Below are 121,896 nucleotides of genomic sequence, written 5' to 3' on the forward strand. Positions count from 1 at the left end.
CAATGGGCTCTCGTTTTCCCATGGAAAAGATAGCCTGGAGCTGAGCTGCTTTGTTCCATTGAGATGGGACACGAGCCCCACGGTGCCCACCAGCCCTCGTCCCCTGTGCCTTGCAGTCGTCCCTCTGTGCCCATCCTGGAGGCAGGCAAACACGGACCCCAGGAGTGGGCCTCGCCTGGTCCTCTCCCTGCACACTCCTCTCCTGCCTCAACCTCCCCATCACACCAATGCCCACCCAGTCGCGCCTCAGAGCAAAATCAGAAACAAAACTTCAGCAAGCATGTGGAACATGGGAAACGCCACCCTGCCCTCCCAGCATTCCCATGTACACACAGCCATGCAAAGAAGCAATGGTTGTAAATAAACTGAGCCTGCTGCAATGTCTCAGACATGTGTCTGTGTGGATTTCAGCGAAACATGATGTGTTTCATATCGAATGAGAGCATGCATTTTTCTCCAGAGAGTAAAATGTCAAGGGAGACAATTCAGCAAGCGTCTCCAACACTTATTAAGCAAAAGAGACAAGACTCACAGCATTGACCCTAAAGATAACATGTACAGAAAAGCCTGCCTGGCCCTGGGATGGGAGCAGGGCAACCAGGCATTGAGCGGAAAGAGAAAGCTTGTCATCACACGGTCCTGCCAGGAAAACCTCCCAGCCTCCCGGCTGTTCTTGAACTTAGATCATCCTCTAGTCCCGAAGATACGTTGGAAACACACACAACATTTGGCTTTGCTGCCTTCAAGTTGTCTTTTCCTCTTTGACTTCTTCCTTCTCTGATGCCAGCCCAGCAGCACCAAAGATGACCCTGCGATCTCATGATGAGCAGACACACTATGCTTCTCCTGTGATTGACATTTTCATAAATGCTTCCTAGAAAAAATTCACTAGTGTGACAAAAATTCACTAGTATGGTGTAGCACTATGTGTGCCGTGGTTTAAAATAGTTTTTAATATCTGGAACACTTTCTTCGGTGGGATTTTCTGAGGAACCCCAATATGAAAAGCAAATAATGACGGGTACCTTTGATCGGAGACTGAGTGGAAGAGGATGAGCCCAGGGTCCCATGTGCTTGGTGGCCTTTGAATCCCCATTTCGACTCCACCTCAGAGGTTCATCAGAGTCTGAGGGTTTCACAGGTGTCATTTGAATCCTCTGCTATGAAGTTTTGTCCATATGTGAGTAAGGGTGGTGACAGTGTTGCTGGTGGTATTGGTGGTGTTGGTAGTCGGAGTGATGGCAATAGCAGCAGTAATGACCCCTGTGGTGATGATGGTGTAATTGTGACGGAGGTGCTGCAGGTGGTGATGGGGATATCGGTGGTTGGCATAAGAGTGACATTGGGGACAGTTGTGTTAATGGTAGAGTGGAGGTGATGGTGATCATGGTGATGGTGATCATGGTGATTACAGTGATGGTCTTGGTGGTGGTGTAATTGCAATGGTGGTAGAAGTGGGTATGCAGGTGGGGGGATGGTGGTGATGGTGATGGTGGTGTTAGTATGGCGGGTGGTGACTGCAGTTATCGTGGTAGTAGTGGTAGCATTATGATAAAGGCATTGGTGGTGAAGATTGTGTGTGCAGTGGCTATGGTGGAGCTGGTATTGTTGGTGACAGCAGTATGAGGTGTTGGGACGGTGGTGGTGGTGGTAATGGTGGTGACAGTAGCAGGAGTTACAGAAAAGGTTGCATTAAAATAAAGAGTTTATTAAAATGATATTAATTTCAGGCACTATGGTAGGGAAAATGAGACGGTGAACCCCTCTGTGAAGAGCACCATCTTCCAATTCTCAATGGTATACATATTACAGCAAAGGTACATGGGGGCACTCAATAGATGTAACTGAGTTTGAGATCTTCATGTCTTAAAGGAAACAGTTGACCTAAAACATTTTGTTAGGATGTCCTTAAACTGGAAAGGACACGTTAGGAGGAGAAGGAAAATTCTTTTTATGAAAAGAGAATAAAGGTATTTCAGTACAAAGGAAAAAACAGCAGAGAAGTAGAATATGAAGAAACCCCTCAAAATTAGGGAGGTAGACACTGACCCCACCCAGGACGCCATCATGTGAGCCCCTGCAAAGTAGGCATAGTGACCCCGCATTCTGCAGGGAGACCAAAGGCTCCCACCCAGACAATGGCACTGCCAACGTCACAGCCCGACAGTTCCTTTGGTTTTCTTTGCAACTCTGTTATTATGGCAGAATCCAGTTAGTTTGGTAATAACCAATGTGTCAGCATGTTTGTTTCTTCTTTTCAAAAAATGTTTCTTATGTTGATAATCAGACCCCAAATATTTGAATGTAAGCACACCCCTTGCGGTCATACTGACGCCCTCTGGAACAAGAAAAACTGTCATAGCATTTTTTGAGAAGTCTGGTGGAAAGAAAAGGCAGCAATGCCAACCACTAATTCAGTAACTCTGCTGATGGCTGGGTCTGACAGCAGGCCGCCTCTGGATGATTTTTAGGCTTTTGAGTGTTATAAACACCAAGTACAAAGATCCTGCTGGCCTTCCTTTGCTTACCAGTTCCTGATGACAAGTTTCTGCCATTGTCAGCTTCTAAATTATGCCTATGAAGTGTCTTGTACAATTTTTCATTGGTAAACCTGTTTGACACGTGGTTCCATATTGAAAACAATGGTACTAAATCTGTTCACTCCTCAATAGTCTCGTGAGTTGATGACTGAATGCTATCTAGATATCTGCTGTGTTTCTTTTTCTTTTCCTGATACAGTCCTTGAGCTGCTGTTGCTGATTTTTATTCCTTCTTCTAATGTGGTTGACGTCTCTTAAAGTTTCTTTTTTTTTAATTAAAGTTTATTGGGGTGACAATTGTTAGTAAAGTTATATAGGTTTCAGGTGTACAATTCTGTATTACATCATCTATATATCACATTGTGTGCCCACCACACAGAGTCAGTTCTCCTTCCATCACCCTGTATTTGATCTCCACTCCAGTTCTTAAATAAACATTTGAAGTTAGCCAGAGGAACCAAGAATTCCATTCAAACCTTTCTGAGCTTGTTAAGCACCAAGGGCTGTATCAGGGCGGTCATGTGGCTGCCATGCATGAGTATGCCTGACAGGGCTGCTTTCCCTTGGTTTTTATAAACTTCATGGCCCAGTTTGATGTCTGCCTTAGTGTCTCACTGTGAATGGATTGTGGCTCAGATGTCCAGGGTGTAGCTGGGTGTGTTCCACTACAAATCTGGGATGAGATGATAAGGAAACAAACTTGTATGAGTCATGTATGCCAACAGGACCAGGCAATGCTCGTGAAGCCCCCTGTGCCTGCTCTTGGTGTTGGCAAAATAGAAATAAATATTTCTATTCTTCCCCTCGGTCCCCTTAGACCACTAAGTCACATACCCTTACAACCTGGGCCAGGACTCCCGATCTCTGAGGGACCAGCTCTTTGCCACCACTTATGTGACTATTCTGACTCTGTTCTGTACAGAAAAGAAAATGTATTGGGATTTGGTCTCTGACTAATCCCCAAAAAGCAGCCAACTCAGTCAGCTTTATTTGTGAAACAAGGAAAGAAAGGCTTTAAAAAAAAAAAAAAGAAAATGTGAAATATTTGATTCTTTTGTTTCCTTTAAGTTGATTCGTCATGTGATGAGAGCAAAACATATTTATTGACAACGATTTGGAAAATATTGAAAATGTCTTAAAAATAGGGGGAAAAGGTTATCCCCGGCCTTACCATGAGTGGGCGCACAGCTGACATTTGGTGTCCCACTATCACAGCATGGCTCACGCATGAGTTAGGGACTTGGGATTTCTTTTTAACAGAAACAAGCTCAGTCTTGTTGTTTTGTTTTGTTTTGTTTTGTTTTGTTTTGTTTTGTTTTGTTTTGTTTTGTTTTAGAGAAACAAGCTTGGTAAGACAATTGTGTATCTTTTGTTTAATTGAAAATTAAATCACAAGCATGTTATGGAACTTTTCAATGTAAAATAGCATCCTTTTGTTTATTCTTCTGGCAACTTTTTATCGGGCACTTACCAGGAGTCAGGCACAGGCTGAGACCACGGGGTGAGCAGCACAGAGGACGCCCCACCTCACACCTAGTGGAGAAGGTGGGTCACTCTTCTCCCACCTTCAAGGGACGATTAAGTGGGGATGTGAGGATGCGGACAGGGGACATAAGGGGCATCACACTCACGGCAGGTCACTGATTCTGTCCCTCCCTGTGCCAGGGTGTCCTCTGGGGGCATTGCACACACCCCACGTGACACGCTGACTTGGTTTGAGAGTGAACACAGATTTACACATAAGTGTATTCAGTTAGGAGGACATGCAAGGACGTTTTAAGATGCCATCATGGAATAACTGGGGATGGTCTGAGATGTCACCAAACTAGCTTGTGAGTCAGCCAATCAATCCGTCAACCGTAAAACAACCAGAAGCCCCGCAGACGTACCACCTGCTCAGGAGCCATGGCTGGAGGCGAAGGCTCGGGCTGTGGTCCTCCCCAGGACAGACAGTCACCACGAGGCTGCCGCGGGCCTTGCGTCCGTGTCTGCTCCAGTCCAGAAGGCCCCTGAGCTGTCCCTTGGGAGCACCTCGTGGTGGGAGGGCACGTGATATCCAGGACACACAGCCACCAGGAGGTACACTTACAGCTGAATGAGTGCCCTGGGCCCTAAAGGCAACCCCAATTCTGACATTTTCTCCCCAGAAATGGGCTTCAGAGAGGCGGGTACGAATACTAAAAGTGGAGCTGTGACACCGACTTCATGTCCTGAGCTGACACTGAGGCCAGGCACATGCAGAGAACAAAGTATATGTCAAAGGAACCAGATTCAACAGCCTCTGTACCACACCTTTTTATCTCCCACAAAGCAAACACTCATTTCAGTACCACTCCACCCATCAGCCAGAGGCAGCGTGCCCAGAAGCCCTCTTAGAAAACTGTACATGTTAAAAATTTAAGTGAAGCTGAGATTTTCTTTTTTAATTTATTTTTTAATTCAATGCACAGGACCCAGCACAGGCCTGGGCGTGGAAGAGAGCTTCACATTTGGGGCTGACTGACCCTCAGTGCCCTACGAGTCCCCAGCCACCGGCACAATTAAATGTGACCTCAAGCACAGACACCAGTGGCGGCCTCCGTAGCCCACACCTGAGGCCGGTGATGCTTATCTCAACCAGAAACTCCTCACAGACACACTAGAAATAGTGTTTTATGGGGTTGCCCCATGGCCAGTCAAGGTGACACGTAAAATTAGCTGTCAGACCATCCCTGGGCAATCGAATGCTGCCTGGCTGTTAAAAGAACGTACGTAGATTAGAGCATAGTGCTGTAGAAAAGATATCCAGGAGACATTAAATTTAAAAAAAAGGAACCGAGCTGTAGAGAACTATGCATATGAGGGCCCACCTTGTGTTAAATGGTTTGCTTATGTATTTGTGCGTGAACAGAAAAAGAAATGTGGACAGTCAACAAATGATGAACCGTAGTTACAACACAACTAGGTTTTAGGGTAATTTAAGTTGATAAATTGAGGCTATTGGTTGGTTATTTTTGTTACCAGCATGCATCACCTAGAAGCGAAATAAAAATGATCCGTTGTTTGAAAAACATACTGGTTTGGATTTACGTGGCGCTGTGGACTCAGGCATTTATCATGAGCACTGAGCGGTTTTGACTACAGAGATTATTCACAGTGGTCACACGCCTGGTCAGAGCCGCAGAGAGCCGCCTACACGAGGCGTAAGCCAGGGCACCAGGGCGAGCTCTGCGGCTCTGCAGAGACTGCGCTGGCGCCACACAATGCCCACTGATAGCCCAGCGCAGAAGTCAGCGGGACTTGTTCATCGTCAGAAGGAGCAGCGAGATCAAGCTCCAGAAAGACACACGCAACACGATGAGGTAAAAACAAATAGAAAACTTCTCACCTACAAAGAGATCTTGCCAACAGGCTGACTCTCCCTCCAGACCTGCCTTTGGGTGAACTTCCAATTGGTGGGAAAACAGTGGACAATCGTATTTGCCGCAGTCTGAATGTTGAAAACCTAACATCCAAGGTCATGGTCTTAGGAGGTGGGGCTTTTGGGGTGGTTAAGCCAAGGGGAGGGAGCCTCCTGAATGGGACTGGTGACCGTAGGAAAGTCCCCACAGGACCCCCAGGCCCCGTCCTCCATGTGAGGACTCCGCGAGAAGTCTGCAGCTGGCAGAGGCCTTCACCTGCCCAGGCCGGCTCTCTGACCTTGGACTTCCAGCCTCCAGTACAGCAGTGCTGGTGTTCTGTTACTATTAATCTCTGCTGAGAAGCCTCCATTGGGGTATTGATACTGCAGCCCGCGTGGACTAAGGCAGAGCTCCCTGAGGCTCCGAGAAAGCCCGTGGGGACCTCAGAAGGGTGCCTGCTCTCCAGGCAGGTGACCTGGTGTCCCCATGCTTGGGTTCTGACTCCAACAGACTAACAGACATTTTGAGATGGTCAGGAGCCTTGATTCTGGCTGGGGTGGCTGTTAGATGATAAGAGATTGTTTCTAATTTTGTTACATTTGACACTAGTTTAGGAGTTATGTCTTTTAAAAAGCCCATACATTTTTGCACTGTATGTGGACAGCTGTCAGGATGAAATGACGTGGTGAGTGTGATTTCTTATAAAAAGCACAGCCAAGAAGAGGAAAAGGAAAACAAGGTGACGTGGTAAAATCGTCCCCACCACGGATGCTGACTGACAGGTAGATCGAGTTCGGTGTCAACTTCTTCACTCCTTTCGCTGCAAAAGTGTCAGAAACGGACTGTAAGGTGACAGACACATGGGTGCTGAAGGTGGCGGCCTTGACAGGTGCTGGGGACAGCCAGCGGACTCCAGCTCACAGCACACAGTGCGTTACGTACACCATCGAGCAATGACTTGGGCCAAAGTGACCGGACGAGGCCAGACTGCATGACCAGGCCTTGGTCCCATGTGATCACTGTCCTTGTCAGAGGAGGACAGACACCCAGGCATACAGTGGGAGCACCACGTGAGGATGGAGGCAGGCACAGAGGCTAAAGTCTCTGTCAACCAGGTCAGAGCACCCTGTGTCGGCAAGGGGGTTGCCTCCACGGAGTCTTTCTTCAGACGCCCTGTGCAAATGGTACCCCAACATGCCTGGGCAAACTGCCTACTGTACTCCTCTTACCTAAGCGACTGTCACAGGCAGGGTGTTCGTGTCCCCGGACATGCATATGTTGAAGTCGCAACCCCAAATGTGGTAGTATTTGGAGGTGGGGCCTTTGGGGAGTGATTACGGTTAGATGAGGTCATGGCAAGGGTACCCACATGATGGAACCAGAGACCTTATAAGAAAAGGAGGAGATGGAGTGGGGGGGGGTGTCTGTTTGTCTCTCTCTCTCTCTCTCCCTCTGTCTCTCTATCTCTTGCTCTCTCTGTCTTTCTCTCCCTCTCTCCTTCCTTTCCCCCTCCCGCCTCCCCCCTTCCCTCCCTCCCCCCTTTTCTCTCCCTCCCTCCCCTCCCCCTCCCCTCTTTCCCTTCCCCCTCCCTGCCCCTCTTCCCCCTCTCCCTTCCCCCTCCCTCTTCTCTTTTCTTCCCCCTTCCCTCCCTCCTCCCCATCCCTTTTCCCTCCCTCCCTCTTCCTCTCCCTTCCCCCTTCCCTTCCTCCCCCCTCCCTCCCCCCCTCACTAGCACACACCAAGGATAGGCCATGTGAGGACACAGAAGAAGGCGACCATCTCTCAGCCAGGCTCTTACCAAGAACCAAATCTGCTGCCACCTTGACCTTGGACCTCACAGCCTCAGAACTGTGAGAAACAAATGTGTGTTGTTTAAGCCGCCTGGTCCACGGCACTTTGTTACAGTAGCCTGAGCTGACTAAGAAAGCAACTGAGATCTCCTTTAGAAACTCGAATAACACTTAACCAGAAAAGTCAGCATGCTGCCTCTGACAACACTGAGACCCACTCAGCACCCGCCCCCTCCCTGTGAGTGTAAGTGGTTAACCAAATATTTTCAAACTATATTTTTCCTACTAGACTGAACAGAAAAACAAATATCGTACTTCAAATACTATAATTGTCTTTCTCAGGCACAACCATTTGAAGGAATCAGTCCTTCTTCCCTTAATGTACCATCTTAAGCTTTTTCCTACAAGAAAAAGGGAAGAAGCCAATTTTACACACAAATTAGCTTTAAGGTAGGAAAGCTATGCCTTTCAGATTTCAAGCACCTGACTTGTGACAACTCTGACCCATGGCGTCAGTATAAGAAGAACGCTCCCCCGTGTGCGAAGGCTATGCCTCACGTGTGCCTAAGATCATAAGGTCTCCTTGGTATTGGTTTTCTACGGCAGTATATCAAATTAGCCCAAACTTAAGAGCTTAAAGCAACTGTGAGCTCACAGCTCGTTAGGTGAGAAGAGCCGATGTGGCCAGAGCCATTGTGGCCCGCTGGCCAGGTTCTCTGTCCAGGGCCTCATGACACTGAAATCCAAGTATCAGATGCCCCCTTCCTTCCTAGAGGTTCTGGGGCAGATTTTGCCTGCAAGCTCATTCAGGTTGTTGGACAAATGAGTTGTAGGCCTGAGGCCCCTGTTTCTTTGCCGGCTGTCAGCTAGGGCTACTGTCAGTTCCCTGAGGCCACTTGTGTTCCTGGCCACACGACCTCCTCCATCTCCCTCACATGGAGTCCCTCTCACACTTCAAACCTCTCTGCCCTTAGAAGCCCTCAGTGCCTTCTAAGGGCTCCCTGATTAAGCCAGAGTCACCCAGGATAAAAATTAGCATTTACCTGAATGACTAGGAGGTGTGTGTGCCCTGGGACGGGAGCTGGGCGGCCATCTGACCGCTCTGCCTGCTGAAGGCCTTAACCTTGGCTCGCCTGTCACAGTGTCCACATTATTCAAAAAGGGCAAGAGAAGGTCCCTTATTTCTAATGATTTCAATATGCCAAAAAATAAAACTTATTTTGGAACTGACAATCTATTCTGTGGCCAAATTGGCCAAATTTCAGAGACCAACCTAAGATCCAGCCTATTGTGAAAACGGTCTGTGCCAAGCTCGCACTGACACCTCTTACCAGTGTCACGGTCGTCAGGATACCTCAGGCACGGAGACCCCTTGTGGCGCTCGGGGACACTGAGGTTGTACACAGGGTTCCCAGCTCTCACCTCACCAGCACTCACTGCTCTGATTCCCAAACCCGTCCCTCCTCCACATGTGGTCCTGACAGCAGCATCTGCACCACCTGGGAGCTGGGAGGAAATGCCAACTCTCAGGCCCCACCCCGGACCTACTGAGCCAGAACCTGCCTTTCAACAAGATTCCAGATAATTCATGTGCTTGTTGGAGTCTGACAAGCACCGGGGTAAAGCCAAACGCCCCAAACACACGGTGGGAATGGGAATGCCATGCCCTCGCTGGCACAGCTCCCCTGGTCCCTACCAGGCCCAGCCCTGATAATGGGTTAGACCCACATGGTGTCTGGCCATCCCAGAGCGCTCTCCTAACTGCCACAGTGGTTCCCTAAATTCACTCCCACTTCCTGCTGCTGAAGCCAGTCAGTGTGGGGAGGTGACACGGGGCTAGCCCAGGTCAGTGAGTCCTGTCCACTCACAGGCCTTCTCAGTGACATGGGACAGCAAGTGCTGCCTGCACACTTGGAAGGAAGGCATCTGGCCTCAGTGCCCCAGAAAGGGCACTGTGTCTTTCACACCATCTCCTGCCCCAGGGAGTGACAGCCCCACCGTGTGTGCAGAGAACCAGTGCCCTGGGCAGCCCCTCAGCCACGGCCACCTTGACCCCCGATCACATGCGCCACTGCTGGCAGCAGGGACCACAGGACAGTCACTGGAAGGCAGGACGCCTGGACACTGGAAACTCCGGGATTGCAAGCCCAACTCCCCACTTTCTAGCCATGTCACAAATGCGGCACAGTGCTTGACTTGTCAGAGTAAGATTTTCCTCCGATGCCCAGCCCTGGTCTGGCTTTGCCTGCCAGGCACCCCACAGTTCGCCGTGGTTGGGAACTGTGGCCCCCACCTAAGGAGCCACGGGACCACTCGGGGTCCTCCCAAATGGCAGAACCTGCCCACCTCTGCTTGAGGGGGACGCACTCGCCCCAGCACCCAGGTCAGAGTGTCACTGGGGCTCACAACCCATTGGCCTGAGCTGCTTCTGAGTCTGCCAGCCACCCCAGGAAGTGGGCTGCAGCGACTCACCCAGCGCCATCGTGACGAGCTAGCCCCGGGAAAGGCCCCAGACCCCTTGGCCAGCGCAGCAGGACATGATTCGGGAGCTCCGGGGCCCCTTCCCCAGCGGCAGACTTCCTGGCAATGAGGGTGCCAGGCGGCATGTCCCCGCTGGCTCCACCCTGGGCACCTTGCCCGGCCCATGCTGCCCGCAGTTTCTTTTCTGTGCAGCAGGGGGACGCACCTCCTGGCAGGGACGCAGACCTGTGGCCCGGGAAGGCCTGTGGCCCCAGAACCTGGGTCTTCAGCTGTGTCATCATCAGAACAACGCTTGCTCTGCAAGGCCCGGAAAGAACAGTGCCACTGCAGGCTTTGGGGCTGGCGGCCGCGTCCTGCTCTTGGCACTGTTCTTAGCAGCGGGCGACTCTCAGCGCGATGTCACTTAAGCTTCCTGGGCCTCAGTTTCTCACACACAGGACTGTGGTGGCAGATGTGGATGAAAAGGTCAGAGGTTAAGGGTTATGGGGACTCAGTGTGCAGTTCCACAGCCCAAACTCATTCTGAGTGCTGCAGTCACGGCCCAGGGCGTGGAACGACTCAGACACACAGCTGGCGTTACTTCCATCCAGCCCTCAGCGCCTGCCCCATTGCCTCATGGGGCCGCCCATGTACCTGCGTGCCCTGGCCCGCGCTCTTGAGCTGTCGCTCCCAGGCAGGCCTCAGACCATAGCCATGGCTGGCGGACGCTCGGGGAGGACTTGCAGGTCACTGTCAGCTTTTTTCCCGTGAGGAACCAGTCCCACCTCTTACTCACAATCCTGGGCCTTGTGACCATGCCATGTACAAGGGGGGGCTGTGCACGTTTACTAAAGAGGTCCATTCCCACTGCAGTCTGCATTCATGACTGGGCCCCTTCCATGGATGGAGCTGAGTTTGGACGATGCTTGCTGGATGTCTCCCGGCTTTGTCCCTAGTCCCTGCTGGGGGGGCACTCAGGCCCCACCTAAGAATGGCACAGCCTCCCCAGGCATGCTGCCTGCAGGACGTGGGCCCACATCCCCAAGCAGACCTTGTGCAGGGCTCCTTAACAACAGCGGGTACTGACGGCAGGATTTGGCCCTTCTCCACCTGGTGGCTGGGCTCACATGCATATGATATGTAACACCCCACACATAGGGGATAGCACCGCGCATGCAAAGCCTGGAGCTCAGAGCAGCTGGCTGTCTAAGGCACCAGTACTTTTAGAAGGCATGTTCATTGGTTGTGTTTGGGAGTATGACACCCATTCTCTTATTTTAAACAGCACAATAAAACATCACTTGTGCAGGAAAACCGCCATACCGTGCTGTGTTTCAATTTTGGATGGGGCTCAGAAGTCTGCAGATTTCTAGAATGGTCATGTGTCCTCAGAGAGAAAGAGAGAAGCACCCATTCACCAAACAGAGGCTGTGACTGCTGCAGGCCACCTTTCCAAAGTGTCTCATTCATGGGTGGGTTCCATCAAGGGGAACGAGGCCACCTTGGGGACACTAGAAAATGGTCAGGCCTTGTTGTCACCATGATGACGAGGGACACAGTCAGATGCAAATCAGTACTCTAGGACAGTCCTTCACAACAAAGGATCACGCCACGCCCCGCATGCCTTTCAAAATCCTCCTTGACTCTGTGGGTGTGAAAACCCTTCCGGCCTGAAGTGAACCCCATTTGCCCTGTAAACATTGTGTGCTTTCTGACATGGTTTAAATGCCCAGAATCGCCAGAAAGCAGCCACAGCCCACACTGAGAGAAGACTGTGCTTTGATTTGTTGGAAACTTTTCCAAGAGCCACGCTCCAGCCTGGAACCAGGGAACCAGCTCCCAGGCTCTCCTGGCGTTTCAGGGGCAGCACTGTGCCCCAGCTCTCCTGCACACGTGTAGCTCTCCCATTCATGGTGACTCTCTGTTTAGAAGCAGGCCAGAGTGCAGGCATCACTCAGAGGCTCCCCTCGTCCAGCAGGCACATTGGCAAGGGGGTTCTTGGGTGGTGAGGAAAAGAAGGCTGAAATATTGACTGTAGTTTCCCCAGCACTGACCCAAAAGCATAACTGTGTCCAAGACAGAAAGAACATCCACGTATTAAAAGTTCCCTTTGGGGACAGGATGGATCAGTGTAATCAGAAGCAGGTCCTCTGGCCCCCAAATCTCTTCCAACAGTCTGCCTTCTGCACCAAGAAAGACTCAGGTTCACTGAGAGGCCCCCTGGGAGGCATGCCTTGCAGGTTACAGCCACCAAATCTCTTCCCGGTTAAGGTCAGACATTCCATCCCCAGGCTGAGGACAGAGTCTGGATCTTGTAGCAGTTGGTGCCCTGGGTCTGCTCTCACCTGCTGAACAGAAGCTCACCACCTAGTGCAGAGACCAATGCCCCCCTCTTCCCAGCCAGGCGACCTTGGAGTATCTACCTCACAGATTGTGGCGGAGCCACATGGTGCAACAAGCCATGGTCCTAGGGTGGTGTTCAGAGGGCAGGCTTCTCTCTTAGCAACGATGACCCTCCCATTGCTGGATTTCAATGTTCCACTCTCCCGGAGCTGCACATATGGTGCAGTTTGGGGCACAAGTGTAGGGTGCACCCCTTCCTTCACTTTCCATCCCAAGTGACATCTCATCTTGGGATCCCTGTTTCAACCTAGAGGCATCTGAACTCCCCACCAGAGTGTCACTGGAAACTTCAGCAAGCTTGCCCCCTTCATAGACTCAAAGGGGCACCACTATTCCTGGGACTCCTGTAGCCCCAGCCTGTTTTCAGGCTTTGTTACAAGGTCTCCCTCCATGACATTGAGCTCCACAAAGGCAAGGCTGGGCCTTGTTACCTCTGCCCTCCCAGAGCCATGCACACAGTGGGTGCTTATTAAGTGCTAACTGGTTGGATGGGTGGATGGATGGATGGATGGATGGATGGATGGATGGATGGATGGACAGATGAGTGGATGGATGATGGATGGATGGATGGATGGATGGATGGATGGATGGATGGATGGATGCATGGATGGATGGATGGATGATGGATGGACAGATGAGTGGATGGATGATGAATGGATGGATGGACGGATGATGGATGGACAGATGAGTGGATAAATGATGGATGGATGGATGGATAACTAGGTAGATGGGTGGAAGGATAGGTGGATGGACGGAGAGACAGATGATGGATGGACAGATCTGACAGCAGACTCAGCCCAGGTGGGAAGCACATGCAGACACCATGGTTTCACAGTAGCCGTCTCTACTGCCCACGAGAGAAACGGGCACTGCTCTCCTGCCTGAGGGCCCCTCTCCCAGACTCTCTGAAGCAGCTGAGACTGTAGAAGCTGGTAGTAGTTTGCGTTCATCACAACATTTCAAATCATTTCTCAAACTCTTGGCTCAGCCCCTCAGACCCTTTGCCAAACACTTTTCTCCCCGGCTTTTTAACCCTGGGGAAATGTTATCTGAATGTTTCCAATTCATTTATGCTCAGCTCATCAAAACACCATTTTATAAGAGCTGTTTGAACTCTGAAAGGTCTGGGAAGCCTTCCCCTCACATATTTACATGGGAAAGGCAGCCAAGCCCTGCTATTTAGTGGAGTGCCCTGCTGTGTGTGCTGCGCCAATGTGCCCCCGCCCCACCCCAAAACCTGGGCAGGCTTACCAACAGACAAATCCCAGGCCATTTCTGGGCAGAAGGTCAGGCTGGGCACCATCCAGGCCACTTCACCGCCACAATCAGGAAGGAACTCATGGAGCCACATAGAGATTTGAATCCCCAAATGCAAATATTTTCAGAAAACTCCTCCTTAAATGCAAATGAAGAATCTGCAGAGCTCTCCACCTTGGTGCTGGAAGAAGGAGGGAAGCCTTCTGAGACATGGAGGCTGACAGAGCCTCTGCCTCCTCCTCCATTTCCTCTTGCCCGGGTGATGAGACCTGAACGGGATTGTGTCTGTGACCCTCAGCGAATCTGGTGAGTCTGCCCTCCTCACCACCTGCAGCTCACTCCACAATGCAGCCTGGAGTCAGGAAGAGAGTGAAGGCCCAGGATCTGCTGGAACATCCCTTCCCCATCACTAGGGCTGTTCCCTACGCCCCCACACTCCTCAATTTAGCCACCCTCCAGAGGTGAGGATGCAGACAGCTTCCCCACCCCACCCCACTTTCCACAACCCAATTCAATCCTCTCCTGCTTGGGAGGGAGAGGAAGCACCAGAAATCAGAAATCATTAAAATTGAAAACAGAAAATCAATGAACCAAAAAGCTGGTTCATTGAAAGATTAATAAAATTGACAGACTTCTAGCAAAACTGAAGAGAGAGACAGAGAGAGAGACAGAGAGAGACAGAGAGAGCGAGAAAGAGACAGAGAGAGAGAGACAGAAAGAGAGAGAGAAGACACAAATTATCAAGATCACAAATAAAATGGGATTACAGAATTACAGATATGCGGGCATCACGTGGATAATAACGAAATACTACAAACAATATTACATGCATAAATTTGACAACTTAGCTGAAAATTACCTTCGACCACAACTCACCCAACATGAAATAGATATTATGAATAACCCTACAATAATAAAGAAATTTAACTCATAATTGTAAAACTCCTTGAAAAGAATCTCCAGGCTCAATGATTTCATTGAAAGGAATTTTAACAAATGTTTTTAAAATGTTTAACACAAATTTAACATAATTTCTTCCAGGAAACAGAAAAAAAGGGAACACCTCTCAATTTATTTTATGAACTTTGTATTACTTGATATCAAACCAGACAAAGACAGTACAAAAAAAATAAAACTACAGACCAATATATCTCATGAATATATATGCTAAAATCCTTAACAAACTATTAATAAATGAAATTTAGCAGCATATGAAAACAATACCGGGGGCGGCCGGTGGCTCACGCGGTTGGAACTCCATGCTCCTAACTCCGAAGGCTGCCCGTTTGATTCCCCCGTGGGCCAGTGGGCTCTCAACCACAAGGTTGCCGGTTCGACTCCTCGACTCCACAAGAGATGGTGGGCTCCGCCCCCTGCAACTAGCAATGACAACTGGACCTGGAGCTGAGCTGCGCCCTCCGCGGCTGGGATTGGAAGGACAACAACTTGACTTGGAAAAAAAAGGCCTGGAAGTACACACTGTTTCCCAATAAAGTCCTGTTCCCCTTCCCCAATAAAATCTTAAAAAAGAAAAAAGGAAAAAAAAGAATACATCGTAAAAAAAAAAAAAAAAAAAAAAAAAAGAATACATCGTGACAAATGGGTTTATTTCAGAGATGCAAGTTTGGTTCAATACTTGAACAAAGACAGATGAAAAAAGACAAGTCACATTATCATATCAATTAATGCAGGGGAAAAAAACATTTGACAAATTTCAATACCCATTCCTGACCTAAATAAATAAATAAATAAATAAATAAATAAATAAATAAATAAATAAAAACTCTCAGAAAAGTAGGAATAGAGGGGCATTTCCTCAACGTAATAAACAACATCTACCAAAAACTACAGCTAATATCAAACCTAATAATGAAAAACTGAATGCTTTCCACCTAGGATCAAGTACAGGTAAGGACGTCTACTCTTACCACTATTATCAACATAATTCTGGAAGTTCTAGCTAAGGCAATGAGACAAGAAAAGTAAATAAAGGCTTACAGATCAGAAAGGAAGAACGTAAGGTGTTGCTCTTTGAGGAGGATATCATATTCTTCATGGAAAACTCTGTGTAACCTACAAAACAAAACGAAACAAAAAAACCTCCGAGAATGACCCTATTTCCCTGAAAATAAGACCTACCCTGACAATCAGCTCTGATGCATCTTTTGGAGCAAAAATTTATAATATAATGTAATATAATGCAATGCAATGCAATGCAATGCAATACAATACAATACAATATAATATAATAATATAATAAGACCGGGTCTTATATTAATTTTTGCTCCAAAAGATGCATTAGAGCTGACTGTCCGGCTAGGTCTTATTTTCGGGGGAACAAGTAGTAAAAGAATTCATTGGGGTTACATGGTAAAAGATCGACATACAAAAATCAATTGTATTTCTGTATCCTATCCTAGCATGAATATGTGAAAGCCAAAGTTAAACATACAGTATCATTTTCAATCTCTTTAATTAATGAAATACTTAGGTATAAATCTAATAAAACATGTACAGAACCTGTATGCTAAGATCTAAACATTGCTCCTGAAAGAAATAAAAAAATTTAAACAAATAGAGACACACTACATTCATGGATTATAATACTCAACAGCACAAAGATGTCAATTCTTCCTGAATTGATGTACAGGTTTAATATAATTTCTATCAAAATCTCAGCAAGATATTTGTAAATATAAGCAAGATTATTCTAACGTCTTTACAGAGAACAAAGGAATTAGAACAGCTAAGACGATTTCAAAAAGCAGACTAAACTGGGAGAAGCCCTTAACCCAACCTGAGACTTATTCCTCAGCTACAGTAACCAAGTGTTTGTGGCATTGGGAGAGGACAAGACACCACCAGTGGGCGCAGGCCAAGAGGACGACACTAACGGATCCCTGAGTCGCAGATATTTTTCAATAATTGTGTTTAGCATGCATAAAATGGATGTACATACCAGAAGTTCAGGACAACATAATAAAAAAGCACTTAAAATACAAATTATTTAAAGTAAGCTGGTTTTCTGTCCATCTGAATAGATGCTCTAATCTTACAATTATTATCACAAAATCACTCAGCTCTAGGAGTCTGAGCCAGGCAGGTGAAAGGCGATTCTTAGTGCCTCACAGCAGTGGTGAAACTGAAAGCATCCCATCTTCAGGTCTAAAGAAGACCAGGGACATGCTGCTCCCGTGTGGCGTGATGACAATTGTGACAAAGTCAGACGATGGCAGCAGTAGCCCTATTTGTTAAGCCCATGCTGGCCGCAGGCCCAGCCCTGGGCACTCATATGAAAAACTATCAGCACCCCTTCCTGGCAGTAGTTTTGGCTCAAAAATGCGAGAGCTCAGTCTGAGTCCAGAATAGCATGTGTAGCCAGCGACAGTATTCCCGTTCCCCAACGAGGGTCCCCGAGCCCTGCCCTCCAAGCGGGTATTTCCTGGTCAAATGTAAGATGAACCCACCCCCTCTGCCTTCCTGGCTGTCCCACCAGCTTTGGCTTTTCTGGACCCTGTGCCAGCAGCCAAATGAGGCAGACAGAACAGGCCATGCCGCTCCCTCTGGCTGACAGCCCTGTAGCGGATGGCTTCCACAGGTGGCCCCCAGGACACCTGCCACCCCACACACTTTCACGGAGCCTGCGTCCCTCCATCCAGAGCTGTGCCTAATTCCTTTCTTCTTCCTCTGGGCAGGCTTGGGACTTGTTCACCAGCAAAAGCACATAGCAGACTGTCACACCTGCTTCTCAAGCTGGGTCACAGAAGGCCACACAGTGTCCACCTGTGACTGTGATGCTGAGCCCCGTGGAGCCCCTGGGGCCCCAGGCTGAGGGAACGCGCAGGCCACCTGGAGGTGCTCTGGCTAAAGCCCCAGCTGAAGTCCCACTGGTGGCCAGCACTTCTGCCACAAACACAAGTCTTCGGATGATTGCAGGCTCAGCCTGAGTCACCACCAACCTCTGTATGGTGACTGAGGCCCAGAGTCCGTGAAGCAGAGGCTGGCCAGTGAGGCCAGTGCCGCTTGTAAGACGTTACTACAAGCTTATTAGTGAGTATCGTCACCGCTAAGAGTATTTGTGGTTAGCTGGTGATCAAGAAAACTTGAATTTCCCTGAAATCTCACAGCTCATATACGGAAGAAACTGGAAATAAGGACTAAATGTCCCCAAACTTGCCAAGTTCACAGTTCCGTGTAAAAGCTGGGTTGGAGAACTTGGTCGGTTCTAGAGGCCGACCTGTTGGCTCTTAGCATCACCGCCCAGGTCTAGGCCATGGGGCTGCCGATAGTTTGGAAGGCTGTGCCCAGGCCCATGTGCCTGGAGATGGCAGGAAAGACCCAGGCTGTCGAAGTCACTGGTTCTACCCAGACATGCTTGGCCTCCAGAGAAAGCAAAGACAAGCCCTGGCCCGTCTCTGTCCCCAGTGGGTGAGACTCGTGGTGGTGTGAGGTGCCAAAGAACAGCAGGTCAGCAGGCACCATCAGACGGCACGCAGCAACTCCCTGCAGCAGGTCGGCGACTCAGGTGGAGGAAATCAAAGGACTCTCCCCAAAACGCCCTTCCAAGTGATGGGAGGCAGTTCCCTCCCCTCAAAGTGACCTTGAGAACAGAGGACTAAAACCCCATCCAGACATCACGTTCATGGTTTTGTGCCCCTGGTCCTATCCCCTCCAAGGCACTCCTGTTGAGCTGTTTTCACAGCCCACTGTTACCCCAAAGAGACCTCACGACTCGCAGGCCCAGATGAGAACAAACGCTCCCCATGCCCACGACACCAGGCCCCAGTGCCCAGATGGTCCACACAGGTCCCCTGGGCTCCTTCTCTCCTGAAGGAAGATTGTTGGAGGACGGGCCAGACCTGACTCATCTGTCCTCAGGCCAAATGCTGCTGTGCACAAAGTGAGAACTCATCTAGTGGAGCACCGGCTGTGGAAGAAGGAAAGGTCGTGGTCACTGGGCACAATGGGACAGTGACAGGAAGACACTGCCATCACCAGCAGGAGAGGAGCGAGGGGCACATGCAGCCAAGCTCAGTCAGACACACCATGATTCCATGGAAGCCAGTGAGACGGGGTCGGGGGGAGGGGGGATGGCTACTTGGGGAGGGTCTACACTCCTCCTGGCCCATCTTCTGGGCATAAACACTCCATGGCTGTGTCCACGCCTGGTCTTGGCTGGGATGGAAGGTCCCAGCAAGCAAGCATGTCGGGTGACAATATTCCTGGAACTCCTGCCAGGGAGCTACTTGTTCACGGAGAAGAAGAAACCATCCTCTCATGTTGGCCATCTCTCGGGACCGCTGCTCCCCGTTTCCCCACAAACACCTGCGAGATTCGGGGGACATGACGGCAGCCCTGGCTCCAGTGTGACCACCACAGCGGCATGCTTCAAGTCTAGCACCAGGCCCCACACAGAACAGGTGCTCAGTCCATGCCAGTCAAATCAAGGGGGACAAAGACCTTTGTCCACCTCTGAGCCCAAGCCTCCAGGTCTCAGGGTAGTCAGGGTCCCCGCCAGCAGGACAGACGCCTCCTGGTGGCCAGAAGGCTGACAGCGCCGTCTCTGCCCTTGAAGAGTGGCTGGTAGGGCGGCTGTGTCACCAGCCAGACAGGCAGAGGTGCAGGGGCCCCGCCTGGGGGCTGGTCACTCACGGCAGCCGAGTCCTTGCCCTCTCATTTACACCATCCCTTGTCTCTCCAATAACTGCATGTGGCACCAGAAGGCAAAGATGGCCCTGGAAGTGACCAGTGATGCACGGACAGGTATCCCATCCTCTACCACCTCTGACCTCCCCAAAGGACGACAAAAGGCCGACAACCTGACTGCTTTGTGCCAGGCGTGTTCAGGGACGGGATGCAGCTGGGACAGCGCGCCACTGATGGCAGTCGCTGTCCCTGGCTGCACCGCTGGCACCTCCCGGAGAGCAGCCGGTGGCAGTGCCGTGCAGACCATCTCCCTCGGAAATGACCTCTGTGGCATTCACTTCTTACGGCACGGAGCATCTGACTCACCAGCCACCCTGACGCTTCCTGCCAGCTGCAGTAATGGGCAGCCGATCTTGGAGTTCCCAGCCGAGAAGCGGAGTCCAAGCACCCACAATTTCCAGGGGCTCACAGCCTTGGGTGTGGGTGTGGCAGAGCACTGGGAAGGTAGGCCCTGGTCGTGAGCTTCCCCCAGCCCTGCAGAGCGTTGGTTTGAGGTCAGTTACACGGCAGTACAGTGAGGGCTCGTCTGCGGCACCTCTGACTCCTGGTAAAAAGGCTGCTGGTCTGTGTCACCCAGCAGATCCCAGCCACTTCCAGTCCCAAGGCCACCGTGCTGGTGTCTCCTCCCTCCCCATGAACACAGCACCTGATGGGAGCCAACTCTCGTCATTTCTAAAGGTCTTTGCAGGAGTGTCTGAGACTCATTTCTTCAGGCTGAGGATGGAGGGAGCCAGACACTTGCAGCTGGGGCTCCTTGGTCCCCGTCCTGGGAGGCTGACCTTTGCAGGACTGGAAAAGCCACAGGGCCAGGTAGAGAGAAAGCCTAGAGCCATGTTGGGACAAACACACTGCTTTCATTTCCATCCCAAAGTGAGGGAAACCAAGGTGAGAGCTGTCCGCCCCTGCAGATCACGTGGAGAACATTACAGGCAAAGTCAGAGCATGCACACACACACGCACACACACGCACACAGATATGCACACATGTGCATACATACACATGCACACATACACAGACATGCACATACTCGCCTCTCCAGGGTCTGTGAGGCCCTGTGGTCTGGCCCAGCAAGTGACCCGTTCCAATTCATCAAGAGAGTGCTCACTCCAACCACTTTCCTTGTTCACAAAATCACCAGGATCTGGGTTTCAGGCTCAGTTTGGTGCCCAGGTGCCTGGCAGAGGGGTCTGCTGGCTGCCCCCCTATTTCAGTCCTCTACTTAGCGCTAGCCAGACAGTGCGCAGCTCAGAGCAGGCAGCAGTGTTTCCAACAGACACCCAAACACCTGTTTTTCTTGTTAAGTAAAAACAAGTTAATAGTCACAGCAAAACCATGAAAGAAAACCACAAGTGACCTAAGGATTTCTGACTCACCCTCCACCCGGGCACTTTGTGACATTCCACCAAAAGCCATCAGCCACCTGCAGCACCTGAAACTGCTGATGGGCACTCCTTTTGTCCCCTCGCTGGGTAATTACTCAGTGTGCCTGCTCCCAGATGGCTGGTCTTCAGATTGAAGAAAAAAAAAAAAAAGAACAGCAACAGAAAAAACACCTCCCCCTAAAGCCCAGTGACTAAGAAAAGCTGGCAGGGACCCTCCCTCAGACCATAATTGTGGGAAACCTCTTGCAAAACAATTTTCTCTGTAAGATAAACTGTGTCTGTTCCCAGCAACCGAGAGCCACACCCCAGAGAACTTGAGAGCTTTCCTTTAAGAAACCTTGAGAAAACACCACAAATGCTGGCTCTTCCAGGCCCTGGGGACTCACCTACCCCCTCTTTGTCTTTAAAGGATCTCAGGGACCCCGGGACCCCGGCATGGGTACGGCACATGCAGAGTTCTGGAAACCGGGTCAGCAGGCCCCCACTGGTCAAAGGCCCTGTCGCCGCCCGTGAGCCTTGGGCATGCCACACGCCAAGCACAAGCCAGGGCCTCGCCTGCTGGCTGGGCTCATCGCCACCAGCCCGGCTGTCCAGGACGGCACAGGGGCAGCCAGGCCCCACAGCCACCCGAGAAGAGGCAGCAGTGTGAAGCCACCACTGCGGCACATCCCCACACAGGAGCAGTAGTGACTTACGGGGGGCTCACATCATCATTTCCATCGTCCAGAGGAAGCCCCAGACGCCCAGCCACAGCTGCCTGACGTCCAAGCCTGGCACTCAGCAGTGTGGCCGGAAGGCCTCTCTAAAACCCATCCTTCCAACCATGGAACCTGCAACGCCCAGCGAGCCCTTCTCAACATGTGGGTCATTTCACTCTTGAATAAGGAGAAAGAAGACAATGAAAGTGCTGGGGCTGCCTTGTTTCCTGGACCCACAGCCCCCAACACAGGGCCTCAGGGGGCTCACCTCTCAAATGTGTAACCTGATAGCTGGCTGGCTGGCTGTGAGACGATAGGACACTGGGTGTCCATGCTGGAGGAAGGGCACAGAAACGCTGCTCGTCACAGTGCTATTGGGTGGGAATGTGCCTGCCACCCACAAGGTCACCCAGCACCCACCTTCAGTGCTGGAGGGGCGGGGGTGCAGTCCATTCCCAGACAGTTCACTGACAGTCGGTCAAGCACCCTGGAAGGAAGTATCCAGTCCTGCACACTGTCTTCCAGCCCCAACAGAATCCATAGGGGTGGGGGCTTGGGACCCGCCATCACCCCACCCAAACTCAGGCCCCTTGGCCCCCTCCCGTGTAAGGGCCGAACGCTCTTCCTTTGTGCCCTCACCCCTTCACCCACTTTGCTGTGGTCACTGGGGAGGGGGCGCCTCACCACGGTCTGGCCTCAGGGTAGAGTAACCACAGCCAACTGGCCACCATAATTCAACCACCAGAGCAGAGTTCCTGCGTGCATATACGCTAAAAGGCCTCTTCATACTGTCGAGTAGTATTTGAAAAACACCTTTCGTGTGTGTGTGTGTGTGTGTGTGTGTGTGTGTGTGTGTGTGTGTGTGTGTGACATGCACGTCAGCCCCAGGAAGGAGTGCGGAAAGTGAGAAAGTGATTCCCTTTCCTCTATCCCACTATCTGTAAGTTTTCAAAATCCACTGTGGCTCCTACGAGAAGCTGTGTCCTACCTGAACAGGAGAACCCACGTAGTTATTTCCAAATGCAGCCCGCCCCATCCCCTCCAGGGTGGTGTCCCCACCAAGCGGAGGTAACAGCAGAAAGCGAGCGCATCCTGCCATGAGGTGAAGAGCACAGTGGGTGACAGACACGGCACCCCGGAAGATGCTCCCTAGGAGAGGCATGTCGGAGGAAGGAGCCTATTCAGTGAGACCCGGGAGGTACAGCGGGGAAAGAGGAGACATCTGCACAAAGGGGCACGTCCCCCGTGACCCCGAATGCCAGGACCGGCCGGCCCAGCCCATCTGGCTCGGCACCGGCCTCCCCACCGGGAAAGCCACCCCCTCCTCCTAGAACGAGCTTCACTTGTGGCCCCAGTTTGTGCTGCAGCCCCACACCATCCCCAGGCCTGGCCGCAAGTGACAGCCACAGCAACGTAAGCTCTCCGACCAAGAGGAGAGCCCAGCACCCTTGGTTCCATTTTTCTTACAGGTGATTTGTTTTCGTAAATGTTTGGTTACATTTGGGTCCTCGTACAGAAAGTTGTTTCAACTTTGGACCCAAGGAAATGCAATCAAGGTAATTTCTGGAATGGTGTGGCCCTGATGCCCCCCTCATTCCCAACTCAAAGATGAAAGGATGGTCCTAGTGGTGTGGCCCCCACTTCCCCACGAAGGAAGTGTCCAGGGGTTTCCCCCATCCAGAATGATGCTACCGTGTTTCCCCGAAAATAAGACCGAGTCGGACAATCAGCTCTAATGTGTTTTTTGGAGCAAAAATTTATATAAGACCTGGTCTTATATTATATTGTGTTAGATAAGACCGGGTCTTATAGTAAAATAAGAGTGGGTCTTATATTAATTTTTGCTCCAAAAGACACATTAGAGCTGATTATCCGGCTAGGGCTTATTTTCGGGGAAACACGGTAGCATACAGAGCAGTTTTTTCCGATATGACATTGACAGGACACATAGTCATCCTTTACCTTATTTCTAAGTTTTGGATAATTTTTGTTAACATCCCCTAGGTTCCCTGCTGGCAACTTGGGCAACTTCCAGTAAGCCAAAGTGATGGCCAAGTTACAGCTTCATGACCAAAAGGCAAACCAAAAAAACTATAATATTAAATCATTAATTTCAAATGGCTGTATACAACTGAGAGGAAACTTTAAAGAAAGTTTCAAACACCCAGGTACAACCTGGTACCTTTACACATCTTTACACTTTATCACATCCCAGCTCAAATTTAGTTGGTCTTTCCCACTTAGCCTTAAAGAGACTCTAACTTTTCTCTAACGGTCCATCTGCAACCTCAGGCTAGCCACTTGGGATGAGGTCACAGTGAGAGCTGAGGATATGGGGCAGGGCCTGAGGTCGTGGGACACACGGAGTGGACCAGACAGCGGGAGACATCGGGAAGCCCACAGGTAAGCCATACATTGCATCTGAAATACAGCCCTTACGGAGAGTTGTCCACAGCCTGGCATTGTCCAGCATTCTTGTCCCACAATGTCCAATCTAACTCCCACCCCCTTCCCTCACATCCCTGAGGACACCCTCTTGCCCGTACCTTTATTGTGCCATGCCTAGATTACCACCTTAGTACCCAGAGTCTGCCCAGGCCAGTTGCCCCCACGCCACTGGCGGATTCATTCATTCAGTTCATTCAGCAAGTACTTACAAGGTCTGACAACTAAGTTTGCGAACCTGCTGCAAAAAATGTTGCTAACCTTTTTTGATATCAGAGGGATTATTCATTATGAATTTGCACCAACTGGACAAACAGTTAACCAAGCTTCCTATTTGGAAGTGCTGAAAAGGCTGCGTGAAAAAGTTAGACGACCTGAACTTTTCGCCAACAACTCGTGGCTCTTGCATCACGATAATGCACCGGCTCACACGGCACTGTCTGTGAGGGAGTTTTTAGCCAGTAAACAAATAACTGTATTGGAACACCCTCCCTGCTCACCTGATCTGGCCCCCAATGACTTCTTTCTTTACCCAAAGATAAAGGAAATATTGAAAGGAAGACATTTTGATGACATTCAGGACATCAAGGGTAATATGACGACAGCTCTGATGGCCATTCCAGAAAAAGAGTTCCAAAATGGCTTTGAAGGGTGGACTAGGTGCTGGTGTTGGTGCATAGCTTCCCAAGGGGAGTATTTCGAAGGTGACCACGGTGATATTCAGCAATGAGGTATGGAGCACTTTTTCTAGGATGAGTTCGTGAACTTAATTGTCCGACTTCATATTAAACAGCTTCCAGAAAGTAAGACAAAGTTCCTTGCTCTCAGTATTTCCTGGAAAGCAAAGAGACAGACAAGTAACAAAAGTAACTTCACAGTGATGACAAGTAACAAAGAAACAGGCAGCGGCAGTTAAGGGATAACAGAATGATGGAGGGTTACTTTGTTGCAAATCTCGCAAAACGTCTTGGGTAACAAAGGGCCTCTTAGAGTCCTCATCACCACCATGAATCTGAAAAAGCAGAAGGAACCCTTCCAGGAAGTCAAGCGAACTAGGATGTTTTTTCAAATGCTTGGGCAAGTCCCTGAAATAGAAATGTTTGGTTAAAAGTTTTCCTGTGTTTTGGTATTTTAAGAAAGACCACATGATATGAGGCTTATTTCTTGGTTATTAAAAAAAAAAGAAGGACGAAGGGGAGGAGCTACTATTTTGTACAGAGTGCCCAGCAAAACCTGTGTGATAAGGGACCCAGAGGGAATGGAAGGACTGGCCATGCTTCTCTCAGAAGTGCTCCAGGTAGAGAAGGCAGCCTGTGCAAAGGCCCGGGGGCAGGTACATGCTGGCTTATTAAGGAATGTCCAGGAGTCCGACAGAGGAGGAGCGTGTGATGGAGTGAAGACAGTTGGAGGTGAGGGTCCAGAGGCACCAGAGACCAGATCACACAGATCCCTGTGGACTGTGGAAAGACTTGGAATGTTATTCTGAGGGAAACGGGGAGCCATTTGAGCATTTTGAGCAGGGAGTGAAACAACCTGACTTGTTTTCAGAAGATACAGAGAGCAGCGTGCGGGGGGCATGGGGAGAAGCAAGGAGTGCTGTGATCCAGGGGGTGGGTGTGATGGTGGCTGTGAGTGCTGGGGGGAAGCGGTGGGTGCCAGGTGCTTCAAAGGGAGTGCCAGTCCCCGGGTCAAGGGTCAGGTGTGAGAGAAAATGAAGGCAATGATGATGCAGGGTTTTCACCCTGGAGAGCTGGGAGACGGAGTGGACTTTCTCTGAGATTGGGAGGTGGGGTCTGGAAAAGAAAGGCGAGAGGAGCGCGGATAAAGGGTTCTGTGTAGGCTGTGTTAGGTTCAGGAGGCCTGCGAGAGGTCCAGGTGGGGACATGGAGCAGGCGACGGGCCGCACGCGTCTGCAGCTCCGGGCGGATTCCAGGCTGCAGGCCTCAGAGTGCAGAGCTGCTGGTTCCATATTTGCACGTGAGTGCACACGTGGGCACACATGCACACACATGGGCACGTGCCGCATCACGCATGCACGCACAAAACATGCACACATGTGCATGCACACACAGACAACAGCCGTGTGGGTGCTTGTGTTTGACACTCAGAGGGGGGCCAGGACGCAGACGCCTGTGGGAGGCTGGATGGACGCTGACGCTGCTCAGCAGGAACCTGCAGCCGATGCAGCTCGGTGCTCAGACGGTGGGGAGAGGAAGGGAAGGCCCTGCACTACGCGACGAGCCTGTCCAGTCAAGGCTTCACACGGTCACCCTCTGTCCCAACGCTTTGGGCCGAGACCCATGGGCGGAGTCCAGTCCTGCTGGCCAAGCCTCCGGCAGGGCCAACCACCCCGGGCACCTGGGTCAGCCTGTCTGCCTCTGAGGCATGCCCCAGCCCCCCATTCCACGTGGCCCACTCCTGCTATGCCCACGGACACTGTCCGAGCCCCATCCTTCCCAGAAGCGCAGCTGTGCCCCTGCCCCACAGGGTCCCGGTGATGTCCCCTCCCGTGGCCAGGCCTGGGCTCCTGGACTGCACCACGAACCAGACCATCACATGCTGTCCTTGGTGGCTCTTCACACCCCCGTGCTTGGCAGAGGGTGGGCATCCGGGAGACATGTGTTCAGAGTGTTTACGACAACGTGTCGGCAGAGAAGGGCCAGCAACACAGCACCCGAGGTAACCGGCACCCCTGCTGCCCCGTGAGGCGCACGACCAGCCTTCCGTGTGCAGTCAGCTGGCAGCCATCGCAGGCGGGAGAGCGGCCTTCCAGTTCCCTCTCGCAGCCCATGTGTACCAGGAGAACACATGGCCTCTTCCCCCGACACTGTCACTTGCTGTCATTTCTGCTCCATTTGGCTGGATGGAAGTTGGAGGAGGACAAGATGGGGTCCCCGGGCCACCTCCGCAGCCGGGGACCACCTTCCAACCAGGAGAAGTGTCCCCCCATGAAAGATCCTCCTCTAACCATAAATCCTTCTGAATTGCGTATCCTGTGTGATGTGCTTCAAAACAGAAAGAAAATGCTTTTCCCATAATTATAGCCGGTCTGTGACTAAACCCCACGGTTTCCAGCTCCAACCAAACCTGCTCATTTTGAAATGGAAAAGTCCTGCTGCTCCTCACACGTTCTTGGTTGAATAGCGGGGTGTGCGGGAGGCCATCATTCTCCCCGGGACCCCTGGGACTACTGGATTCAAGACAAATTAGCTGACATTGCCTGCTGCTGTCTTTCAGGGAGATTTTGAAGATAGCTTTGAAAGGAGATGGGGGCACACTGGCATGACACCAAGGTAGGGGGACCTTGTCACCGAGAGCCACAGATGTGACAGGAGAAGCTGAGCCCAGGCAAGACATGGCACCTGCACGTCGGGAGCTGTGTCCTGGGGGCCGCCACCGGGAGGGCTTCTCAGGTGGCCCCCACACCTATGCAGAGACGGAGCTGTCACCCAGAAGTTCCTGGTGTGACGTTTCTAGTGAAAAGATAGAGAGAACTCCAAACAGGTTTCAGATGGTGCACGTCACCTACACCTGACCTGGGGCCTTCACCTCCAGGTGTGTCCCCAACCGAAGTCCAGACTCTGACCACTGAGCCGTAAATAAAAGAGGGGTCCCACAGCCACCGCAGCCTCAGACACTGGCAAAACCGAGCGCGTCTGCAGCTGAGAACTCAGGGCGCTGTGCGAGAGGCTTTTCTTCACAGGCCAGATTTTACGTAGTGATAAACAAACGACAGGGTCTAAATGCCCCAAGTCTCATGACGTGGGGACGTGGCAGATGCCTGCCATGATGCTGACAAATCACCCCGCAGGCAGAAAGGGGAAGGGCTCCAGGACGAGCACGCAGGCCCCCCTGGGAATTTGCCGAGGCTCGGTGAGCGCGTGTCTTCCCAGGGACACACAGGGCCCGTGCCACCACCGCCAAAGTACTGTGGGTTCTGAAACCTGTGCAGGAAGCTTGAGCCCAAAGTGAGTGCTTCCACCCCGAGAACTCTTTTCATAATGGGGAGTCAGTGTCACCAGGTGTGAAACACGGAGCCACTGACCGCAAGCCCAGAACCTGACAGCAACCTTCCTCGAGCCCAGGTACGCATCATGTTGGATTTAACCTTGCCCCTACCTGTGCCTCCACACGTGGGCTAAAGGGCAGGACAGGGGCCAGGCCGGCGTGCCACGACACTCTCCACGACGAGGCCCTTTGGCCGCCGTGTTCTTTCCTCTGCCCAACACAGGGTGAACCTGAAATTGGCACCTGAGGGCTGCAAGGACACTCGGGGGCCTGGCTCACACGTCTGCTGTGGGGGGAGGTGTGTGTATTCCTCAGAAGGACGACACAAACCACGTCAGCTCCCGGAGTTCAAAACCACGGCCCTCTCATTCAGAGGCAGGTGACCATCTTCTGCCTAAAAGCCACATTCCTCAACGACACATGGAATCCAACAAGACTTCTTGAAAACCATTCAAGAGAGACGCCCGTGAATGTCGGGAAGGCCAATTACGTGTCCTGGACCAGAATGCCCGTTTTGGGGACAGGGGGGCCGTACCTTACCAAGTCCACACACATCGCCCTGTCACCCAGCAAGCCGCTCCCGGGACTGGCCCAGGAGACACGAAGACAGAAGTTCACACTGAAATTGTCCGGAAAGGCTCCCAGCAGCTCCATCCTTGTCACCAAACACTAGAAACAGCTCGAATGTCCATCAGCGGGTGAACGGGAAGCCAGATGGTGGTGCGTCCCCACAAAGCAAACCCCTCAGCAAGGGCAAGGGACTGACGGCTGACACGTGATGACGCGGACACATCTCGAATAACTCAGACTGTGTGAGAGAAGGCGGATGTACAGACCTCAGACCATTCATTGCACGTGTAAGACATTCTAGGAAAGTCAAAGATACGGTGATAGGAAACGGCACCAGCTGCTGGGGCCCAGGGGAGGCGTGAGTCCAAAGAGATGAAAAGGGTGCTCGCTGCGGCAGCACATATACTAACACTGGAACCATACAGAGAAGATTAGCATGGCCCCTGCGCAAGGATGACACGCACATTCGTGAAGCGTTCCATATTTTTATGCCAACTATAATTATATATATAATGTGACAGCTCGGTGCGAGGTCGGAGGGATAGTGGATGGGGGGAGGGGGTCCACAGCGTGAGGGATATAAATGATGAACGTCTGTCTAAGTATTACCTTGTCTTGTGCACCTGAAACTAATAAAAAAAAAGAGATGAAAAGGTATTTCCTGGGGTGACGAGTATTAAGTGTCTCGATTGTGGTGCCAGTTACACGACTACACAAATGTCACAATTCTTTCAGGCTACACTTAAAATGGGTCCGTTGTACTTAATGTGAATTATATCTCAGCGTTTTTTAAGGGTCCCACCTCTGTTCTCCAAAAAAATCTGCCTGCAAACTGTCCCCACCATCCTTTAAGGTACTTGCTGTAGGGAAGCCCCCACAGAGGCTGGGAGGGAAGCCTAGTGGTCTGTCCTATCTAGAACAGGGCGTCTCCACCAGGACGATGACACACCTTCAGAAAGGGACCACAGCCTGGCCACCGGTGGGCCCCAGGAGCGGCAAACGCACATGACGCGTCCCATCCCCCACAGAAGGGGGGTGTCCCGGCAGAGCAGGCCTGGCAGGAGCCCAGCGGGGGACAGCGGCCTCAATGAGGAACCTGTGCGTTCCTAGACCAGGAAAGACAGGCCGGCGTGGCCTTCAGAAGTCCGCTGGAACTAACATGAAGGACGTGGGGAGGATAAGCGGGAGCACTGCCATTCAAAGGGACAGGGTGAGTGTGTGGGTGTCAGAGGGACGGGGACACCGCGAGCACGAGGACTGACACATGTGCCTCGGTTCTAGAGACCAGAATCCTATTTCTTCCTCATTAGGAAGCAGAGCATGAGGCTCCTTCTTAGTTAGGGGACAACGATGGAGGTCGGCTGTGTTCTTGCTGCAAACTTACACCTGAGCAGAGATCTGAGGTGCCTGCAATTGGTGTCTGCAGCTCAGCAAACTGCCCACCACCTCCAGGCTCACCTGCCTGGGACGCTCGCTGTTCGGCCAACACAGGAGTCCCTGCACTGCCACATTCCACGCCAAACACTGATTCCCACTTCTGTGAAATCCCAAAGAAGCCCAGATGTCCCTGCAGCCGAACACCATGAAACCACAACAGTCCCCAAATGAAGGCTGTCACTGCCAGGCATGGAGGACCACGGAGCCCCCCAGCCGTGGCCCCACACCCTGCTGAATGCCACCCACAGTCCCGATTTCAAAGCCACAGGAAGGTGCAGGGTGCTTTGCAGTCAAACTCCAGTGAATCTGCAAAAAATGCTGACGGAGCAAAGAACACCCAGCTTGGCTGTTCCCAGGGCTCCTGTCAGGGGGCCGGCGGCTTCCTGCTGCTCGTCCCCCACCCCACCCCGGGCCTTGCTCCCAGCACCTGTGCCCTCCTGGGAGAAGATGTGGCCCGTGGTGCCTGCACCGGCCAGGTAAGAGAGGAGCTGTGAGAGGGGAGCGGGCTCCCAGGAGCAGAATATGCATCACGTAGCTTGTGAGTGACCCATGGGACCCTGCATGCCACTCCTGTCAACACAGCAGCCTGTATTTTCAGTCTCTGCACTAACGCTGACACACAGACTCTGCTTGTCTCCTGGAAAGACTCTCACACGCTCGCCAAACACAGAGGCCAGGTACCCGGGGTCGGGATGGGGTGCCCTGCAGGTCTCGAGACTCAAGGCCTGCCCAAGCCCTCCTGGCCCTCATTCCCAGCCTCAGTTTCCCCAGCTGTAAAGCGGGACACCCTGCTGTCACATGGGCACATCGTCAAGAAAGAATGAGATGGGGGGACGGGGAGAGACGCAAACTGAGCTGTGGAACAAAGTGGGCACTGGAGCAGCCTGGCCGCCTTCCCTAATGAAGCCATGAGCACAGCTGGTCCATCGTCATCGGCCAGCGACCACGGCAGCGCTGACAACTGGCGTGCGTTTTACAGTAAGACTGGAATCCTCCTGACCTTGAAAGTCTTGGTCCCGCCCCGGGCGGCTGGGCCAGCGCAGGAAGAGGCAGGGCTCGGGCAGACCCTCAGGTGGACAGCTGAGGCCTTCCCAAGTGTCACCCCATGTTAGCTAGGGAGGGGCAACTCCTGTTTGGGACCTGACCCTGGCCACCCTGCCTGGCACTGGGGGTTTGCCATCCCCACCACACACACTGCAGGAAGCACATCTGCCTGTCTACCTGCCAGCAACTGTCACTGTCGGCGGTCACCTGAATGCAGGTGGGTGAGAAAGACTCTCACACTTGACCTCCTCCTCTCAACCCCACTTGGGCCCCATACGCTTCTCCCATCTTGTGCGGAGCAGATGCCTGGGGGACGAAGTGCACCTGTGCTGTTCCGGACGCTGGCCTGCAGCTCACGGGCACACTGAAAACTCCTGCATCTCCAGTCGTCCAGTTCCCCTCATGGTGCAGATGCTGGAGCTGACACAGAGCCCGGAAGAGCTTGCTGAGGGCGCCCCAGCATTCAGCCACTCCCTGGGAGACTCTGCACCCCCAGGCAGTCTCAGCTCTGTGGGGACAGACGGCCTCGACTGGCCTGTGTCTGCCCCGAGCATATGCCCCAGAGAGGCACAGGAATGTTTTCAGTAAATGAATCTAGAAATAAGAGGCCGACCCGCAACAGTAATGGCAGGTGGTACCAAGAGACCTGAGCTGCTCCAGGCCAGGGAGGGGACTCGGGCCTCAAACCATCCTACCTTCTCCCGTGCTCAGAGGACCTAAAGCTGCGTCCTCTTCAAAGCAGCAGCCTGGTGACACCTCAGGCAATGCTGGTGATCTAAGATTGGTCCAAACAGAGCTGCCCTCAAGTGCACCCCGGGGGCGGAGGTGCCAGGCCTAGATGTGCCCACACACGTGTGTAACTGGGGTGGAGGTGTCAGGCCTAGATGTGCCCACACACGTGTGTAACTGGGGCGGAGGTGCCAGGCCCAGATGTGCCCACACACGTGTGTAACTGGGGTGGAGGTGCCAGGCCTAGATGTGCCCACACACGTGTGTAACTGGGGCAAAGGTGCCAGGCCTAGATGTGCCCACACACACGTGTGTAACTGGGGTGGAGGTGCCAGGCCCAGATGTTCCCACACACATGTGTAACTGGGGCGGAGGTGCCAGGCCTAGATGTGCCCACACACGTGTATAACGGGTGGAGGTGCCAGGCCTAGATGTGCCCACACACGTGTGTAACTGGGGTGGAGGTGCCAGGCCTAGATGTGCCCACATACAAGTGTAACTGGGGCAGAGGTGCCAGACCTAGATGTGCCCACACACGTGTGTAACTGGGGCAGAGGTGCCAGGCCTAGATGTGCCCACACACACGGCCTGTGGGCAGAGGTTTGGAGACAGCTTGGCAGACGTCTCCTTATTGTCACACCACCATCATGAGAGGACATCAGGAGCCTAGCTCACTCTGGAGAAACTCCTAGAAGAAACAGACTTAGTGTCCACACAGCCCCGCACACTGATCAGGAGGGCTACCATCAAAAAAAAACAAGAAAAAACAGACAATAACTAGTGCCGGCTTGGAGAAAAAGGAACCCTCGTGCACTGTTGGTGGGAATCCAAATTGGTGCAGCTATTATGGAAAACAGTACAGAGGTTCCTCAAAAACTTGAAAATAGAACTTCCTTGTGACCCAGTGATGCTAGTTCCGGTATTTGCCCAAAGAATTGAAAGCAGGGTCTCAGAGAGACATCTGCACTCCCACGTCACTGCAGCGTTACCCACAACAGGTAACACATGAAAACAACACAAGCGTCCATCAACAACGAACGGATAAATAAAACGGGGTCCGTCCACACAGTGGAACATTACTCAGCCTTAAAAAGGAAGTTCTGACACCTGCTACTGCACGAATGGACCCTGAGGACATCATACTAGGTGACATAAGCCAGCCACAAAAGAACAAATATTGTATGATTCCTCTTATGTGAGGTGCTTAAAATAGATTCACAGAGACAGAAAGTAGATGGTGGTGCCAGGCCTGGGGGAGGGGAGGGGAGTGAGCATCCAACGGGGGCAGAGTTTGTTTTACACGAGGAAAAGTTCTGGAGATGATGGTGACAGCTGCACTGCATGTCACTGTGCCTAAGGCCCCTGCACTTAAACTTGGTAAGATGCTCAGTGTCATGTAGTGTGTACCCACCGGAATTTTGTGTCCCCACATAATAAAATTAAAAGCACCCGGTTCTCACTGCCCCACCGCTGACCACATCCCACTGCTTGTTTGCTGCGATGTGTCCCTTCCAGCTCCATATTCAGCTGGTGCCAGTTTTATTAATGGCAGAATGAGAGTCAAGTAGACTTTCCTGCTTTCTTCCCAGGAGCTGGCAATTTGCCAGGCACAAAGACTACAGCCATGAGCCAAGGCCATTCCAGAAGGTGCAGCCAGGCCAGGCTGGGAGGTGGCCCTGCGCTCCGGCAGGAGACCTGGTCGCCCCTAAAATGTGTCGCGGGAGTGCGAGTGGGGGGCACCCCGAGGACCCGGCTGCAGTCCACACGTGCATTATCGTCGTCCTTCCGGGTTCTAAATGTTTCTTTGGATGAGTCACAAAGGTTAACTGCAGGCTCTTAGACTGAAACCCACAGGGTGTTCCTTTTATAGCCTGTCCTCAGGAGACCTCTTGCTGTGTTCCCTCTGTGCTCGTCCCCACTGGCAGCTGCTCCGAGCACGCGTGTTTACACAAGTGCCAGTAGTTCCTGCGTGTCCCGTCCATGTGATTACGCGGGGGCCGGGCTGCTGAGCTGAGATCTTCCCGCCAGAAAGCCTGGAGGCTACACACCGGGTGTGTGGCGGGTGCCACCTGCTGGCCACTGAGGGAATCACATGCCCCACGCCAAAGGGGTAGCCGGGCTCGGCCACCCCCAACCAGCCGGTGAACTGCCCAAACCACCAGCCAGCCCACCCTGCAGGGCAGGAGGTGACTGGGAAATGACCCCAAGCATCTGCCTCACATTGGACCCAGTCTCCAGACCTCTGCTTGTCCTCTGAGCTATTATCCAAGGAAACAGCCCCCTGGGTCTCCAGCTCCCAGGAGAGGGCACTTTGGGACAGGGTACCTTGTATCGTGGCATTATTCTACATGGGTTCCGACTTAGAAGTGAGGAGACTGCACCCCGCTATGGTCTGTGGCTGCAAAGCGCGCCAAGGAGGTGACAGCCAAAGCAGCCTGAGTTGTGTCCAGTGCGCTGAGGAAGAAAGCTGGGCTGCTGCATTGGAGGTGGGGGAACTGGCATGACACAGAATGGGACAGCCCCCATTCTAATTCTCCTGGCTGCTCCTGAGATGGCCCTTCCAAGGAGCCAGTCCCGGCCGATGTCGGAGCTGCCCTGGCTGACCCGCTGGGCACCCCCGGGGCAGGAGATGCCAGCACACTAGGGACGAGGCTCTTGAGTTGTAGATTGCAAATGAGAAGATGGGGTGGGACACGAGTGACAGGTGGAGGGAACTGGCTTCTTCACACTGCTGCTGCTGAACCGCTGTGTCCCCAGCCGGGGCCAGCTGCTCGGGGACTGAGCCTCTGTCCAGGCCGGTGGTTACAACTAGAGCTAAGAGACAATGCCCCGGTTGGCTCCTCTTCTAGGTGCCAGAACCCCCTGTGGCTGTTCAAAAGGTCGTCTGCTTACGACGGGATACAGAGCAGAGCAAATCACTGAGTGCTGGGGAAGGAGGCCAACCGGGCCCCAGAGTGGGAGCACCCAGCAGAGGCAAGGGGCAGCTGCGCTGGCCCCCTGGGAGTCAGAGGACCACCACAGTGAGCATCCCCACCCTTGCCCCATGCCCTCCGTCCACATCAGCAAAGGGTGGCTGCTCTGCTCTGATTCAGAGCCTTGAGTGGCTACGCGACCCTAAGTCACATGCGTGCGCCTCAAAAGCAAGGAAGGCTGTGCATGAGATGTTTTGGGGGTCAGCAGTGGGAGGTAGGGACACTGACGAGTGCCCTCCAAGAGTCATATCTCACAAGGAGAAAATGCGTCTGTTGTGAAGTCCAGAGAATGTCAGCGTCAAGAACCTGGGGGGAGGGCAAGGGAGAGAGAGGAAAGGAGGGGAAGGAAGACAGGGAAGGGGAGAGAGGGAGCAAGGGAGGAGGGGGGAGAGAGGAACCGCCAGCCACCTCCTTCCCCATAATCATCTCCTCTCCATGTTTCCGAGTGCTGCCATTGAACCTAATAAGCTTCAGACAGGGCACCCACACCTCACCAGGCAGCTTGTCCCACTCATGACCAGTCTGTTTGTTTACAAACTTTCCTACTATATTTGACAAGGGTGCCAAGACCATTCAATGGGCAACGAACAGTCTCTTTAACAAATGGAGCTGAGACAACTGGACAACCACGTGGAAAAGAGTGACAGGGGACCCCTACCCACACCAAACACACATCGACTCCAAGTGAATCAAAGACCTAAATGTAAGAGCTAAAGCTGTTAAGCTCTTAGAAGAAAGCACAGGCACAAAAAACTCAGGATTAGGTAGTCAGTTCTTAAATATGATACCAAAACCTCAATCAATCAAAGGGGGATAAAAGATAAATTAGACATCATTGATATTTAAAACTTTGGATGCCTCAAAAAGATACCACCAGGAAATTGAAAAGACCAAACATAGGAGAAAATATTTCCAAATTATTTATCCGATAAAGAAATTATATTAGAATACATAAAGCACAATTGTGACTCAATCATAAAAAGACAAATTATCCAATTTAAACATGGTCAAAGGATCTGATCAGACATTTCTCCAAAACAGACATACCAATGACCTAACAGCACTACACCAGGAACCATCAGGGAAATGCCAATCCAAACTACGGTGCTACCACATCACGCCCGCTAGACTGGCTAGAATGAAAAATACAGGTATTACAGTAACAACAAAAGGTAATAAAACACAGAAGGTGGAGAAACTGGAACCCTCACATACTCTGTGTGGGATGGAAAATGGGGCGTTTACTTTGCAAGACAGTATGGAAGTTTTTCAAAAGGTCAAATACACAGTTTCCAGCATGTGACTGGGCAATTCCATGGCAAGAAAAACGAAAACGTGTCCACACACAGAGGTGAGCGCTAACATTCCTAACAGTAATAGGAAGTGAGAGAAGCCAAACATCCATCGGCCACTGAACACATGGACAGATACAGTTTACACGGTGAGTTGCTACCTGGCACTAACGAGCTGCACCGTGGGCGGACCCGTCCAGACAAGTTTGGTGAAGGACAGCAGAAGCCAGAGAGTGTGTGCATGGTTGTATTTACATGGAATTTCCAAAGAAGGCAAATCAATAGGGAAATGAGGGATTCGTGGCTGTCTGGGGCTGGAGCTGGGAATGGGGGTGCTGGCAAATCAGAAAGGTCCTCTGGGGAGACAGAAATGCTGTAAAGATAGACATGGTGACAATTATTCAAGGCGCTGCAAACACACTCAGATTCACTGCATTGTGTATTTCAGGTGAGTGCGTTGTATGCCAGACAAGTTACACAGAATGAAGCTACTTGAAAATAGATGAGCTGAAGAATGGAGAGGGATGGCCAGCTGAGCAGACAGGGTGACACAGCGTTTATCCTGACGTGCTCATTGGAGGGTCTAGGTCATATGTATGCAGGTGCTTACTGTACAATAATTTCAACTCTGCTGGATATTTGGAAGTTTTTATAAGACAAGAAAAACATTATTTTTAATTTCTCAGAGAATCAGAGCCTTAAACCATCTCCCCAACAAGCTCAGTTCTGGCTCCTACTCACAGGGCTGGCCTCAAATAGGTTTGAAGTACCTCTTCCATAAGGTCTTGTCTTTTCTAGGCTAAATATATTTCATGAGCACAAGTCACTACACTCCCCAAATTAATCTGAAGACTTGGGTTCCTTTTAGAACCCAAGAAAATCTTTTTGTAGACAGAAATAAGCTCACGGTTCAATTCACAGGGAAAGGCGCAGGGCCTGCCAGAGCTTCCTGGTTGTGAAAGGGGACACGGTGAGAGGACTAGCTGGCCTGCATCAAGGCTTGGCTATAGCTACAGACCTGGGGACAGGGAGGCCGGTGCGAGGACACGTGCAGGTCCATGGGACGTCGTAGGGGACCCAGAAATAGAAATGTGACTTTGGACAAGGACCAAAAAAAATTCACTGGAGGAAAGTCAATTCAACGTGGAATGTTAGACAACACGTGCGGGACAAAACTTGGGAATCTAGAGCTTGGAGAAGAGCTCTTAGACTGACACCAAAAGCACTTTCCAAAAGAAGAAAACACGGTGAACTGCATCTCATCAAAACTTACGTTTGCTCTGTGAGACGCCTGGTAAGAGGGTGAAAAAGACACACTACAGACGGGTGGGGAAATGTGCTCCTCACGTATCTTACATAGGACTGGTATCTAGAATGCATAGAAAGTTCTCGAAGCCCAAAAGAAAAGAAGGGAACGAGTCAGTTGGAAAAGGTATGAACAGACAGAGGACATACAGCAGGAAAGAGAACCCACGAAAGGGTGTTCAACATCATTGCCTTTCAGGGAAATGCCAACTAAAACCACAGTAAGATAAGGGGAAAATAAGAACTAGTGATAACACCTAAGGCTGGTAGGGATGTGGAGAAGCTGGACCGCTCATTGTGACTGGAGGAGCTGTAAAATGACAGGGCCACTCTTACAAGAGTGTGGCAATTCTTACAAAAGTAAACACACTTTGCCACAGGACCATGAGGTACGGCCAAGCAATAAAAAGTGAACTACTGACTTATGAACAACTGGAGTGATTCTCAAGGGAATTATGCTAAGTCCATTTATATAATATTTCTGAAATTACAGAGATGGAGAAGAGACTATTGGCTGCCAGGGGTTGGGGACACTGTGAAAGGGTAGCATGAGGGGCCCTTGTTCTGTCATCACGGTTATGCATCTCTGTGCTGGTCACACACGTATACACGTGATAACCTCGCATAGAACTAAATACACACACAAGCGAGGGCTATGCCACTGGTGGCATCTGAACCCGGTGAGAGGACTGCAGCGGCAGTGTGCTGTGTGACACTGCTATGGCTGGGCACGTTTGCGCCACTGGGGAAATTGTGTGTTGGGATCTCTGCGTTCTCTCTCACACCTGCATGTTACGGCTGAGGAATCAACCAACTTTTAATGCTGTATTTTCTCAGTGGTTGACACTGGACGTGTCACTTTCATTTGGAATCATCAGTTTAAGAGATGAGCTTCCAAGCAGAGGTAATGTTGGGATGAGGGGTGGGTAACCCAGGTGCTCAGGCTGGGACACTGACTCCCGGCCCCAGGACCAGTTCCTTGGGTGATGGTGGAATGCTGCCATCATTTCTGGCAAGGCTCCAGAATCCTGGGAGCCATGTGACCTGGAGGCTTGGCTATGCCAGCCCTTTTGTCATCTGTGCCAGCCCTCCTGTCACCTGTTCTGAAGCTGTGCTCTGGTGACTGAGTGGCAGCCACATGCTCACAAGGATTCTGCACTGGGCCAGGTGAGCCCTAGCTCCTCCAGGAAGTCTCAGGGGAGGTCTGTTCTCCCGATGAGAACTGGGACTCAGCAGGAATGACACAGGTCCGCAGATGGGGCAGTAGGAGGAGAGGTGGGCAAAGGCGAGGGAAAACGAGGGAGGAGAAGAGAGCAAAGCAGACGCTCCCTCGGGGGCTGCCTAGAGGACATGAAGCCACGAGGGAACGCTGCCAGGCAGGAGGGACACCGTCCTGTGGGGGGAGTGACACTGGCCTTCCTGAAGGGGCAGGAGGCAGTGCCACGGTCAGCCCCAGGGCCTTTGCAACATGTGGTCACTTGGTCGGATTTTTGTTGGGTTTAATCGCCCTTGATTTGGTGGTTCCCAGGGAGGCTCACCTGATGAGGGAAGGTCACCCAGCTTGACCCTAGTGGAAATGTGACTGAGGCTCAGCTGCCCCTGCCACGAGCCGTTCTTCCCTTCAGCACCGTTCACACGAGAGTTCTAATCCCAAATGCAAAGGGCCCTCACCACTGTCAAGGAGCCAAGACAAATCATGGCCCTCCCCTGCGATCAGGGGTCATGCCTCTTACCTCACAGCCCATCACTACGTTTGAGCACACCCATCAATAGCTGAATTTCAGTAAGCAATCAATAACATAGCTACCGTATTGCCATTTTAATTATGATTAGGTTTCACAGGAAGCAGCTTAAGGGAAGCAATGGCCCGGTCACAGTCAGGTGGAATCCCTTCCATGTTTGGGTAACAGAGAGGCTAGGACCCCACGGAACACCACGTCCGCTGTCCCAGACTCCGAGCAAAGACCATAAGAGAAGGGTGTGCGTGGGAGGGCAGGCAGACACGGCCACTTGCCCTCTGTCCCCTGCCTCGAATTCTCACTCTCCTGAGTGTGGGTGACGCAGGGAGGTGTCGCTTTAATAGACATCTATGACTGGAAAATGTCACCCATCTCCACAGAGGTTGTCACCCATGCCAACAGGAACGGGACAGCCGCTTCTCCCTGTCCTCTAACAGACAAGCACCTCCAGGGGACAACTCCAATTCCAGACGAACCTGTGGGGGCGGGGCAGGCCACTGTCTGGGAGTGAGGGGCTTGGGGAGGTTGGGATGCCTGTGCCCAGGCTGGAGCTCTCACCGGGGCAGGGAAGCCTTGCAGTCACAGAGCAAGTGACAAGGCCGTGGTGTCACCGAGGTCCGGGCACAACCTCTTGAAGCAAATTTCTTAAGCTTTGGCAATGGGCCACACCTCTGTAGCACGCACAGGCCATCCCCTACACGTGAAGACTAAACAACACAGCAAGCGCCTCCCCACAGCAGACGGTCCCTCTGTGCCAGGGGGAGGGACAGCAGCTGTCCCTACTGTGAAGGCCCCCTGTCCTCCACTGCCGGGAGACAGGGCCTGGAGCAGTTTCCCGTCCCCTCCCTCTGAAATGCCCACAGCCCGCTCACTTCCTCCAGCAGGGCTGTTTCAAACTCACATCCTTCTATCTTCCTTTACAGAGGACCCCATTATCCAGAGCTTCCTGGAAGGTGACATCTTCCTCAGTGTCCAACAAGATACCTACAGCACAAATGAGGGGGGCCAGAAGGGACTGGGGTCACGGCCCCATGGGGGCAGGCAGAGTCAGACTCCTGCTGTCTGGGCAGCAACAGCCTTGGAAGACCTGCTCAGGCCTTTGCTCCCTGCCTTCCTTGGGGCCTTCGCTCGGGGCTCCCCGCCCATCCAGGCCCTGACACCCTGCACCCTGAGACCCCCTCCCTGCCTGTCTAGGCCCTAACCCCCGTGCCCTGTCCACGGTACCTGCTGTCCATGGTAGTGGAGCACTGTGGCCCCATGGGGCTGCCTGGATGCCTTTACAATAGGGTCCGCTTTTTCTTGGCCCTGTGAGTTCCCCCTCAGGACCTGCCCCCAGTTCTGCCCAATACCAGAGGCCATGCCCTGAGGGTCCCAACGGGGGCTCCTGTTCTGTGATGATCCCAGAACAGACCCGATCATCAGCAGTCACACAGCCATGGAGAGAGGGGCCACGAATAAAAGCCTGAGATAAGGGAAATAGCCAGGAAAGCCCCATTGCTGCCCTGAGATGAGGGACTGAGGGAGGACACCCGGGAAATGCCGGGAGCCTGGCCTGGGTACAGCACAACCACAGGCTCACGCTGAGGACAGTCCTGCCAGCCCTGGTCCCGGGACCCCTGCAAACAGGGCTCCCCACGACACTGTCTCCTGAACACACTGCCTCAGACACCAGCTGTCCGATGCTGGGAGTCGTTGCTGGGGGCAGGACAGGGTCCTCTGTCCCTGTGGCGACTGCCTCAGCTGACATGGAGGAAAGCTGCCTCCAAGCACAGCATTTCCCATTCCGGCTGGAATGCTAGCCCTGGCCCCAGACCCATAAGGACTTCCACAAGAAGGAGAAGCAATTTTTCCCCTCGCTGGGGCACCGACCCTGAGTCACCCGAGTTGTGCCAGTGCTAGGGAGGCTGGGCCACTGGGGGCTGAGGGTCCTGGGGCCGGGCCCTTCACTCTGTTCCCGCAGATCTATGCCCAGAACCCACATCACTGGGTCTGGAGTCAAGTGTACCAGTGTGCCCCCTGCCCCCACCCAGGCTCCCAGGGAGCAAGTGGGGCTGCAGGTGCTCAGGTGAGTGCGAGAGTGAGGGCTGCAGGTGCTCAGGTGAGTGCGGGAGTGGGGGCTGCAGGTGCTCAGGTGAGTGCGGGAGTGGGGGCTGCAGGTGCTCAGGTGAGTGCGGGAGTGGGGGCTGCAGGTGCTCAGGTGAGTGCGGGAGTGGGGCTGCAGGTGCTCAGGTGAGTGCGGGAGTGGGGGCTGCAGGTGCTCAGGTGAGTGCGGGAGTGGGGTCTGCAGGTGCTCAGGTGAGTGCGGGAGCAGGGGCTGCAGGTGCTCCTGTGAGTGCGAGAGTGAGGGCTACAGGTGCTCTGGTGAGTGCGGGAGTGGGGCTGCAGGTGCTCAGGTGAGTGCGGGAGTGGGGGCTACAGGTGGTCCGGTGAGTGTGGGAGAGGGGGCTGCAGATGGTCCAGAGCATGGGGGTGACAGCTGACTTCCCTGAGCAACTTTCCAATGTGCACCATGTAGCAGGTCTACCTTTCCCTCCACTCTGATCACATTTTCTCTGTTCTTGCAGCTCCCCCCACCCCCACTCCAGGCTGCACCAGCATGGGGACTCAGCCTCCTCACACCTGCAGGCCCGATGGACAGTGCAGGGAGAACCCATGGCACAGTGACCCCCCCGCCTTCCAGGAGGTGTCAGCCACCAAGGGCCCCGGGCCTTGGATGTCCTGGAGCGCCTAGCAGTAATGTGAGGGGGCACCCCAGGTAACCAAGAGACCTGTGCGATGCAGGAGCCTCTACGGAGACTGCAGACAGACAGAGGGAGATGGGATGGAAAGTCTGGGAAGGAGCCCAGGCCACCAAGGGCAGCCTGAAGGGAGAGGCCAGAGAAGCGACCGGAAGGTGGTGAACAAGAGGAGACAGAAGGGGAGAGAGGAGACCACCCATTCTAGACAGACAGCGCCTGGGGACAGCTGTGCTGGGAGCCCCTGCTGACAACCTGCACAGCAGCCCTGTCCAGTGGGGAGACGACGGCACATCAGCCACAGCAGACCTGCACACACTGGTGTGTCCATCCGAGGCTGACAGTGGCAAGAAAAGGGACTGTGTGTCCACTGCACACTCCAGGGCAAAAATAACCCAACCTTCAAAGTGACAGAAGGCAGAGAAAAAGGGGACTCCAGAGTGGGTGCTGGCGACAGCTGAGGTGGTCCCGGGGAGCCATCAAAGCTGGAAACAAGACAGTGGAAGCCGAGGTAAAGAAGAGAGGGGCCCGCGGGTCCTACGAAGATGCTGGTGTTAAATGTATTCACAAAAACAGGGGCCAGCCTAACTGCAAAGTGTAATGAATACAACCAATTTTTAAAAAGCAAAGGAAACAGATGAAATAGACACAGTAAATATGAAAAAATACACTAAGCATAATATAAAAACTGACACACAACTGAGATCAGTCATATTATTTGTATCGATAAATCTGAAGTTGCTACTGAAGGTTCTCAAATTGACTCGCAAAGCCAAACCCAGCCGTATGTGGTTTACGAGATTATCCTTAAATGTGGTGGATGAGATTATCCTTAAATCGTTCAGAGGAGCTAAAAATGGGGGCCACAGAGCAGATGCCCTCACCCCAGAGGGGGAATTGTGATGTTAACACCAAGGAGGGAACACTCTGGCTCAAAGTCCTCCAGAGACTGGGAGGGACACCAGGTGGGGGAGGGGACTGGGGATCGGTGGCCAGTGTGAGAGGTGACCCAGGGACCCGCGCAAGTCATTGCTGCTTGATCCACTTGGTTATGTGCAGGTGTGACAGGCACGTGACCTGGGACGTACCCTCACCAGAAGCTATGAAGTGGCCTATTCAAGAAAGGCTGGGCAGCAGCACAGGGAGCAATGTGCTGGACCCAGGGTCTCCTCATGTCGGGCCTGGGTCTACCTCAGCCCCCTCAGACCCACAGGTGCGCGCCCCCTCGGACACACAGATGTGTGCCTCCATACAGATGTCGGCCATTCTGTGTATACATGCATGCGCATGTGTGATGATGTTTTACAGGCCATTATCTGCATTTCCATGTGTGCACGGAACAGAGATGGGATGTGACAGACGTTACCAGCACTCACCAGCATATGGTCCTCCGCCCCTTCATGGACACAGGGAAGGAGTCACATGAGCTGGAGCGACTGGCTACTTTCTGTAACCAGAAGTGACCACTTCTGGGCCAAGACGCCCAAGGGCCGGGCATGTCCCCAGCTCTACCCCTGCCATGGCGCCGAGGAGGCTGCAAAGTTCTGGATGGTGAGGGCTACCATAAGTAGCTGGAACTCTCTGATGCCCCAGCATGACTGCCAGAATATCCTCTCTGCCCCCTGGCAGCTGTGCACCCATGACGCTGCTATCCCCAGACCGTCTACCTCTTTCACCCTGCTCCCTCTTCAAAAGCCTGGTGTTTGCCTGTGTTGACAACCTTCTGTGACTTCTCTCTCACACGTGAGAGTCCACATGAACGCGAAGAATGGTCTCTCAAGTCAGTCTTCAGAGAAAAGCAATCGAGAGTGAGACACAGCCACTGCTGCCTAAATACTGAGTCTTGTCAATCCTGATTCAAATGGGATTTCTGTCATCTACCATTTTCATTTTTCTTTTACTTTTACTCGGAGAAGAAAAACTATTGAAGTGTATCGCCCTCCTGCCAGCACACCTGTCATGCTTTCCCCAGTATCATGTCCTGGGGCAGACAGAGGAGCACTGGGCATCTAGACGATGGCTCTGCCTCCAGATGCATGCCCGGGGAAATGCCAGCCCCTCTGCAGGAGCAAAGGGCACATGGGTTTTGCCAAAATCACAACAGAAACATTCCTATTTGGTCTAATTTTTACCTTTAAAGTTAAACACCACAATTCAGGATGTGGACATGTGATATCACTAGATGGGTGCTAAGCTTCTACCCATTTATGGTCGCAGAGGCCATTCAGGAAGTACAGGGCACACGTCACAAATCAGTATGGCAGGGAGCTTTCTTCTTCCTGTACTAGAAACCGGAGGCTGGGGCACCTTTGTATGATTATCATTCATCATCCAGTCCAGAAACCCCAGATACAGACGTGCAGCCCCTCCATCCGGGTGGGTACAGACATGCAGCCCTTCCAGTCCCGTGTGGGTACAGACGTGCAGCCCCTCTATCCCAGGTGGGTACAGACGTGCAGCCCCTCCATCCCGGGTGGGTACAGACATGCAGCCCTTCCAGTCCCGTGTGGGTACAGACGTGCAGCCCCTCTATCCCGGGTGGGTGCAGACATGCAGCCCCTCCATCCCAGGTGGGTACAGATGTGCAGCCCTTCCGTCTCGTGTGGGTACAGACATGCAGCCCCTCTGTCCTGGGTGGGTACACACATGTAGCCACTCCGTCCCAGGTGGGTACAGACGTGCAGCCCCTCCATCCCAGGTTGGTACAGACGTGCAGCCCCTCCCAGGTGGGTACAGACGTGCAGCCCCTCCATCCCAGGTGGGTACAGACGTGCAGCCCCTCCCAGGTGGGTACAGACGTGCAGCCCCTCCGTCCCAGGTGGGTACAGATGTGCAGCCCCTCCCAGGTGGGTACAGACGTGCAGCCCTTCCGTCCCGTGTGGGTACAGACGTGCAGCCCCTCCGTCCCAGGTGGGTACAGACGTGCAGCCCCTCCGTCCCAGGTGGGTACAGACGTGCAGCCCCTCCATCCCAGGTGGGTACAGACGTGCAGCCCCTCCGTCCCAGGTGGGTACAGACGTGCAGCCCCTCCGTCCCAGGTGGGTACAGACGTGCAGCCCTTCCGTCCCGTGTGGGTACAGACGTGCAGCCCCTCCCAGGTGGGTACAGACGTGCAGCCCCTCCGTCCCAGGTGGGTACAGACGTGCAGCCCTCCCGTCCCGTGTGGGTACAGACGTGCAGCCCCTCCCAGGTGGGTACAGACTTGCAGCCCCTCCATCCCAGGTTGGTACAGACGTGCAGCCCCTCCCAGGTGGGTACAGATGTGCAGCCCCTCCATCCCAGGTGGGTACAGATGTGCAGCCCCTCCCAGGTGGGTACAGACGTGCAGCCCCTCCGTCCCAGGTGGGTACAGACGTGCAGCCCCTCCGTCCCAGGTGGGTACAGACGTGCAGCCCCTCCGTCCCAGGTGGGTACAGACGTGCAGCCCCTCCGTCCCAGGTGGGTACAGACGTGCAGCCCCTCCGTCCCAGGTGGGTACAGACGTGCAGCCCTCCCGTCCCATGTGGGTACAGACGTGCAGCCCCTCCGTCCCAGGTGGGTACAGACGTGCAGCCCTCCCGTCCCGTGTGGGTACAGACATGCAGCCCCTTCTGAAGCCCAGTCTGTGGTGGAAGTTCCCTGTTTCCTCCATGTACAGCAGGCTGCATGTGGCAAGTCTTCATTCACATATACATCTCCTCCCGTTTAAGGGGACCAACACACTGAGGGTGGCTGGCGCTGGCGCAGGAGTACACGCTCCTTTTAGACGGGACAATCAGGACATCTCACAGAATGCTGAAAGCCCTTGTGTTGATGCACAAAGTTCTAAGAGCTTTTTTAAAAACTTTGCAATTTTGAGCATAAAGTCACCATAGTTGTAAGACTTTAAAAACCAATGTCCTCCCCAACCCCTCCTGCTGTTCCCTGAAAACCCAAATAACCAAGAGTTTTGAAAACAAAGCAAACACCTTTATTTACACAAGTAAATGTTAACTCGCTTGCAGATCTATGTCAGTGCTGACAGCAACAGTCCCTGGAATATTTAAAACACTGGGACTGTGCAAGACAACGTCTGAGCAGCTCACTCCCCGCAGTCACATTACAAAACTTACAAAGGCTTCTTTCGCTTTGCCATGTGGTCACGTGTTTGGGCAGAAGTCACGTTTTAGGGCAGGCTGCCCAGTAGACAGGGTCACATGACCATTGGCTGTGGATTTCCCAGAAGCAAAGGAGCCAGTCTCAGCAGGGCCCGCACAGGCATCTTCAGCTGTTTCACCCTGAAGAGGAGCTCGGCGAAGCTTGTGCTCCCTGAAGGAATGCAAATGGGCGGGGGGGGGGGGGGGGGGTCACACATCTGGACAGACTGGTCAGCCGTCCCCGGGGGCGCTCCAGACAATCAGGTTAAAGCTGGCAGTTTGCCCTTTGAACAGTTACCCAAAGGCAATGTTTAAATTATGACTTTCCCCAATGCACTGTATGGTTTAACATAAAAATTTAAATGCATCCAATTCTGTACTTCAGAAAGTGATCTCTAGTTATGTGAAACTATTCTTATTTAATTATACATATTGCTTAAATATAATAAAAGAAACTAAAATATTATTTAAATATAATTGATAAAAAATCTAAACATAATCTTAATAAAAATCAAGAGAGAACAAACCCTTTTCTGAAAGTAGATAAAAGTTCATGCATGTGTCAAGTTCAGAGAGTTTCTTTTTCCAGAAAAAAGGTTCCAGAAAGTAGCATCCACACATGAACGAAGACAGAAAGTAGGTAGATAAGACACGTCACTGGGAGCACCTCCCCCGGAGAGGGGCAGTTACCTTCCAGTCCGAGCGGTGGCAGGTGGCGTGGAGCGGGGACCGAGTGATACACGAGGAAGCAGGCCAGTGTGCTCAGCTGAGACTCGTCCCAGGGCTGCCCGCTGAGGTAGGCGTGCACACACGTGTCGCCCCCAGCTGTGAGAGACACACGAGGGACTGCACACCTGAAGCCGTGAGAGTCGGCGCCTCCTTCCTTCTTCACCAAGAACTCAGTGAGCTCTAACCTGTGCTGGGCAGGGGCTGTGCTCGGCGCTCAGGCCACTGTGGTGGACCAGAGAGAGTGCCTATGATTGCAGAGCTTAGCGTGGTGGGGGACACGCAAATGCACAGTTGCAAACTGTGATGAGGGCTGTAAAAGCAGTCAGATACTCCCCAGGCCCTCCTGTGTCACACCGGAGGGGACCGACCCAGCCCCGGGGACTACCCTGTCAGAGCTTCTTGAACTCTAACCTGGAGGGCTGAGTAAAATGCACACGGATTTCGTGGGTGGGACCAGAAAACACCCATCTCTAAGTTCCCAGGTGACACTGCTGCTGCCCAAAGGACCAACCAAGGCCGGCTGTTTGGGACAGCAGGCAGCCCGTTCTCCTGACAGCAACAAACTCAGGGACAGGCAGGCCTGAGCCACTCGGTGACAGACATGCTTTGTCTGCCACTGGCACCGGCTAAGGATGTGCAGTGGAAGCCGGAGAGGAGAGGCAGACAACATGTGCTGAAACACCAATGTCCTCATTCCCCAGGAAGCTCCCAAGAGCCATTCTGGTCGTGCGCTGGACCAAACGCTGAGCGTTGAGGCAAGGAGGTGTTCCAGTCCCTAACCCAAGTCCCCGCTGCAAGAAACCAGGACAAGGAAAGCTTGCCCGGGTTTGTTCTGCTTTCCTTTTCCTAGTTTCTTGAAGCAAGAGCTTGGATTAGTGACCTGAGACCTTCCCTCCTCCATCCTGTAGGCATTTAGTATAATATTATAAATCAACAAGACGACTTCCACTACCAGATTTCAGAATTTACTCTGAATCTGCAGTAATGAAGACACTGCAGTACTGGAGTCAAGACAGACAAGCAGACCGATGGTACAAACCTGAGTCCAGAAACAGACTCACACTTATTCAGTTGACTGATTTTCAACAAGAGCTCAAAGCAAGCCAGTCAGAGAGAAAACCTGCACAAGTGGTCCTGGAACAACTGGATATCTGTATTAAAAAGCCCCACGCCTAAACTCCCACCTCACACCACATAAAAGATTGATGAGAGATGAATCACACACTCAAATATAAAAGCTAAAGCTGTAAAGCTTTTAACAGAAAACTTTAAGAAATCTTTATGACCTGGACAGCACCCAGAAAGCAATAGCCATAAAACAAATTGATAAATTAGACCTAAAAGTTCTGTTCATCAAAATCACCCTTAAGAAAATGAACAGGCAGAGTAGAAGGAAAAATCTGCAAAGCATCTCAGAGATGTAGCCAGGTCTGTAGAAGTTCCGACCCTCACTAACCAAGACGGCCAATTTAAAACTGAGTAAAGGTTTCAACAGACACGCCACAGGTACATGAATAACAAAAAGGCATGAAAAAGAGGGGTCAACACCATGTCACCAGGGAAATGCAAATTAAAACTAGATGATTCCACCAGCTTGTCTGAAATGAAAGCAGTTACAATGCCCAAACCTGCGGGCACCCTCTGTGGGTGAGGACGTACAATGGCACCACTGGAAACCGGCGTGGGGCGATGAATGCAGGTACCCAGGATGGCAGAAGGCAAGTGACTGCTGAATTCCGCGGGTGATGGGCTTATGAACCTATTCTGTTTACTTCGTCTTATGCTTTAAATTGTCCATAATAAAACAGTTGAAAGTGAATAAAACTCTTTAAGTTCTTAACTGAAAAGCCATTTTCTTCACTCAAGATTAAAATCTAACTGAGGAGACACACACACAAGACACCCAATGCCTATGGTCTGGGCTCCTAGTAAGCGACCCAGAGCGACCCTGAAGTCCACACTGCATTTGTGTTTGAGACACAAACACGAATGACGTTTCTGAGGCTGCATGTAGGCCCCACCTCCCTCTGGATGACTGTTCTCCAGACCACAGCTTGGCTAGAACTCGTGAGAGCAGAGAAAGCAGAGCTAGGACTTCTAAAACGTGATGGCCCCTCAATGGAAATGAGCGCACGTTTCTGGCACTGAGGGCGGCGGTCAGATTGGCAGAGGCTCTGAGCAATGACGCTGGGAGCAGTTCCCGGTGCCCTTTACAGACTGCTCTAGCCACTGCTGGCGTCACTGCGCCATGACATCTGTGAGTCACGTCTGATCAGCAGCAAAGGTCTGCTGGACGTGATGACGTGCTACACTCAGTAACAACAATTCACCAGAAGCTATAAAATAACTTGTATATTTCCCCAAAGTAAGGACAAAATAGTATTTAAAAACATTTTTTAACTACATGACCTTTGAAACCACCTGAGGACAAGACAGACGGGATACAGCAGTTAACCACACACACTCGGGGGGGTGAAATCGCTGTTTTCCGTGAGTATCACTCAAATCTGGTCCATGATTTCAGTTTTTCGTAGTATTACACGTAGATGGTTTTTAACTGTATGCAAGCCCTTAGGTCCTTGACCACCAGCACATTCAAGAATCCAGGACTGTCACTACTGCTGGGACCAGGTTTGGTGTGTGCCCAGAGGAGGTTGCTGCCAGGCACGCAAGCCCCGGACGGCCACAAGCCAATTCTGTCACACGTCAGACGGCTGTCCGCCACCTGTCTCAGGTGGGGCACTTATAAATACCTTCACACTTCCCTTGCTGTCACAGCCAGGTTCCCACAGACGCCTGGGAAAACAGCTTCCATGCGCTCAGTAAGCACACAGCGTCTTCAGTGCATGGGGTGGTGGGGTGTGGGGGATAGAGCAGGGGGAGAAGACGACTGCTGGCCTCTGGCAGGTGACACAGCCACAGAAACGCAAGCCAGAGACCAGAAAAGAAACAGGATCTGACTCGAGAGAGGCGGAAGGGCTCTTAAGTGTCAGGGGTATTTAAAACGCTGTGCATGTTGTCCCGTGGTTTACAAATGCACCTTTAAAGAAGCTGAGGCAGACACTCAGTCTCAGGCAGCTAACTGGAAACACAGCACCCACAGCCACGCTGCTGACCCCCGGCTCTGTCTTGCCCCCCGTGAGAACAGGCTGCACGGGAAAGCTGAGGCTGCATGAGTGGGCCACTCACCTTGCAGCCAGCGATCCAGGGTGTTATCGATGGCACACTTCACCACGGGCAGGAACTCGGAGCTCATGAACAGCCCTCGCCTCGGGTGCTTCTGCAGCCGCTCCTGGTGGCTCCTGGAGCTGAAAAACTCCAGCACCAGCTTAATCTGCCAGAGTTCCGACGTCTCGGACATTTCCCCCCTTCCCAGTCTTCTGACTGCCTAGGGGAGGAGGGGAGTGGCACTCAGTGAGGGTGAAGCCACCACGACCAGCTCTCGTTCAGAGCTGGACACGGTGGTGTTGGCAGATGTGCCCATGAGACCGTTCTGTTTGCGTAGTCTGGCCGCACAGCCCTACTGGGCACTCTAGTGTGGGCTCCATGGGGACAGCTCTCGGGTAAAAGCAGCAAGGGCACACGAGCCCACTTTTGGCTCAAGGGCTCTGAAAAGTGAAAACCAAACAGGTCTATTGCCTCCTGGGGACCCCGGGGGTGTCAGGACGTGCCTGGGGTCCTGATACCACTGCTCTTAGGACCCACCTGCAGTCACCACGTGGCAACCAGAGGGGCAGTCCTCCATCGACACCTGCCAGTGCGAGCCACCGAGGGGAGGTGCAGAGCTGGCTGCTGCGGGGATGCTGAGGGGAGTGGTACCAGTGTGGACCACCCTCGCACTTTCCAAGCAGACACGGAAGGCGCTCTGCGCCTATGGGGCTATGATGGACGCTGCCTTTAGCTAAGGACTTAATGCAGTGACCTTCAGGCTTGGGGGACTGTCCCCTGCCACAGTGTAGTTCCCACTCGGCTGTACAGTAGGGATAACTGTGCTGTTAGATGATGTCCCAAATGCTCGTGTATGAACTCGCTGTATCATATTCTCCTCAACAGCCGTTTAAAACTACATCCTGGACCTCATCCCAGAAACCCTGACTCAGCAGACACAGAATGGGCTCTGAGGATCTGTATTCTTGAGATTTCCCAGATAAATTTTAGCCAAGTTGGAATACTAGCTTAGCTTAACTGCAAATCTGGGTCTGAACGACATACTATTAAAACGCCGTGTGTGTTCCCAATATGCCAGAGCGAGAAAATTGGTCTGAGCCTTTAGGAAAGCCATCAGGCACTCATCAACCCTTTCAGATGCTTGAAACAGCAGGAACATAAAACAGTTTCAAAACGGGGCCCAGCGCCCTGAGCCAGCACACACCGTCCTGGGAGCTCTCATGCCACCACTCACGGCCCATGCGCACAGTGTGCCCATAGACAGGCTCTCAGGAGGGAGGCAAGAGGCCACCCGGGGAGAGACAGGGAAAACGGGAATCCGAGAGTGACAGAGCCCAGCAAGGGGCATGGCTGTCACCATGAATGCCACGCTTTTTGATAGCACAGTTTTCATCTTTGCTGGGGCTTCCTATTTTGAATTTCTAAACACAGATGAGAAACTAAAAAGATGGGACCCTTGGGAACCTTACCTGGCTGTTGAGGGTGTTACTGAAATACAGGATACACCTCTCAGGACTGGAATAGGTTTTTGGAACCATACCTGGTCCATTGCCACGTACGCAGGCAACATCTCCGGGGTCTCCTGAGTGACACACTCGTAGAGTACTGAAGAAAAGAGATCCAGAATTTCCTGTTTCTGTGAAAAATCAGAAGCTATTTGTAGCCCATCAATGTATATCTCAAAATCAATTTGAGAAACAGCTGCGCAGCAGCCACTACGGCCCATGTTAAGCTCTGCAGTGAGTGACAGAAAAGACCTCTCTGCACGTGTCACAGCACATGCCACACTGAACCCCCACAATGTGCAACGAGACTTGAGTCCCGAGGGACAGCTAAGGGTGCAAGTGCTGTGGTGGGTTAGCTGGGGCAAAAACGAGGGGACAGGACGTCAGAGACGTGCCTTGGGTTGTGCTGGCAAAGGCAAGACCCAGAGAGGGGACAGGTACCCCAAGAGGCAACAGAAACACTGAGCAGGACAAGGCTGGGGGAGTCTGCCAGGCTGTCCAGCTGGGGCTGAGGGCAGGCACGGGCCTTCACAGAGACCTGCTGTCTTGAGCACATGCCCTGCTCTTACTAGCTGTGATCTTGGGCAAATAACATCTCAGAGGGGCAGTTTCCTCATCTGCAAACCTGGAACAATAAAGCCTACCCTCCGGGTGAGAACTAAATGATAAAATTGCGGAAAGCACTGAGCAAAGGGTCCAATACAGACAGCCCTCATTTTATTGCACTTCACAGATGTGTTTTTTTTCAAATTGAAGGCAACACCTTCCACCAGCAAAAAGATTATGATCCGCTTTACGGTGACCCTCGCTTTACTGCTGTGGTCTGGGACTGAAACAGCAGTATTCCTGAGGTGTAAATGAACATAGTAAAGATTCAATAAATAAGAGGGGAAAAGGTTATTTCACTTTATCCTCAAAACAGGAATGGAAGGTAGGTTCCATTATAATGCCACTTTTAGAAATGAGGAAACTGCCTCTTGGAGAGGTTGAAAAATTTTCCCAAGGCCACACACTTTTCACTTGTAGGCAATAAGCCATCAATCCCAGGCCACCTAATTCCCAAATCCAATCTTCACCATCTGCAACGATGAACTAAAATCAGTGATTTCCTAGGCAATCAGTGACTCCTAAAGAGAGCAATTTTACAACCAATAGGAAGAAGGGTTATAAAATAGAGGAAATAAAATTAACAAAATTATGTAAAAACAAGAGAAGGACTGAACACTGAAAATATAAATCAGTACAAGAATGGACATAAGAAAGTTACCACCCATCAAAACTAGTGTCTTAGAAATTTTAAGTTGTTTCTTCTATCAAAGTAGGAAGTTCTGAATTTATTAGTTTTAGACTATGAAAAAAATCTGTATTTGCCAAGCAAAAACATGAACCAGTGTGCCTGAAGTATGTCATTAACCTCAAAGATGGGTACTACAGATTTTTTTGGTAGTGTCCACAGGTAGATATCACAACGAATTCTACTCTTGGGCTGAGCGAAGCATACCACACACTTACCTGACCCATGCTCACAGTGGGTTTGCAGAAATACTCAGCAAATGACAGAAGTGCTGGGTCAGAAGTGAATGCTGAAATTGTTTCAGGCTAAAAAATAAACACACAACAACAAATATAAGTAAGATGATTATTACTTTCTTTGTTTTTCAAATTGCAATGTATGCTGTTGTAAGGACTCTACCTCGCTTTTTTCACACAATGGCCCCTGAAAACCCAAGGCTGTACCAACTTGCTAGAGCACCCTCAACGTGTTCTGCTCAGCAGTTACAAGAAGCTTTCCACACAAGCTGGCACGAGCTCCTGACTTAGCAAAAGGCCAATACTAAACTCACCTAAAAGAAGCCTTTCCCTCTCCTTCATTAACTAAAAAACAAACTAGATCCTTACTAAAAAGGTAAGGAAAACAGAATATTGCTCAAATAGCCATTCACAAAAAGACATAATGTGTTTCCACTTAACACGGGGTACCTAAGTTCTCAAAATCAGAGACAGGAAGGAGAATGGAGGTTGCCACGGGCTGGGGGGTTGGGAATTAATGTTTAACAGGTACAGCGTTTTAGTTTTGCAAGATGAAAAGAATTCTGTGGCTGGATGCCGGTGAAGGTTATACAGTGTCAATGCTCTTAATACCACCGACCTGTACACTTAAAAAGGGGTAAGACAGTAACTTTTACATTATGTGTACTCTACCACAATAGAAAAAAATTAGTAAAAACAGGAGATATCACTCAAGGTTCAAAACTGAAAATGGAACATGGAGGTATTACCATTTTCCATTGAGGTTTATACTTTACTTCTGAATTCCCAGCAGGCAGGAAACAGAGATGTCTTCTAATTTTTAAACACTTTCCCCATTCAAACTCAAGCCTAATATTACATATTTTCTTTACAAATTGGATTAGAGTCTTTGAAATGAACTCTAATTTATGTAAGAAGCAATAGTGCTAATTTAAGCTAAACTTTGTCCAAAAACCCTTCAGAAGTACCCCAGACCCCATAGCAAGTGTTGCCAAACAAAACTTATTGATGTCAACTGCACCTATTTAAAGCCTGGGGACTGTCATCAAGCCTCCGTCCTAAGTAACTGACTTAAAATCAAATGTGACTTTAATTAAAATAAGCTGCTACCTCCTCACTTGGGTAAACAAAGGCTGGCACCGCCGAGCCCGTCTGCCTGCCGCGTGCGTGCTGTGTGGGCTACCCTTAGGGGCCCCGAATGCTCCCCTGCTTCTCAATGTACCTCCAGGAGGACCACATGTGCTCACGGGATTCCTGAAAACTGGTGTTCAATTCAGAAATTTGATGGCAGACCATGGGCCGCATTTCTAGTGCTGGAAGCGTATTCTAGAACGTAGAGCAAACTATGTCCTGTCCCCCCAGCCCCATCCGTCCCCCAGGATGAGACTGCTTCGAGCATGCTTCATTCATCCAAACACTGCTCTATTAGCAGTCAGGTGCTAGGCGAATAAGGTCAACTAATAAAATAAGGCTAACGCTGTCATCATTTTATCCTCACCAGGGTTTAAGCAACAAAAGGTTTAAAAATGGAACTAAGTGCTCCCTTGCAAAAACCTTTCTCTGTTCTTGCCAGGAATTAAGTACATCTGGACAGATTTAAGGATTCATGAGTAAAATTACTAAACTGAAATATTTAGAGTGTTAAGCTATATTATGACTGTCCCTGCCACCAAATGTCAATCAGTGTCAGAGTCCTGGCAGGTGGCAGTCTTTTATTATGGCTGCCACTTAATTACGGCAAATAGACCCCGCGTCACTCGTCTGTGCCACCTGCAGCAATGAGCAGGGGCAGGCAGAGCCATCTCACGGTACCATAGACGCTACCGCAAAGTCCGTGCTCTGGGTGGGCTGGGGGTGGGGCTCTCCCCTTGCCCTTCAATTTCCACCAAGGTGTGCTACCTTGAAAGCCCGGGCTTCAGAGTTCCTGTTAGCGACGGTCTGGGCCAACAAACTCTGCCATCCCATTGGATCTTCCTTGTAGGAGAGCTGGCCTGCTCTGAGTTTCACATATAAAACCCCATCCTTGGAAAGGATTGACCTGAAAGAAAACAAGAGTGAGTTTAACATGAGGTACAGATACTGAAGGTTCTTGGCCGGAAATGCTGCATTTCCCAATACCACGTTCACAAGACACGAAGTCTTCAACATTTTCCACTAAGGTGTAAGATTATTTACTGTGTCCAAAATTAAATCAGTCGCCCCCAAGAAAGCCAAAACAAACTACTGTTTTTCTTTGGCATCTAGATTCATGGAACTTGTTAAACAATAATTTCCGACTGTTCACATGTAAGCTTCACAGGCAGTACTTTACGTGTCTTTATGTCCCCTGTCCTCTGGGAGCAATGTGGGGGACAAACAGGTGCGGAATAGCTACTGACTGGTGCACAAGGGAAAGAAAATGAGGCTGCAATGTAAACATGGAACAATACAGAATATAGATATTACATAGACAGTTTGAGCGAAATGGAAATTGGAACAAAAACTTTCGCAAGCTTGTTACATTTTCTGGAAATTTAAAGACAATTTACACATCATCACAGGTATAAAATTATTAATGCTCTCTGTTTGTTAAAGTAATTACTTCTATATGGCTATTTCTACCCAAAGCCAACCTACCATAACCTTAATTTTATGAGACCAATCTAACAAGAGAATGAATGGGAAAGACAGGCAACAGAAGATGTAATCTGACAAACAACAACTGTTACAAAGGCCCGTTGTGGACACACACATCAGCCTTATTTCCTTACACTCATTCGTTCATTATTGCCTCAACAGACAATTCCATTACTGTCCCAGTGTAAGTCACTTCAAGTTTCTCAACGAATAAACATAAATGTTTAGAATTTTATTTCTAAGGTAAAATTTTCTTTTTCTAACACAAATGTGTTTCAAAGAGCTAGACTGCTGTACTCAATACGTACTCTACAGCCTGTTCTGGGTGAGAGAGGAGGGTGACAGGACCACGCGAGATAATAACCTATAATTGCCACCTCCCCGTGTACCTCCATTCACTTCACAGGTCAGCTGAGAAGTTCAGTATACTTACTTCAAGTGCTGTGTTCCCTTGCTTAAATCGATGAGCAGTTCCCAGTATCGTGGGCCTTTAACTTTAATCTGCCAACATAAATAGAAACACAGTCAGCCCAATGCTGATGAAGAGCTACTCTGACAAAACGAAAGCCCTGCTTCTCAGAGGAAGTAAGGGTAACTGGGTGGGAAAGACCTGGGGAGGTAAAGGAGCCCCGTTTCCGGACCAGGATGCGAGTCACGTGCGAGGCCACCTAACCTGCACTGGAAATGCTCCCTTCGCACCCACGGCAGCTCCTGGGGGGACACTTCCCTAACTACTGCAGCTGCTGAAGGAGGACAGGCTTTTGCTCAGCTGTCCCTAACACACACTGTCCTGGCTGGACCTGCCCCGTGGACGTCTCCGTAAGTCACGTGCCACGTACCTGCTTTAAAAGGTGCAGCTCTGGAAGCAGGGTGGGGGCCATCAGCTCCTCTCTGGTCTGCTCGTACCACTGAGTGCCCTTCACAGAGGTAAGAGAACATCCATTCAGGTGCAGTTAGGGGAGCGGCAAGGAGCAATAGCTCCACTGTCCACTTCCACTCCCCGAGGCCGGCACAGACTGTCAGATGGCCCCGAATCCTTTCTGATACTCAGGTCTCCGAGGGCTCACACCTACCACCCTCCATGGGCCGGCACCACCTCCGATCACGTCCGGCCCTGCACGCCAGCACCAAGGACCTGCACTGGCAGGCCTCAGGCCTCATGCCTGTAGGAAATGCACCTCCGCAACGGGCAGACGCGGCCGGGGCACAAAGCCTGCCTTGCAGCCTCCCACCCACAACTGATGGAGTGCCTCCCTGCTCCTCGCCAATACCTGTTCTTATGGCATCCACACCTGGCTCCCCAACAGACAGGCCAGGAATAGGACAACTTCAACTTCGTGTCCCAAAGCCTAGCACAACTGTGACACACAGAAGGTACTTAATCTTTACTAATGAATGAAGGCTACGTGACGTGTAAGCTACCTGTGTACCTAAATCGAAGTTCCCTCGTCAAACGGGACTGTGGGCTTTAAGCCCCTGCGAATTCATCGCTCAACAGTCCTAACCCAGTTCACTGCTTCCAGCACTACCACCAGCCACGTGAAGTCACCAGGGACACTTCTAATCTAGCTCTAAGGATGAGAGCAGCTGTCGCTCGCTGAGGTCTTCGCCCCACTCTGAATGAGCCCAACTAGCTGCAAGATGTGCAGAAACTCTGGAGGCTTCTCTTGTTATGAGGGTTCAACTCACTACTGTCATCTTCTAAGGGACAACGCTTTTAAAATGTCCTGACCTGCCACGATGGATGAATGGTAATAAAATCACAAAGGTGAGCGGGGAAGCCTTACCTTGTAGGTGACTTCCAAGAGGGCGTAGCAGGGTGTGTTGGTGTCCACGTCCACGGGCACCAGCAGCCGTGGCTCTGCGGCCAGTACGTACAGGTGCCTCAGGGCCTGGAGATGATACCTGTTCACAGAAAACAGACAGCAAGTATCCAACAGGTGACAATGGCACAGCTCTACAAGCCACTGTGGCCAACACAGACGTGAGAGTGCCACCTTCCAATGACAGCAATCCTGAAGGAAGATGAGGGGTTCCACTTGAAAAGTCAGGGAGAAATTCTCTTTAGAAAATTCTAGACATTTGGTCTTTACCCAAGAATTCTTGAGTTTTCAGTTACAAGGTTTTATAGGGAGGCAAAAATGATCTTAATGTGAAAACATGTAGTAATAAATTGATCACTTATGAAATCAGTTCTCCAATATCCTCCTCTGATTAACACGGAGCATCTCTTTCCACCTCCTAAAAGATTTACTTCTAGTTTTATTTTTCTTAAGCGTTGGTAGGAAGAAGGGGGAAGAAAGAGTGCCAGTTTCCCTCAGATAGGAAAGTCCTACAAGATGTACACATGTGTGCACGCGTGCACACACACAGAGTGTAACGCACCAAAAACTAATGAGTGAGATCATAACAAAATTTTTCTTTCTCTACGTACTTTCTGAGTCTTCAAAAATTTCTTTTAAACTTTAAAATTTATATTTTACAATTTAAACACACAGTTAAGTTTTTACATTTTAAGACATCCCATTAGAGGATAATAAGACTCCCCTTTTTAAAATTTCCAGCCACACCCTTCCTTCCTACCCCCAGCAACCACCCCTATAAATCTACTGGAAATGAAATCAATCACAGCTACAATACAACTGGTATTGTTGCTACATCAGGTTCTCGGTGCTTGTCACCAACGTGCTCTGCTTCCAATACTACTATGACCAGCAAGAGACCCGTGAGTCTCTCTGATACCCTCTCCAACACTAACCTTAACAACTCAAAACTCCCTCCTAAATGGACAGGTGAGACCACACGTCAGTCATATTAATTCCACGATGACGTCCTTAGGTGCCACCTGTCAGTAATGTGTGGACTTCACACCAGGACACTTTGGGGAAAGAGTCTCCTTCCGCTGTGGGGTGCCGTGCAGACGATGCCTCCTGAGCGCAGTGAGTCTGCGGCCCCAGGCACATGCCCCCAGCGGGGCACACTGGTCATCGCAGATGTCACTGGAGTCATTGGGATATAAGCAGCCACGTCGTCAGCTCCCTCCACGTACAGCCCTGCTGCACCTGAACGACCAGCAGACCTTTGCGCTGAGGGCAGGGCCTCAGCACCATCAGCAGCTTAGACGTGTCAGAGCTTCTAGCGCCCACTGCCATTCCTCGACTGCCTCTGCTTTTCCTGTCCTTTCTATGTCATTTATACAGAACTTTTCGGCATTCATGTAAAAGAAGGATAAAACGATTCATACAGACACTGCCACTACATCAGACACATTTCTCTCTGGGAAACGTGTCGTCTTCAGCTTCTCGTCTGCGCCCTGGGCCTGATGACTTTTTCCCTAAAGACAACCGTGCTGGCTACTTCGGGGTTAGGGCGGTTCTGCCAGCTGGGGTGCGGTGGAAGACTGAGCGGCCATTGGGTGTCCAAAGCTCTCTTTTGCTCTAACACCTGGCTGAGAGCGACTTTTAAAGAGATTCAGCCCGAAAGATATTCCGCTCTATGTTCAAGAGCAGAATAAAGCTAGCCTGGAAATAAGTCCATGGACCCGAAATGCAACCCCACCATCCCCGCAGGAGCTTGGGAAAGGCCACACAGAGGGCAGAGCTGGACTTACCTGTTATCAGTGCTGTGAGCGGGGAAGTGTGGGTAGAGCGCGCACAGCAGGGCAGCGATGGAGGGGTTGGAGGTGCTCAGGGAGTACCTGTGAGGCAAAGCCGGGGAAAGGCACGTTAGCGAGACCGCCCACCTTTCGAGAACCCGGCAACTGGGGGACTGCGGCAAGGCCTTAGAAATACAAGTGTCAGTGACAAGTACATGTCACCTTGCAGTTAGTCCACAAGCTACTGCAAGGTCATCTGCACCTTAAGACACAGATATTAAATTACAAAACTTGAATCAATGACAAGCAAAATTTTAACATACAAGGGCACCATACTGAGGACCACGAACGCAATCCCGACATTACACTAAATAGTCCCGGACAAAGGACACCACCTTCTCCCCCAGTTTCATATACGCCTGTTGACAGAATTCTCTTAAATATTCAGGGTTTTGTACTGAGTGTCTCAAAAATTCTTTCATTTCTATAAGGCAGGATCATTTCCTTCAAATGATGAACTAAGTGAAAAAAGGCGAAAGTTATCATTAAAAAGTTGTAATGAATGCACAACTATTCCTCAAGTTGTTTTTCTTATCAATATGATAAACTTATAAAGGCGACATACTCTTAGAAGTCAAATGTCTTGAAATTTTCCTTAAATTATTTTTTTACTGTTGCTCAAATGCAGTCTGGCAAACAGGCAGATGAATCTCAAGTTCCAGCGTTTGTCTTACAAATACTTGGAAACACATGGTACAGGACGTCACTGCTGTGGGGACACTACTGCAGCCCCTCAGTATATATGTATGTTCTGTTACACACGCACATCCCCCACTCTCTTGCCCTGTCTGTCCTTTCTAATAATGAGGGTATCAAGTAAGAACTTAGCATTCATCACACACATTTTAACCAATTAGGAAGAAGAGATTTCGAAACTTGAATAAAGAACTGTTTTGACACGTACATAGAATAGGCCATTTTCTCTCTACATTTTGATAAACATTAGAATTAACATCAGGAACTGAGAGTAAAGAGCAGGGTGAGGCTACTCTGTGAGAACCGTGCATGCTGCCACAGGGCACACAGGACGTTTCTGGATCAGAAGGCATGAGGAACACCGCAGCAGCTGGGACAGAGCCTCGGCCTGAAGGGGGGAGCAGCTCACACAGTGTGGGGCCACGGAGAGCGGCTGAGGAAGAGAACAAAACTCGAGAGGGGCTTATTTTGAAAGGAAAATGGAATTTTTAAAAAATCATAAAATAAGAAGAATTTGCACAGAAGTATTTCTTTAGCCATTCTTAATTCTAAATAATTAAAGAACAATTCTACAAAACCTGCTTAAAGGGCATGCCACCTTTCTGACAACCTTTACTTTCTGTGTTCTGGAAAGGCGAGTTCCAATGTACTGTTCAGTTTTAAAGAAAAGGGGACAAGAACCTGCGTGACTTGCAGGAATTGTGTCAGTGGACCAAGGTCACACCCGAGAGCAAACGAGCGCAGGACACCCCACGCTCCCCAACGGAGAGATGCACCAGCTCCTCCCAAACCCCTGTACAGACCCAGTGCAAGTCCGATCAACACTTTACAGGTTCTTTAGTGTGAAAATCACAAGGAATTCCAGTGCTGCGGTGGAGGGCAGGGTGCCAAGGACAGAAAAGCACACTTGGGGCGTGTTTCCTCCCCAGGGTGCCTCACTCACTATAAACCACAACAGATTAGACACTGGTTTTGGTGCACGTATAGAAACACGGACCAACTGAACCTACTAGCCCAGAAATAAACACACAGACACTGAAGTTACAACAAAGGTGGTTCTGCAGAACCGTGGAGAAGAGATAAACTTTTCAGTAACCATGCGCCATCGATGGGGAAAAAACATTCAGAAAAATCAGTTCCAGGGAGATTTTAAACCCAAAAGAATGGAAAATCTAAAAAACTTCTGGAAGACAAATAGAAGAATATCTTCTTGGGAGGTACAGGGCTAAAAAATACTTCATCAGGACAGAAAAGTACTAACCATAAAATAAAAACACTCCTAATTCTGTTCATCAAAAGACACTATTAAGAGAGTTAAATGGCAAGCCACAGAGGAGAAGAAGATACTACAACATACAAAAGTGACAAAGGCCTCAGGTCACAGCAATGAACCAATATGGAATAGTCAAATTACTAGAAACAGAAAGGAGAATAGTGGCTGCCAGAGGCTGGGAGAAGGAGAAATAGAGGAGCTGTTATTTAAAGGGTATAGAATTTCAGTTTTGCAAAAGGAAAATCTGAAAATACTTAATACCACTGAACTGTACATTTAACAATGTTTAAGGTGCTAAATCATATGTGTATTTTACCATGAATAAAAATTGAAAAATAAATAAACCAGTATGAAAATGGGTAGCAAGAGCTCTGGATATCACAAAAGAGATTTCCAGTTGGTCATTAAAGATATGAAAAAGTGCTAAGTATCATTAGTCAGGGAAATGGAAATCAAAACTACAACAAGATACCACCACGAGATGGCTAAAATTAAGACGACTATCAATAACAAATGTTGATAAGGGCTGCGGGCGACTAGACCTTCGTATGGCAGGTAACAAGGTACGACCACTTCGGCGCACTGAAGGCCTGACTACAGAGACGAACACACAGACACACGGTGGCCACTCCCACTCGTTGATCTGCACACGACAAATCAAAGGCGTGACAAGAACGTGCATGACAGTAGTCTCCACAATGGCCCAAACTAGACAGCACACAGTCCAGTAACTGCAGGTACGGACCCCAGTCACCCAGTGGCTTCAAGAGCATGGAAACATGACTAACCCAGCACGACACACAACACAGATGGATCTCACAAACAGTACGCTGAGCAAAAGCAGCAAGAAACAAAAGGACGCACAGTGTATGATGCATGTGAATTTCAAACACAGGCAAAAGCAGTCTAAGGTGTCAGAAGAGTAAGTAGTGGTTCTCTCTGGGCAGAACTAAAGCACCAGCGACTGGGAGGTGCCGGGCAGGGTGCAGACGGGCGTCTGGCTACACCCTGGTCCCGCCATGCCACTGAGCTGTGCTGCTACGGTCTGCACACGCGTCTATGTGTATTGTTATTCAATACACATCATGAAAGTCTGGCGAGTCTTACAAAAGAATGAGGTGGTCAGGAATGACGGATGCTGGGGAGAGAACGAGGAAGTTGAAAACTAAGCAAATGCCACAGGATTTGTTGGCTGACGATGTTCGTGACCTTCGTGAGAAAGCGGCTCAGTAGAAGTCAAGTATTTAAGCAGTGAACGTGGCAGTGAAGTGCTGAGCAGACTCTTCTGAGAAATGCAGTGTTGCTAAGTGTCTTAGAGAGAGGATGGTAACCCTAAGTAGGGCATACAGTGATGGTCAAACCATAAAAAGGCCCTTGCAAAGTGTACTAATGCCTCCAGATAAGCTAACGGCCTCCAGAAGCAAACATTTTCAAGCATGCTCAGATTCAAAATAAGCCTCTCTTAAAGATCTTGCTCACCGTATCTTGTCATCGAGGAAAGAAATACATACTCATTTACCTTCCTCCTCCCAGAAACAGAAGTCCGAGGGCCATGTGATGGGCCAAGTGGAAACCATAGTTCATTTCACCGCCTGTTTTCATGTGCAAGAAGCGACACAGCTGCAGCACCTTCAAGTTCCCCGAGCCAGCCATGACCATGGCCAGGGACAGCAGCACCACGCTTAGGCACGTCTCCAGGTTGTGGGGGCCTGTCTGGAGTGCGAAGGAGGGCTGTCGTGTTACATTCTTTACCATGAAAACTAGACTGGCCATCATTAGACTACAAATGTTTATGAACTTTTAAAAATCTGTAAAAACAAGTATGTTCTCTGATTATGAAATCTAAGTTCAATGTAGAAAATTCAGAAAATAAAGTACCAAAAAGGAAATAACAACCAAAGAAAACTGCTATAAACATTCTGCCTTTCTTTTTCTCCAAATCTTTTCCTGCATTTATGTGTTTTTTCTCAAGTGAAACTGAGATATTACTATACACATTGTAAAACTTTCTAATCTATTACATTATAAGCAAACTTCACTCATGAAAAATCCTTATAGAACACGATACTGATAGCTCCATTGTATGGCAATGTACAGATACACCATAATCAAACTCACTTAACTACTTTTAGACTTTTTGATGTTTCCAGTTTTCTCATATTATAAATAATGTTGCATAAATCTGTGCGGCTTTTACCAGGAAATAGAATCTTTCAGTCTTCCTGTCATCAGAGCAGCAATGTCTCAATCACATTTGCATTTTTACTGAACACCAATTTTTTTAAAAAAGCAATTACCAATATTCAGTACTGAGACAGAATGGCAGATGGTATGACAATCCATGAAGGATACGGCTTTTCTTATTTATTCTCTCGTCACAAGAATTGGAGACCTGTGCACCCTTCAAGGGTAAACATATTCTTACCTAATTAATAGCCCAGAACAAAAATACAAAGATGAGCCAACACTTCAAACCTCCCATTCTAAATCTGAACAAACTGCAGAGATATGTGACAACACATGAGTAACTGAATTATCAGTGAACTTCCTTCGATTTGAATTTTATTCCCAAGGAGACTGACTCATAAAAGACTTACCACAGAAGCATTAGGTGCAGACAAATAAGTCATGAAATCTTTTGCAAATTTATGCTGGAAAAACAAAAGAAAGCATCTAAAGTTAAGAGAAGCACATTAAGATTTCGTGAAAAAAGAAAATGCAACAGAGTCAACTAAGATCACTTCTTACCAAACAGTTAAATGCTGATAAGTTTTCTGAGCCAGCAAATCGAAAACCCAGAGACAGACAGGCTCCTGCAATTATGTAGACATGTGCTTGCCTGGAGACAGATTACAAGAAATGCCATGATGCCGTTATTCTGACTTAAAATTCACGACTGCATAGCTTGGAGTAAAACAGTGCCTATTCCTGTCCTCTCTACTGTTCTGGGAGGGCAGGGCTGCGCCTCCCTCGGCAGTTGCTCCACTGGCTCCTGCTCAGAAAGGACGCCTCCTGCCTGCATGTTGCATAGGCAGCAAAAGAAGGTTACTTTTAAAGCTCACTGCCATTTGTTCAATGGAAAGGATAAAAGAGAAAAAGATACAAGTTAAATCTCCGACATTGGTTTCTGAGGGCAAGAGAGCTACACTCCAGACCTGAACAAAAGCAAGCAAACAGGAGTCAGCTTTGTGAACATGCGATCGGCAATGGTTAGAAACAGGGACCCAGGCTTTCCCGAGTCAAGGGCAGGACTGCTCCTCTCCAGTGCATTCCCATTAGTCACCTGACAGAGGCTAGGTGCGCATGCACACACCACACTTCACAACTTACGACAGAGTCTCCAGGTTCAAGTCCTCGGAGCAAGGCAATTCAATCTCACTGAGAGAGATACTATTTTCTCGTATAATCTGCCAAGACAGAAATCAAGAATACTTGAACATTAATATTCAAGTTACAAACATTTGATGATCTGAAATATAACACCCTGCTTATCATGGCTGTGTTTATATAAAAAAAAAAGCTTTACCAAACCATTTCATTCAAATGCCTATGTTTTAACCACATTCACGCCACCCAACTTCCAACCTAAGACAAGCCAAGTAAGCACAGTAACTGAACAGGACTGAACAAATGTAAGCTGGAGGACTTAAGTACATTCTGACTCAATGGCAGAGTGATGGTATTTCCTACCAGGGAGCCGAAATACAAGATGGCAGCTGCAGAAGTGAGGGGGGCGGGCTGTGGGGACGAGCTGGGGATGGAGGGAACCCCACTCCGACGCACCCTTCTTAGCTGTGGCACGTTTCTAGCACTGAGCCTACCAGAGGTGAGGTTAGTCAATAGATGAATTCCCCCAATTAAACTGAAATGTCCATGTGTTAATCTGCAACTACTATGCAGAAACACATCCCTTTTCTTTCACTACAGGCAGTGAACAAGAATTTATCTTAAATAAAAAAAGTGTCTAGCTTTACCAACCACGAACAGATTTAATCTGCTTCACTGAAAAACTACAAATAAAAAAGAAAAAGCTATATATTTTCTAAACATATGAACGCAAGTACACAGAACTCTGAAGATTTATTCTTATTGTTCTTTTTAAAAAACTGCTCCGGAGAATAACGTTTCAAGATGCTTTCTATGATAAACCAATAGAATACTCAGAAGCCACTTTTGACAGAATCTTATGTACTAAATATGACCACATCAAACACTCGAAATACTGTTTCTCTTACATAATCTCAACGAGGTAAATAATTCTGTTGGCTGATGCTACTTCCATCTTTCTTCCTCTCCAGTATTTATTTTTAATTTTGGACTCTATTTACTCAGAAATTGAGTGGCATTCTAAAAAACTGGTATAACGCCAAAGTGAGTAATTTATACACACACACACACACACACACACACACGGGTCAGTCACGTGCTTATAACATCCATGAAAGGTGCTTAGCTATAACATCATCGTGACCTGCTTCTATTTTGACAGCAGGTATTTATAAGCTCTATTTTTTTTGTCTTCAAAAGAAACTTGAAGGCCAAAGTTTGAACCCCAGCAGGGCCACGCACTGGGCCTGGGAAACACTAGCACTCTCAGGGGTCAATAGATTTATTTTATAAGCAAAAAGGAACTGAGACCACCACCTATGGACAGCTGATCAAAGGGCTGTGTTCATTTCTAATATCTGGTTTGGAGTTTTTGCGAAGGGGTCTGCTTATTTTTAACTATTTGGCTTATTGGATAAATATGTCATAAAGTAGTTAAGGCGAGTGATTACGCAGGAGGTGTAACTTGTCACAGAGTAAAGGAGCATCTTACATAAATGTGTACCGAGCTAGGATAAAAACGTCAAAAATACTTTTTGAGGGTATCCTGGTATATTTAATTTTTAAAAACTACAATTTCTTGGCATCTGCGACCGAAAAGGAAGGCTGGTCTGTGGTCAGCACACAAGCTTAAAATGAACGTTCCTATGCTTTCAGTAGATAGTAATCATCAAAACTGCCTTCCTAAAAAGAAGCATCTAATAGGGTTTTGGAAAATTCCACACACAAAAACATAATTTTATGCCATTAAAGATAACCAATATCTATCGTGTGTACTCACCTGAGGGACATTGCTGTCAACCCACTTGGAATTTGGTAAAATATCATCCCACAAGATTAGGCATCGAGCAAGTGTCTGAAAAACATAATACAGATAAAATTAATTAGAGCAGGCAAAGTTCACAGATTTTGTAAAAAGGATACTGTTAAACAAAATAATTTAAGAATCAGTTTCCAACTGATGGCAATTTTGAAAAATAAAGTAAGCATATAGGATCAACCTAAGCAACTCATTAAAATAAAACAAACATTTAGATTTTAACACAGAAAACTAAAATTGAGTTATCATCAAAGTTTGGAGAAGCTGGAGAGTACGTTTCAAAACTAGTTCCATAAAAGAAAACTCGAAAAGAGACACAGCTCTGGCTACATAATTTCAAGGCTTTCCTATGCCAAAAACATAGAAGTTTAAACAGTACAGAGGGAATAACCTAGGCAAGCAGCTGCTGCCATTAACGATCCTTAAGACTAAGACTGCCTCCTTACTAATAAGGAAAACAGCAGTGAAGCCCCGGTCACATGCTGCTTGAGAGGAAATCTTGAATGATAATGTGAGAAGCTGAAACGTCAACTTCAGGTATTACAGGTCAACATGGCTGCTTTTCCTGCATTCCTACAGCTAAACGTGGGAAATCTCAAAAGAACACCACCAATTACAGGTACATGATGCATTTAGAGTAAAAGGTTCCCTTGCAGAAACACTGGGATTTGCAAGCCAATCTGAGAACCAGACAGACTCATATGAACAGAAGTGGAAAGCACAAAGTACGTACCCTAAGCAGGAGGAACTCTGGTTTCACAAAGTCCAGCAAGTACATGGTGTCGGGAGCTCGCAGCCAATCGGCAATGGACCTGTTGATGAAGGCCATCATCGCTCAGAAGAGGCAAAGAATTGAAAGCCCACACAGATTGCCTCGTCCGCGCTCCAGCCGCTGCCCCATTGTCTTGTTTAGTACTTTCCACCCTCTAACATACCATTTACCGTGTGTGTGTTGTGTCTTACTATGACGTAAGCTGCATGAGGACGGATATGTTTAGTTTCGTTTTGTTCGCCAAGAAAGCACTAACATACACACTCATCCAAACAGATGAATAAGTATCTGTTTTTACCCACTTTGTTAATTTTGCATATATTCCCTTTTTCTAACACGAGGAATTACAACATTGAAACATTTCTGGAATCTTAGAATATTTTTTAAATTAAAAGACCTAAAACAAGGTTAATGTCTCCTCCCCAACTTACTCTTCTGTGCAAAATGTAAAATAAAAGCCAAAGGTCTGCTTTCAAGGGTCAGCACTAATCGTTGGTGTTGGGAAGGTAAACGGTGGGGTCAGAAGGAAAGCAGAAACCACTTTTGTAAACAGGAACCAGGAGAAGAATAACGCTAAGTATTTCTGGCTTCCCCAGTCCTCACAACGATATGCACGTTTAATAAAAAGGAATTGGGCATTTTGGGATTGTCAGTGACATCAACTATAAAACAGCAATGAATACAACTGGTGATTATATTGTCAAATATTAAAATAGCAAAATACATGGTTTTTAGATAAAAATGTATATAATCTGAGGTATTTCAGAATTAAAATCAGGGTTATCTAGCAGAGGGGAAATAAACACATTAAGATACTTTCGTTTTACTACTGAGGTCAGAAAGGAAGTCACGCTGTCACGGGGAGCGAGGGGGAGGACGGGTAGGGACGCAATACCTGTTGTTGGTTTTTAAGTAGATCATAGCCAGAGCCAAAGTGGCACCTGGACACGTCACATCCACGTTTATGGTATCTCCTTCCTGTCAAGAGAAGTTTACTCGGGTAAAAGACTTGTGTGTGACTTATTATAAAATTATTCTGCTTCCAACCAACATATTGACAGAGGTGGGTATGACAGCACTACGCGTCAGCGCTCCGACTTGGACTTACTTTGATCTGGTAACTTGGAGACTTGTGCTTCTCCCTGTGCGTTCCTGCTGGGAAGCGCCGGTGGCCCCCGACCATGTACTGATAGAGCTGCTCGGGCACATTCAGGTCACACATGCCTATGAGATTGCTGCCGTGCTGGGACACGAGACAGCAGGCACAGACAGGGAAGGTATGCAGGAAGGTCCACAGCACATACAAACCACAGCACGGTACACTGGGGCATTTTTCCAATTAAATTAACTACACTCAAGCTATTAATAATTCACATTAAAATTACACTATTGATATGGTCAAGTTCATACTTTGATTTCACAAAATACATAAAGGCTTCAAAGCACAGGAAGTTGCACTAACAGCCAAAGAAAATATTAGGTTTGGAAAATGAATGTGAACTAGGAACATCTGAGTCGTTTCATTATTGTGCCGGGGAACCTTCGGACACCAATTATTATAACAGTAAAAACAACTTCCTGCATCCTTACTGTTTCAAATATTATTCTGTGTGTTTAACATAGATTAACTTAGTTAACATGACGATTCTGTCAAATAGCTACTATTTTAATAGGTGAGGAGAGTGAGGCACAAAGAGAGAAGCCGGGGTGACACAGTGACCAAGTGGCAGGGCTGGATATGACACAGGCAGCTTGGCACCACAATGCATGGGGTTGCTTAACCACTGGATGATACTGTGTTTAAATGACCTGACTCCCTGGTCAGGACCAGGAGGAAGCTTTTCCATTGGACCATCTCCTCTTTAGTTCATGTATAATGTGAAGAGTCAAACTCCGGACAGTCACCTTGCTTTGTATATCTAGCTAAAGTGTGACAACGTGTGGATGGCTCTCCAAGGACCCCACATTCCTGATGTACTCACTGAATGAAAGGGGTTTGATTATTCTGGACCACGTCTCACGATGGGGTTGGAGATGGGTCAACACTGCCTTCCGTCACAGAGCAGATGCTAGGCATTGTGGCACATTCTGTGTGAGGCCTGGTGAACGCCGGGGTGCCAAAGGTGGGCCCTGGTTTCTCTCTAGCATCTACAACCGACTCTTACAGGTCCTCGCCATCCACACGTTTTCACTATTTTCTGCGTCCTGTCTCAGTGAGCTGTCACTTCTTCATCTTACGTCTTAAAACCTTTTCGAGAAATTTCGTTACCTTAGTTCATTCATGAATACGTATATCTAAGCCCGGGGAGAGAAATCTTGAAGCCCCACTCTTTACTACACTCTCTCTCCATTTCCGGATCTAGCACTTTGCAAAACACCCAGGAAGAAGAAAGAGCAGATCAGGTTAAGTGCAGTCGGGGTAAGGCAGAGCGGCACTCAGCCTCCAGGCTCCCGAGACTCACGCCCACACGCAGGTGTGGTCACACAGCCGGCAACGGCAGACTGCTTACCCCCAAGCAGACCATGCCCAGGGCCAAGCCAGCCGCCAAAGAGTAGGACTCCCTGTCGGTGCAGTACTCCATCTCCGGGCCCGGGGGCCGCCCTGTGAAACAGGAAACAGCACAGTTCAAGTGGGCCTCCGAAGCTCCTCACTCACAAAGGCCTTACAGGGAACTTTCTAGTGAGGTGCCTAAGAACTATGGGTTCCATACAAGCCCACTCAGAAAGACATGACATCACAAATGGTGTCCACGGCTGTCAGTACACTACAAAAAAAGCCATCAAATGGTTCTTTTAATATGCCAACTTGAAAGCAATGACTTTAAAACACTGTGAAAACCCGGGTTTTACTTAAAAAAAAAATTTTTACCAAGACGGAGGAAAAATATTTTTAAAGAGAGGGATGCTCAAAACAGTTTTAATTTTTAATCTCTAGCATTTTGTTTCTGCTTTATTATTTTCAAAACCATTCATTCGATGTGGTGTTGAAATACTGATAATGGACAGGTTAAGTGTCTAAGCACATTAAATATTGTGTTTCCAGACTCTTATTTTGACTTTATATGCTACTGAACTGCCCTACGATAGCAGAATTTCTGTGCAGTGATCCTAAGTTTGGCCAGTGCAAAATAAAAACTTAAAAAGCACCCCATAACTCTAATTCTACCTTTTAAGGCAGCAAAACGTTATCACATATGAAGACTTTTCCCTCTAAAACGTATCATATGTAAAAGACCTCTCCCTCCAAAAAAAAGTTCACACTCCTGGGATTTTATCTCCAGGAAAAAAAATGCAATTTTTTTTTTTTTTTAAAAAAGAAAGACTGTACAAAAGTGATCAGTGTAATGTTTACGCATAATGGTGAAGAATTAGAAACAACTTAAGAGTCCTAAAAACAAGAAAACAACTAGGTAATTTACAGAACACCAATTCAGTGATATTAAACAATATAAAATTCATTTTCAAAACATTTATGGCAGTGACATATGAAAAGGGCAGTACAGCTATTCCGTCTGCAATTACACACAAGAGCATAAGCATTCTCGTATGAATCCAGTGGAAACCCTCGACATACAACACAAAAGTGTGCTGGGCTGAGGGATGTACGATGACGTCACCAGAGGCCACTATGGACCAAAGATGTGATGTCACCCTGTAGGGGAACAAGCTGCCAAAGCCAGGCGGGAGGAGCTTCTGAGTAAGTGTCGCAGACCAACAATTTATGTTACTGCACACTGTGGGCACCGGAACGTCTCAGTTTTGAGGATACTTCATTTCATCACTGTGGTAGGCTACACTGTTGGTCCCGATTCTTCAGGGCCCCGCGATGCCAGTGCTGTCACACCCAGTCCTGACAGAGCCTCGCAGGGGACCTGAGCAAGTGACTAGCTTTGGCCTGGGATCTCAGCGAGCAAAGTCCGCAAAGGTCTGACTGCGCTTCCCTCTGTCGTCAGCCTAGAAGCAGCACACCCTCCTGCCTGGGCCCCAGAATGGGGCCCCTGGAACAGAGCCAGGGCAGCAGCCCACAGCCCTGCAGCCAGAAGCACTGGCCCCAGCCAAGCGTGAGCCGTGCAGCCGTCTGGTGCCATCGCTGCCTGCTGCAGTCACTCCCGAGAGTAAGGCACCTTCATCAACATATCCTGAACATCGGGAGGGAAGATCCTGATTAGAACAGGACGAGGCCGGTGAGTGAGCCTCTCAACTCCTCAACAAACTAACGCCCACAGCATCGCCACTGGTCAGCAAAAGGTGACGACACGTAAGACAGACTTCCCAAAAGCTCAGACTCAACTGAAAACACAGAAGATGCATTTCCTCACCAACATGCCCACCAGCATGTATGGAGGCAAGCAGGAGGCCCCCTTCCATCCTCCCGGAAGTGCTGTGGTCCCACAGGATAAACACCGTGTTGAGGACTCTGTTTGGAGTGCAGAGCACGGGAGACCTCGCCTGATGGCGACACAGCGGACACTGCCCGCCTGTGATGGAGAGGCTGCCTCAGCGAGGCCAGGGAAAGTGCAGACCGGTAACCTGCGTGGGAACACCAGCTTGGGGAATCGCTATTCGTACTGGATCACTCTAGCCTCACCAGAGCTACTGGTTTCTCCTTGATTGTAACAAATTTCCCCTCATTCCTGCTCTGGTTGCTGTGGGGAGGGAAACGCAAGCCCATGAAGACACAGCACTGCTGACGCCATACCTATCTCAGCCAGCAGCACCTCCGCCGTGTGCCTGTGGGCTGTCCCTTGGTACACAAGGCCGATGCCCACCACCGCAGCCACCTGAACGTTGTGCGGGACATCCAGCTCCGTGGACGTTGGGGGTAAGAGCGCAGGGACGTGGATGCTGAGCAGCCGAGTGACCGACATGTCCATGGTGCCCAGCTTCGCGGCAGACACGCCGAGCAGCAGTCCGATGCTTGTCATTTCATGACCCTGTGACAGAAAGGAGATGAAAACCGAGTCACTTCCAAAGCAGATAAGTGGTTTAAATAAAATACTGCCTGACAGTACCTTCACGAAGCATTTGATGTGACAGGCACCGAGAATACAACAGCAAACTAAACAGCCATGGTCCTTGCCCTCACGAAGTTAGTAAAAAGTATTCAGTGGACCTAATCTAGATTAGGAGGGGCGGGAGAATTATTAGGAATCTCTGAAAAAGTAAAATTTATAATAGGACCTGAAGGATGAGTACAAAGTAGCCAGGAAAGTGGCAGAAAAGGAGGCACTCAACTTTAGAAAGTGAGAGAATGATGTCAGGTGAGAGACGAACAGGTAATCCAGAGGTGATCCAGAAACTGGCTCCGAGGTGATCCAGAAACGAGCCCTCGCACTGATGCCAAGAGCACCCAATAGGAAAAGAAACATCTTCTCAAAATAGTGCTGTGATGGCTGCAGTGAGGCGGGCGGGCCCCCTCCTTATATTCCATACAAAATTATCTTTAACTGGATCACAGAACTACATGTAGGTGCTAAAATTATAAAATGCTTAGGAGAAAACACAGGTGGAAATCTTCGTGACTTTGTCTTAGTTAGTGACTTTGATATGACACCAAAAGCACAGCAACCAAGAAAAACAGATGAATTAGACTCCATCAAAATTAACAACTTTTATGTTTCAAAGATGCCATCAGAAAGTGAAAAGACAACCCAAAGAATGGGAGAAAAATTCTGTAAATCCCTTCTCTGTTAATGGACCTGTATCTAGAATACATAAAGGATACACTCAATAAGACAACCCAAGTAAAATATAAGCAAACGGTTTAAATAATCCCTCCAAAGTAAACTTACAAATGGCCTCCGAGCACGAGAAGATGCTCAACATCATTAGCCATCAAGGAAATGCAAACCAAAACCACAATGAGCTATTTCTTGACACCTACGAGATTGACTATAATGAAGACAGACAATAACAAGTGTTGGCAAGAATATGGAGAAATTGGAAGCCTTAGGTACTGCTGGTGCCATTGTAAAATGGGGCAGCCACTCTGGAAAACAGTTTGGTGGTTCCCCAAGAATTTAAACAAAGAGTTACCACACAACCCAGCAGTTCCACTCCTAGCAATATACCCAAGAGAAATGAAAACATATGTCCACAAAGACATATACATGTTTATAACAGCATTATTTATAATAGCCAAAAAGTAGAAATATCCAAATATCCATCAACTGATGAATGGATAAATAAAATACAGTATATCCATACAATGGAGTATCTATTCAGCAATATAAAGAAATGAAGTGCTGATGCAAGATATAACATGATCAAACCTTGAAAATATTATGCTAAGGGAAAGAAACTGGTCACAAAAGGCCGCAGATTGTATGACCCCATTTCTATGAAAGGTCCAGAGTCAGCAAATCCAGAGAGACAGGAAGTAGAACCATGGTTGCCAGGGGCTGAAGGGAGAGTGGACCAGAGAGCGACTGCTCCTAGATATGAGGTTCCTTCAAAAGGTGATGGACATGTTCTCAATTTCCATAAATATACTAAAATCCACTGAATTGTATACTAGTGGGTAGGTTTTTATGGCATAAAAGCGAAAGAGCTTATGCCAAGACAAAGAGTTTGGTATGCCAAGGAGCTAAAGCGGCCAGGCAGCATGGTGGGCATGTGCGTAGCAAGGGGAAGAGCAGCACACAGTAAGGCCGGGGCAGGGACACACTGGCTCTGAGACGCACATTAGGAGCCATAGAAGGCCACTACAGGAAGTGACCTATTTGGAGTGATGGAAGGCCACTACAGGAAGTGACCTATTCGGAGCCACAGAAGGCCACTACAGGAAGTGACCTATTCGGAGTGATGGAAGGCCACTACAGTTTGATCAGGAAGTGACCTATTCTGATGATACTTTAGAAAGATCACTCTGCCCATTATGAGGAAAATGGATGGAACAATTAGGAGCTGTCCCAACAGCCCAGGTGAGGCATAGGGCCAGGAGGTGGGAGATGAGTCCTCACCTTGGTCAAGTAGTCATGGATGTTGAGAGTGGCCAGCTTGGTGAGGTGCCCGTTCAGGCCCAGGGCCATGAGGAAGCCCGCATACTCATTGGCCAACTCGGCGTGCTTGGGCTTATTGTATGCAATCCAGGCCGAGTCGATCTGCGAGGCGGGCGCTATCTTGAGGCCGGCAGCCACACCGTTGTGGAAGCTGGCCCAGCTGGTCATGTTGGGAGGCACATCGATGTTCCCGGTGTTGAGGTCCACCGTTGTGTTCCGGGGAGGGGCACGCCCTATTCAGGCAAACAAATTCACAATTCAGAGAACAGAAGTTCACAAAACTAAAACACTTACATTCAGATTCTTGAGAACTGAGATAACTTTTTCTACATTCGTAACACTGGGAATATTAGGTTACTATGAGCACTTAAGATTTTACACATGTGAGTCAAACGTGATGCAGGTGGAAAAAAACCCTCAATTGTTTAAAATAACTCATTGTCTTTTTTTGCTAAAATACACAGGGCTATAAGATAACTGATGCCAATTTAACTTTGTAGAGCTCTGATTATACCCACTGCTTTGAAATCTTTCTTTCAAACAGCAGGAAGCTTATTAAAAAAGTAAAAAAAGACTAGCCACTGTTAGACTACACGAATAGTAAAACCCAATATGGCAATGGTGACATTGATGTTAATTTTAAATATGCCGTCTCATGTTTTTCTTGGAACATTAAGGGGAAATGACATTTTAAAAGAGACAAAGACCTTTATAAATTCGCTCTATCCCTATCTATGTCTATCTCTCTCTATGCAGATAGATATCTAATTAATATGCTGTTGTTAAAAACACCAAACTCACTCGGAGACAGCTCTATAGAAAACATCATTTTATAGACCTGAGTTACACAGTGAACCATAAGAGCACTCACTAAATTTAACATGATGGTCAATTTAAGAGGATGTAAATTAAATATCATGATACCATGTTCTCTTTGAATTCCTTTTCTTGAGTCTTGAGGTTTGATCTACACTGCGTACAAGTAAATACTGAATTCTTTTTAAATTTTTAATATTCTGTAGTAGCTCAAGCACGGATAAATATTTAAAATATTCTAAATAATGTATAAATAATGCATAAAGTTCACTAGAGGTTTGAAAATATGGTTTTAAAGGAGCTATGAGAGTCATGTAAAATCAATTTTAGATGGAAGCACAGTGTCTTATGTGCAGTGTGTAGACACACGTACATATAGACACGTGCGCGCACACATGAAGTAAAATACGTGTGTCTTTACCATTTGCTTTTCTTAAGAGCTAACTCAAATGCTGGTATATGGTAGCACCACACAGGCTGACAAGTTCATGAGTTACATTTTTACTTTCTCAAAAAAGGCAGAGATTAGTAATTAAAAAATAAATAAGTAAACTTTCTAAACACAACAATTCATCAAATACATAACACATTTTTGCATACAAAAGAAAATGAAAGCAATGGGTGAAGCAAACTGACTCCAACAAGACTAACAACATATAAAATACAACAGGCCATATCAGTGTGAGTCAAGGAAGTATATTAAGAAAGTGTTTTTTCCTAAATTATTATTAAATCAAGATAATTTTAGGGGATGGGGAGCAGGGGGCTACCAGAATGATTAAAAGAATAAACTTGGGATTAATGTCATTTTAAATCATGCAAATGACCTAATGTATTCAGAAAAAAGAAGACAATGATTCATATACTTATTTTCAACATGCAGTCAAGCATCAGGTTTAACATGGTTTAGCATTTGCCAATTTTGCATGAGGTTCTTTTCCAACTCAAACTTTTTCTATGAAAACCTGCCAAGAGTTGAAAGACTAATGAAATGAACACCTAATACCTGGACCTCCATCAAGATTCAACAATTGTTCAGATTTTGCCATAGTTACTTTATCTCTCTGAGAGAACAATCACGACAGTGCGGGTCACGGTGGAGATGAGGCCTGACGAGATGACACTGGAGAAGAGAGCGGGTTCTTCACTCAGTGGGCCGCATGACCCACATGCTGCTGACAGCACATATGAGAGGGACCCTGGACTTTTAAAATGACACAAACTTGAAATACTGTGGAATTATATTTATGTATCTTACATACTACCCATTACTGTATGCATTATGCATACATTTTGTACGGGTCTCTAAAACCTCATGTGCTCTAAAGGATGTTCAATGGTAATTTCCACTATGCGCCACTATCGCCTGTAGAACACTCATACCAGCAGCAGACGAACATGTGCTGCAAAACGCCCTGTAATCCAGATACTGGCAAGGAGCCCTGTCATAGCCAGCGGAAGTGAAAACGGATGCAGCCTGACTCGCTGTCCTGGGAGTCATACTTCTAAGCAATTATCCTACATAAGTAAGATGAACACACCCCATCGATATGTCTAAAATAGCAAGAAAGCGTAATTTCTAATATGAGGTTGTTCATATAAACTATATTCCACTGAAACACTCGAACAAATAAAAATGAAGTGTCGGTAACAAATGATTACACAATACTACATAACACATACAACTGTACAATATGTATGCTAGATATGCAAGGATGCCCACTGTACAGTACATTTTTAAAATAATTTATAAAACAAATTTCAATTTTCTGATAACTAAGCAAATATAAAATCAGAAAATGCAGAAATAAAATTCAGAAATGTATGCACCAAAAGGTTAACACTAGTGAAGTCCAGTAGCAAGTGGGACGACTGTCAGTATATCTTGTTTTGTACAAGGATCATGTATTCATAATAAAAAGACATTTTCACACTAAATATTTTTACCTTTTACACTTTAAGATTCTTTAAAGCTCAATAATCTCACCATTACCGACATGTTTCTAAACTTCGCCTAGAGCCTTTTCGTGTCTCCCACGGACTCATTAAATGCAGGAATCAGCACTGACCTACTCCATGCCGTTAGTGTTTAGTCTGGTTTGCTATCTGCTCTGTGACAGACACTAGGGTAGCTCTAAAGAAGAGGGGGGAAAGACTTGGGGTAGCAAGAGCCTGCCTCCGCTTTTATTGGCTAATTCAGAACTCCAATGAACATGTCCTCAGCCACGTTTCTTCCTCGCACTTCACATACCAGTCAAGTTGAGCTTGGGAACAGGCAATGGCTCCGTTGGAACCGGATGGTATGAAAACAAGGTGAACATTCCTCGTCCCACCGGAAGGGCCATAGTTCGCTGGCACAGCTGCAGCAACCTATAATGAAAATTGAAACCAACATGTGAAACATTTTTAAGAAAATAACTGGAATGCAATCCGTAGGTATTTGAAAAGAAGGCATGTCGTGTAAAATGAAGTCACATCCTATGAACCCGCAGGAAAGTGTCTGAGTCAGCCCAATGCGTCGGTTCTCGGGTTGTACCCTCACTCCCACTCGGAACTCTAAGGGGAGACACACTTCCCTTCTTTTCTTTCATATTTGCTTTGAGGGAAAACCAGCGGGTCTACAAACCAAGCCAACTCTCTAAGTGTCAGAATAAGGGAAGCCTGAACTTCTACGCCAACTGGCCCTAACGCTCTCCAAGGAAAATACTGTCCGCTTGTGTTTCCTCCGTGTTGTCTGCAGTCTAGCTGCCCTCAGTACCCGTGGTCCTCCTCCATCATTCTGCCAAGACAGCCTGAGAAGTGCCACCTCTGTGGCCTAGCACGAGGACGGAAAGGAAGTCCCTACACTGAAGGTCAGTGGATTCCATGGTATCTGCAGGGAAAACACAGAATCTGTTTCACTTACATGGCAGTTGGGATATACAGGACTGACTGGCTCAGTGACGTTCAAGGTTAAAGTGGCTGCTGGGGGCTATTTGTTTCTATATTAAAATAAATCACCTTCCATAGAGCCCCTTAAAACAAAACAAAATTGACCTGAAGACACAGAAACGCCCTTCAGAAGCTAACATTTTCTCTGCAGACAAAGCTACGTACAAGCACGCTCTCTCTTTAACTGCACACACACATAGCTGCTTTTTGAGTTTATTGGTGAGGAAAAAAACTGCTGTCCTGAGATTCTTTGGGAACACTGTCCCACATTCATTTACAATCAGGGACACTCAAGGCCGGGAGCCAACGTCCCACAGAATTTTTTAGCAGAAACCTTACATATAATCCACAACATTACTGTATTGAAAACAGTAATACTGTCCCTTCATTGAATTACGATGTCACTGATAAGATGCATGACTGTTTCATGAGGTACTAGGAAAGAAAAGTCACTGCCAATTAAATACCTACTGACTGAAAGGCATACTCTGTTTGGAGATATTAAAAGGTTAAAAAAAATCGGCATCACAGAATGAAGGAAGCACGTTCACAAAGAGGACGGGCGCATCGAGCTTCACCGTGTCCGGGACAGGGCCCCCAGCACTGCGCAGAAACCACCCATTTGACACAAGAGTGGCCCTGTGAGGTCTGGGAGTTGTAGTCATGACTGTGCTTACAGAGGAGGCAACTCTGGCAGCAAGACGGTGAGTAACTTACCCAGAGTCACCCAGCAGGTAGAGCCAAGCGTGGCTCCAGAGCCCATGCTAACTACCATGGTCTCACGCAACCTCTCTGTCACTCCATGGCCTCTGTTACGGTGACTAATGCCGGGTCCATAAGGGCAGGGAACAGAGAGAGGGGGGCAATGACTGACTGAGACCCTCAGCGGCCTGAGGCTGAGTGTGAATGCACCTGCCCTTCAGCAGGATCACAAGTAAAGAAAAGAGGAGAAAACAGGGGCAGAGTTGACAGGTGGTAGAAACCAGGGAGATAAAAGGACAGCAGAGAATTTTAAATAGTAAGTTGAATTGTCCCAAGGCAACCATGACTGGAATGTCACAGACATGTGACATTAATTACGACTCTTACAATTTGTCCAGGGACAGGTAAGTGTCAGAGATGTAAGAAGGGATATAGTAAGTGTTAGAAAGTGGCAAGAGAGAACGCTAATGACTATTACCGATCACTACTAGTTTCTGATGGGAGAAAAAAAAGGTTGGTGTAAGTGTACCCGATACTCAAAACAATAACAAAAAACTCTCAAAATATGTTCCTGATCAAGATTCAGAAGAACAAGTTCAGAGTTTTGCTTTGTTTGTAAACTCTAAGGCAGGCGTGTCCAAACTGCGGCCCGCGGACCAACTGCGGCCCGCAATCCATTTTTAATTGGCCCGCAGGAAATTCCAAACATATATTTAGTTTACTTAAATAAACCAGGTGAGGCAAGACGTACTTCACCTTGAGTGAGTGGCCCGGCTGTTTGTGTATTTTACCGCATATGGCCCTTGGTAAAAAAACATTGAAAAAAGTTTGGACACCCCTGCTCTAAGGGAACTAGCAGCAAAATGGTGTTAGATGCGCCTTTTCCGGAGAGCAGAGGCTGTATGTCCAGAGGGTCTAAAACACGACACTGTCACCCAATTCCAACACACTGGGAAGGCAGGCGGGCTGAGGCAGGGTGGCCCTCACACCTCCCTGCGCGGCGGACAGCTGCTCCTACCTGTTCTCCTTCTCCTCGATGAACTCGTGGTCGCTGAGCTCCGGGTACTGCGCCACATTGACGCGCACAGGGTGCGCACTCTGCAGAAGACGCCTCACATCCTGCACCCGCAGGTCCTCGCTCCATATGAGTGACATGACCTCCTGGTTCATGTCCTTCATGCCGTCGTCCTCCTCCTCGGTCTCTGTTCCTGAAGGAACATCTGATGAGAGCACCTGAGTAACAGACTGCATTGTGGTGACAGTTCACGAAGCAGGTGCCGCGCGCCAACTGAGCGAGAGGCTGTGATGGCCGGACACGCCGACCGACCCAGACTGCCACCTCCACAGCAGGCTGGCCTGGGCCACTAAGCTACAACTCCCCTGTCAAGTTCAATTAGATGACCCACTTGGAAAACTCCTCACAGAACCAAGAGAAAAGTTTAAGTTTAGGACAATAGTCAGGAGGCTGACTGCTCTGACAGAAACATTCTGAACAAACTGTAAAAATCTAACTATATGCTAAACATCCCAAAAAGGAAACAAACGACTGTAAGTGGAATGTGACCCCCTCGCACACAAATTTAAATACTATCTCTGATTAATATAAGCAGAAGAGAACAGCCTGAGGGTGGCGAAAGCCGGACACTTTCTTCCTTTAGTAATTTAAATTATACAATGGATCATGGTGGCAGGTTTCCACTGTTGTTATGAGTAGGTTCCAGATAAAAATGTCTTAAAAGGGAAGGGACTGAGTGCAGCAAAGTGAACGAGAAGGCTCTGTTCCTTGATTCTCACTGTCCCCAGAGCTCAGCGTCTGCTTTAACGTGAGCCTTGCCCGACCACAGGAGTCAGACTTCAACAGAAGCGAACAGCACGAACCCTCACCCTCCTAACATTTACGCGCCTTCAACAGACAAGCTCCCAGATGAAACGCAGGGGTTTGGCAACGTTTAACATGAAACAACATTAGCATGGAAAAAAAAATAATGGCAGGTATGACTATATCATCACTCTTAGTTCCTAAAAATTCACTGTGCTTCCTACAGAGTATCTAATTTCAAAAGAAACTATATTCTAATAGATGAGTTAGCTATAAAATACAGAACTAAGCAGCTGATAAATTGAATTTAGATAACTTATAAAATAGAGCTTCAAATAATTGAACTGAATTTACACAGAATTACTTAAAATGACAATTAAATACAGATGACTGATTATTAATACCATTTTGTTTTAGTGCTAATGATGTTACACTGCTCTCACTCATAGTAAGTGAAAGAGGTCTAAAGGCTAAAAATTATCTTGGTGAAGGAAAAGATAATCATATTATTAGCAAAAAGAAAAAATAAATGGTTTTCTGTTTAAAACAAGAGAAACACTAGTTCAACTAAGAGCTGTCATGTAAGTGCAGAGTGACCCTTCTGGAACCTGCGTCCCCACGGAGACTGCGTGTGCCAAAGATCCAGGGGGCAGCACTGACGTGAGGAACACACTAGGCCCAGGTTCTGGAGAGGCACCAGTGCCGAAGCCCTCGTGGAGATTATAACAGTGACAATGTACTGATTCCCATCTGCTGGCTCCAAGGCTAACGACACGTGGCCGGGCTTGCACTGCCACCAGTGAATCAACAGCCCGGACTCTTCCTGGTCCTCATGGCAATGCAGTGCTGCCAGTTAGTTTTTTAAAGTAGAGTTCTAGAATAAGTCTGAAATACTCCATAATTAAGTTTTAAAAGAGAAGTAACTAGAGAGTAATGATGTACTCCACTTCCATTTGTAGCTCCTTAGAACTCTTTCCTTAAAAACCAGACTTGGAGACTGACGAAGGAGAGCATTCGGAAGGAGTAACATTCAGTCATCATCTAAACAAATAAACATCTAAACAACTAGTACCCCGTCCACCCCCCAAAAAAATCCTCTTCGTGGGGCTTCAGTTTTAAGTGATTAAACGGATATATTTACAGCTGTTTAAAAGGTTAAATTCAAGAAATTCAACCAATTAGAAACATATGAAGGAGAAAACAGTTACACACTAACTACCCAAATTCAGGACCACACAGCAGTCAACTCCCAGTACGGGACAAGCGAGTCAGTCACAGTGGCTGCCCTGCGACTGGCACTTGTTCTGACTCAAGGCGAAGAAAGGTGCATTCACAAGACCTGCTCCCGTGTCCAGCTTACAGTTACTAAGATCTGGCCAATCATGAGCCCTACCCGGCACATAACATAAAAATGAATCTGATGCTTACGCTTGCAAAAAGACATAAAGAAAATGAAGAACACGCCCACTTTGATTTTACTGAGGCTAAAGGTGAACCTTGAACTTTCTGTGTTGACACTCACAGATTTCCCTTTGGGTAAGTTTCCTTCACAGGCCTGTTTGGAAAGGTCCTGACGTCCAATCAAGAGACACACAGCCTCTGGCCAGTCGGAAGCAGGCTGCTCGCGACAGTGATAAATTGCATCTCTGATGGGAAGAGCAATTCCAAAGGGAAGAGTTTCCAAGTCTCTTAAGGTGAAACCTAATGGTGGAAGGAAAGGAGAAAAGGGTTCATTTACACTTGCCCCTATTCCAACTACCCTCTGACTGAAGTCAGTAAACATCTATCCTGACGAAGAAAGAAATTTCATTTTATTTATCTTACTACTAAGGCTAGTGTCTTCATGTCAGGGAACAGTAGAAAGGGTCTCTTTACAAAACTCTTAAAAACCTTAAGATAAGACAAACAATCCAATAGGGAAAACACAAAGGACTAAAAAATATTTCCATAAGAAAAAACACAAACGGTCAACAAATATATGAAAAAATGGTCTGTCCAATGAGGGACCAGGGAAATGCAACTAAAAACAACAGGAAACAGACGTTCACGCTCATTTGACCACAATAGTAAAGTTAATTAATACCAAGTGTTGGCGACCATGCATAGCACCAGTGACCAGTGACTGTCACCCACATCTGGTAGTGGGTGTATGGTACAACCACACTGGAAGACATCTGGCATGTATAGACAGGTCCACGCACACGGTCTGAGGACAGCCATGCAAAAGCTTGTGCATGTGTGCACCAGGACACAGACTTAAATAGTGACCAGCAGTGTGGTTTCCATCATGGCACGAAATGGGAAGGAGGAAATGGCCCAATTGCTGGCATCAGTGGAATATGGTAAGTTGTGATATATTTAAACAGTGAGTTATATGGCAATGAAAACAAATGAGCTATTGCTAACTGAATCAACATGGATGAATCTTTAAATAATAATATTGAGTGAAGAAAAAAAGACAGTAGAAACATATTTATATCTGTTTATATGAAGTTCAAAACATAAAACACTAACAGTATATCAAGATGATAAAAACTACAAAAAAAACTGAGGGACGGAACACAAATTGAGGTGGGCAGCGGTTCCCTGCAGAGGTGGGCGTGTGGGAAGACACCATGCGGGAGTAAACACACAAGGGCCTCTGCCACACCAGCACGTGTCACTCTAATGGTGGGTGACCAGCACACTCATAGTCACTTTATTATTTTCGAAATATTTCATACATTTTTTTGTATGTATGCCACATTTCCTTTTTTAAGTTTTTCAAGTATTCAGGTTAATTAAAAATGTATTTTTCCTGTAATGATTTTCTCAATTTTATAAATTATATATGAATTATTAATATAGAAAGTTTATTACGGTAAAAATGTTTCATTGTATGAGAATAACTTTTATTAAATATTATGTAATATTCAAATGGATAGAACTCATCCAATATTTTTCAGCAGAGGTAATATTATAATACTAATACTATCTGTAATACTGTATGACAATTATTATTTTCAAGAGGGGCATACAAAAAATGAACAGTGAAAAGCTAACTCATATAGAACATACTTTAAATACGAATTCAGAAACATCCTGTAATATTCATTACAGCATTACTTTTACTAACAAAGAAACAGTCTCATTTTTTTTATATCTTCATATCAGTCGTTTAATTTTAGTTCTTCATTTTTGTAAAAAATTTCGTTAGTGTTTTACTCAATTTGAAACCTAGGAGCACAGGGTTGGGATTAGAGGACAGAGAAGCCCCGTGCCCCCCATCTTGGTGCCTATACCTTTCCCCAAGCACACGTGTAATGTTTATATAATTACATTTTGGTTTTGCCAGAAACACTCCCTTCTGATATCTGAGTCTACAGTGGCTTCAGGTTTGACGTGAGGTGACTAGTGCTCACCATTCAGAGGCCAAGAGATTAAAAAGCTGCTATCACAGATGTTATTATATGAAAGTAGTGAAACTATCAGGCAAAGGAAGTGTGGCTTGCTAGGCCACCAATCCTACGAGGCCCTCTCAGGACTGAGAGCCCTCTCTCTTCATGCCCCCAGCTCGAGCTGAGGACACTGGGCTAAGTGAAGAGGGGGCATCCAGGAAAAGTGGGGTTCTCAGGGGCATTTTAAGGACACATAAAAGTAATAAAGACACTCTTACCTACATCTGTCATCCAGACAACTAATCTTTCAGCTAGATTAGAAACTGACGTAGAATGCCTGAAATTAAACCTATCGAACAAAACACAAAGTTATTAAACAGAAGGGTAACACACCCGTGTTTTATATTTTTAATATAAAAGCACAATCTGAATAGAAATCACCTGTTTTCCTCTTGTTCTGCTTGTGACTTTTGGGGCACTAAAAGATAACAAAATGAAACTTTATTTTGATTGTCTTTCTGGTAAGGAAAACACATAACAGAGAAGACATATGGAAATAAAAATTCGTTAACAAACAACTCCTAAAAATAATAAAACAAGCAATCCTCTGGCAGGCTAGAAAGCATAATTTCCCTAAGGGAACCTCAAAAATATAGTGTGTTAGCTTTAAGTAACCCTGGTCTCTGAAAAACAGTTGTGGACTATATACTAGAACACTGCAGGACGTCACCTCTAAATGAGGCAGGATGTCACTTCTAAATGAGGCAGGACATCACCTCTAAAAGAGGTTGGACGTGGCCTCTGGAGCAAACACTTAGGAAATTTTAAATTTTTTAATGTCAACTCTATCGACATTTATAAAATTCATTTGGGGAAGCCTGTCACTATACTGACTTACCTGGAGTTATTCTAGATAAATACTGGGAGCACTCCTCAGAAACAGAGCTTTCATCACCAAGAATGTAGAGTGCGATACTCTGCATAAGGAGAAAGTTAACATGTCAGTTATAAGTGATGGAGGTGTCAACAGGCAAGCCCGACAGGCAAGCCCCATCAACTTCAGGTGTGCAGATCTGAGTTGTGACATATTTACACACTCGTATAACCACTCCCATAGTCAGGAGTGGTTACACAACACTCTCCGCACCCCCCAGAGTTCCCGGGTGCCCTCCCCTCCGTGGTTTGCGTGTCTCTCCTACACCAGCACGGGAGACATGCCCTGCCCTGAAGTTTGCCTCCAGTGCTCTGTGGATGGAGCCACAGTGCTGGCTGGTGTCCTGCTTCATGAGTGTGCCTCTGCAATGCAGCCACGTCACCGCCCCTCCCACAAGTTTGTTTCTTCCTACTGCCCAGAGTTCTATTGCACAGATGTACCCAACTGTTCATTTGCTCATGAGCCAATGATGGACATTTTGGTCATTTCTGGGTAGCGGATACCCTACCCCTCTGATCTCGGACCTGACCCTGACTCTTGTCCACTTTGGCCTTCAAGGTTCTCATTTGAATGTTTGCCGCCACCACCAAGATCTGCATCTGCTGCAGCTTTTTTTTTTGGGGGGGGGAAAGAAATATGATTAATTGACTTTTAATACAATGCTGGAGGACCTTAAAATTCTATTCCAAACTCATACAAGCACAACAAATGACATACTCCTGAATCTAGCTGACATCACGCCTGACAAAGGACAGTTATAACAGCAATGCCTATAAATTGGCTGATAGAATTTAGTTGGAGGTTGGACGCTAGCATACCCACAATTCTCCGGCTCCCCTTTTTGGCTAGATACACACCGAGATGACACCATTCGGCAGAACTGGGCAGGACCAATATATGCGGAGCTCTCACTTACACGTCTCCACACAAGCAGCACAGAATGCAATGTTCTGGGATTAAGCTGTTCTTAATCCCATGAATGTATCTAATGCCTGAACTGCTCACTGAAGAATAGTTATAATAGTAACTATTGTGTTAGAATCACCATTCTGCCTGTCTGTGTCAGAGGCATGGGGCTCTGAAGCCTTTCTGAACAGGAAGCAAAGCAAAAGGCAAAGTAAAGGAGAGACGGGTGGGGGCCACTGACCTGCGGGAGAAGGGACAAAAGCACACAGTTATCCTGTAAGCCTGGGAAGGCCCCCTCTCTGGTACGGTCCACAAAGGACCTGTGAACAGTCTACTCCAATGTGGGGGACCGAGTGACAAGGGCTAAAAGAAGTCACCTTTCCCAATACCCTCTGATCCTATTTGAAGGTTTGACCTCAGACATGTATTCACTATTCAACATGAACTTATTTTTTAAAATAAGTAAAGATGCGTTTCTCTGGAGGAAAAAAATTCAAGTAGGATTTTTGGTAGCTACAAACTGATTATAAAATTTCAATAAAAAGGCAAAGGAACTAAAATAGTTAAACCAATTTTGAAAATGAAGAGCTAATGGAAGGAGTCACAGTAAATAGACTGACGGTATTATAATATGTAGGATTTAAGTTACTACTATTTTATCCCGTCCTGGATGGAAATTTCGCAAATTTTTGTGTTCAAGGCACATAAAGAACCTAACCAATTTTAAGACTTACTACTACAAAGCTACAGAATCAAGACTGTGTGGACAGCAACAAGGATAAAAAGTCCAGAAATAAACCCACAAAAATGTGATTCATTGATTTTTGACAAAAGTGCAAAAGCAACAGGGAAAGAACAGTCTTTTCAACAAATGGTGTTAGAAGATTGGGGCACCCAAATGGAGTAATAACCTCAACCTAAACCTCACATCTTACAACAAATTCACAAAATGGATTATAGATCTAAATGTAAAACATAAAAAAAAAAAAAACTGTAAAACTTCTACAAGGAAACACAGGAGAAAATATTTTGACAGGAAGCGAAACAGTGAATTCTTAGACATGACACCCAAACCACTATCAATAAAATAAAAAACGGGATACACTGGATTCATCAAAATTAAACACTTCTGCTCTGCAAAGGAAACATCAAGTGAATGATGAGACATGACAAGCTACAAACCAGAAGGAAATATTTGCAATCCACGTATCTGACAAAACCTCGTATCCAGAACTCTCAAAATCTCACTAGCCATTAAGGAAATGCAAACGAAAACCAATGAGGTGCCATTTGCAAAACCATTTTGCATTACAATGGCAAAATGAAAAATCATGCCAGCACCAAACATTGACAAGGACGCAGGGGAGCACACTCGTTCGTTCATGGGGGGTAAAACGCTACATCCCTCTGAAAATAGCTCGGTTTCTTAGAAACAAAATGTACGTGTCCTATTACGCCCAGCAATCCCAGCTCTGGCTATCTACCCTAGGGATGAAACCACGTTCACACAAAGTGGACTTGAGTTTTCTCGGCAGCCGTGCTTGTAACTGCTAACCCCTGGAGCCACCGCAAATGTTCAGCAGGTGAATGCAAGAGCCAAGAGACACCCAGGGAACGGACATGAAGTTCCCAATAGGGCGGACCGACTGCTGACACACGCAACACTTGATGAACCTCCAAAGCGGAAGGGAAGTTTGTGGGTGGAGGGTGCTGGAACGATCCTGTATTCCAACCATGGGGGTGATTACACAAATTTATACCTTTGCTGAAAATCACACAACTGTACACAGGATTTTTAAGAAGTTGATTTTACTGTGTAATTCTTAAAATTACATTGAAAAGGAAGAAAGAAATGAGGCAACACTACGTACGTACCGAGACGACGAGCCGGCTTCGTTCACAGATGCCAGGGAGGTAGGGGTAGGGTGGCATTCCCTCAGCCCTCAGACAGGCGCTCACCCACTGGTAAATGCTTGGGGGTTCGGAAGTGAAAAATGATGGCTGATGCATAAATCCGGTCTGACCTTTGGCATCAGAGAAATGTTTATAAATACAAGAACACAAGACAGTGCTGTTTATTCTAAAGGAAATAAGGTTTTTAAATCAGGTACCGTTCATCAGTCAGAATAACATTGCTCCATAGACTCTGAAATGCTCCATGTTTTCGTCCACAGTAAATAAAGTGACTGTATTATAATATGTAGGACTTAAATGACTACTATTTTATCCCATCCTGGACAGAAATGGAGCAAATTTTTGGGCTCAAGGCACACAAAGAACCTAACCGAGCGTTCTGTTCTGCCTGACCCTAAAGGTGAGAAAACAAGAGACGACGGTAGGACTCTGCCATTCCAGCAAACAGGCCCCGATGCCAAGTCCCTCGAGCTCGGGGTTTAGGACAGTACAGCGGCCATGGAGAGGTTCCCATGTGGCAATATGAGCCCCACGCGGCTCCTGAGCACTTGACATGTGGCCAGTGCAAATGAGCAACCACCTTGAGTGACATGGCTGGTGGCTGCTAGATGGACAGCACAGGTCTGGGGCAAAGTGGCCTTGGCACTGGGCACTCTCTCTAAGCTTCTGCCCAACAGACGCTTCGGGCTGTATCATTTTCCTACACGCTGGGTAAATCACGGCTTGCTGCCTGTCAGAGACCAAGCCCAAGCTGCAATCTGCCTGGTGGAAAGACATGCCCCGACCCACGGCTAACAGCAGGAAAAGGACAAGCAAATGGCACTGCGCTGTTCAGCAAGCCTGTACCGGCACGGGTGCTTACCTGGATCGACTGTGCACACTTGTGCAGAGGCTCTACCAAGCGTTGGGTAATCTCTATAATAATGATCCAAGTAAGGCTCCAATCTTAAGTCCCTAAGAACGTAAGAGCACACAGAACAGTGTTACTGTGGGCCCACGAAGCCCACCACGAGCCAGCTGAGTTTCAGCTTCCATCACTGGCCCCGGCCATGTAAAGACAGGCCGACCAGATGGCACAACAGAGCCCCAGCGACAGCCCGGCTGCGCGACAACACGCGGGCAGGTCTCTGCGTCACTACGTGGGGATCCAGACCCTACTTCGTTTGACAATTCCTGTAAGACTGTGAACCACAGCACTATGTGAATGCGGGTATCATGACAGAGCTGCAGGCACTGTTCTAGAACTTCCACACAGCGCAGCCCGTTGTCATCAGGAAATGCTCGACAGCACATCCCCACTGTTCAACACGTTCGTGACTTCCCACTGATCTCAGGTGAAAACCAGCAGCCCCACACACGACCCACAGGCCCTCCACAGCTGATATCGGCAAACAGGTCTGTGGTTTATAAAAAATGCTCTGGGATTCTGAGAAGGTCGACTTCAGAAGTGTATTGACTGGGTTTCTCTATGACAGTCATGGCTCAGATCGAGTCCCCGAAGGCCTCCTGGAGGTCCCCACTCCACACAGCTTACCTTGCCAACTGAACGAGCAGCTCAGCAAGGGAACGAATTCCTCCCGCCATCAGAGTATTCAGCTTGAGCTCCTCATAGACAAGGTGAAGAACAAAAAACATCGCCGGTATGTGAGAGAAGAGAAGCGTGGAAGAATCCAGGCTGAGACTCTGTGACAAGTCCTCATCCTTCACCTGAGGAACCTCCAAAGGGCTCAGACATAACGATCTGTTCAACAGGTGAGACTCCACGTCCTGGTGATAGTCTGAGCTCAGGAGATACTCCCAGTCCTGACAAGAGAGGACAGTAAGGACACTTAAATAATGCCTCCTTGTAACGTCATCATGCAAAAAGAAGGCCAAATTCACTGCAAACAATTCAAATTCCACTCTCATTACGTTGATCTAAGAACATGAAAAAAATCACAATGCTGAAAACTGCAATAGCTAAGTGAACAATGCTGGGAACAATGCAAATAGCTAAGTGATTTCTGGATGCAGCAACAATACCAAGATGAGCCACCTTTAAACCCATTTGAAAAACAGAGTCATGCCGTTTAGGGGAGAGACTGTGGGGGAAGAACCCTACCACTGAGGCAGAGACAGAGAGAATTTAAGATCATCTTAGGCCACATCTGTGAAGCCAAAGTGAGGAAGAGAAGATGGGAGGTGAGGACGGGCAGGCCCGGCCACCACCATGCTGACTGTGTCTAGGTAAGAGGGGCAGTCTGCTGTGTCCAGTTGGTACATCTAACTTCCTGTGCTTGTAAGAGGTTGGGGCTAATAATCCAACCTCGTAATCAACTGAATTTTAGAGTCACACTGATTGCACTACATTTTACATGTATTGAGTCTGTCCTGGTTCCTACTTGTGATTTACTGCATTGTGTTGACAGAATGTAGTCTGTGCTATTTTCAGACCTTGGAATTTACTGGTGTTTTGTGAGGCTCACTGCAGTGTGTTCTTCTTACAACAGATACAGAACTAACCAGAAAACTGAAAAATTGATAAAGTGGGCAACCAGAGTAAAAAGTTCTGCTCATCAACAGACACTGCTAAGCCACATACTGCAGGAAATAAGTCCCCAAAATGTGAAAGACAGAAAACTCATATCGAAATATATAAAGGATTTCTACAGCTCAATAAATGTTTTCAAAATCCAATTTAAAAACAGGTAAAAGACTAAGAAACCTTCCAAAAAGATACGCAGGTCACTAACAAGCACATGAAAAGGTGCTTAACACCCTTAGTCTTTAGGAAAAGGCAAGTTGAAACCACTAGGAAAAACAACCTCACATGCCCTCGATGGCTAAAATGAAAAAGACCGACAGCAGCAGTACTGGCGGAGTCAGAACACAGGACTCGCGCATATGTCCGGTCAGAGCGAAACATGGTACAACCAGCCTGGGACCAGCAGTGGCCCAACAAGGTCACTGCTAGGTACTCATCCGGGAGAAATGATACATGTCCACAAACGGTTGTTACCGAATGTCAGCAGCAGCTTTATCATGACAGTCAAATAACAGAAAGAGCCTACGTACCCATGGGCACTGTGGTGTATTCATACCACGCAGCAATAAAAGGCACAAACTACTGATATGGCAACAGCCTGGCTGGATCACAAAACCACTGTGCGGAATGAAAGGACCCTTACCCCCGAGATTCCACACTATATAATCCATTGATATCAAGTGCTAGGTACAACTACGTAGGCAAACGAGCATACCACCAGTGGGAGAATTCACTTCACTGCTTGCTTCACAAACAGGAAAGAAATGATTAAAAATGGTACAAGGGAACTTTATGGAATGATGAAATGTTCTGTGTCTGCACAGGGGTGTGCGTTACATGAGTGTGCATTTGTCAAAATTGACCAAACTGTAAACTGAGTATTTCCCATCTATGTAAATTGTATCTCAACCAAAAATGTTTTTGAACCTCTTAAAAATATACACCCATGGGATCTGATACATTTGAGAATCTGAATTAGAGAAATTTTATAAAAAGGAAAATGCTGACACTTTAGGTGATCAATTGGCAATAAAACAATTACAAATCCAAACTTAAATTATGCATTTATGTATGCTTAGTAATTTTCAGATGATCATTAAAGGCAAAAGTGAATAAATTACCACAAAAACATAACAATACTATCCGTCAAAACAACTGTTATTCAGCATCAAAATAAAGCAAAGGGTGTCAGAAACACAGGAAGATCTCGGAGACACTGCGGGCTCGGCCCAGGCCACCGCGGTAAACGAGGAGCGTAATGTTTGCTTTCCCAGTGCACGTACACGTAATGTTTACACTCTACTGTAGTGTATTCAGTCTAGACAATGCAGCAGCATTCTGTCTAACAGAATAATGCATGTACCTTCATTAAAAAATACTTTACTGCTAAACACACTAGCCACGTCTGAGCCAACAGCCTGTCGCCATCTTGGTGCTGGGAGAGGGTCTGCCTCCACGTCGATGGCTACCCTCCGGTCAGGGGGTGGTTGCTGAAGGCTGGGCGGCCCTGGAAATTTCTTAAAATGAAACAACGATGGGCTTTGCCACACGGATCGACTCTCCCTTTCATGAGCGTGCAAAGCTGCTTGACAGCATTTGACACATAGTAGGCCTGCTTCAGAATCGGAGCCAGTCCTCTGAAACCTGCCACCGCTTTGTCAACTGAGTTTACGTGACATTCTCAGTCAACAGTCTTCACAGCATCTTCGCCAGGAACAGACGTGCGACTCCCCGTCACTTGGACACTTAGGGGCCACTGTGTCTCAGGGACTAAGAGACGAGGGAGGCCCGAGGACAGGAAGAGACATGGGGACGGCCGGTGGGGGGAGCAGTCAGCACACACACATTTATAGATCACGTGTGCCATCTAATAGGGGCATGGTCTGTGGTGCCCCAAAACAGTTACAACAGTAACATTAAAAATGACTGGTCAAAGGTCACCGTGACAGAGGTAATAATAATGAAAACGTTTGAAATACTGCAAGATTTACCAAAATGTGACAGAAGGGAAACAGACTTGCTGGATGCAGGGCTGCCACAAACCTTCAATTCTTAAAAAACGCAGCTCTGTGAGACACAATGAAACAAGGTGTGCCTGTACACACAAATTGACAGGAATGCCACAGAAATGGGAGACCAGTAAAAGTACCTACGAATCAGCTTATATTAGCAGGAAACAATAATGCTTACCTCATCAGATCCCGTCTCAGAAGGCCTTGCCTTTTTGGGTGCAATGACTGGAGAAAGTGATCCTTCAAAGTCAAACTGGAAGATAACCCCAAAAGACAAAGTCTTATCACTTTATCATGTCGACTGACTAGCTTAAAGGATTCAGAAATCAGCTCCACCAATCATGGAAACTGAGGAAAGTGATCAAAACTCCTTTTCACCTAGAAAACATGGCACGAACACCTTTCTTCTACAGGATCACCATGAGGATTAAGTGAAAACACAGCCGTGAAGTACCCAGCAGTGCCAGGCTCACGGGCACTGCAGTGGCACTTTCCTTTCCTGCCTACTTTTCTGATAACACACATCTTCACCCCTTTAGAAGAACAAGGACTATGAGCCACATCCAAATATGCCACGTCTCAAAGAATCAACCCAATGTTAGCAAATGTCAGTCAGAAAGGAGCAGATGTTATTTAGAGTGTGCCCAGAGTGGACAGTCTAACAATTCTATGGCAGAGACAGGTAGCTACTCTCCAAAATCTGTGTTCTCCTCTCTCTCCTGGACCCACAGCCAGGCTACATATCCCTGCCTCCCTCAGATTCGGGGGTGGCCCCCTGACAGTGTGCCTCTGAATGAAAATGGAAGTCACCACTTCCAGGCCACGTCATGCATACAACCCGTAGGCAGGGTCCTCCGGGTGCTCTTCCCTCGCACCTGACGAGAGAGAGGGAGTCAACCCTGAAGGCAGTCTTGGAAACCTCCACTTGAAGGTGGCCGGGGGTCCATCAACCTGGGACCCTAATCTCCGCGTGGCCTCTGGACCTGCTACGCACTATCACGGGAGCAAGACGTACACTTGGATTGCGTGGGAGCCAACTCATCTCTTGAGGACTTTGTGTTACAACGGCCTATCCTCACCAATACAGTTACAGAAGGGCAATCTGGGGAAAGTTCCCTCTCATTCACCTCCCTCTGACATAACCTTTGTCACCTCTGCTACTTCTCCCGGCCAACTCATCAACTGTCACTCTAAAAATGACCACGGCAATTTTCCTGAGCTATATAAAAACTTACATACATTTATCAATTAATCTAATTCCCTTAAAAGTTGATTCTATATAAATAACCAATGAGAACTGGAAAAACCATTCCCATTCGGTTACACAGAAATAAGATGCACTTTCTCGCTAAGCTGCACCACTCATCAATGGGGTGAAACGAGCACTTTGAAATGCTGCTGCTGAGTATCAACTGTACAACACTTTTTGAACGCGAGTTGACCTACTAATCGCTCTTTTGAGGTTCAAGTCTTCGGAAATGACTAACGTTATAAAGATTTCTGTTTAAAAGAATGTTTGCAAATTATTAATAAGAAAAATAACGACGTCAACAATGTTCAATTATTAGCTACCGGTTAGTTACAATAAAACCACATGGTAGTCTTTCACGAGGATGAGGAAATGAGGAGTTTTATTTGAGGCATTTTGAAAGGCACGGAAAACTTTCATTGATATGGTGTAGATCTAAGAGGCACTACCAAAAATGCTAAGAGTATTCATCTCTGACTTTAATTCCTTTTCTGAATTCTCCATTTTCAAAATGTTCCTCAGTGAGCACGACTTCTTTCATACTGAAGGAAGCCAAATGATTTTCCCAATGCATGTGCTACTACAAAACTGACATGCACAGACAGGTACAGCTGAGTTTCCTGCACACCAGAGTGATTTCCACACAGGGACCCTCCAAGGCTGTCCTGGGAGTGAGCGCCAGAGCCAAGAGAGGAGATCAGCAGTGTGAAGGCACCCCCGCTGATGCTGGAAATAACTGGGAAGGGCCTGTAAGGAAGTGTCTGGGGCAGGAGGTGAGGGACGCAGCTCTCCATCACTAACAGAGTAGATATTCAGGCTGAAGTACTTTAGGTCCCTCCGAGACCAAGCACTGTGTGTAAGAGTCGACTACAGAAAGGAGCACGGAGCCTTGAGTCAGAGATTGAGTCAAATCTGGGCCCAGATTTGAGCAAACCTCCAATGTGTGGTCACTGTGACTCAGTTCCTTCATCTATCACAACTAAGCCAAGCATGGCCTACAGTCATTATACAGAGATGAAATGAGAACTAGTAGTCAAACGTGCTTTGTCATGTTATAAAAATACAATTACAATTACTAGTGAAATGTTATTAAATATTAACTGATGTTCAATTTACAATACAGATACACGATGCCTGCCTATTATTCCATTTTGTTGATGAAGCCATGCCTATTAGTAAATTGCTCTGCTGTATACTCCGAATGTTGGATGACCCATTATGCAAACATTGCATTGATAACAAAGGATAACACAGGAAGAAAAACTGTATGTACTTACATTTCTTGTCCAAGCTAAGCGGTCTGTGTTATAACCCATCATGTTCATGAGACAGATCACAAATAAATTCCACTCTGAGTGATAGCTGGGCCCGCCCGGAGCGCTGCGGACACTGTACCACTTGACAAGCATCTGAACAGCTACTTCTTTTGGCAGGATAAACTTAATCGCTCGCAAACATGTTTGCACTGTTAGAAGCAAAGGATGATTTTAGTGTATTTCTTATCAAGCCTTTCTCTTCCCCTTTTCATATGAATGTTTTTAAACGACAACCATGTAAGGACCAATTACTGTGAAAAGAGAACTGTCACGAAAGAGCCAGTGAAATGCCACATCACCTAGCCCATCACTGGAAACTTAAACCAACTCCTGCAGTCCACAGGGCGTGCAAGAGGTCTCAGGGCAGCTTCTGACACTAATTTTGGATCAGAAACAAGGTAACCAAATAGAACACTTAATCCGAGACAGAACTGATTGTCACCCACTGCTCCAGCAATCATAATAGCTCCCCATTTCAGTCTCAAAAATGTCCTAGTTTGGGTGATAAATCGGAGGTCATTCTGTCAACACACCATTTCTACATGAGTAACTTCAGATGAGCTGCTTAAACACTTCGGTACATATATAACAGGCCATGTCTCCATCTGCCAATAGCATGGCAGTTTCCACACCAGAGAACATTCCTAGTAACCAAAGCGTCACAACTTCTAAGGTCTCCTGACAGGAGTTCTCCATGCTGTGTCTTAGACCAGCCAATAGCACGTTTCTCTTAGACCAGCCAGTACCGGTGTCATGAGTGTGAGGCTCAGCAATGGTGCCGTATGTCACAGTAGCCCTCCAGGAGGCGAGGGCTGCTGCTAGAAGAGCCTGGTCTGCTTTTAGTAGTGAACGGCCCCAAACTGCAGTGTTCTCTACTTCCCTCCTTCTCCTTAGAGGAGTCGTCTTCCCTTCACACTGTCACTGTCACCAGGCCCGACCTCAGCTGCACATCCTTTTTCTCATCTACTTGCTCTGTGAGCACACACAGCGAGAAGAGCACTCAAATGGAACAGATGTTACGAAACCAAACCCCAAGTCTAGACTGGTTGAGTCCAATAGCGGTGTAAACCAGAAACTGCCTGAGGGCCCGAGGGGCACTTTATAAATAAAGTACCAAACTCACGCGCCTGGACCACGGCACTTCATGGCTGTGAGAGACTAACAGTTTGTTTTTGTTTATTTTACATATCTGTTATTAGTTTTTACATATTTTATTTAGACTTATACTTCTAGGTACATGGCCTTGCCACTACTGGCTAACTACCTTGTAGAAAAACAAGGTTGTCTCTATACCAACTGAGCATATCATTTACCCCACCAATGAAAAAGTCCTTCTAGCCTACTTACAAATTCCAGAAATACCATCTGCCAGTGCTTTCCTTTGGGAGCCAGGGTTTGAAACTAATAGATGTCGTGCATTTTCTTACATCACACAGGCATGCTTTTCTTAACTTACCTTTGTTGGCAAATCCTTTCAATTCTAGTTTTCTTTCCTCGTCTATGTTCAGAAATATTCTCCCAGTATTTTCCATAATAATTCAAGCAGACTCCAATTTATTAAAACACTTCTGACTGTACTTCTACTAAGTCCCCGCCCCACCAGACAAATCAGAGACGCAGAAGGAGCTCATCCTGCAGGTGCGCGCCCCGCTGGCAGCACAGGTTGGCAGGGATGTCACAGAGCTCTTATGACTTCTCTGCAAAGTAAAAAACCTCCACCCCGTGGCTTTAGAAAAGCAAACTTTAAAAATCCCAATTACTAACGTCAATCAGTACTGACTCCAAATCTTACACATCAAACCAAGAACACACGGAAATGAAGTGTGCTCCTCAACTGTACCTAATTCTGAGGTGGCCATTTCAGGAAGAGTGATCCGGACCATGGAACCATGACTCAGCTCCTAAGAAAAGAGCAGAAACAGAGAGCACTTTAGCAATCCGGACACCGAAGACTCTGAGTGCCTTAAAGATAGCAGATGTCTCCCTCTCAGGACCTTCTACCAGACGAGCAAACTCAATGAAATAACAAACGGTATTTTTCAAACAGCACTGAATACTTCCCAATTTCAAAAACTGTAAATGTGTGTATTTACAAAACACAATTCTTGTTTCTAATAAAGTGTCTAATGTTCACACCTCAGTCACCATCACCAAAAAAGAAGACTAACTTTTAATGAAAAGACAAAAATCATGTCAATGTAAAATTCAGGGCCAGTCCAGTGGCTCAGGCGGTTGGAGCTCCGTGTTCCTAACACCGAAGGCTGCCGGTTCGATTCCCACAAGGGCCAGTGGTCTCTCAACCACAAGGTTGCCGGTTCAACTCCTGGAGTTCCACAAGGGATGGTGGGCTGCGCCCCCTGCAACTAAGACTGAACACGGCACCTTGAGCTGAGCTGCCTCCCAGATGGCTCAGTTGGTTGGAGTGCGGGCTCTCAACTACAAGGTTGCCAGTTCGATTCCTCGAGTCCCGCAAGGGATGGTGGGCAGTGCCCCCTGCAACTAGCAACGGCAACTAGACCTGGAACTGAGCTGTGCCCTCCACAACTAAGACTGAAAGGACAACAACTTGAAGCTGAACGGCACCCTCCACAACTAAGACTGAAAGGACAACAACTTGACTTGGAAAAAAGTCCTGGAAGTACACACTGTTCCCCAATAAAGAGTACTGTTCCCCTTCCCCAATAAAATCTTTTTAAAAAAAAATTCAACTGATTAAATAAGCTTTGTTTTCAATAAATTTTTAATGACATAAAAACTTAAAAAGTTAAGCATATTTATATCAAAGTCCAGTAAATGCAGAATTGAAGGCATTATAGGAGATTTTAAAAGTCATGGGAAATGTTCACTTTCATTTTTCAGACAAAATTCTGCATTCTGACAAATCTGAAAAGACAGCCGCATTTCTTGGGCAGCCACCTAATTAAAGGTAAATACACTTACCAGAGTCACCCTGTTACGGACAGGGTCCCTTATGGAATGAATGTAAGTTCCAAGTTGTTGGAAAGTACAATCCTCATTATACAGAGAATCATGAAGTTTCGAAGAATCCCTTAGTTCTGGAACCGGGGACAATAGAACAACCTATAAAAAGTCATAAACACATTAAGTATTTTTGAGAAGTGAAGGAGCAAGAAACTTTGCTCCTCTTTTGCACATAGTCTCCCAAATGTACATAATGATTCACGGTGGGATGATGGGGTGTGGCCACAGTGAGAGTGCGCTAGGGAGGCAGGGAGCAGAAGGCAGCACCACTCGTGGCAACCGCACAGGTGGGCGACGGAAACTGTACTGTGATGAAGGCAAGGCAGATCCCACCGGAGGGTCCAAGACCCGGAGAGAAGAGACAGGAACCAGAAAGGGAAGAAATGAGGCAGCTACTCAGTGATGCTTCCCCTACAGGCACGGGTTTGTTCTGGAAATGGAAGAACGACACTTTCCTCTCAACTGTAGGTGTGCAAACAAACTTTTCAATGATCTTGACTGCTAATTACGTGCAGATGTTTCTTGTTTAAATCCAGTCCTGACCACCAACCTGTTTTCCTATCATTCAATTTACAGGACATCTCTAAGTGACTATCTTGTGAACAATGACGGCCGATCCAGCATAGGATGGATTTCTTATACTCCAGCTTCTACTCCAACAGCGGCCCAAAGCAGGAGCTCCACTGGTCCTGGATCTCCATCTAGTGCCACAATCTCCCAGAGAGCGGGGAAAGCCGTCGTCCAGTGTGGGAGACGGGCTGTGACCTGATGGCTACCACAAGACACTAATCATTCCTGGGTTTATGAAATGCCAAGAAAGTTGGGAACCATTTTACATTATAAAGAAATTCTCCCAAATCACACCAAGCTCTCTGACATTTCCACAGCTCCTCTTCCGAGAGTTCCACAAATGTCCGCTTAAAAAACAAGCCCTCAACGCTACATATGTTTAAAAAAATAATGTCAAGGCCTAGGTATTACCCACTATATGTGCCAGCAGCAAAGTCACTCTGAAGTACCTGTAAACATCTGCGCTCACATGTCACTGAAATCCAGCCCGCTTTCCTCCAGCCTTCCTACTCGGGAAGCACGGGCTCCCACCCAGGCTGCTCTAAGTACTCTGAGCCTGGTTCTCCAGCACCTCACCCAGCTCAGCACTAAGCCAGCAACAGAGATCCTAACGCTCCTAACTCCATCCTCAAAAACCTCTAACGCTCCTAACTCCATCCTCAAAAAAAGGCCCTGTGACTGCGTTCAGAATAAAAACCACCTTTTCATCCTTTCTTCTTTTACGAGCCTTTCAGTAACAGTGCAAATCCCAGCTCCACCACTTATTAGCTATAGGCCTCCGGACAAGGAACCTCCTTGTACCCTCTCATAAGCATTTGTAAAACGAGGATCAGTCTCTTTCCCAATAAAGCTGTTCGAAGGGATTAAATGACTCGGAACATACAAAACACTGAGAACTGTGCCTGGCACACAGAACACACTCAAACACAGGTTATCACGACTCTCGCACCCCTGCCTGCCTCACCCAACAGACTTCTCGGACTTTCAGAACATTCGTTCCTTCTCCCACAGACACGCTGAGTTTGAAGTTGTGCGCCAGGAGACGGAGACGCGAAAGTGCACAGAAGTGCTCTGCAGACTCCGCTGCTTCCTCCAGGCCCAGGCCCCTGAGCCCTCTGCCCGAATGTCCCTTTCCCCCACACACGTCCCACTCAGTCTCATGGTCCAAACCCAGCCCCACAGGCCTCTCTGGGTGGACCCCTTGGTTCTGCCACGTGGACCCATCAGGACGTATCTATGGATCACGGGACTTCTGATTGTGGTTCATGAGTGTTACTCGTCCTTAAATTATAATTTCTATGCGGACACTGCAACGGTTCTACCCAAGGAAATGGCAAGACCCCACAATGAAAAAGAATGCCCCATTCTCATCTCTGTAGCACCTTCAGAAACACCTTCCACAGCACACGGGAAGTCAGCACACGTTTACTGAATCATTTGTGTTCGAAACATTGACATTCTATAATTATTAGCTAAACTTCCAATTCGGTCATTATTAAAATAGAAGAAACATCTGCCCAATTTCTTTACAGCACTAGTACTGTTCATGATACCTAACTGGTTTCTCACCTCATCCAAGGACCCGAGCAGCTGACTCAGGGGCTTCGGGGTGCTCACGGTGTCCAGGGGTGTGCTGGGCCGGGGCATCGCGCTGCACATGGTCAGGGAAGGAGCTAGCAGTCCCGGAATAAACACCTTTCCCACCTTTGAGCAACAAGGAGATGTGGAAAACATACTGGCTTTAATAAATCATATTCTTAACTGAGATGTTCTGACATGGAAGCATGTATTTCTTTTGCTATTTCATGTTTTATGCTCACCAAACACAACTAAATTAAAAGTTCAGTATTGTATCCAATTCCACTATCCAACTACAAATATCTTGGTATAAATTCTCTTGGTCTGATTCCTTTTCATTAGTGAGGTTTTTTGTTTTTTGGTTTTTTGCAGGAGAGGTGGGGAATGTTAATACAGCCAAGACATTACACAAAAGTACAGAGCACATCATGTATTTTTCTACCTTACTGGTGGTAAAGACAGCAGGGACACTGAGCTGTCAGGAGCTGCTGTCAAGCAGCTATTCTGTAAACTAAATCTCCGGGCAGAGAGGGAGAACACCAAGTTCCTCTCGAGGACCAAGAAAATGAGGCTGAGAGAGGCTCCAGAAATTAAATCCAACCTAAATCAAGGTGTGCACTCTACCTTCTCATCTGTCTTCCATCATAAACTCTAATACTTCCTCCTCAAAAAACCTTCCATAAAGCAAATTCTTCATTGACCTGAAAAGGATGAGTTGACAATCCATGCTAATCAACCCTTATTTTAGCTATTCTTAGGGTTCTCAGGAAAACACAACAGAAATTCACATTCATACAGGCTGAGAATTCTTGATGAGACTAAAAGGAAATACTCATAACTAAAGAAAAATTTTAACAACATACATATTTATGTCATATACTTCCCAAAAGCTAATAAAATTACAAGTTGCCCAAATTAAACTCTTAGGATTAAAAACTAAAGTGACAATGAGAACTAGTGTATATATAAAGGTTTTAAAAAGCATTCAAGACCTCACAGTAATGAAAATATAAAGTAAGCACATTCCATGATCATTTCTCCCACTACTTCCTACGACAACACAAAACTCTGCACAAAATTTTTTATATACATGGGTGTATATATATATATATGTGTGTATGTATATATACACACGTGTATATATATGTATATATGTATATATATATACATATATACATATATATATATATTTTTTTTTTTTTAAGGAGGGCCTCGTGGGGATCGAACAGTGGCCCCCAGTGGCCCACGTGGGGATCGAACGGGCAACCTTCGTGTTATTAGCACGGCGCTCTAACCAACTGAGCTAACCGCCGCCCCCGTACAAAATTTTTAATGCAACATAAGACTCTGAAAGGTGAGGAAAGAAAACTAACTGGCTAGGGACCCAAGAACCAGGAATGACATATGATGAATTTCCTAGGTGTTTGTTTGTTAGTCTTCTTACATGACTAGGCCTTGGCCGTTCCAGGGGCCTGCAACCCAAAAATGTCCACAGTTGTAAACCAAAAGAGGCCCCATGAAAACCTTGCTCTTTCTAACACAGATGTCCAGAAAAGAGTGACCAAACAGAACAGAAACAATTCACCACACCTGCCGGACTCCAGGCAAATGCCACAAACCAGCTGTGGCCCTCGGTAGCCTCCTCATCAAGAGCTATGGTCTGGGGACTTCCGTTCCACCTGTGCGGACAAAGTACCCCCATCCCCACCCCCACAGCACAGGGACTGTGAGCCCGACCTATCCTACAGGCCTGCTCTGCAGTGACTTAGGCGGCCTCTCCTGCCCTGTCCCTGCACAGACTGTGCACACAGCCCCGCTTCCAGAGCCACGAGCCAGCCGCCCTCACTCCCGGGATGTGCAGCCCCTGTGGGGGGTGGGGCACCTGCTCACATCCTTGTTCCCTATCAGGCAGCACACATCTCCCCTTCCCCCTGCCCTGTATTCCACCCCACCCTGCAGTAACAACACAGGCAGCCCTGTGTCCCCACTAGGGACTGAGGGAGAATAAAGAGGAAGGTGACAGAGAAAAGCACTGTCTAAGGATGTATGTGAAATCCTGGGCAGGCCTCCAAGCGACCATATGTGAAACTGACCAACAACAGTAAAGGCTGAAGAACTAAGCACTGGCCTGTCACACCTTTCAGTCCTCTGACTGGCCTCTAGGGAGCACAGGAGCTGAGGCCGACCACAGTCTCATCACGGGAGCAGACAGAAAATAGGCCCAGAAGTACTGTTCTTCCTGGGGAAAGAATCAGGAAAGACGTAGCCTAACAAGACAGAAAACCCTCAGACAATAACCAGTCCCCTCCAGACAAGCCCCTCGGAGAAACCGGGCCCATCTCAGCCTTGTCAGCAAGTGGGGCGCCTAGACTTCTACTCTCACCTGGCTGTCAAGGTACCAATGGGGGCAAAAAAAATAAATACCGGTAGTGCTGTGCATTAGCAGGAATGGAAACAAGCACTGAGAGCTCACACCATGTTTCCCCGAAAATAAGACCTACTCCAACAATAAGCCCCAGTTAAGATCATCAGCCAGGGAGATGCCTTTAGTACGTTATGACGATGTTCCAGAAGAAGATGACATGACTGTATTTGTAGATTGTTGTACATGAAAAAATAAGACATCCCCTGAAAATAAGCCCTAATATGTCTTTTGGAGCAAAAATTAATCTGAGACCCAGTCTTATTTTCGGGGAAATACAGTAGCTGCTAGAGGCTGACAGGAGGGCAGAGGTTGTAGCAGGTACAACCAAACTCTGGGAAACACATGGGCACCACACGGCCACACTTAATGTGCTCCACTCTGAAGGCAAGGGGACACATGTTAAGGGTTGTTCTGAAGCTTCTTTAGTGGAAGAAACAGGTAACAACACAAACAACCTCCGTGACTGGTACCACAGTAAAGGTTTTGTACAATCATACAGCAGAATAGTATGTAACAGTGAATGAGGACACAACAGCTGCACATCCACAGAGAAACCTAAACAGAGTATAACGGTGAGCAAACCAATCCAGTCAGGGACGAGTACATGGTATGACTTCCTTTATATAAAAATTCAAAAGGAGGAAAATTAAACAATGTACTCTTTGCTGATGCATACAGAATTGCAAAAGGCTAGCAATAAAAACAAGGGACTGATTTACTGGAAAAGCCAGGATGGTGTCTCCCTGGGGGGGTCGGGAAGATGAGGATACAATCAGGAAAGAACCCCCAGAGATGACACAGACTCTGGTGGCACCCTGTTTCTTAACCAGGCTGGAGCTTATATGAATAATCACTTCATTATTCTTCCAACTGTGTATATGTATTTCAATTTCGTAATTTCACGTGTAAAATTTATATGAGGCTGCATATAAATTTCACGCCTGATAAAAAAGATACAGCCAACATACTATATATTTCATAAAATGAAACTTTACAAAAATTTTAAGACTGGGGGCCGCCCGGTGGCGCAGGCGGTTAGAGCTCCATGCTCCTAACTCCGAAGGCTGCTGGTTCGATTCCCACATGGGCCAGTGGGCTCTCAACAACCAAAAAAAAAAAAAAAAAAAAATTTTAAGACTGAACAAAGCCACCCATATAACAATTTCACAACTACATTCTTTGTAAAACTTCAGCTTCCCTCTTTAAAATCATCTACCTAATGCATGAAAGGTTCCCATCTTTGCCAGGTTCCCTGTGCCAATCCATCTAAGGCCAGTGAGTCCTAGACCTCCACCTTAGGACCAACCTAAATTGCAAACTTCATTGTCAACTCTTAGAGCAAATCTTCTGCCAGATCCTACACACAGGAGGTAACGTATTAAATCTCAAACTACAGTACCATTACAGAACGCCTAAGGGGGCGGCCGTACGGAAGCACAAGGCCACTCAGTACTTACCCGCACCAGCCCCGTGTACAGCACCAGGCTTCCACTGCTTTCCAGGACCAGCATGGCATCTATCTTCTATAAAAGGACAAAGACTGTGTTTTCCAACCGGTGCAAACTACGAAGCACAATGACTTTCAACTTCTCAAGAAATGTGCCTGCGTTTACCTCCACTGGTGCTGCGTCCTTTGCCTGGATGTTGGTGACGGAGCCAAAGATGAGCTGGGTCTTATCATTGCTCTCTTGAAACTTTACACAACTAAATATTAAAACAGAAAAGCACAACATATTCACACATGCAACAAGCTGCACTGATCTCAAGGGGAATACACTGACTGGAAAAGCCAATCTCAAAAGGACTCCTCCCTACTGTAGAATTCCATTCATATAACATATTCAAACGACAAAATGACAGAGATGGAGAAGAGATGAGTGGTTGTCAGCAGTTAGGGACGGAGTGGGTGGCCGTGGCGCCGTGACTGTAAAGCAGGAGCAGGAGGGAGATCGCTGAGGTAATAAAGGTTCTGTACCTTGACTGTGGTGCCTACACAAACCTACACATGGGAGAAAACACACACACACACACGAGTCTAGTGAAGCCTGAATAAGGTGGGTAGATTGTGCTGGTGTCAATTTCCTGTTTTGATCATGTACTGAAGTTATGTAAGATGGTACCTCTGGGGCAAAAGTGTGTGGGATACACTGGACTCCTCTACTCTTTTGGAACTTCCCACAATTTATAATTATTTCCAAAATAACAGGTACATAAAAAGGGAAAGACATGAATACACATTTCAACCAGTAAGAGAAATGACTGACTCATAAGCACAGGAGATGCCCAATGTCAGAAGTCAATAGAGAAAGGCCAACTGAAACCATTTCACACCCACTAGAATGGCTATAGTCACAGAGACTGAATCTCCAACCTTCTCAAAGATAAAGAAAGGGACCCCTCCAACATGCCTGGTGGGAACAAAGGGGACCCCTCCAAGGTGCCTGGTTGGGAACAAAGGGGACCCCTCCAAGGTGCCTGGTTGGGAACAAAGGGGACCCCTCCAAGTTGCCTGGTTGGGAACAAAGGGGACCCCTCCAAGGTGCCTGGTGGGAACAAAGGGGACCCCTCCAAGGTGCCTGGTTGGGAACAAAGAGGACCTCTCCAAGGATGCCTGGTGGGAACAAAGGGGACATAAAATGGTGCGGCCTATCTGAAAACAGTCTGGCCATCCCTTAAAAAGTTGAAAATGCATTTGACCCAACAATACCCTCCTGAGTATCTACCCCAGAACAAGAAACCATGTACGGCCACACAAAGACTTTCACTCCAACGTTTGTAGTGCCATAACGCACATCGTCATAAAATGGGAACAGACCAAATGTCCCTCAACTGCTGAAAGGATAAACCAAACGTGGTGAATCTGCACAAGGGAATATGACCACAACAAGAATAAAGCTTTCATACGTGCTTTGACATGACACATCCTGAAAACCTTTATGCTAAGTGAAAGAAGCTACACACAAAAAACTGCACTTTGAATGATTCCATAAATGTCCAGGAAAGGCAAACCTGCAAAGGTTGAAAGCCTGCACAGGGGTTGCCCGCGGTTGGGAATGGGAACAGAGACTGACTGCAAATCAAGTATAAGAGACCTTTTTAGGGTGACAGAAAATTTTAAAATTTGTGGCGATGGTTGCATAACTCTGTAAATTTACTAAAAATCATTTCATTTTACTCATATAACATCTCAACTTTATGGTATGTACATTATTTCAATAAAGCTATTTAGAAAGAAAGAAGGGGAGTGGAAGGGAGTAGAGGGGAGGGGACAAGACGGGAGGAGAGCGGAGGGGAGGCGAGGGGGCTGCCCTACCTTTAGACACACAACCAAGGGGAACACACACTTACCGTAACTGCAGCTGGGACTCTACCAAAAAGCACAAGAACTTTTGCCCACATAGGTCGGATGTAATAAACACTTTTGAGGCCTGAGAATTTTTCTCTCTGCAATAGATACATTAATGAAGTAACTGTCAGCAGTGGTTCAAAAATCTACCACTGTAACAATTAAAAGTGCTTGAAAATATTCTGTAAGAAATAACAAGTACATGGGCCAAGTTATAACCTTGAAGAGCCCAAAACACTTCTAAGATTTTAATTTCATGATCTCAGATCCCTTTCAGCTCTCTGATATTGAGTCTATTCCACACACAGCTTTTGGGGGAAATCACAATAAATTTAATCATTATCAGTAGACTTCACAATTCCATATTGTGCACGTTACCTACTGCTGAAGTAATGCAGACTTGAATTCCTCTGCCATCAAAGGGTCCGACATTTTATCACAGGCCCTCTCCTACCTCTCCTCTCGTCACTCACATTAGGCCCCACTTCCTCGCCCTTTGTCAACCCTACCTCTAACTCCCGAAGGTTTCTTCCTAGAGTGGTACAGAAGACCAAACATCTGTAAACTAGGGAAGAGATTCAACTTGCCAATAAGGGGCTGAAAGTCAAATGACTTTAAGGGTGGGAGATTTGTCTTTTCTGTACGAGAGATGCAAAGACACCAAGAAGCCAGCTCCACACTGCACTGGCATTTTCACTTTCCTCCGAGGACCTGCCCCTCCCCATCCCAGACCCTGCCTCTGCCTTCCCTTTCAGAGTGCGGGAGGCTGTAAGGCCTGAGCTCGGACTCCCACCCTCCGAGCCCCTTCCCATCTCCCCAGCTCATCTCTCCTCTCGTGCTTCCTGCAGGTTCCTCGTCCATCGGCAGTCGTTTCCCATCCCCTGTATTTTCAATGCTTTCCCTGCTTTGGGAACAGGCCCTGTAGTCTACTCTCTCCCATTGAGGTACAAGTCTAGAAACATGGACATGGGCCCAGTATTAGATCACAGGAAGGACTTCCTGTGAACTGGCCGGGTGTGAAAACGGTACTGTGCTCGGGTAAGACGATGTCCTTACGTGTGTGAGAGACACACACACAATGAAGGGCTCGGCCACGAAGACGAACTCTCTGCGACAGGTTCAGCAAAACCTCTCCCTCGACCCTGACGCTCCATCTGGCTCGTTCTGTAACCTCAGCCCCACTCAAAGGCAAACTCCTTAAGATAGTCCGTGTTTCTCTGTTCCCTTGGACAGCCCCACTGACTCTCTCCAGCCCACTCCACGCCACTCCACGGCCCCGCACCTCAAGTGCTCTGGCCAAGTCACCAGTCAACTCACTGCCCTGCAGGTACCCCCCTTCTCTGAGCTCACCTCTTAGCGCCACACCTCACCGGCACCTGGCAAGACTGTCACTACTTGAAAGGCTCTCTTTTCTTGTGTGCGTGACACTGATTTCCTGCTGTTCTCCCCCCGACCTCTCTTACTTTGTCTCTCTGCAGCAGACATGTCTCTTTTCTCTCGTCACCCAGAAACTAAAAGTTCCCAAGACCTCGGCCCTCCTCTGGTTCTGCACCACCAGCTTTTAACCATATGAAGGTCGCATGCGTCCTCTGAGAATCTAGTGACCATGACAGTGTCTCCTGCATGCCAACACCCCCATGGTTACTCTGCACGGGCAACAGGGTCACCAGAAGCCCTGCAGCCATAGGCTCCCCCACAGGCCCTCCAGGAACCTAACCCCTCGGCACTCCTTCAATTCCAACCCACGTCTCCTGCCTCCATCACCTCCGAGAGGCACACAACTCCCAGGTTTCTTGCTCTGCTCCTTCCCAACTTTACACTCACACCTAAAAGCACCTCCTCGTAGCTCTCCTCAAGTGGAAGAGCCCTAAAAGCCAATCTCTCAGGCCTCCCCTTTCTCGGCCCTTCCTCTTGGCCGGGCCACAAGCAGAGGGCGCGAATCTCTAGTTCCCTGAACCTACCACGCACGCACACTGCTCACCTTCTCTTCCACCGCCCTCTGCCTTCTGCACTTCCCCGTCCGTCTGCCGAATACCTCCTCACCTTTCCAAAGCCACACCAGCGGGACGGGCAGTGTCTCCTGTGTCACCACCCTTCTGTGTCTCTCTGAGGACATGGACAGGGACAGATCTGGCTGCTGACACACAGGCACTAGCATACATACCGGGACTGGCTGAATTAACAACTAAATTCTTAAAGAGAACATAAAAGGAGGAAGAGAGGTCACCGGGAACAGACGTCTGAACTCTGTTTCCCCAAAGGAACCTCTAACACTCAAACAAACATGGGCAAGAAGAAAAAGAAAGAAACTTAAGAAAATGCTCTGAAATCCCAAATTTCCTATTCTACACAAGTGAGTAATATCTCCTTAAAACATCAAACACCTTGAATCTGAGGGATTATTACCAGGTTAGGGAAGACATAAGCAAAGCACAAAAAACATTTTTATGATCACTTTAATATCATTAATGTCCTCTAGTGAAACACAAGTGGCCTTAATACACATCTCTATGGGTTTTTATCAGTATTAATAACTGAGTATGCTAAAAAAGCTTAAGCAAAATCCTAAGCATTTTCTAAGACTTTTAGAAACATTTTTCTTTGAATATAAAAACATCTACTCCAAACCTCATGCTGGTGATCGCTTCTGTCCATAAATGGTCAATGCACAGTTCAGGAACAATTGGCTCTGTTTCTGGCGTGAGGTAAGAGCTGTTGGAATTACTATTTGGAGACTGGGAAACACTGTGTCTCCTTGGAGACTGACTGTGGCTCGAAAGGTTGAACCTCTGCACCCCTGAAAAAGAGTGCGCTCCTAAGGCAGGGGAGTGAGCACGGCTGCAGAAGAAACAAGAGGACAGAGGGTGTCACGATCAACACACGGGCTGGTGTCACACATTGTCCCACAGCGCTTTCCCAGTCTGTATACGAGGGGCGGGGGGGCCACATCGGCACAGTCCCAGTCAGAAAGACGAGTTTTTAAGAAAGGAACAGCCACTTAAATGTGCTGTACTATAGTCTAAAGCTTTACAATTCTTGTTAGAATTCATTCTCTTAAAACTAAACATTAGTTCATTTTTTGTTTCAGAAAATGAATTGTTTATACTGCTCAAAAAAGTCTAAACTATGGTCCTGTATTCCGACGTAATATACACCAACGAAATTATGTCCCTATAGGTAGGTAGACAGACAAAAACAAAAGAAAAGGTCATGCACATGAAGACGAGCTAGCACCAAAATATATATACGACCGATATTCATCAAACTGCTGCCACTGAGCGGTAGAAATGAGGCAACCAGTCTTATGACAAGAACAGGCAGCCTCCCCATGGGACTCCTTGATAGAGCTAACACCGCAGTAGGCCTGGAAATCTTAGGAAAAGCCACACAACTGGGATAATGGCTGTCTCTCCTAGAAAGTTCCCAAGAGCTGGCAACAGAAACTATGAATCCCTTAAAACTAAGGGAAAGCTTGAAAAGCACGTATCTTTTGCTTGGGCTAACTCGGTAAAACAAGGGCACAGCGCACTGCGTCGTACCTGAGAGCCGCCATGTTGGAGATGGAAGGAGAACGAGAGTGCAGACTGGGTGAGGAGGCGGAGCGACTCTGGCTGTGGACGGAGGAGTAATTCTGGAAAGGTGAGCCCACGGGGGAGTCTCCTTTGGAGAGACTTCGGAGGTGTGCTGTGAGGGAGCTACTCGTGGGCATATTCTGGGGGGTTCCCCCCTGTTCGGAGAACTTTAAAACAACGTTCTCTTCCTTAAGCCAAAATGATGAGAAGAGGAAAAAATAATTAAATGAAACGAGTCATTTCCTGGTGAGAATTCAGGGTAGATTCAAATAATGACAGGCACAATCTTTCTTTTTTCCAGATTCCCAATCCATTTCACGCCCGACTCCCCCACGTGAAGGTTTCTGGGGTTAACGCCCCGTTGTCCTCACCTCGGCTCTGACTCTGCGGAGAACCCACACGGAGTGCAGGCTCTGAACACTGTCGTAGGTCATCACAATGGAGGGCTCGGTGCTGAGGAACACTATTTTCATCGTATGGTCTACCACGTACTGCACCCGGGATGAACCAAAAAGACCTTCAGGACAAAACAGAAACGATCCAGCTTTGAACAATGGACTTTACAAAGCTGTTCTTTATCAAAAGACCATGCAATTCCTAAAGACAAAGAGAAAGCAAACCAATTAAGGCACAAAACCATTAACATACCAATTAATTAACCCTGCCCTTTGGGTACCAATGTCCATAGACTACCTTAAGATGAGGAGTGTTACCGATTTCAACCTCACAGCCATGCAGTTAAATGGTGGGTTTGTGTGCCTCGCCCTTACACTCCTGGGCCACAGGTAAAAGAAAGGCCGGGGCTCCTTCATCACCAACTTATCTGTGAATCGCAGTCACGTACTCTGCCATGTTTGACTTCTTCACTGCTTCTTTCCTTTGATTATGAAGTTCGTCCTCTCTAATAACCACTCAAATGTGCTGAAAAGCACACCTGTTTCTGCTTCACTAATGACACACGCACAGTAATCCCAGTGCGTTTAGCATCTACTACTATAGCACCATGAACTGATGTCTAGGTCTTCCTCATTTGACAGCTTCCTAAATGCTTCCCTCTCGGGTAAAATATTAGATAACAAAAATATATAAATATTTCATAAAAATAACAAGTACTTTAAAAAATAAAAATCACTCATAACCCCATCTGAAAACATCCACCATTAATATATTAGGGAATATTCGTTTTTTCCTCCATATATATGTGTATATATATATATGTATATACGTATACGTATATATACATCCATATATACATATATGTACATATATATACACACACACTTCTAATGTTTTTACAAAGTAGAATCATATTGCATTTAGTTTTATATCTTAACATTAGGAATAAGCAATTTCTGAGGTCATTAAATATGATTCAAAAACATGATCAATAACGGCCACATACCATTCAATCACAGGCCCTAGTATGTTTAGTTAGGTTGTCTAATAATTACCAATAAACTTTTTCTGTAAAACACCAAAAAATATCTAGTGTAGGCTCTGTGGACCATACACTGACTCTTGCAGAATCTTTTTTGTTTTGTTCTACAACACTTAAAAAAGGTACAAATCATTCTTAGCTCTTAAGCCTTAAAAATACAGGCTGTTGGGGCGATTATACCCAGAGCTGTAGTTTGCCAAGCTGACACAGAAGATAGAAACCTCAGTGGCATTTCCAAATATGTAACTGGGATAAAGTCCTAAAAGTACAAGTGGTCACAAAGTATACTTTTTGAGCTTTCAAGTCCTTATTATTTATAATTATCTATCACATTTGGCCACATTTAAATTTTTTAAATAATCACCTAGAAATACCTGTAGGAAATATTAATAGTTCTGAGCCCCAGCAAATTATGTTATTATGAGCAGGGAAGATGAAATATTAAAACTTACAAAGTACAGACCTAAGAACCTGTATTTTTTCTTCAACAAACATTTTTTTAATTCATCTAAGTATCATTCATTCGCTTACTAATTACTAAGGAACAAAGTCCAGACTCCTCTACAAGTAGGTCACCAAATCTATTAGTTATTCTGCTCGGCTTATAGGCCCCATGTTTAGGAAAAGAACTGTCAAAACAGTTAATAACAGGGTATTCAAAAAGCTCCTGCTTTAATATAAATTATTTTCATAATCAAAAAGGTATTTTTGTAAATGCTTAAATTATTTTTGTAAAAGTATAATTTTCATAAGTGCTTCATTTTCTTCCCCCAACTCAACAAGAGCTATGTAACAGAGTTTAAAAAATACACTTACTTCCAGATTTACACACAAGTGGGGTTATTTCATCTAGTGGGTGCAGCATGCTGAACATGGTGGGTAAAGGTTCTCTAGGAAGAAATAAACAATCGATGGATCACCAACACAAGATGCCTCCATTTGTACATAAATTTTACACTCTCTCCAGGTCACACCAGCGACTAGACACGTGCCATCTCAAAAAGCGACCCTCTAGACTGTTATATACTGTTTTTCACAGTATCTTCTACTTCTTGCCTAGAAACCTCTCCTCTTAGGCAGGGGAATCCTAAGCAAGCACACACAGAGGGAGGTCAGTACAGCCCAGGGAGGGTCTACACACCACCCTCCTCACATCACAGACACCAAAAGGGTATAAGGCAGTCTGGGTTTGTTTGTTTGGTTCTGGTTTTTAACCTCGCTTACAGAGCAGCGAGGGGGTCTTTGGCAGCTAAAAAAGAAGTTATGTGTCCTATGCTGATTTACAAAGAAATGCACTTGAAAAGAAAAGGAAAGAGAAGAAAAGTAAAGCATAGAAAGGGAAGAAAACCTACAAGGCAATAAAAAGGCTGTCTTTTGAAAGTGAGCGATAGAAAAAAGTAGAAAAAAACCCAGCCTTCTATGTAAATACAGAAATGGAGCCATTTTCTACTATCCTTGTGTCTACTACTTGCACCGCACTGAGATGGGTCCTGTATGTCCCACCCCTTCAGGGAGCTCACAACTGACTGGGAGACGGGGAAACACACCACCAATGAGCACCTGCTGTTTCCTGCACGCCTAAGATGCACTAAGCCCTGTGTCCAAGATGGTATACATGAGCTCACATAAATCCTGCATAAATCCTGCATAAATCCTGCATAAATCCTAAGGGCTAAATGAACAAGTAACAAGTAGAAAAAAACAAAAGTTAAGAAAGCTCTAATGATTTGCCCAAAGAAGCACAATGAAAACAAGGCAGCGCTAAGAACTGAGTCTTATTATCGTTAACACATGAGCTTGTTTGATTTTACTACCTGGGGGAAATAAAGCTGAAGGTGATTCACACCAAGTGAGGAGTGAAGTCCCACGTGTACAACACTGGGATGAGAGAAACTGGCACAGATCTGTGCTGTTACCATGGAAATCGTCATTATCCCAAACTCTTAGGCGAACAGTTTTACCCAAGAACTAACACAAAGAAGCCCCAATAATAATATTCTGAACCGAGCGGACTGAATACCTGGGTGGATATGCAGGCCCCTCATGTGAAGAGCTGCTTCGTTCGAACAACAATCCGTATTTGGTGGGCCAAACATTTGCAACCTGCCCGGAAAAAGGGGAGGAAACACAGGTAAAGGAAGCTACTCTTTAGAACGTGTTTTAGGAAACATGTTAGAACATTAGCTTTTCTTCCAATTCAGTGTAACAAAATAACGTCAGTTAGTATAATTTTTCTTTTTTTTAAATAAATGTAACAAGCAAGTCTAACGCAAAATCAAATCAATCTGAAACTCCTGCCAGGAGCTGATATCAGCACTAGGCATGAAAAAGATGATGAGAAACAGAAGACTAATATTGCCATGTGCTTTACTATAAGCAAAATGATTTCTTATTTACCAGTTAAACTCTCAGAAAAGACTTCATAATTTACTTCATTAAATTATTTTTTATGCAAAGGACAGAAAAATGGTAAGCAACAAAATCTAAATTTTTAGTTACTTTATTTGAGTGAAAATATTAGTGATTACTGTAAGACATAAAAGTAGCACTACTTCTGAAAGCAATTAATTCAAGAATAATCTCCAACCAAACACAAATCCATAGAAACACTCAGATTTACCTGAAAAGGTAAAGAAGCTATGTAATCTTTTCCTTCTATGCTGTGTATGTTAATACAGGAACTCTGCAATATACATATGCATTTCTCTACTTCATCACTACCTGAAAGAAAGGGTACAACAAGATGGGTGCTTTTGTTTCAAAACTACCCCTATAATCACAAATTACAATTCCCAACAACACAAATTCTTTAATAAATAATATAAAATGCTTAGGCTAAACCTAAGCCTTTTAGTGGCTACTTATTTTCAACAACAAAAAAAAAAAGCACGGGAAACACGGAATCATAAGATACAATAAAATTTCAAAAAGAAACTTACTATAGGCTTTTTCAGACTTGTCTTGTGATACAATGAAGTCACACCACAATGCCTAAAATTAAAACAAAATGCTCTCCTAAGAAAATTGTATCTACATAATAACATAGTCACTAATGGTATTTAAATAATAATTATGACATCCACCAAACAACTGTCTTTCTTCATGAGCTCAATACATACAACATGGGAACAGAAAAGAGTTAAGATAAAATTAGACTAATTAATGATAAACATAAGGAAAGATAAACTACGTTTGCAAATAAATTTTACGAAAAGGGAAGGCAAGATAAAATCCCAAAAATCTAGATAGAAGCCTTGCAGCAAAAGTTAACTCAAACAGTGGCTCAACCTGTTTTAAACCCTATATTCTACATAAAGTGAAAAACTATCAGAAGAGCTGAAAATTGCCAACCTAGTTAATTATTTCCAGATTTTCTTCATTCTTAAACCTTCCTAGACTAGCGTTAGAAACATTTTTAGAAAAACTAACATTTCCCTTTCTTAAAAAGCCATCTTACAAAAAATAAACAGAAAAAGCCATTCAGCTTCCACTGGTATGCTTGACGATCACTGAAAATATTCAATGGTGTTTTTATGAGTTTTTTAAGTTGTGGTATAATATATTACAGAAAATTTACCACTTTAACCATTTTTAGTGTATGGATTCAGTGGCATTAATTATACTCACAACGTTGTGCAACCTCAACGTCATCCATTTCCAGTTTTCCTTTATCCCAAACAGCAACTGCCCATTCAACGAAACTCCACATTTCTCCCTCCTCCTCCATTCTCTTTGCTGTCCCTGTGAATTTGCCTACACAAAGGCCTCTTGAAAGAGGAACCACAGAGTGCGTGTCCTGTTGTATCTGCCTTGTCACTCAGCATCACGTCCTCAGGGTCCGACCACGTGGAAGCGTCCGTCAGAATTTCCTTCCTTTTAAAGACTGAAAGATACTCCTTTGCAGGCATGTCCCCGTATTGCTTACCCGTTCATCTGTCCACAGACACCTGGGTTGTCTCCACCTTGTGGCTACTGTGAATAATGCTGCTGTGCACGCTGCTGCACGAGTGTGTTTGAGTCCGGCCTTCAATGCTTTGGTGCGTCTACCTGCACGGGGAATGGCTGATCACAGGGTGATCCGAGCTTTAACTTTTTCAGGAACCGCCAAACTCCTTCCCACAGTGGACTTTTTACTTTGCCACCAGCAACGCACAGGGTTCCAACTTTTCACCTTCCTCACCAACGCGTGTGATTTTCCTCAGTTGTTTAATACCAGGCGTCCCAGGAGGTGTGAAGTGGTGGCTCACTGTGTTTGGATTTGCATCTGCCTAATGAGTAACGGCCAGAGCATCTCTCACAGCTCATTGGCCATCTGCACGTCTGCGTTAGAGAAATGTCCACTCAAGTCCTCCGCCTGCTTTTTAATTGGGTTGTTTTGGTTGGTGTTGAGTTGTAGGAGTTTTTAACGGCATTTCAGCAAATGAAAAACCTGCATCAGAGTTTCATTCTGATCTGAAATGTCCAGTGTCTAAGCTGGTCCTGTCACCGTCTCAGCTTCCTTTTATGAAGTCCCATCCTCCCATCTCTGAAACCACGTAGCATTTGCACACGTCCCTTTACCCCATGACTCAGATCATTAGCTCCGTGCACATGTCCCTCAGCTCTGTCTCTCACCTCTGTCTTCTCGTTATTCCGGGCGCTGATCTCTTTCACCCGAACTGTCACAAAACAGTATCCCAGACAACAGTCTCTCTACTCCACAGCCAATGCTACCTATTGCTGCCAAAGTAGTATCTTCTCAGAACACACAACTGAAGATGCACTTCCCATGTGAAGGTCCTTGCTAGGCTCCTTCCGCGTACAGCTCACAATCCGAGTTCCCAGGCGCATACAAGCCTCTTCACTTTGGTCCCACCCAGCACCTGCGAGCTCCTCTCCACACCCACACCCTGTGTGCAGCCATTTGGAAGTTAGACTGAGCCATGCTTTTGCATAATTCTTTTTGCTGTGATTCCCTCTGCCTAGAAGGCCCTTTTTACCAGCTTCCAATTCAAACAGCATTTTCTTTGAGAAGTCCTCCCTTAGAGCTCCGCCCCCCGGCTCTCAGCACACTGTGGACACAGCTATGACACGGCACTTCCGTTTATCTGAATACAATCTCAGTGTATCTGTTTGCTCACCTTTCTACACCATGAGGTCTTCCATGCATAAACTGCAGATTCATCTTTGTCGCCCCAGCAACCAGCACACTATCTGAGACAGTGACACTAAACACTTGCAGAATAAATGAAGGTGTAAACTAAATCTCAGTCACATATACCTTGTATTATTTCTAACCAAAATATAAAATTATTATTTACTAGCAGGAAGTCTACATAATAATGTTTTCCAGAGCAAAAGAACTGAATTTACAAAGCTTACCATCCCACTTCCAAGGGATCTTAAGATAAAGGAGACAACAGAAAGGAGACAATACACATCACTGCACATCCAGGGAACCTAGTAAACAGGCAGTTGTGCCTTGGAGAAATGAAGACGGAAACACAAGAGCAAACGACTATCTGGACATCATCATGTCTACACTAACTATACGCGTCCATGGCAGAAAATTATCAAAAGCATCACTGGCTTCAACTCCCCCGGACAGAAATGATATTACATATGACCTCAAATCTTAGATAATTCCCGAAATATTGTTAGAAGAATACGATGTTCATTAGGAAATAGTTAATGGGGGAAAAAACTAATAAGCAGTGTCCAGGGACCAAGATTTCAGTGTTTACCAGTAAGGAACTTAACACTAGTCAAAAGGCCTTAAAACCTCGTCATAGCCTAAGAATTAATTCAACTACTATAAATGTATGCATTTTCCCCCAACTTTTTATTCTAAAACTTTTCAAGAAGAAAGTTGAAATAGTTCAATGAACATCTGTGTCACTTCAATCTAATAGTTATTAGCATTTTTCCATGTGTGTTTCTATGTGTGCACTTGTGTGCAGGCGGGATTTGGGGGGTCGAGGGGCTAACGATCTGAAAATCGCACACATCATGAAACTTCACCCCTACACACTTCATCATGCATTTCCCAGAAACAAAGACATTCTCTTATAACCACAAAAACATTGGTCGTCTAAGAAAATAATTTTTCTAACATCACCTAATATCCAGTCCATTTGCAACCTTTTCAAATTTTCCCAAAAATGTCTCTTTTAGCCAATTTTCTAGAACAAGGATTCAATCAAAGTTCATTCAACAAAGTACAAAAAACAAGAAGGTACATTTAGTGATGTTCCTTTAGTCTCTTCCAAATCTAGAACAGTCCCCACCATTTTTTCCTCCATGACTGACTCCTTCAAGAGACCACAATGTGGACTGTCCCATACTCTGGATTTCTCTAATTGTTTCCTCTTGGTGTTTTTTTAAGTTTTTTATTACAGAAAATTTCAAATATATACAAAGTTAACAGAATAACCTAATGAATCCCCATCAACCAGCTTCAATAATCATCAACCTCTGGCTGTTGTTGTTTCTTCTGTACCTCCAACCCTCGCCTTATCTCATGATGTTTTACAAATCAATCCTCCAGTCCCCGTGTTTCTTATAACTGGAAGTTAGGTCTTCATAACAAGGTCAAACATTCTGGGGAAGAAAACTGAGTAATTGACATGATGTCTTCATGCTGCATTATACCTGTAAGTATACAGATTCCTGTCCCCCTCTTAGGGATGGTAAACCCCACCACGTGGTAGAGGAGGAGACCCACACATAGCTCCACAGTAGTTACACGTTTCCTCCCTTTCCTCAACAAGCAATCCACAGGGTGACACCCTGGGGCCATGCTAACAGCCTTCCACCCAGTGGCATTTGTATCCATTTCCAATCCTTGTCTCAATCAACGATGACATTGGTGGGTATAAAATGGTGATTTTTCTAATTCTACCATTCCTTCTACATTTATTAGCTGGCATTCTGCTATAAATAATGGAGATGAACTGCATGTCTTCCTTAAAAAGCAGGGCAAGTGCTTAATTCTTTCCCACAAATTATCAATTTTTAGACTAGAGTTAGGTGTGACAGCCAAGTGCAATGATGGCAAATTAGTTTGTTTCCCTTTCTCTCCAAGTATTACTACGAACCTGAATTTTATTTATTCAGTGCTTTGCAGTCAATTATCATCGTTACGTTATTCTTGTACCTTTAACGTCTTATAAATTTTTACTGACAATATTAAATTGAATTGCTCAAGGAGAGTAGTTAAAGATTATCACCACATCGACAAGGAATTGTGTAAAAAAAGTGATACTGAAAATTTTCTTTTTCTACCATTATCTTCACTACATGTTCAAATGGAAACCCAGATGCTGAGATCATTATTCTTTTTTTATCATTTCTCTTAAATTTTACGACTGAAGCTTTTTTTAAAGTGTTAAATAGTCAATCAAATGCAAAATTCAAGTGAACTCACCTGTTGAACAGGACTGTCCACTGTAAACGCTTTATAAACGGCCAGTGCCTGGCTTTTACTTCCTTTGCTCCAAATCACCATATTTCCAGCCACATAGAGTTCCTCGTCATAATCCACTTCTTCTCCAATTTCGTTTACACCTTTCCTTAACTGCCAGCTTTCCTTCAAAATTAACACAGATGTTAGACATGTTCAAGCACGGGTTTTTTATTTTTCTGTTTCAGTAGTATGAAGCAAGATTTGTTAATTAAATCAAACAGCCATCCCACTCTGTCTTTGCCTATGAAGTAAGACTCACTCTCAGCCCAACTCATAGAAGGTGTGGTGCTACAGATGGACAGAGTGGAGTGGGGTGTGTGGACGTGTGTATTATCTGTCATAAAAGGATTTCATGAGCAAGAACTGACACACGAAGTCTCTATAGTAAGTGTTTTATATTAGAGTATTACATTATGCTGCCCAAAATATAAACAAACAAAAATCACACCTTACCTATATATTGAAAAATGAAACCCAAGAGCTTAGGAGACTATTAAGACACAGTAAGTATATGGGGAGTGATGGGGAGGGCCAGTGAGGCACATGTGGGAACACCAGGGGAGCCTATGCGCCATGCAGACTTCCCTGCTTCCCAAGCGCACAGACATTCACCTTCCTTCCCTGGTCCCAATGGTCCAAATAAGCAAGAGAGAAAGGTATAGATTGCTAATTACATACACTTCCCCTCCCTGAGATTTTGGTATCCCAAAAGGGATATGAAAATGGAATAAGACGAGAAAGGCTAATTTTCTGACACACACGATGACATCCTATCCCCCTACCTAAGAACCACTTACTACCATAGCTACTTCATTGGCTTTTCTTTTCTCCTCTACACACACAAAAGTTTTTTGCAGCAGGGACCATTCCTAACTCTATTATCTAATCAGCAAATAACATGAAACCTGGTCTCCACATTCCAAATGAAGAGGTTGAAAATGGACCATAATCAGACTGATACTCATGATAAAACCATGAGTTATATAACGTCTAAAGAAACAGCAATGACACTGTATACGATAAACTCATTTTTTTTAGCCTCGATAAAAATGACCAAATCTTAGCCTCTACCTGAGAAGTAGCTTCATACTCATTTCGCACTTGCATCTGGGTACCTTAAATTACAAGTGGACACATTACTCTGCATTTCAAAAACAGAGTGAGAAGCTTAACGGAACCTTGTGTTTCTCATGGATTGTAACCTCCTGAAGGGATCCCACCAAGCCAGCAGCACCATCAGAAGACCGGAACTCAGAGGCTGGCTGCAGCTGGCGAAGCTGAAGGTTCAGAGCGTTAGGGTGGTGCCTGCAGTGGTCTCGACCGAAAGGAGCAAATTCCTGCAAATCCCCGGCTGCAATCATTGTTGCCCTGTCTTCATACAAGTTCGACATGGGTTCCAAATATCAACATTATTTCTGTATGAATTGAAACACATTCTGGTCAGATGTTAGAGCCAAACCCAAAATAAAAAGTATCATGAAAATTTACAAAAGAGTCCTTAATTTTTAGGTAAGTGTCACATAATCCTATCACATTGTAGGTGTACAAGTGATCATTATATCGATGGACATTCCAGATCTGACTTTTTCAGGTAATTACACTTATCATTTTACAGTTACACTGTCATTCCATAATTAACATTACAGTTCCTTTTTTGTTGCAGACAGATCAACAGTTACCAACTATTGAAACTATTGGGATGAGACTAGCACTTACGTCCCACAATACCTATCCTATGTTTCCTACCACTATACACTAATTTTTCTATATTTCACACTGAAGTATTTAGACAAGTTGTACTTCATAGTCCGGTGACTTCCCAGCTCTCGACATTTAACATCATTTCCGTTCAGATGCTGGACCCTCATTTGAAAAGCACCCCTAAAGGATCACTGGCATACTGAAATGAAACAAGCAAACAAAACTCACGTATTTCTTCTAATTCATCAAAAGTTAAAGCACTGCTTTAATAAGCTATCACGGGTCATCAGTAATCCTGACACCCCAATCCACCTAAACATATAACCATAATGAATTCCAATTTTTGGTCGAACCTAAGGAAGCTCTGTGCACGAAACAGTCATGCTCGTTTGCCAATTTAAGAGTTCTGTCTTCTACTTAACATAACCTCGCACAGTTCAGATTACCACCGCCAAGGTGGGACGAGCTGCGGGGGGAAGCAAGCGCCTCTACTTAGAAAACATCTCCACACACAGGAAGCGGCGGCCAGTCCAATTCTGACACTGCGCGAGGTGACGCAGGGGGTGGGTGTTGGTTTTGTCTCGGAGACAACAGCTAGGTGACAAACGGGCTTTGTGGCATCACATTTAAGTTGCACGCCTCAAACATAGAAATCAAAACACACAGTAACGTCAGCACTGTGGGCAGCCTTTAAAATGAGCATCTGAAATGCATTCACTGTAAAAAGAGTGACGTCTAACTTGGCTTCCCCCCGGGGTCCCTCGGGCTCTTTGCTGCAATACGTCACGGCCGCGGGAGGCCCTGCACGGCTCTGCCGGTGTTGCAGTTATTTGGCTGTGAATTAACGTGTCTTCCTCAGACAAGTGCACGTCGCGACGACGACACGTTCTCCTCCCGCCAAGCCGGCACTGAGAACGCCGATACTCGGAATAGGACTGGCACGGTGCCGCGGAAGACGGACGAGAAAACCCTGACATTCAGCTGCTCTCCTTCTATTCTAGGCGACAGGATGACAACACCTTAAAACTGGGAGCGCCACGTGGCACCGCCGCCGGCCACCCGGCCTCCCTCCCCGAGGCGACAGAGCCGCTCCTGGAGGACTCGGCGCGGCCCCGCGAGGCCTCCCGAGCTGACGCTCCAGAACAGGCCGCGCTCCGGCCGCCGCCTCAGGTCCCCCGGGGTCGGCGACACAGCACGCCGAGGCGCGGGGCCGGGCCCACGCGGGAGCTGAGGCCGCACGCGGACGCCGCGCGCCGCGCGCCGCGCGGGAGAGCCCCGCCCGCAGGCTGCGCCGCCCCTGGGCGCTGGGTCCTCCCTTCCGGTCCCGCACCGCCGGCCTCGGGACAGGTGCGGGGGCAGGGGACACGCGCTGACTTGTCGCCGCCGGCCGGGCCCTTACCTGAGTAACTCAGGACGCGTCAGGCGCGGCGAGCCCCGGCTGCTCCCCGAGGGCAGCGGCAGAGTCGGTCACCGGGACTCCTCGGCTGCTGCAGCTTCTCATTCCCCCTCCTTCCCTACTCTGGAGGAAGAGTGAGCAGCACCTGAGGAAAGGCGGGCGTGAGGCGAGAAGCTCTGGAGAGGAGTTCACATGGAGGCGGCCATCTTGGCTTCCCGCCGTGCTTCGCGCCGGGCCAGGCGGGAGCGGGACCTAGCGGGGCGGGGCCTCAGGAGCGGGGCGGGGCCTCAGGAGCGGGGCGGGGCCTCGCCAGGAGGCGCCAAGCTGCCGCCGTCCTTCGTGCAGTGAGTTTCGGGAAGGATGCTGGGGCCTACCTGCCAGGGTACCTCCTCCTGAGGGCAGCGGCCCAGCCGAGAAGCAGGACTATTGTGACAAGACCCTGCTGGCGTTCACATCTTCTCCAGGTCGTGTCAGTACGAGCCTGAACTGCCTCCTAACTCTATACTAGGGGACTTTCCTGCTAGTTGTACTGACTCCCAAATGGGAGGTACCTGCCTCTCCAGGCTTGGGGAAGAGAGGAGATGCTGATTTTCTCTCTTTAACCACGTGGGGCCCGAACCCTTTGAAAAGTCTATGAAAGATATGGATGCCTTCACGAAATCGTTGCCTGCGATATCTGAGCTTCACAGACACCCCTACCTCCCTTACCGCCCCCCCACCCCCATGATTCCTAGACCTGGGTGAAGAAGCCCAGCTTTGCCCAGCCCTCCCTGTCTGGATTTAACTGCACAATATCACACTTAAGGAAACTAGAAAATGTCCTTGAGTTCTAATCTTTTGCGCAG

At 47.4% G+C, this 121,896-nt stretch overlaps 1 protein-coding gene across 3 annotated transcripts; it reads right to left on the reverse strand.

Annotated features, from left to right (window-relative positions):
- Nucleotides 1-45,822: 45,822 nt before the first annotated feature.
- On the reverse strand, nucleotides 45,823-121,283 carry ANAPC1 (anaphase promoting complex subunit 1). 3 transcript variants are annotated; one of them, XM_081067922.1, is made up of 48 exons: nucleotides 121,055-121,280; nucleotides 119,133-119,369; nucleotides 117,916-118,077; nucleotides 113,450-113,501; nucleotides 113,131-113,231; nucleotides 112,531-112,613; nucleotides 111,327-111,400; nucleotides 109,444-109,589; nucleotides 109,040-109,260; nucleotides 108,129-108,338; nucleotides 105,503-105,598; nucleotides 103,768-103,858; nucleotides 103,612-103,674; nucleotides 99,721-99,855; nucleotides 97,540-97,680; nucleotides 96,440-96,500; nucleotides 94,561-94,748; nucleotides 92,213-92,287; nucleotides 89,033-89,301; nucleotides 88,361-88,452; nucleotides 87,460-87,608; nucleotides 84,643-84,721; nucleotides 84,186-84,222; nucleotides 84,023-84,093; nucleotides 81,890-82,068; nucleotides 79,567-79,781; nucleotides 77,167-77,285; nucleotides 74,061-74,332; nucleotides 71,798-72,032; nucleotides 69,609-69,700; nucleotides 68,207-68,341; nucleotides 67,994-68,076; nucleotides 67,060-67,138; nucleotides 66,288-66,362; nucleotides 64,511-64,587; nucleotides 63,929-64,019; nucleotides 63,778-63,831; nucleotides 62,700-62,893; nucleotides 59,167-59,253; nucleotides 57,344-57,461; nucleotides 56,396-56,473; nucleotides 55,990-56,057; nucleotides 54,840-54,978; nucleotides 52,923-53,009; nucleotides 51,446-51,541; nucleotides 49,927-50,125; nucleotides 46,699-46,833; nucleotides 45,823-46,180 (listed from the first exon to the last, which is right to left on the reverse strand). In XM_081067922.1, the coding sequence occupies exons 2-48, from the start codon at nucleotides 119,343-119,345 to the stop codon at nucleotides 46,065-46,067; spliced, it is 5,832 nt and encodes a 1,943-aa protein (XP_080924048.1). In that variant the 5' UTR covers nucleotides 119,346-119,369; nucleotides 121,055-121,280; the 3' UTR covers nucleotides 45,823-46,064. The 3 variants fall into 3 exon arrangements, with proteins under 3 accessions (XP_080924048.1, XP_080924047.1, XP_080924049.1); XM_081067921.1 differs by having other exon boundaries at nucleotides 103,612-103,677; XM_081067923.1 differs by lacking the exon at nucleotides 119,133-119,369 and having other exon boundaries at nucleotides 103,612-103,677; nucleotides 121,055-121,283.
- Nucleotides 121,284-121,896: the final 613 nt, after the last annotated feature.

The sequence above is a fragment of the Rhinolophus hipposideros genome, assembly GCF_964194185.1.
Source record: "Rhinolophus hipposideros genome assembly, chromosome: 12".
Taxonomy (NCBI): domain Eukaryota; kingdom Metazoa; phylum Chordata; class Mammalia; order Chiroptera; family Rhinolophidae; genus Rhinolophus; species Rhinolophus hipposideros.

Excerpts from the sequence above, each read along its gene's own strand:
- ANAPC1 (XM_081067921.1), bottom strand. The coding sequence starts at position 119,345 with ATGTCGAACTTGTATGAAGACAGGGCAACAATGATTGCAGCCGGGGAT. Across the intron at positions 94,749-96,439 it reads AATGGCCACCTCAGAATTAG|TGCAAACATGTTTGCGAGCG; the intron begins GTACAGTTGAGG and ends TGCTTCTAACAG. Across the intron at positions 84,223-84,642 it reads TTTATCTAGAATAACTCCAG|TGCCCCAAAAGTCACAAGCA; the intron begins GTAAGTCAGTAT and ends GTTATCTTTTAG.